The sequence below is a fragment of the Rousettus aegyptiacus genome, unplaced genomic scaffold (assembly GCF_014176215.1).
Source record: "Rousettus aegyptiacus isolate mRouAeg1 unplaced genomic scaffold, mRouAeg1.p scaffold_m13_p_21, whole genome shotgun sequence".
NCBI lineage: Eukaryota > Metazoa > Chordata > Mammalia > Chiroptera > Pteropodidae > Rousettus > Rousettus aegyptiacus.
In genome coordinates, this window is record NW_023416297.1 from 31,218 (window position 1) to 136,388 (window position 105,171).

Consider the following 105,171-nt stretch of genomic DNA (forward strand, 5'->3'; position numbering starts at 1 on the left):
CGTGGTTCGGCAGTGCTCCCTCCAGTCGACTCGCTCTGGCCTGACCTCTTCCCAGGAACCACCGGGGACACAAGGAGCCACACCCAGGCCTGGCCACAGCCTCCTGAGGCTGGGTACCTGGGTACCAGTTCTGGGGTGCAGGGCACTGGTGGGGCCAGGGCGAGGCTGGGGCTGCCAGCTGCATCTCTACAGAGTTCCCACCGTGCCCCACCCGCCTGGCTGGCTGCTCCAGGGACGCCCTGAGCATCAATGATTGATGGCTCCTTGCAGCAGGCAGCAGCATACGCAAAAATAGCTCTTGCTACTTACTGTCTCTGCCCTAACCCAGCCCAGCCAGAGGGGCACAACGGGCGGGCGGGGCATCTGGGCCTCCTCCGCAGCCCTCTGCCCAGAACTTTGCACATTGTTGGGGGCCTCCAGGGTGGTGGGCCCTGGCCTTTAGTAGCCTCACTCTCCTCCAAGCCAAGTAGCGACTCTGGCCAGGGCCGCGTGTCCTCCTTGACTCACCCTGAGGACTTGGGTCTGAGGACCCCAGAGGAGCAGGACACCTGGTGCTTGCTGGGATGAAGGGCCCCTCCCCACCGCTCATCAGGGATGCTGGAACGCCCAGAACACTTACTTAGGCTCCGGGGGAGGGGACGGCCCCCCAGAGGCTGGGACAGGCAGCACGAAGCTGCCCCCACCCTGTTCAGTGGGGCTGGGTGCAGGGGTGGCCGGGGTGTCCCTCCTGAGAAGTGCCTGAGAGGGCCACATGGGCTCTTTCCTGACTGCACTGTGCCCCACCTTAATGGGGACCAGCCCCCTCTGGCCAGCCTCCCCCAGATAGCAAAGGCTTCTAACCTTGAACAGCTGCCCACCCTGCACACTCGCCTGGAGGCTGGCCCTTGGCTGCTGCCCCGTGTCATGCCCCCCCTGCCCAGATGCTGGCCTGAGGAGCCCGGAGCCATCTGTCAGCCGCTTGGGCTGCCCCCACCCCCTCTTGTAGCCAGAGCTGGGCAGCTGATGTGGGAGTCACCTCTGCCACCTCCTCTGAGTCCTGGCTTCCGCACAGCGGCACCTCCTCAGTATGAGTGTCCTGCGGCCACTGTGACAAATAACCATGCACGCAGTGGCTTAACCCAACACACATTCTCTCGCAGCTCCGGGTGTGGGGCAGAGGCCGCCCTCCTCCTGGAGACGTCAGGGGGGCCGTAGTCCCTTGTCTCCCGCAGCCTCCAGCGGCCACCTGCACTCCCGGCCCCTGGCCCCGCGTCACTCCGACCTCTGCTGCTGCTTTTCCACCTTCTCTCCCTGACTGGACCCTCCTGCCTCCGTCGTGTGAGGGCCCTCGTGATTACACTGGGCTCAACGGCACAACCCAGGGCCATCTCCCCATCTTAAGAGCCTTAATCATGTCTGTAAAGTCCCTTTCACCTTGCAAGGTCCCATGTTCATAGGTTCCGGGGGTCAGGCCATGGGCTTCCCTGGGAGGCACGAATCAGCTGCCACACCAGGTAATGTTCTGCGCCTCCGTCATTTCCTCCTGTACCCTGAGGGTCACAGTGCCACCCTCAGTCTTCACTGAGGTCCAGGCAGGGCGTGGGGACCTGCAAAAGAGCTGGTTCTAGCTCCGGTGACACTTCTAACTCAGGACTTTGGGTCTGGGCCTCATTTTCCCCACCTGTGCATGAGGACAATCCTCCTCCTGTGCTTTTCCAGCTCCCTGGACTGTGAGGAAGGCAAGAACAGTGGGTGAGGGGTCCAAGCACTGGACAGACAGCAAGACCACGACCACCTGGGCCCATACTGTCCCGGGCGAGGTGGAGGTGAGAGTGCCCACAGGGCTGGGCGCTCCGAGTTGCTCACGCTCTGCAGTGCTGGCTCTCCTGCCCCTGGGGAAGTAGGGAGGGGGTAGGGGCAGGAGGCTGCAGTCAGGGTTCAGAGAATGATCTCATCGGGTCATTTTTAAAATTAATATTTTCAGTAGTTTGGCTGAAAAGGACCAGAGAAAGAGTGGGTGATTCATGCAAACAGGACAGGGCCCAAGGAGGTCACAGGGCGGGAGACTGTGGGCGGAGTGTGGGTGGACGCTTCGCCAGGGCCGGAGGGGCGCGTCTGGGAGGCTGGAGTCAAGCTCACTCCTCAAGATTGATCTCATGAGACTGGGGTGGGGGCTGATGGGGCAAAGTCTGAGATTCCCGGGAAGGGAGCTGGCAGGTGAGCAAGGCTGGCCCATTGGTGGCCCTTGCCCTAGGCTAGTGGCAGCAGAGGGACATGGGGCCCAAGCGGGAGGGGGCGGGACCCCTTCTCCGCCCAGAGACAGCAGACCCTCAGCGGCCACACGTTAGGAAGGACCAGGTTTCGGGGATTCAGTGTGCAAGACCTACGGCCGCCGGGCTCCCGGGGCCGGCGGAGGACATCGCGGAGCTGCGCAGACGGCCCAGTGCAGCGGCGACGGCGGGGCCTCCTGGCGTGGAGCCGCACGGGGCTGCGGCCCGAAGCCTCGCAGAATTAAGCAGGAGCCTCGCTTCCCGCAGCGGCCGGGAGGCGCGGGTCAGCCGGTGGCGCGGGACTCCGCAGGCTCAGGGGGCGGGGCCGCAGGCGCAGGGGGCGGGGCCGGGAGCTGCCACGCCCCACGCGGCGCCGGAGCGTGACGCCACGGTGGCGACGCCGGAAGCGGGGCTGCTGCGCGTCGTTGCCGGGCAACGGGCCGGAGCCCGGCAAAGGGACTGGGGCGGCCCGTGGCGCCGGCGCAACCCAGCCAAGGTAGGTGCCGGCCGGAGCCAGACGCCGGTGCCCGAACGCACTCGAGCCCGCCCCTCGGGAGCCGCAGCCGGGCCCCAGCGGGCTGCCTCAGCCGTGACCCCGACCTCCGCTGCCTTCCGGCCCGCCCCGCCACAGGAGCACCCGAGCCCCTGACCCCACACTCGGGATCTCTACGCGCCGTCTTCCCCAGGCTCCCGGACTCTCGCCTGCTCTGGCCGGACTGGGTCTCCCTGACGCCTGCCCACCCAGCCCAGGCCGGACCCCGCAGCTCGTCCACCTCCCAGGCCGGGCCGGCCCCACCCCCGCAGCACTTAGTTGGTCTTTAGGACACGCCTCTGTGCTGGACTGGTCTTCCGGGCGCGTGTAGGAAGCCCGACAGTGGCTCCAGTCACTTTCCCTGGGTGACCAAGCGGTGTACGCGGGTCGTGCCCGTTGCACAGCAACACAGGACCCACACCAGGCCACTCCTGAGGAAGCCACCAGCCGCGACGGGACAGTGGGCGAGCCAGCGGCCCCCTAGGCCCTGTCCCCCCGGGCCGTTCCAGTACAGTGTGGATGCCTCCTGAGCGTCTTCCCATCTATGCGGCCCGGCGACACCAACATGCAAGGCCTGCGGGAGCTGGGGGGAGAGCTCGGCGGGATGCCCCTCCTAAGCGGGTCTCTCAGTGACCTCCTGGGGGAAGCAGGCGAGGTTGCTCTCTGCCAGGCTTCTGAAGACGGCCGTGCAAACGAGGCAGCTGGGAGCCGGAGCCTGGCCGATGTGGAGGGGCTGAGGAAGGGCTCCCAGCTTTCTCCTGCCCCAGAAGCCAGGATCTCTGGGCTCAGCGGGGGCTTTTCCACCTGTACCACGCTGGGTCCGGACCCAGTGGAGCACAGTAATGCCTGGGGGGAGTTTGAAGGCTTTCGGGAATCTTCAGCCAAGTCTGAACAATTCTCCCAGTCTTTTGAACTTCCGGAGAGGGCCACAGCAGCTCAGTCATCAAGACCAACTTCCCACAAGCAGCATGGTTCTCAGCCACCGCCCCAGGGTGGACCTTGGGTGACAGGAACCGCAGCCATCTCGCCTTCTGAGGTATTAATTTCTAAAGTACTCAGGAAGTGTTTTATGGGCCGAAAGGCCTGCAGACCTCAGGCCGTGGTGGGCCAGCCAAGGAGGGGTCTGCTCCTGTTGTGGCCTTCAGCCCAGGCCACAAGGCTGGCTGTTCATCCTCCCGAGTGAGGGGAGGCATGCAGCTGCAGAAACGACCGCCCTTGGGGGGGACTCAGAAGCTGGGCGCCCCCCGTGCCCATCCCTCCTCCATCTGGCCACATCAGCCTCCTGCTTCCTCTGCCATCTTCCCCTCCACCCTGCAGCCCCCCCACTTCCTGTCCCCCAGCTGTGCTTTCCTGGCCCTAGCTGAGGGCACGTGGGGGACCGGCAGTCTGTTTCTGTAGAAAGCCTCACAGAGTCACGTGAGCCTGTGCGTAATGGCCGAGCGCTGGAGCTGGCCCCTAGAGCCCGTGCGTCGGCCCCCTCTGCCCTGCCCAGCCCGACTGGTGTTTGCCTGGGTCGCGACAGCCTCAGGTCCGCTTTCTCTTCCTTTCTTCCATCACCCCTTTCGCTGCCATCTCTTCTTAAATGGTTAACTCCCAACACCATAAAAGCAAAGGAATAAAAGGAAGAAGGGAGGAGGAGAGGCTGGGCTGGCTCTGAGACGGACTGTTTGTCTTACAAGCCAGTGTTTCCCTGGCCCTCTGACCAGGCCTGCCCTTCACGTGGTCAGGGGTGCTGGCACGCTCGTGTCGGAAACAGGACTTGCCTTCCAGCATGGCTGATGTAGCAGGGAACAGTTTGAGCGCAGTGTGAACTCTGCAAGAACCAGCAGGTGCATGCAGAAAGCTGCACCCCTCCGCACGCAGCTCATGTGCCCCAGTCCCCTCCCAGCCGTCTCGGGTTTCCCACACCTGCCCTCCCCTGGGGCAAGCATCTTGTCCGCCTCACACACCCCGCTCCAGCATCTCACATGCACTCGCGACCTGCAGCCTCGGGTCTTTCTCCAGGCGGCGCCCGGTCAAGCGTACGGACGGACCTCTCCGCCAGTTAACACGTGGAAATGGCACTAACATTTTGACTGGTGCCTCTTCCCACGTATCCCCAGCCAGGCTGCTATGTGTTGGGCCTAGTCCTGCTTTTCCCATCCACCTGTGGCTTTCGTCACCTGATTTTGGACAGCACGGTGACTTTTAGGGATGAACGTGATATGTAACAGTGCAATCATTTACAGACTTCATTTGTACCGAAATTATGTATTAGAATAAGGTGACACAGTATGTATGTCCCTGACTTTGCTATGTTTGTCTTTTCTTTTTCAGCCCGCAGTCAGCTACGAGAAAATTTTTAGGTTTGCTTTTCAAGAAGTACCAGTCGAGCAGACAGCTGAAGGTGTTCCCACCTTAGATCGTTTGCTAGAGGCCGGCAGCGAGGGGGCGCCGGGCCTGGGGTCTGTACATAAACGGTGGTAAGGGGCTTAGGTCGGGACTGGCACCTTACGGCAACTCCGCATTTATACTTTCGGTTGACAAAATGGACGTCTTTGTTTTTTCCCCTCAAGAGAGTGTTGTCTCTCCTGAAGTCCTCGCCTGCCACCTTCGGGTGGTAGGGTCCCCCGGAAGGCCAGGTGGCACGGGTTGATGCTCTGGCCATGGCCCCTCCTCTTGGAACGAATTTTAGCCGCCACCCTCCCCCTCCTGCTCCCGGTCCCCCGGTCCCCTATGAGCTCTCCTGGAGCAAAGTGGACCCGGTGGGGGGGGGGGGTCCCAGCTCCGGGTCTCAGTGTGAGCGCTGGGGGTACGGGAGACCAGTGGGCCTGGGCAGTGGGCACAGGGCCTCCTGGGGACTTGGCTGAGTGACCCTGAGACAGGGAAAACACCGCTGTACCCTGGAGGGGTGTTCAGGGCCAGGCTGCCTGTGCGCTACTGGGACCAGCTGCCAGAGGGAAATCATAAAGGAGTTGTTTGTGGGTGGTCATCCTCCAGGACACTGTCACTGAGCCCCAAGAGGAAAACGCCCCGTGCCAGTGGGTTGCATGGCGGCACTTAAGAGGCTAGAGTCGAGGCCAGCGGGGGAGGTGAAGGTCGGGCGAGCGGGCTCAGGGGGCTCTGCGCTCGGCTGGGCAGGCTGACTGCTCAGGCGCTTGGCAGACGGGCCTCCCCGGGCTCTGGCCCTGGCCGCAGTCGGGGCTGCTGCTGGGGACCAGCGCACCCCAGCAGGGGCCTGGGGACAGGGGCCCGGGGACAGGGGCCCGGAGTCTTGGAGGCCACGACCAGCATCGCCCAGATGGCTGGTGTGCCCTCTGGAGGGGGCGCTTCCCCAAGGCGTGGCCTAGGCCAGCAGGTCAGTGTGACCTGGGACACCCAGAGGCGTAGGTGGTCTTGGGAGTCTGGACTGGGCAGGGCTGGGTAGGGCTGGGCAGCGCTGTGCGACAGGACGGCGTTACTTCGGGGTGACTGGGAAACGAGTTGGGCACTCGGCACTCGTCCCCTCCTGCCCTTTCCTTCTGGGGGTGCGCCTGGCGACAGTGGGGGGCGCGGAGCAGATGCTCGCCGGTTCCTTGAGCTGAGCGTCCGTTCTGCCAGCGAACAAGACAGCGAGACGCCTGGCTGGGCAGGGCTCCTGCCCTTCGCAGGGGACACTCGTTATGAAAATAAGTCACTTGGTGCCAGGGCCGTGCCGTGGAGAGGGCCAGGGCAGGGAAGAGGAGCTGGGAGTTTGCAGGGTGGCTGTCCGTAGACAGAGAAGCGAGGCTCCTGAGGGCAACACAGAGTCAGAGCCCTGACAGGTGGGCCCGCTGCGCCCCGCCCCACCCCGCTGGCGCCCCAGGCTGCCTTTAACCCGCGCGTCCTTCCAGTCCCGAATCCAGAGGGCTCCGGGCAGCTCTGCACCACGCGGACGGCGCGTCCTCGTCCCGCTACCTGTGGGACGCCTCCCGCTGCCGGCAAAACTTCTTGCTCGTTCTCGGAGTCGACTCTGCTCAGGTGAGTGACTCAGGTGGAGACGGGCGGACTGCTCAGGACTGTGCCAGCCCCCTTGGCCATAGACACAGCAGGCCGTCCTGGTGGTGAAGTGCCGGCCGTCAGGGTTGGGACGAGGCGGGCGCGTGGGGCCCGGGCGCCGGTGCCCGCCTTGGGAGGTGTCTCAGTGGGCGGCCCCGGGCGCCAGGTCGGGAGGGGGCGAGGGCGAGCAGCCGGGAGGGCGATGTCGGCGGGGGCAGCCGCGTCTCACGGGGACACAGTCTGATGCTCGCGTCGCCAGAGACCGTGCAGGCTGCTGAGAGCCGGCACTCCGCGACCAGGTCGGCAAGGACCTCCTTCCACGTCCAGTATCATGGAGATTTCCAAACACCGAAGACACGGGCAGGCAGGCCCAGTGAGGATGGGCGCGGCGTGGTTGCGGGCCACACTGGGCTGGCTGGGACGGAGGCAATGGGCCACCTGGCTGTGTCCTGGTGCCAGGCCAACAGCTGGGGGCACGGGGTGGGGGGCAGCCTGAACAGGACACGCAGCAGGGGCAGCTCCAGGCCTGCAGGTCGTGAGAAGGTGCAGGGGCCCCCTAGCCCCGTGGTGGGTGACAGGAGGGCCCGAGGGACGGGGACATGCCACGGTCTGCGGGAGAGGTCCTGGAGCTGTGACGAAAGAAGGGGGGCAGGGCAGCCCTCTCCTCGGCTCCCGCCGGCTGACAGTGCTTTGTGTCCTCAGGAGGTTTCCGGGAGTGAGGGTCACGCTGTGGAAGGCGCCGAGCCCCGCGAGCCCGGAGGGGCCGGGGCCTGCGGCGTGCACCCGCCCGGCTGCGGAGTGGCGTCGTCACGTGGCGAGGTGAGCGGGGGGCTGGCCACGGCGGGGCTGTGCTGGTGGCCCGGGTCTGCTCGAGCCACGTGCTCGCTCTCTCTGCCTGAGCGATGCCGCCCACGCTCCAGGGCAGGCGGCCTCTGCGGCTCAGGCAGCTCGCCAGCAAAGCCCTGTGGGCCAGGGCCGGGCGGTGAGCGGCTGGGGCCCGGAGGCGGCGGGCGGCCGCGTGGCCGGTCCGTGGCTCTGCTCTGTCGCCTGCAGTTCCTACCGCAGCTGCGCTGTCACCTGCCAGGGGCTCGGGCAGGAGCACTGGGCATGGACACGCCTCTGCCGCAGGTCCCGGAGCTCGGCTGGGGGTCGCTCCACACACACCCCGCACGCTGCGGGGGGCGCGAGTGGCACACGGTGGGGGGTCCACCAGGGGCTCCGCTTCGATGGTCAGTGTGGCGACTGCCCTGCGTGGCCCGCTGGGAGGGGACAAGGACCTGACCCGGAGCTGGGCGGGCGGTAGCGCATGGGGACTGGGGCTCAGCAGGGGCAGTTTGGTGCCCAGCACACTGCGTCCGCCCGCTCTGGGGAACCAGCACAGGGCGGGAAGTAGACACTTCTAGAGTGGCACAGCAGAGGCCATTTTAGAGCAGCACGACACATGTCCACAGCGGCCGCCACGCGCTCCTCTGTGGTCGGTCACAGGCGAGTGCAGGGAGGCCGGTGGTGGCCTGAACCACAGCCCGAGGCTCACGTGCCCACGCCTGGGACGCAGGGCCCACCGCTGGCCTGGGGCCGGCAGGCGCCATCACGCGGGGACACAGCGCGGCGCGCCCTGCCGTGTGTCCCGGGTTGTGCGGGGTGGCGGCTGTCAGACCACACGGGACGAGAAACACCCCGGAGCCTGGGGGCCGAGGCCTACGGCCGGCGGGCGCCTTTCCCGCCGCGAGTGCTGGAGCCTGTGTCCCATCTCGCCAGCTCTCAGGGACGCCGGGCGGCAGGCCCGGGGGCCTCGTCACACGCAGCCATGGGGACGGGCGGTGCGGCTCGGCGCCCGGCAAGGCCTTCGGTCCGCGGAGCCTGCACAGGGCGCTGTTCCACAGCGACGTCTGCTGAGACGGACAGCTGGCATCTGAAGGCCTTCGTGTCTGCTGACCGGCTGGCTCGCTGGTGGGGACCCCCGCTGTTTCGTGAGGGGTCTCCCACATTCCATGTTGTTCCCGGGACTCTCTGCGGGCCCCCATGCTGTGCCCGCTGCACCAGCTCAGAAGGAGGGCCTTCGGCAGAGTCAGTTCTCACGGAGGGGCGCCCCGGCCTGGCTGCCACACCGCCCTGCCCAGGAGGCAACTCTGGGTCCCCACCAGCGGCCTCTAGCACCCGCAGGGTGAGCTTTCCCTGGTCGTCGCTGAGGCAGCCCCCTTGTGATGGCAGAGTCCGCAGTTGGCACTGACTTTTGTAAAATTTTGTTAAGTAAATGGCCTGGATAAGCCCACGCTCTTGCTGGTCCGTCCGCTCTGTGGAGCCTGGTGCCAGGGGGCTGTCACTGCAGCCGGCCCTTGCTGCCCATCCCCCGGGCGAGGCCTGCGGCTGGCGGGGCACCCGGCACGCACGGTCAGTCCCAGCCATCGCCGTCCCGCCAAGGCCACACTTGAGGCCGGATCACAGCCCGGGCAGCCTCTGAAGCCAGCTCTGCTGACCCTGGTGTCAGACCCAAATGGCGGCACAGTGGGACATGCAGCGACTGGCAGAGGTCACCTACAGGGAGGAGGACGCTGTCACTCGGCGCCCCCGGGGCTGCCAGCCCAGGCTGCACGCCTAAGGGGTGACACAGCTGTTCCGAGCCGCACGTTTCGGAACGCGTGTTGACTTCGTCTTCAGCTGGGAGGAGGTGGGGTCGGGGACTGCACTTCTGCCATGCTGCTTCCGTCACCACACTGGGGACGCCGGGGGCCCCGGCACCAGAGGCCCGACGGGATGCGCCATTTCCCAGCCTTTGGTCAAAGTTAGACTGGACAGCCCGAAATCCACATTCTGCGTCCTGCCTCCCCCCCACCCAGGTCCAAACTCAGATGGCGGCACTGACCGGTCCCCACAGCACCTCCCTGATCCCCTTGTCTAGACCTGAGCCACTCTCTGCTGCTTTTCAACGGAGGGACCCGCTCCCCAGCCCCCAGCCCCCAGCAGAAGGCACAGCGCCTCCCCCTCCCTGGCCCAGACTTCGGGTCTGGCTCTGACTGTCCTGAGGGCTTTGAACCCGGACACAACCTGTTCTCGTGTGAGTGCAGACCGGGCACGTCTGATTCAGACGGTCAAGCTGTGAGAGGCGGTCAATCTCACCCCGACCAGAACAAGCCCAACTGGCTACAAAACCATGCTTTTTAGTCATCGGAGAGCTGTGGGGACAAAGAAACCTGAGAAATTAAATATTAAGTTAGGCAATGGAAAGGCTGTGGCCCTCTCGTCCCTGCAGTGAGCGATGAGGGAGAGGGCCAGGCGTGGTCACTTTCAGCCGACACAGAGGGCTCAAGGACCATCCCCCAGGTCTCGTGCCCACCGAGTGCTCGGGGCAGAAGGCCGAGAGCTGCGGCGCAGGGGGCGGCTCGACGCCACCCAGGCACACGGCCGGGCAGGCAGCACGGGCGCCCGCTCACCCACGTCCTGGAAACGCTGAACAGAAAGAAGTCCGTCTGCTTTGGGGCCGAGACACCCGCCCAGGCGCCCCAGGGCGGCCGCGGTCCCCGGACTGGCCCCCCATCTCCTGCCACCACCGCTGCAGTTTCCCAGCTGCGAGCGACTGGTCTGTGCCACCCCCCCCCCCCCGTGTCCTCAGCCCCGCCCTGGGGGCACCCAGGGGAGCCGGCTGCGGGGGACACACGAGGCTGTTTCCAAGAAGGATACGTGGCCACGGCACATCAGACACAAAGAGAAAGCTGACATAGAATGAGAAAACAAAGAATAAAAAGGCAATAATACCAGTAAATTTCACAAACTCCAGAAAAATAATACTTTGATTAATTCCTGACACACCTCAACACTTTCTCCTGCATCTCTTGAGATAACGTAATCTTACTATCCAGAAAGATAATTCAACGTATGTTTATTGATAATGGTTCAGAAATTTCTTCCAACTTAGCGACTCGCCACTGGCCAAGCTGTGTGAACGCTGTCACCGCTGGGAACACCCTGCACTGTCCTCTCCTGAACCGGCCGTCGGCTCCATGCACCTCCCCTCCCTCCACACGCTCCAGTGAGGCAGCGAGGGGCCCGGCCTGGCCTCTGTGCCAGGAGCCGGGATGGTGGGCGGCAGGCGTACCCCAGAGTCCTTCCTGGCCCAGGAGAACCGGCCGCAGCTCGGCCACGCCCGGAAGCAAGCGGAAATGCGCGGTGGTGACTGCGGCTCTCACACCCGGTTGCCCTTCCCCAGAACGCGGCCCGGCCGGGGCCAGGGGACAGGAGGGTGGTGGCCGGGCAGTGGCCTTGGCCAGCCATGGCCGACACACCTTTTGCCGTCGACAAAACCCCACGGCCGCATGCACACAGGGGCCTGGGGAGCCTGGGGAGCCTGGGTCCTACAGTGACAGTCAAACCCATCATCAGCCATTGGCCACTGGCCTGTCCTTCCCTGGGGGGTCATCAGCCAGCCAGGGAACCCGTTGACGCAGCTGAGGCCCGGGGCCTGCCCACCTCCCTGCCACTGAGGAGGACGTTTCTACGTCGAAGGCAGGAGAGCAGACACTCTGAAACCAAACACGCCTTTAAAAAGATAGAGTGCGTTTATAAAAAACACAAGATGCCGCTTCAGGTTTACTGCTTCTCAGACACAAACTTTATTTCCACAAGAAGGAAGTTTCAAAGCTGAAGAAGCATCCCATGGGTACTGGGGGACGCACCCCACCCCGACCTCACCGGCGTGTCTGAGCACCCGCGGCCTGCGGGAGGGGAGCGTGCTTTGGGGCGTGTGCCCCACTCCCCACTTGGCACACCGAGTGACACCATTCCACCTGCAGGAGGCGCCTGAACCGACTGGGCGAGCTGCCTCCGGGATGGGACGCGCAGGCAGCGAGCACGGTTCCATCCCGTTGAGTAACTTTTAATAAAGTGAGGTGTGCGTCTCGGGATCAGAGGATGGCCACATGCGCAAAAGACAACGGCCTTTCCGGCTGAGGGCCAGGGAAGGCAGAAACAGCATGGGAATCAGCAAACGTACAGTCCCACTCGTAAACCAGGGAGGGATCTAGAAGGTGTGGGCGATCTCGGCCCCTACGAGTTGCAGGGCGCGGGCGGCTCCTGCCAGCCCATCGCCATCGCCCTCACAATTGAGGGGCCATAATGATGTCTCCCGATTAGTTCTCGATTTACATTTAACCTTAAAACTGGGTCCCAGTACCAGTTTCCGGGGAGAGGCATGGCACATTCCCACACCGTGGCATGCGGACGAGCCACCTGGCGGCCGGCAGCCAGGCACACTGAGGGCCCCTCTGCGACGAGCGCCACGCCAGCCGGGGGCAGGGCAACGCCGCCGCTGATGTTTACACATACATAGGCATAAATTAAACCCTCCCAAATCTACCGTGATTCTCGGACTCGGCTCCCACAGTGGATCTGGTCAGGACAAGGAACAGGCGGTGACCTCTCACGGTGCTCGGAGCGACGGCCGCGTCCCTGCACGGCACGGTACACAGGTGACTCAGGTGCCGCGAGGCTCGTGAAAAACAATTCCTTAACTTAAACCTTAAAAATTGAACACACCAACTGCAAGTGTTCAGGTTATAAAAATTTCTAATTAGCAGCAGAGATGTTTATAGAAAAAATATACTTTTCAGAAAATAGCTGACAAAATCTAAGATAAAAGTATAAAAAAGTTTAAAAAATATATCTTAAGCCAAAATATTGCCCAAGACATATAAACCTTAATTCTAAAAAATTCACCTATGTAAAGTTAAACGAGGCTGGATGCAGCTGGTGTCTGGCCCAGAATGACCAGGAACCGCACAGGCCCTGGGGTGGGGGGCGGGGTAAGGGGATGGCAGCGGGCAGGCCGGACACCGCCCGAGACATTCCTGCAGTCACAAATGAAGCAGAGGCCGCTGTGGCCAGATGTGCTCTGGGGCATCTGGGGCTGACAAACAATCTGAGGCTTGTCCCACAGGTATTGCCGGCTCAAGTCTCCACCAGAATCTCCACCACGTGGTCCAGCTCGCCCAGGTCCGACTTGCAGCTGGGGCTGGGGGATGGGGCGGCTGCAGAGGCCAGGGCCTCGAGCCCGTCGCCGTGGCTCGACGTGCCGGCCACCATGCCGGTCAGCACCGCGTCCAGGTCGTAGTAGGAGTTGTCCACGTCTGCAAACAGCCCTTCCACAGAGCTGGGGGTTTTACTCTCCAGTGTCTCAAAGATGTGCCCCAGCGACTTAGGAAAGCCCCCTCTGCTGTCCCGAGGGCCGTCCACTTCCCAGACGCAGCTCTGCACACCCCCCGGGGCCGGCGCCGCACCTAGCGCGGAGGCCAGGCCTGGCGCATGGCCATCGGCCGCGCTGGGGGCAGAGTGTGCCCCCTCCTGCTCCCAGGCTGCCCGACACAGGATCTCCGTGGAGACGAGGCGGTCCTGCGGCCCCTGCCCAGCGCTTGGGGGCGCGGACCCCCGCCAGGTCCCATCCTGGGTCATCTCCTCCTGGATCTGCCGCACTGTGTTGGCTATGAGCACTGAGCGGCAAAGGTTGGGCTCGACCAGCATGTGGCACAGCTGCAGCTTGACCAGAGACATGTCCAGGAGCGACTGCCGCTGCAGGCTGTAGGCCGGCGCGGCGCGCAGCCCGGCCAGCACGCCCTCCACGTCCTCCTCCCGCTCGGCGCTCTTCCTCTTCAGCCCCCGGGCGAACATCGTGTCCTGCGGAGACCCAACAAGGAGACGCCGATTAGCACAGGCCAGAGCCCCTGGCAGCCACTGCCCCATTTCCAGCATCCCCCGTCATCCGGGGGGGGAGCATACACAGGGCCCTGGGAGAGGTGGGCAGGTGGGGGTGACCCTGGTGTCTGATTCGGCGCAGTCTCAGGGAAGCATGGAGGGGGTGCAGACCACACACCTCAGACTGCAGCTCCAGTCCCACCAGGAAGGAAAATGGACTGCAAGTGGGGGAGGGGTGCACCTCTGAAGAGCGGGGCTGGAGAGCCGGCCCACCGCGGGGAGGGGAGCTGCGGCAGGCTGCCCGCCCCTCCCCGCCGCAGGCCTCGGCGTGGCAGCCGGTCCTCCCGCCCCGGCGCCATCACTGACAGAGGCCGTCGCTCTGCGCACAGCCCTGTGAGGCGGCCAAGCCGGCGGGGAAGACGCGCTGGGCACGGGCGCACCTCCAGGTCCTGTGTTCCAGGTGCCCAGTGCCCTGAATGATAACGTTCACCTCCACCATGCTGGGCGGGGCACAAGTGCCCACAGCCACATCCAACCAGTGTCCCTGATGGACCAGGCACTAGGTCGTGGACGCAGGTGCCCAGACGGGAGAGGGAGGGGCGCCTCACCTACAAGCCGTCAGGGCCTCCACATGGCACCTCAGCGGACAACCTAAGCCCTGCACTAAGCTTCCCTCTTGAATCTGTAAAGCAGCTAAACATTTTCATTCCAAATAAAGCGAGCTATTCAGAGAGGGTTAGGACCTTCCTAATGAGCAAACTGGATTTCCTATTTTAAAATACCAGTCCCGCGGCCCCGGGCACCAGCTGCCAGCACGATGCGGCTCCCTGAGGGCGGCGTGGGGGTGGGGGCAGCTGCTGAGGCCAGGAGGGTCCTGCCCCGACGGCAGAACAGGCTGCCCACCCAGCCCCGTCCTGAGTTGCCTTTCAACGCAGCAAACCTCACTTTCTGTATATTTATATTTAACTGCGGTAAAAAATGAAGTTGAATCTCGGGCACTGATCCCAAAAAATGAAAACCAACGTTCAGGCAGAAACAGCGGCACTCACAGCCCCAAACAGGAACAGGCCCCTTGCTCGTGTCGCTGAGGCCTGGGGCGTTCCCCAGCAGCCGCAGCAGTGCCGCCGGACGCCGCGGCACCATCGTGGACCCCGAGGGCACTGTGCTGCAAGGGAGAGCGGTCTCAGAGGCTACACAGACCGCCACTGCTGTGACCTTCCACCCTGCGGCGCAGACAGGTGGGCGTGGCCAGAGTGGCTCTGCGCCGGGCTGTGGCGGTGGGTCCAGGCCACCAGGCCTGTGCGGAGGGCACAGACCAGCTCGTACACATGCGCCATCTGAACCAGCTGTGGCCGCCCAGGCAAAGGTGACCTCCAGACGTTTCTTTTCAATTTCCTGTGAATCTATAATTTCAAGACACAGAAGTTTAAAGAAGGGAGGGACCACACTTATTCTCTACTGGGCTAATGTCCCCAGAATGGCAAGCAGGCCTCAGCCAACACCGCCAGGACGCGGCCGCCACTTGTGTGCGGACCGCGCACACACCCTCGTAGAGTTTTATATGAAGGAATGAAAAACTCCAGCACGAGAACACAGAAACCTTACAATTACTTCTAGTAATAAAGGGTTCAGCTTTTTGTCTTGGCTGCAAATTCGACTTTTACAGCAGCCCCTCATCACTTGTTTAAAACTCGCTAGCTTAGCATTGCTAAGTAAATCGAGAATTAAAATAAGACGTCAAAATGTTAAAAGGCACCCTGTGTTAAGGAAAAGATTAAGTTTCGAGGGTTCCTCTGTGGCGAGTCACTTCACCTCTTTGGTTTATACTAATATTTTCAACCAAATCTAAAATTCTAAATCTCCCTGACGAAGGATTCAATTCAGAGTCCAAACAAAACTTCTCAGAACAGCATAATGAGGCCTTCGTCCTGGACAGCAGCGAGGGTCTGCGGACCGGCAGGTGCCACGGGAGGTGGGCTGGCCAGGAACCCCACTCACACTTCGGCAGCACGAGAGCTTCCCTGAGCACGGAGCACCCACCTGGGGGTCCTTAGGCAACCTGTAGGCCTCAGACCCCCACCATGAGGGGCAGCCCTGGCAGCCAACAACCTCCCTGCAACAGCCATCCCAAACACGGGCCTGGTCAATAGCTGATGGTATCCCTAACTTTGTCCCCACTTCCAGCTCAGGCCCACCAGAGAAAGTCCAATGTGCTCCCCAAGCAGTCACGTGGACACCCCCCTTCTGTCTGGCCACCCAAATTCCCCCATCCTCCTTTAAGGGCCCAGACCTCCCAGCCCCCTTTCCTCTGTAAAGAACTGCCTACACATAGAAAAGATTCTGACTACTGACATTTGTATTACACACGTACATTGTGTAACGTGTGTGGTGTGGTGTGCTGTGTGTAACACCTAAGGACACCTCAAGCTCGCCCACCCTCCGGCGCCCCGTCTCCCCGGCGGCGGGCTCCCAGCCGCTCCAATGAGCAGCCGTGGTGGGCTGTGGCGCCTCCCCGCGGCCCTAACCTGGGGGGTCGTCAGCGGGCTCTCTGGGCGCTTCTCTGGGCATCCCTCCCCCTGCCCCCGCCTGCGGGGCGGAGAGCCCATCGCAGGCTCTGCCTCCTCGCCTGGCCCGTGGTCGGTGTCGTGTCGTAAGTTCGCCTCACTTCCGACGGCTGCGCGTTCACTCGCCCGCCACGCCGGTGGGCGCTGGGGCCGGGAGCCCCCGCGGCTGCGCCGATGGGCCTGGCGCTGGGGTCCCGGGGCGCCCGCCAGGCAAAGGCAGGGGCGGCTCCGGCGCGCGGGGAACCCAGGCCGCTACGCGCCCCTGCCCGCTCCCCACTTTCCCTTCCCACACGCCCACCGGGGCCACCTGCTTCCCCACCCGGAAGTGTTTCTGACGGGACACGGCTCAGCCACCCCTGCCGCCACCGCCTAGGCACGGCAATGTGGCGACCCATGCGCCTCGCGGAACAGAGAAGAGCGCGGAGGCGCCGCGGGGTCTGCCCCGGGAACTGCTCGAGCAGCGGGAGCTGGGCGAGGGGCCGGCGGCAGCATGGCCTGGAGGGAACGGGCCAGGGCGACAGCACGTGCGGCCAGAGCCCAGGGACCTGCCACGGACGGGCCCTGCTCAATTAAACCTCAATGACAAACAAAACGGGCAACCGGAGGAAGGGGGCGGCGACCACCCACTTACACCTCAACTGCCGGCCAGGACACAGGCGTGTTCAGCGCTCTAAACCCTCAGCGACTGTTACTTTGTCACACTCCACAAGAGGGAGCAGTCCCAGGGCGGCTCCCGTGCCGCTGCCGCTGTCGGGATCTGTGCTGGGGTGGACAGCTCTCTGAGCCTAGGGCCACCCTCCTGATACCTGTGCTTGGGGCCATGGCCCTGCAGGGACCCGTGCCGTGCTGAGGCAGAGGCGAGGATGCGGATGCCCAGGTGAGCCCTCACCAGGAAGCCCAGGTCACTGGGACCTGGGCCCTTGACCTCTTTAACACAGGCTCACAGCCCCGGCTCCGAGGTGCACAGCCCGACAAAAAAGCATTAGGTACTACCACCCACCTCCACGGTCTCCACGCCCGGCCGGAAGGTCTGGCCGCAGGGCCAAGTTAAAGGCCCAGATGCCACCACCAGGGTCGACGGTGTTGCCCTCCAAACTCTCTGATGTCAACCACAGCACTGCCCTAGGCCGCCTCCAGACCAAGCGCTGACCAGATGGAGAAATGGAGGAGGGACAGAGGGACAGAGGGACGGAGTTCTCCATGGTGGGTGGAGCCATGAGGGCGCTGTGCCCGCCCACTTAGAGCACACCCAAGGCAGAGGGGACCCGGAGGCCACCTGGCTGGCCGCACCTACCCTCACACATGACCAACCATGACCAACCGTCCTGGGAGGCCAGTGAGAAATGTAGAGGCCCCAGATTCTGAGCAGCAGGCCTGCCACAGACTTAGCTCTGACCTGACCCATGACCTTCAGCCACTGCCAGGCACTTCTGTGAGCCCAAGTTTTTAAGGCAGATTGGCACAAAGACTCAGTTTGTCACGCCACCAGACCTGCTGAGAAATACTCCATTGGAGGGAGATGGAGCTTCCACCAAGCCAAGAATGGCCGGACGGCATCGTGGTGTGGCCCCCCGCCCCGCTGCTGCCCTCGGACAATTTGGCACAGCAAGGGAGGGGGACTTGCCCATCCTCTTTCCAAGATGAAACCTGCAAAGGTCATAAGGGACTTTTAATCCGAATTTCGACTCAGAATTATAAAACACGGCAAAACTTGAAAACAGCAGTTGTACATAGGATGTTTATAAGACATTAAACTTAATTTTTTTTTTTTTTTTTGGCTCGTTCTAAAAGCAGTGAACTTGGTCCTGCGTCCTGGGCACGCAGCAGTGGCCGCCAGTGGAAGAAGCGCAGCGGGTACCCTGTACCTGGATGGACGCGTCACCTCTACCCCCACGCTGTTGTTACTGGGGGACTCTCTTCCTGGTGATCCTATTTTGGGGGCAATAAGCTTTTGGAAATGGAGTGCCAATCTTGCCTCTGACTCGTGGGGGCGAGTTTCTGCTACTGCTCCTAGTCACAGCACTGCGCCTCACTGCTGACAGTCCACTGGCTGGGGTTGGGGGTCATCCTCACCCCGCTGCCCGCCCCCTTGGCAGGGCTGGCTAGCACTGGGAGGGGCAGCGTAAGCCAGACTACACAGGAAGTAGGCAGAGCCAGCTTCAGGCCAGAGACCCGCATCACTCATCCCCAGATGCACCCTGACCGGCAGAGAAAAAGGGTCTCCGCGGTATGTGGAGGGAAACCATCGCAAAACCGCCTGAACATTCCTTTGCAAAGCAGTTTAAACCCAAGAAACAAAGGAAAAGAACTCAGCAGCGGCTACTGGGGGGCCTCCTGCCTTACAGGGCTCCAGAGAAGGGTGCCTGGGCCGGGCCATTCTAGAAGACGTCACATTACCACAGAGCTTTGCTAAAAGGGCGTAAGATGAAGCTCGAGGCTTTCGTTGCTACTTCGTGCCCCCATCGTGCAGATGGCACGTTAGAAGGACACCCAGAAGCACAGTGGGAGGGCTGACGGGAGGGAGGCTGGATGAGGCACGGGTGCTCGGAAGGGAGGGTGGGTGGGTGATGGAGGAGGGGCGAGCACTGGTACTGCGGTCAGAGCTGTAAATTCAAGTCGGCGGAGAAGAGGCCCTGCCAGGGTCTCCACCCCACAGGTCAAGGAGGGTCATCGAGGCGCCCAAGGAGGAGCCTGCACTGACCTTTCCAAGTCGCAAGGAAGGCGAGAGGGTGGGGGCTTCCTTACGGAGACCCTCACCTCACGAGCAGCCCAATAAACCCATTTTAAGTGTTTTTCCGACTTAAGTGTTTCTCCCTCGGTGTGGTTAAAGCCACGAAGAAGTTGTTGCTTTTTAGTTCCACTGACGCAGGACAGCGAAAGTTTGGGTCGCGGCCGCACGAGAGGGGATCCCAGGTGGTTGACGACCCGGTCGGCAGGCGGGGGGCAGGCGGAGGCGCCGGCCGACGGGGTCGCGCCCCCTCCTCCGGGCGCCCGCCGCGCCCCTCCCAGGCCCGGCTCCACGGTCCCCCGGGCCGCAGCCCCGACCCGTGGCCGGGCCCCTTCCCGGCCGGCGCCCGGGGCCTCCCCTCCCTCAGCCCCCCGGGCCAACCCCGCGCCGGGACCCCAGTCCCCGGGCTCCCCCACGACCGCCCCTCGCCAGGGTCCCCCGTGCGCGCCACCGCGCCCCCGGGGCCCGCCGTGGCGGAGGGCCGGGCGCCGGGGACGGACGCTTACCTGGCCGCCGGCCGTCCGCGCCTCAGCCCGCCGCGCAAGAGGGGCGGGCCCGGGGCGGGGCCTCTCCGAACCCACAAAGGGTCGCCCGGCGGCGGCCACCCCGCCCGCTGATTGGCTGAGTGCGGGGGCGGGGCCTCTGGTTCAAACCGGAGGCGGGGCCTAGCGCTCGCGTTCCCGCGCGGCCGCGTTGGCCGTTGGGCTCGCGCCGTCCGCCGCCCCCCCGCGCCCGCCAGCTCCCAGGTTTCCGCGCGCGCCCCTACTGCGCCTGCGCCGGGCCACCGTGGGCGGGGCGCCGGACGTGCGCGGAGAGGGCGGGGCGAAGCGGGGCGGGGCAGGGAGGAGCCAGGGGCGGGGCCGGGAGGCCCCAGGGGCGGGGCGTCGTGGGGGCGGGCGTTCGGCAGCGGCGGGGGCGCGGCCTCGGCACCCGGTTCTGCCCGGGTCGCTACCGGGGCTTCCCGGGTTTACAGGTTAGAAATGCTGCCGTTGGAGTGGAAAGCAGAGGAGGGCCCTTTTCATTCCTTAGTGGAAAAGGTGTTAAATAGGATGCAAAATCCGTTAATTAAAGCAGTATTTCTTAAGTGCCGGCGAGGGCAGCCGTGCTAACTCAGTAAAGCGCTACATGCCCCGGTGTCCCGTGCGGGGGGCCGAGGGCATAAACATACTTATGCCCGTTTGTACACGTGTACGGTGGGAAGCGCTTTCGCAAGGCCAGGTGCGGGCCCCTTCCTGTAGACCTGGAGGGGGGCAGGCGGAGGAGAGAATTCCAGGCCGCGGGGCCGGCAGGACCAGCCCCCAGGCGAGGCAGGAGAGGCCTGGGTGCTGTGACCCGGGAGAAAGTTTAGGTGAGGGTAGGGACAGGGTCTCTCCTAGCAGTGACACCGACCCCTGCAGGGTTGGTCAGGAGAGAGGTGGGTCCTGAACTGGCCTTGAGAAGAATCACTGTTAGGGGGGAGGGGTGGTCGTGTAAGTAGAAGGTCCAATTAGGTCACTGTGGCCCTGGGGTGAATGACAATGGCTGTGGAAAATGCGACGACATAAAAATGCATGTCAAACAAAGAGGAAAGACTAGGAGAAATTTGTGTTCTCCACCACATGCCGCAGGAAAGATTGAATTCCTTAACACAGTTATGTTCTGCAAATGAAAACAAGACCAAGAAACCAGCAGGAACTGGGGCAAAGGGTACAAACATGGTGCAGGCTGAAGGAAGTGAGCGCTTTCAGCTGGTGGGAGGGCCGCAGGTGAACCCCACGCCACGCGCGGGCCAAAAACGCGGTCCTGGGCGAGGTGCCGTCTGCCGAGTTTCCGTGCTTTCTCATCAAGAATGTCCAGCATAAGCCTGAAACATTAACAGGCCTACCAGAACGCGAGAACAAAAATGGCAAAAAAAAAAAAAAAGAAGGAAAGAAAGAAAGATATCCCATATAATAGAAATAGACTTATGAGTGGCCCTGATATTGGAGTAATCAATCAACTTTTAAAAATAGTAACTGCTGTATTCAAGAAAATTATCGACAAGGAGACTTGGAATCTATGAAAAAGACTCAAATGAGAGAAAGCATCAACCTTACGTGGAGCCTTCCAGCTAGTGAGGAGAGAACTCTCCCCGGCTTGTTCTCAAGGGCCAGCATATCCTCGATAAAGATGACAAGGAAAAATTACTGGCTAGTCTCTCTCATGACCGTACTTTAAAATTCCAAGCATGATCGCAGCCAATCAAACCCAGCACTACACAGAAAAGAGAACGTGTCACTACTGAGTTAGGTTTATTCCGGAGAAGGCTGGTTTAACATTTCAACCAAGCCATGTAATTCGTGTTAATAACATGAAGGAGAATTTAAAAAATGACAATCTCAGTAGGTGGAGAAGCATCATCAATAAAATCCAACATACACTTGTGATAAAATACTTAGGAAACTGAATATACAAGTGCCAACCCGGAAATAGTCCACAGGACGACCCTCGCTTCCGACACTCTTTACACGCTTGGAGGTCACCAAGGCCATCCTCAGCTTCAATAATTCACTAAAAAGACTCAAAACTTGCTGAAAACACTCACACTCATGGTGATGGTTTATTACCCAGAAAGTATAGAGATTAAAATCAGCAGGGGGAGGGGAGCATGGGGGAGGGTCCAGGTGGGTTCCACACCAAAGGCCTAAGGCCCCCCCCCCAAATCACATCCTAGACTCTGTGCTATGGCCCTGATCCCCTGACTAACTGACACCACTAGCAAGCAGAACATCCCAAGGGTCTTGAGATCACCTCCCAGTTCCCCCGGGCAAAGACCGGACCTGTCCTTGGCCATGGACCCCTTTTTCCCTGCACAAGGAGGGGACTCCCTTCAGCTGAATAATGTGTATTTACAAAACAACTGTAGGAAATAATGTAATATATGAACTAAAAAGGGGCCACGCAGTAAACCTGACAAGCTCGGGGGAGGTTTGCGTGGCGGCCTTGCAAACTCAGAGACAGGAAGTAACCACGCAGGGTGGGCTGAACGGAAAAATTCCTAACTAGAGTGAGCGGTCACTGGCTGGCAGTCACGCCCTACGCCTGCGGCCTCCTTGGCAAAGGTCAGCGTTACTGTGAGTGAGCCTGGCTATCGTCCTTGTGCATCTAAGATCACATACCTTAGAAATGTCAGGCGAGCGCCTTGTCCAGTCCCCTCGGGGCACAACCACGCCAGACCGCAGCCCCCCGCTGTTTCCTTGTCCCCCGCACACCGCTGTCATCCGTCCCGCACCCGCCAACGTAAGCGAAGCGTGTGTCCCTCGTCTCACGTGTTGTCCAGTCCCAGGGACGTCCCCGCTTTGCCTTCTGCCGCCCCCCGATCTGCCACCGGTGCATGCGACGCAACTTCCTACGTCTCTTCCTTAGATTCTACCATGTGACATAAGCCGTGGAACTGCCATTGTCCGGAGCATTTTCTCAATCCCTTGCGATTTCGCTGCCCAGCGACTGTTGTCAGTTCGGTTCAAATCAACTCATAAAACTTCTCTGCAGGTTTGGACGTTTCTTTCGTCGACAAAAGCATAGTGAAACAGTGCAAATGTGAGCGCTTCACCGCTCGGGAAGGGGGGCCGGTGTCTGCGCCCACCGAGTCCACCCGGCCCTGTGCCAGAGGGCCAGGCAAGGCCCAAGAAAGCAAGGAAAAGAAGTAAAAGGCACAGGGTTTGAAAAGAACTAAAATCATTGTTCCCCAAAGAGAGGGTTTTGAATGTAGAAACCCAAAGAATCTTGTCTCAGCGGGCTGAGGCGCCGTGACAACACACCGCGAGGGCGGCGTCACAGAAGGTCACCTCTTCGGGCTCTGGAGGCCGCGGAGTCCACAGCCCAGCTCCGGCCCGGCGGGGCTTCTGGGGTGCGCCCCACCCCCCAGCCCGCAGGCAGCAGTTTAGAGAGGTAGGCTGCTCTCCCCCTCCTTACGGGGCCACCAGTCCTGTTGGATCAGGGCCCACCCTTAGGACCTTGTTTAGTCCCAGTTACCCTCTAAAAGCCCTGCCCTCGCAGACAGTCACACTGCGGGCTGGGGTTTCAGCATCTGAATTTGAGGGGGACACAGTTCCGTCCACAGCAAATCTCCAGATAAACGGATCAAAGTAAAAAAGAATTAAGCATGACCATCTGATAGTCAGTGCAGGAAATCGATTACATTTCTGTACACAAGTAATAAACCATTTTTTATATTTAAAAAAATTTTAATGATGCCACGTGCAAAGCATTGACACATCAGCACCCAGGAATAAATCCAACGGCAAACGGGCCAGGCCCGAACGTGGAAGGCTGCCGGCCGCGGCTAGAGAAGTGAACGCCTCCGAGCGAAGGAACACGCCAGGTCGGCCTCCGCACAGCAGAGTCACTGCCGAGACGTCCTCGGTTCCCTCCAAACTCGTCTTCACGTGCAACGCCATCCCAGTTGGAACCCCAGCTCGCTCTTAGGAAAACTGGCATTCTAAGATTTAGACAGAAATACAAAGGCCCAGGAGCTCCGAGACAGCCTTGAGTGAAGGAGGTCAGCCACGCTGCGCGTCGGGGTGAGCTTTGGCGCCCCGTGTGGCGGGCACACCGCCTGTGACAGCAAGTCTCCTGCATGAACCCGACGGACGTGCAGACACACAGTCACGAAGAGCCCCGTGCAGGGAGGCTTGCGGGAGGGCCATCCGCTACAGCCACACTGAAAACAACCCGGGTGCCCCACAGGACAGTGGGCTGTCCCTACAGGGGCTTGGGGGTGCCATCTGGATGAAGGGGTTCCAGAGTGCCATTCCCAAAAACTGAGGCGTGAGGGCTGGGAGAGCCGGTCCACGGGAAGCTGTCCTCGGAAGTCCTGGGGCTTCGGGCCGAGTCTGGTAACGGTAACGCGGGCAGCGGGGGTGCGCCCCACCAGGCCTAAGCTCTGTGGTCAGTGTTAGCACCCTCTGGACACCCACAAGCGTGCGGGCCACTTCACGGGTCAGGCATAGGCGGCGCCCCAGAGGCTCCAGCCAGGCGGTTCGGAGCTACCTTCCCCGGCGACACGGCCTCCCCCAGGGCCTGGCCGTGCCAGGCGGAGGCGGGTGGGCCACCTGCAGCTTCTGGGCAGCATGCCGGTCAGAGTGGGAAGCTGGAGCGCGCGGGGCTGAAGGCCCACCGTGTCGGCTGCCAACTGTGAGTGCAGGAGACATCAGGGGAGCCCGGGTGGGACCCCGGCTGGCGCAGGGCTCACCCGTGCACGGCCACCTGTCTCTACATGGTGACTTGGGGAACAACGAGGCGCCTACTCAGGTGTGGGTCCTGCCTGGCGACCTGGGAGTACAGCAGTGAGCAAACAGCAGGGTGTCCGGTCCCTCGGGAGCCCCAGGTGGGGACACACCTGTGGAGGAGCCCAGGGTGTAGGTGGAGGGGCGCCCAGGGGGCCCTACCGGCTCACCGCCTCAGTGCCCGCCTCCCTGCATGGACCTCAGAGCTTCGAGGGTGGACCTCACGGTGCCTCCCTGCCTCAGGTCACCAGGGGTAGCAGGAGGCGGGGACAGATGAGGGAGGGAGGGAGTGAACCAGTGAATGAATGAATGAATGAATGAATGAAAGGGCAAGTGAGGGAGTGAAGGCCACACACTGGTGGACCTCTCGGCTCTCAGCACTGGGAGACCCTCCCACGAAGTTTCCAGGAGCAGCGTGAGTCAGGTGGAGAGGAGAAAGGTTCGCGGTCGCAGCTACAGACAGGGTCACAGGGAAACCCCCGGCGACCGCCGGGGAGGGGGCGTGGGGTGTGCACAGCGCAATGCCCAGACGGCGCGCGACACGGTGTCAGCCCACTGAGCACGATTTAAATGAGCAAATAAAAGAGGAGACACAGGGAGGCGCAGAGGAAGAGGCCGCGTGAGGACGGAGGCTCCAGCCCAGGACCGCGTCGGCCGGCCGGGAGCTGGGGGAGGGGCCTGACACGGGCAGGCGCTCAGAGCCACCCACGGGACCCAGCCTGCGGCACCTTGATCTCGGAGTCAGTTGCGGTAGCCCTGGGAGACTCGGCCCAGTCCTGAATATTCCGGACCGTTCCAGCACCCCCAGCCACTCGGAGCACCCCGAGCACATGCCCCTCCCCTGAGCCTGGCTTCCAAGAGAGCCCCGGAGGACGCGTCTGCCCGAAAAGGCAGCGACGTGATCTCACTTGCAGGGGACGTTGGGGCGGACATTCACATCGCGTTTTTATTCCGAAGCTATTTTCTAAATGTACCTGCACAATGTCTGTCACGGACATCGACGGCGGCTGGCCACCTCGCAGGAACAAAGACCTCATTCAGCACAGAGGCCAGTTCAGCTTCCGGGACGACGAGCCCCTAGAATGAGCCTGGAGCCCTCCGTCCCTGGCCCCCGGTGTCTCTCTGGGCGCTGCGAGTGGGTGTGAAGAGCCTCAGGCAGAGCTGGGGGGTCAGCCCCTGCGCTGACCCGGAAGCAGGTGTCATTGCCCTGTCGCAGATGGGGAAACTGAGGCAGCGAGGCGGCCTGGCCTGGAAGAGGCCCGTGGGGGGCAGACCAGGACCTGACTGCGCCCCGTGTGGTTGCTGGGAGTCCGCCTCCTCTGGGCCACGCGCCTCGGCGAAGGCCGGAGGCTGGAGGCCGTCGCCTGCGCGCCTCGGGTTCGGCCTGCCCCGAGCCCACAGCCACTTCCCCTGACCACGAATCCAGGAAGCCTTGCGGCGGGGCGGATCCCCACCATCCTCTGGCCCTCTTCGTCCGCGCCGCCCGTCCTGGCGTCCGCCGGCCGATGGCGCTTATGGCGGCGCCTGCAGACGCCGCGCGGGCCCTGCCGGGAACCAGAGCCGCTGGCACCTGCTCCAAGCTACCCGGGGTCGCCCTTCGGCGCCAGACCCCCAGGCGCAGAGCCAGCCCTGCCGAGGGCCTTGGGGCGGGGCTCCTCCCCAGAGGCCCGTGCACCCCGTGCACCCCGCGCTGGCCAGGCGCCGCTCGTAGGCGCCGAGTGTGCACGGTCGTCTGGGGCAGAGCATCGAGGCCCACGTGGCACTGTCACAGCCAGCGAAGCCACACCCCCAGAAAAGCCCAGAAACTAAAGTCGTCTCTGGATGCTGACGTCATGACCGGCCCCTCCCCATGTCCCCGGGCGCCAGCCGCCGGCAGCACCGGGCAGGCACGTGGCCTCCACCCCCGGCCCTGCTGCTTGCTGACGGCCCAGCCAGAACGAGCCACACTGCCTGCACTCGCGGCTCGGAGACAGCGGTCCTGAGCCCAGGCTTGCTGTGACCTGCCGTGTGGGGCCCAGGGGCAAGCCCAGGGGTCTGGGACCCAAGGTGCAGAGGCTCACGAGAAATCGGTGGCATGTGTGCCCGAGGGGGCTCTGTGGCCGGTACCGCGGACGGAGAAGTCACGCGGCTGACCCTGGACTCCCGTGCTGGCCGCGAGCCCTGACGTCCGGCGGGCTCAGCAGGCCTCCTCGCTCAGCCTCTCCGGGGCGCAGAGCGAGGCCCACGCGCCCGGCTGGGGCCCTGGGGGCTGGACGGGCGGGGGCAACAGGCAGCCGTTGGCGAGGGACGTGGGTGACCGTGGCCCGTCGGAGCCCTTCGACCACGCGAGCTCGGCGGCGTCGGTGTGCGAGCGCCGCTTCTTCCACTCCCTGTGCAGCCTGGACACTTCCTGCCGCGAGTGGTCCGTGGCCAGCACGTAGATGATGGGGTCGGCCACGCTGTTCACCGTGGACAGGCACAGGAACACCACGGAGAGGGTGCACAGCCGGGCCTCGACGGCGCACAGGGGGCCCGCGTCGCCGCCGTAGTAGGAGAAGGCGGCGGCCTTGGCGAGCAGCACCAGGTGGTAGGGCGCGAAGCACACGGAGAAGATGGCCACGACCGCGACGGCCGTGCGCTTCACCCGGGCCTTCTGGGCGGCGCTCAGGCCCTCGCTCCGCCGGACGCTCCTGAAGATGCGGTGGTTGGTGAAGGCGATGACCGCCAGCGGGAGGGTGAAGCCCACCGCGAACCGGAGGTAGTTGTAGCGGGCGATGCGGCCGTCCAGGGGCGCCGTCTCGAAGCAGGTGTCCCGGTCGTCCATCTGGAACACCGGGTAGTGGACCAGCCCCACGAGGAGGAAGACGGATGCGCAGACGAGCAAGGCGGTCCGCTGCTGGCGGCGGCCCCGGCTCTCCAGCGCGTACACCACGGCCACAAAGCGGTCGCAGGACACGCAGCACAGGAAGAGGATGCTCACGTACAGGTTGCAGAAGAAGATGTAGCCGGTGAGCTTGCAGGCGCCCGAGCCCAGGCTCCAGCGGTGCTGGTTCTGGATGTAGAGGACCCAGAGCGGCAGGGTGCCGGCGTAGAGCAGCTCGCAGAGCGCCAGGCAGAACAGGTACACGGCCAGCACGTTGCCCTGCAGCGCCTGCAGCAGCGTGAGCCAGGCCGTCAGGCAGTTGGCCGGCAGGCCCAGCGCGAACACGGAGCAGTACACGGCCACCGCGAACACTCTGCTCTCCTCGAAGGACAGGTTGCACCTCGCGCCCAGGGGCGGGGTCCCGGGGACGGGGCCGGGCGCCAGCGTGGCGTTTCCTGCGGGACAGACGGGCGTGAGGAGCCGCCCGGGAGGGCCGCCACAAGTCACGGGGCTCCGGAGCAGACACGTCAGGCGCCCGCGATCTCCAAACGGGCTTCGCGGAGCTGCCCGCGGCCTCGGGTCACAGGCTGTGCCCTGGCGAGCCCTCGCCACTCACTCGGGTCCCTTTCCAAAAGGGCTGTTTGTGTGCTCGAAAAGAAAGTTTATTCTCTGACTGCTGAGTGAGGGCTCTCTTGTGTGTTCCCCACGGAGTCTGGGGCTAGGTGGCAGGTGACACAGGTCTGTACTCGGGCTGTCCCCACCAGGAAGCTCTTCCCCTAGCCCCCCACTGCTGTGCGAGGAGCCGGCCCCACTCCCTGGCCCCCCGGCACAGCCCTGTCTCACCAGCCCCGTGGATAGTCACGGCCTAGAGAATGGGAGACAGAAAACCCAGAATCCAGGAGGGGGGCCTCTCTAGAGTGACTCGGGGCCCCTCCCTGCTTCCCGTCACCCTGCGAACACCGCCCCCGCAAGAATCCTAGTAGAGTCCAGTCTCACGCCACCCGCTTGGGGTCACACGTGGCCAGGCACTCGGCCCCCAGTCTTCGCCATCCTACACCAAGTCCCTTCTCTGTGCCCAGCCTGGTGACCAGACCTGGGTGTGCCGGTGAGGGCCTGCTCACTCCCCCCACAGGTGACCTCCTGGGAAAAGAGCCTTCCCGGGGCGGGCCACAGGAGCCCCCAGAAGGGGAGGGCGGCAAGGGCGACGCCCATGACAGCCCTGTGTTCGGTGAGGGGTCTCCCGCAAGAAGCGGTGTGACGTGAGGCCCAGGCGCGCGGTGGACCCTCACTCACCCCCCGTCCCGGTCCTGGTTTTCAAACTCCTCAAAGGGACAAGAAACAAGTCCTCCCCGAAGCCGTGACGGACAGCCTCTGGCCTTATCACTGCTGAGTGAGTTTGAATCTGTTTTCATAGGCTGACTTTTGCCATAATTATCACCGTTCCGAGACAAAGTACGAAAATTCTGCCGGTCTCCCTCCTCCGAGTGTGAAGTCAGAGGTGGCGCGGGGCCCTCACCTGGCATATTTGCAGGCCGCAGAGTCGCGGCGCCTCTACAGCGGGATTTCAGGGCTCGGCAAGGTGCATGGCACGTCTTATCGGTCCTGTCGAGAAGGTCACTCAGAGAGTTTAGAAGGACCTGGAAAAAGTAGGTTGAAATTGCCTTAGGGAAATCCCAAGTCATCGACAAATGGTCAATGTGCATGCGCATTCAGGATGAGCGAGCCTTGTTTCCCGCCCGCGGGTGCTACGCCAGAGGACAGAGGACGAGGGTCGACCTTCCTCTGCGCAGCCTGTTCCTTAATATGTAAAGAGCTCTCACAGATCAATAGAAATCAGAGCTGTGGAAGACGACGAGCAGATAATTCACAGAAGAAGCAGAAATAGCTCCTCGAATCAAAAAGGTGCTCAACCCCACTTATAAATCGAGGCACACGCACACGAACGTTCAAACAGCCGTCTTTTCTCTGCCCGTCAGGAGGGGCCGAGGGGGCCCAGGGGAGCGGAGCTGGCGCGCGGTTGCGGCGTGTTTTTGGGGACCCCCGCTCGGAACCCATGCTCAGACGGCGTGCCCTGAGGGGCCCCTGGACCCCGGGTGCTCCGCGGGGCAGTCCCACACGTCCCTCAGCCCTGCGGACAGCGTCGCGGAGGCCCAGAGGGGTGACCGTGCCGGCTGCCATGGTGCCGCCCGGGGCCAGGCCCCGGCCCCGCGCCCCTGCCCCGTGGGTGCCACGGGCGGGGTGGGGGATGGGGCGGGGCCGCAGGAGGCCTCCCGGGCGCTGGCGAGCTGCCTCCACCGGCCTCCCGGCCTCCTTTCCCAGCGTGCCTCTGCCGCCTGGAGTCACAGACGTCTCCGGAAACGGCAGCGCTCAGCCAGGCAGACGCCCCAGGGGCACTGGAAACGTGTGCCGAGGGGCCACGTGCAGCGACAGGCAGCCGGGACGCGCCGCCGCGAGCGGCCTCCGCCGAGGCGGCCTCCTGCGACAGCCCCGGAGGGTCGGGCCCTGCCCGTCCCCTGCGAGCCACGGCCTGGCCACTGGGCGCTGCAGCCCAAGGCTCGGCCCTCCGGTGACGGTCCACGGGCCCGGCCGACGCGCGTGGGGCCTGCAGCCCAGCGAGAGACGCACACGCTGCAAGACGGAGGCCCAGCCCGGGGGGCCAGCGGGGCGCATGGCCTGGGCCCCTCGGGAGGAGCTGTGGGGAGCCGGCCCCCCCGGGAGCAGGGCCACCAGAACCCGCCCGCCCCCCAGCCCACTTCCTTCATCGGAAGGCGCCGAGCACTGGGAGGGCTCCAGGGGGCAAGCTCCAGCAGCCTCGTGGGAGCACGAGCCCTCCCCCCTCTCGGGCCTGCTGCCGGCCAGCCCCCTGAAATATGCGGGCGCACAGGGGATAGCGTCTCTCGAAGGAAGCCACTTCTGCAAAACAGAGGAAGTGGTGGCCCAACTGAAGACACGTCCCCTCCGAGCCTTTTCAAAGCCTGTCCCTCTGAGGGCACGGCTGGTCAGGGCGGGGTGGGGGTCCCAGGGCAGCCCACGCGGCACTGCCAGCCCGGTGATGTCCAGAGACTGGGCCACGTCCCTGGCCATCAGCTGCCAACGCGCTGGCTAGACAGGTGGGGAGGGGGGAGCAGGGGACCATGCTGAAAGTCAGCAGCCCCAGAACCAGGGCAGCCTGAGAGGCGGGTCACAGTCCCCAGGACGCCTGACGCCCACCGCCCTGAGAGGCGGGTCACAGTCCCCAGGACGCCTGATGCCCACCGCCAAGGTCCTGGTCCTTCCTTCCGTCACCCCGTGTCCCAGGCCACCTTTAGGGACACGAACGGTCTCAGCAGAGTGATGACCGTGGTGGCTCTGACTCAGCGGGAGGCTGCTCGCCACCTGGCCGCGATGGCCCCTGACCTCAGCACCCGCCGTGGCCCACGAACCCCGCGCCCTCGGCCCCGCGGCTGCTCCACGCGGGCCAGCTGGCCTGCCCCGGCCACTGCCGCCGCCCCCAGGGCGCACCTGCGGCTACCTCGCCACGCCTGTCCACTGCAGGTCACCTGGGCACAGCCGCCACGCGGAGGAGAGAAGCTGGCCAGCTGGACACCACGGCGCTGGCGTGAGCCAGCCCCGCGCGGTCCTCTCCAGCGTCGACCGGGGAACTGTCCAGAGAGACGCAGCCGCACCCACGGCGAGCCCCACGGTCCCGCAGGCCCACGGTCCCGCAGGCGGAGCGGCGGCCTCGGGGCGCGGGCAGGCAGCCCCGCCGGCGACCGCCGCTGGCCCGGTCCCTCGCTCGGGCGCCCGTGCTGCCCGGATTCTCCGCCCTGTCAGGCATCCCCGCTCCCGGCGTAGTCTCCCATGGGCCCACTGCCGGCCGGGCCGCGGGACCAGCGTCAGGGCGGGCTCAGGGGCCACCAGCCCACGACGCAGCGCCCACGCGGGCGGGCACTGCCCTCGCCGCCCTGTCCAGCAGGGGGACCTGTTTTCTGTCTCTCCCATTCTCACGGGGCTTTTTACTGGCTTCGGAGCACATTTGCATTTCCCTGATGCCGGCGAGGTGGAGCCCCCACCCCCGGGTCTATCTGCAGCCACCTCGCGCCACCTTCGCCCTGGGTCCCTCCCTCCACCGCCACCCAGGGGTGTCCGTCCTCATGCTCCACAGGCTCCTTGGCCTAGGAGGGCCCTGGAGGCCAGGGAGCCAGGTGCTTTGTACCCCCCACACCTGCCCCACCAAACACCCCGAGAATCAGCAACCAAGGAAGTTCCCAGGGCTGTGGGGGTCCGGGGGAGGCTCCAGGGTGGCCCTGAGCTCCTGGACCTAGCAGCCAGGGGGGACCTTGCAGGAGGGTCCTGGGGTAGAGGCTCTCACAGGGCGGACGGTCCCTGCTCCCCGAGCCTTTGGGGGACCGTGCACTGCTCCTCTCTTGGTGAAGGCCCCCCGGCCGGGACCCTCGATCAAGCCCACCTTCACGCCAGCAGTTGGCCTCTGTGCCGGCCCCCCGTGCAGACCCTCTCGGCCCGGCCCGCCGGCGTCCGCCCCGCAGGGAGCGTTCAGGAAGCAGCCGGGTCCCAGTGTGTTGTCTCTAAAAGTCCCCAACCGCAGAGCAAGCCTGGGGGTGGCCAGCCGTGCGAGGTGGTGACGTGGTGGCCTCGTTGCTTTGCTGGTAGCAGATGACAGGAAACAGGACCAGACTCACTTCTCGTCACAGTTCTAAGGGCTCTCAGAGACAGGTGGTCCCAGAGGGACCGGCGGGACCCACGGAGCGGCACCCCGGACAGGTGGCCAGCAGCTCCGGGGCCAGTGCCTGACGTGGAGCCTGGAGGGCGGGTGGGCGCAGAGCGAAGCCGGCCTCCTGGACAGTGCCCCCTTGCCCCCCGCCCCCCGCCCCCCGGGGCACCCCGGCCAGCTCCGGATGCCCAGCGCCCAGCACGGGCCCCAGCGTCTCACACGCTGCCGTCCCCGCTTCCTTCCTGGGGTCCAGCTGGAGGAAACGGGCCCCCAGATGCCTTCCTGGGCTCTGCCTCCAGCCTCCAGGGCCAATGTGGCCGGGCCCAGTGACCCCCGTTGCTGGGTTTCCCCGTGAGGGGCCACGTGGAGTCCCCCAGACGCACCGTCCTTCACCGAGGCACCACCTGCCCTGGCGGGCACGGTCACCTGTCTCTCTCTGGCTTACAGGATGCCAGGCTAAACCACCTCTCATCCAAACACATGACTGCATTTCCTCGACAGCACTGGTGGCCGACTGTCAGCCTGACCAAACCGCCCTCACCTGACGGGCCAGTTCCGGGTTTCGGGGTGCCACAAAGGGCACCGTGTCAGCCCCTTCGCTTTGCCACCATGGAGGCCTGAGCCAGGCCCGGCTGCTTCAGCCGCTGGGGGCAGGGACGGGCCCCCGACCCTCGGGGCGCCCGTGCCAGCAGCAGTGACCGAGCGTGGCAGCGGCCCCCACCCCACGTGTCCCGGCCGGGGCACCCCAGACCACAGACCTCCGGCAGGCGAGGCAAGGCCCCCGCTCAGCGCCCCCGACAGCTGCTCCTTCGAGGTGGGGGTGGCTGCCAAGTGCCCGGCAAGCTGGGCCTGGCGCACGGGCAGGTCTGAGCGCAGGGCTCACCTCGGCCTTCCGGAAACGCCTGCCTGGAGGCTGCGGCATCCACGGACTAACACCCAGGGGTGTCACCCGCCTCCCAGGAGCTCAGGCCCAGGACAGCCCTCTGCGAGCATGCAGCAGCAGCTGGAGCTGAGGGTCCCGGTGCCCGAGGCCCCAGGACCCACAGACATCGGGCTTCGGCAGGGGCAGAGCCCACGGCCGGCCAGCCGGCCGGGCGTCCCTGGCAGTGGCTGGGACAGCCCACATTTCCCGCTGGCAGCCAGGCCCACCCTCGGGACTGTTCCCCACTGCTCCCTCACACAGGACTCCCCTGCACCCCAGGGAGCAGGTCCAGGCGGAGAGCAGATGCGGCCCTTGGCCCCGTGGCTGGTCAGGCAGGGGTGGTGGCTGGTTTTCGCTGGTCAGTTGAACCCTCCCACTGGGCTTTCCACGGGGTCTGGGAAGAGAAGGCTGGGCCTGAGGACAGGGCCGAGGGATGCGAGCCTGGGTGGCAGCTGCGTCCACCCCACCTCAGGCCCCTCCTGTGCCCCAGCCCCCGACAGGACAGGAGGGCCGCGGGAGGGAGGTTTCGGGCAGGTGAGGGTCATGGTGGGGAAGAGCAGGGCTGAGCTCGCCTGGCCAGATGTCTGGGCGCCCCCCCCCAGGGCTGGGCCTGCAGGCAGGGGAGGGCCCCTTGCTGCTACAGTCCCCGACTTCCACCGGGCAGGTGGCCGCGGACCCCGAAGGGATCCTCCTCCATCCTGTCTGCAGCGTCATGCTCCTCCTCTCACGACAGGGAAATTGCTCCCCGTGTTAAATCGGTCTCGGGTGCAGACTCGAACCCCAGGAGACACCCAGAGGCGGGGTGCGTCCTGCTCAGCGTGATCTGCACGTCCGGCCCGTGGGAACTGCCCCCTCTGGAATTCTGAAGGCTTTAGCCGACACTGAGGGGTCGTGAGGGCCCCCCGAGGACCGGGGCCACGCTCCCGCGGAGGGGCGACCCGCCCCCCCCCCTCCCGCCCTGCACCCCGCGCTTCCCTCTGAGCGCGCTCAGGACTCAGAGGGTTTTGTTATGGTCCCCGTCGCCCAACAGAAAACCTACGGTTTTAAGCAATCTAAGCGCACAGCTCAGCGGCCTTAAGCAGGCCCACATCAGGCCACATCGTCGCGCACCTGTCGCCCCCTTCGTCTCCAGGACTTTCCGTCGTCCCAGCCGAGACTGTCCCCAGACACGCCGAGGCCCCGGCGCCCCCGCCTGCCTCCCGCCTCTGTGGGCCTGACTCCCGCGGGCCTCGTGTGTGTTACGCCGCGTGGGTCCCTTTGTGACCGCTCATTTCGCGCGACGTGATGTCCTCGGGGCCGTCCGTGTCGTAGCGGCGTCAGAATGTCCGTCCTTCCTGCCGCTGCGTGGGCGGGCCGCGGGAGCGCGTCCCTCACCCGGCGCGCATGCGTGGGCGGCGGCTGCGCCTGGCTGCGGTGCGCAGCGTGGCTGCGGGCGTGGGGCACAGCCCTGCGGATCTCTATGTCTTCCGTGTGTCTTAGCCAACCGTAGTCGTGACTCTTGAGGGCACACAAATTATCCCAAATCTGACAAATGACCCGCCCTGCCTCTGTGTGTGTGTGTGGGGGGTGACCCGATGGCTTGTCTGTTCAGAATTGTCACTGAGATGCTGGGTGCCTACGGCGAGCCTGTGTCGTGTGTCAGTCCACTCCCGTGATGCCCGGTCCTGTCCTCTGAGGTGACCGCTGCTGCTCCTGCAGGCCTTCCCCTCGTCTTCCCTGGCTCTCGGCATGTCTCCGTCCTGCTGCGGAGCAGGGCGTGGGCCTCGGGGCCTCCATGCTCCCCGACGGGGGCCCTGGGAGTTCCCGGGGGACTCAAGTGCCTTCACAGTGGGCGGGGATTCCCCAGGCACGAACCACGAACTGGGAAGGGTTCTCAGGGCAGCTTGTGAGGGAGCATGGCTGGGGGAGGAATGGGACTTTTGAGAAGTGTCGCACAGAGGGCTTGGTGATTCTGAAACTGCCCTCGCCTCCCATGTTCCCCTGACCGGGACTTGCCCCTGCGTGTGAATCAGGAGTCGTGGTCTCCGCGTGGTCTCGGCAAAGTCGCGGCACGTCCTGGTCAGCCCCGGAGCAGGGTGCCGCTCCCCGGGGAGCCCACGCCACCTGGCCCCAGCACAGGGCCTGTTCTTGGGGCGGGGAGCAGTGCCCCCGCCCCCCTCTTTGGGAAACCCGGGTCTTCCCATGGCCGAAGGCAGCCGCCGCAGCTCCGGCCTCCACACCTGCGCTCCAGTGTCGGGAAGGAAGTTGAGGACAGTGGGCCCTCCCGTAGGAGGCGTCCCCGAGCTGTTGCCGGAGCAACCCTGCCCCGGGGGCCGCAGTGCGGCCTCCCACCTGGTTGCGCTCAGGCCACTGGGTCTGCGCCTGAGCTGGACGTGGAACGTGCGCGTGGGGCCCGGCGCCGCCTTGAGCGCGCGTGGGCTCCTGGGCTCCGGCTCCTCCGCCATCTGGGGGACGGGTCTGCACAGGCGGGGCGTGGGGGCGGCGCACTCTGGCCCCTGGATGAAATTGCTCTGAATGAGAAAAGGGTGCAGAGGGGCTAGGTCCGGGAGGAGGGAGGATCCCAAGGCCAGGGAAGCTGGGGAGGAGCCTGGGGGAGGGACAAGGAGGCGCCACGAGGGCTGCACCCCGCGTGAGGGCGCGTACCCCCTCCCCCGCCTCCCTGCGGGTCTGTACTGAGGACAGAAACCGCACATCTCAGGCCACCGCACTGCCCCGCCCCCGGGAGATGCAATGGCCTTTCGGCGGGCAGCATCGGCGGACACTTTGGGGATTTTTTGGGGACCCACGGTCGCCAGTGTCTGTTGGGGACATCGGAGGGTTCCAGATAGCCTGGACGGGATCGCAGTCTCCCGGGTCCTGCTGGCGTGACAGACCTTCGCCTCTGTGTCTGTCCCCATAGTTGGGGAGTCGTAGGTGGGGGTTCACAGCCAGTTCACGGGAATCCCGCAGCCGGGTGCAGTCCCGCAGCACCCCGAAACAGCCACACGTGTGTCCAGCCTGCAGGACGTCAAAGGTTACCCCCTGGCTGAGCGAGGACGGGGCTGTGGACTACGAGGGTGGCATTGGGAATAACGGGGCTCTCCTTGCGCCACACCCCCAAACCAGCTCAGAGGCTCGAAGGGCCCCCGCGGAGTGAACTGCGGCAGCTGCGGTCCTGGCTCCCCATCCCTGGGCAGCCCCGCGGGACGGGGCGTCACCCACCTGGCGTCTCCGGCCCCTCACTGGGCCCCCACTGCGGGATGGCCGGGGCTCCACGGCAGGACAGCGGGGCGCCGAACCCCTGCGCCAGCCGAGTGTGAGCCGCAAAGCCGCGGTCAGTGAGCACGCAGGTGGGCGCCGGGCGCGGGGCGCAGAAGGCGGCACGTGAAGGACGCCCGGGCACGGTGGACACGTGAAGGGGGAACACGAGGAGGAGCGGACGACGGGGGGAGGGGGGCGAGGGGAGAGCGGAGAGGGGGAGTGGGGGAGTGGGGGGAGTGGGGGGGCGGGGAGCGGGGGGCGGGGGGCGGGGGCGTGCTGGTGTTGAGGCGGAGAGGCGGCGAGGTGCGGAGCGGAGCGGGGCCTTGGGAGGGCGCTGCGCCCGGGGCCTCTCCTGGGACAGGACCTGGCCACACAGCCGCAGGACGGGGTCAGCAGCTGTTTCGTTAAGCCCCTACTGCATGCCACAGCCTAAGCCCTACTGTGTGCCCCACGAAAGCAGGGGTAAACACTCTCCCCACCCCGGGGGCCAGCTCCATCCAGGAGCGTGGCCCGAGGCCCTGCTTTACAAACTGGTTTGCCCTACAGGTAACACAGGAGGGTTCCCAGGGCCCGGAGCCACCCCAGACTGCCCCCAGAGGTAAGAGGGAAACAGCGTGGACCCCCAGGAGGTGGCGGGGATCCGTCCGAGCTCCCAGTTCTCATAGTGTCACCCACAGACGGGAAATGAAACAGAATCCGACCCAGCGGACCTCTCCGGCCTCATGCCTCCCCACCCCTCCCCCACCCCACAGGCGGCCCAGACCAGGGCTCCTCAGTGGCCACCAGGGGACATTTTGTCTTTCTGGAGACATCTTTGGGGTTCCTCGGGTAGGGGAAACCAGAGATGTTGCAAAACATCCCATAACGCACAGGACAGCTCCACGCCCACAACAAAGTCCTTGGGCTCCCAGTGTGCACAGTGCCAGGTGCCCGTGGGCAGAAGGGTCTGGACCAGGCCCCCTTCAGGAGCTGCTCTGGGGTCCCCCCAAGAGAGGAGAGTGGGCGGTCAGCTCTACTTGAGCCGGGAGGCCAGAGTGGCAGGAGCACCGCCCTCGAGAGGGGCTGCCCCTGACCAGCCCCCAGGCTGTGACCCCAAGGCCAGGGCAGCTTGTACAGGGGCCTGCATGGCCAGGACCCCGCCCTGGGGCTCCCAGCAGCATCTGTGACCCTGCCACAGGGGATAAGCAGAAGTGAGCCGGGAAGGGGGACTGCCAGGGGTGGGGCTGTCGTGGGTGTTGCCAGGAGGCTCCCCTCCCCCACGACACCTTCTCCGGGCAGACTGCACCCCACAAGGAAACGCCGCCTTCTAAGCCCTGCCAACAACGGAAGCAGTCGGTCTCCTCTGCAGGGAGGTGACTGCAGCCACCTCAGCTGCCAGCAGTGTGGGTCACACCAGGGCGGGGCCAGGCTGGGCTGCTGGGCTGGGGGGACCGGGCAAGCATCGACCGGGCGCCAGCCGTGTGCACCTCGGATTGTCCTCAGCGGGTTCTGGAGGGAGGGCGGCGTTCCGGCCCCAGCGGGGGCTTTCTGGGTGCTGGGCGGAGGGGGCCATCCCCTGGAGGAGCCATGGGGAGGGGAGGGGCTGAGGCTTCACTGTCTGTCCCCAGGGCTGCTTTGCCTGGTGTCAGGGTAAGGGCAGAGACCAGAGGCCGTTGGGGCGGGGGTGGAGAGGCTGGGAGGCCCAGGGTGAGGAGGGGGCAGGGGGCTGGGCTTCACCAACGTGGGAGGCTGTGGGGGGAGAGGTGGGAGGAGCAGGGAGGGGTGTGCGAAGGACAGCATGGAGGGTCCCAGGGCCTCAGAGGCCGAACAGAGCGGGCACTGCCCAGCCACCTGTCCAGGTGAGATGAGGCAGACCAGAGGATGCTGGCCGCAGTGCACGAGAGCCCAGGGCACGGCCACGGCGGAGGAGCTGCGCCTGCGCCCTGCGCCCCGCGCCTATGCCCTGCGCCTGCGCCCCGCGCCTGCGCTCCGTGCCCGCCATCTGCCCAGGAGGCTTCCGCCCGGGGCGGAGGGCAAACCCGGCCCCACCCGGATGGGCCCCGGTGACCCGCCTCCCACCGACTCCTGCCCACACCCGACGGCGTCCTCGCCTGCACACGTGCGGACTCGCACACACAGCACGAACACGGGAGTACACATTTGCGCACGCTTACACACAGGCGTGCACAGACATGTGCGCACACTCTTGCACAGGGACGGGCTCCAGCTCCAGGCGGACCAGGAGGCGGTGGGCGGCGCTCAGGACCCAGGCCACCTGCCTGCTGTGTGATGGGGGCAGGTGTGCCTGGGGGTGGGGTGCAGTAGGGCAGGGCCCCGGGCCGGGGACCACACCAGAGAGGTGCTCGGCAGTGCAGGCGGGGCCTGGGCTGGGGTCGGGGTACGGCCGTGCTGGGCGGGGACGTCCGTGTCCAGCCTCACCCCAGCCTGCCCTCCCCCCCCCCCCCCCGCACAGTCCGTCTCTCGGGGGCCCTGTGCCTGTCCCTCTGCCCCCTGCCCCTGGGTCTCTGTGGCCGGGGCAGAGCGGGGATGGCAGGCGTCCAGCTCCACACCAAAGGCGCCGATTCGCTCGGCTGTTCGGGGTCCCTGAAGACTCCACGTGAATGGCGGGGCGGATCTTCTGTCTGCAGAAGCGTGATGGGGACTTCGACGGGGATGGCGGGGTCCGGGGCCGCTGTGGGGAGACCTGAGGACGTGGCGGGAAGTGTCCCCGTCCACGCGTGGGACCCGCTGCCTCCGACCTGCATCGTCCCATGTCTTCCGTCAACGCTGCAGTTCCCACCGTGCGGGTCTGTCGCCTGCCGTGGCGAGCTACCTCCCGAGTCGTGCGTCATCCCCGATGCCGGCGACGCCCTTCCCCCTTGGCTGCTGGCGAGCAGCAGTGCGCTGACCCCGCGGGTCCGCGGTCCGGCCTGCCGCCTCACCAGCTCCGTCTCTGCGTTCTAACGGGTGTTTCGCGGACCCTCCAGCATTTTCTCCACATTAGATCGGGTCATCTGCAAATAGGTGGTTTTACCCATTCCTGACCCAGTGGGCTCTGCCCAGAGGGCCGGCGGTCCCCGCTCACAGAAGCGTGGCGGGTCAAAGAAGTTGATCCTGATCTTATGCCACAAAACGTCGCCGGCCACACTGCGTTGCGATCTTTCTTTCCTCTGTTGCTGGCAGCCATGCCGCCCCTGGCTCGCTGGCTCCCGGCGCCCGGCCGTCCAGTCCTGTGGATCGAAGGTCAAGTGCCACTGCCACCTTTAGCCTCCACGGGGTCCTACCTCCCCTCCGGGCGTCACGGCAGGCTGGGATGAAACAGTCCGTGGTCTCAGGCTGAGCCTCGGGAGCACAGGTCAGCGTCTGTGTGTTGGGGGCTTGGGGGGCGGGCGGTGGTGGTGAGCGGGCTTCTGTCCCCGCCACAGCTGTAGGTTCTGGCTCCTCTGTGCCCGTCAGCCGTGACCAGGAGGGCTGGCCCTGTGCTGGCTCCGGGCCGAGTGTCCCCGTGTGGAGACCTAAACCTCCGCGATCGATCTGCTAGTCATAGGACTCGTCGTGCTTTTTATTTCATCCGGACAGTTCTATTTCCCTGATAATCAGTCCATTCCATCTGTTTTTGGAAATGTTGACGGTGTTCTCATTTCTTTTTTGGACTTGTTTTTTTTGCATAAAAAAAATTTAATTTACATACAGTAAAATTCACTGCGTGACATTCCGTTCTACCGGTTTTGACAAACGCCCCCAAACCCCCTCTGCTGCCCTTGCCGGTCATTCCTGCCCCCACCCCGACCCCTGGCAACCACAGACTGGTTTTCCAGAGCACGTGGCCAGAATTCCACAGAAATGCGTCTTTCCCACAGAAATGCGCCTGAGACCCGGCCCCGCGGCGCGTGGACCGCGCCTCGCGGCTGAACGGCGCTGCGGCGTGTGGACGGGCTGCGTTTGGCGACCCGAAGCAAACCCGCCCGACTTTCGTGTTTCTGCATGCGCTTGGGTTATCATTTCTCTCGAGTAAACATCTGGGTGTGCAATCCCTGGGTCGCCGTGTGGTGACACGCGACCGCCTCCCCGCCCCCGCGGCGGCCCGCGGCGGCGAGAATTCTGCCCTCGTCAGCGGACCGCGGTGTTGCCGCTTCAGCCCCCACCCCATGGGTGTGCTGCGCCCGCGGTGGTTTTATCGATTTGCATTTGACAGATGATGGGGAGCGTCTTTTCATGTTCGGCATCTGCAGAGCTTCCTCACGCCGTGTTCAGACCTCTGTCCTATTTTTAAATTGGGTTATTTGCTTCTCACCGCGAGTTCTTCGAGCTCCTTACATACTGCGAATGCAGGTCCTTTATCTGATGTGTGGCTTGCGAGCGTGTACTGCCGGGCCGTGGCATCTCCTCATCTTTTGAATCGTCATCGTATCCTCTTTTCTTCCCAGTTCGCCTTTTATTATCTCCAGACCTGCTTATCAATTGATTCGTTTTTTCGAAAAACTAACTTTTGTCTTCGTTGGTCTCTATTGCAGCTTGGTTCGTTTTTCGTTGATTTCTGACCTTATTTTTCATCTCTTTCAACATTCTTTGGGCTTTTCCGGTTTTCTCCCTAACGTTTTTACTTGATTTGCGCTACGGGCACTGCAAGCTACCTCTTTCAGGTGTGCAGTCCCGGCTTTTGACGAGTGCACCCCGTTCTGTGACGACACATGCACCTGGCGTGTGAAATATTTTCGTCACCTCCCCAAATTCCCTCACACTCTCTGCAGCCGGCCCCGCCCCCGCACAGGCCCCCCGACTTCCCAAGCTGGACTCGGCTCGCAAACCCCGAGGCTCCCTGCCTTTCTGCGGGGTTCTCTGTGCCGGCAGCTACTTCCGTAGAAGCACCGCTTCGCGCCCCCACAAGTCTGGGAGCCCCGTGTCTTCTCATTCAGTTCCAAGCACTTCGAATCTTCTATTACGACCACGTCTCCGGCTCATCAGTGATTTTGCGATGTGAGTGTGTCACAGAGCTCATCAACGAAAGTTTCCCCAACACCGCGGCACAGCGTCGACCTCACAGCATCGCTAGGAATGGTGCAGGGAAACCCAGGCCCGCACCACTCACAGTCCGCAGGCCGCTCGCCGCGCCTTCCCCTTCACACACCTCTCCGTCCACCCGTCCGCCCGCCTCTCCTGCCCCACCTTTTCCCTCGGGGCTGACTCCAAAGGGGCCTCTGATTCTAGACCCTTCGCCCTGGGGAATGGGACACCAGAGGAGAACGGCCTGCTGGCCAGATCCACCCGAGGGCCCACATGGGCTCAGGGCAGGGGTCTCGGACATTCCAAGAGTCAGTGGCGGCCTCGCAGGAGCCAGGCGAGGGGCACCCCTTTCTGTGGACCATGTAGGGTGCGGGTGACCCAGGCCCACTGAGTTGGCCCTTAGCTGCACAGGCCTGGAACGGGGTTCTCTGAGCCGACAGCAAAGCCAAGGCCTTCGGGGGGGAGTCGGGGAAAGAGCTTAGGGAAGGCCGGTCCTCGGTGCTGGGACGCAGGGCGGACGTGGGCGGCAGGCGGGCAGGCGGGCAGGCCTTGGGCCTCCGAGGGGCTGCGGGCTCCATGCGCGTGTCGCTCTGGGTTTGGACACACCTGAGTTAGTGTGTGGTGAACATCATGTCCGCCCGTCCAGGAGCCCCTGGCACACTCCTGTCGTGGAGCAGCCGTGCCTCCTGCAGGGGGGGGAGGGGCCCCAGCGTCCTCCTTGCCCCCCCCCCATGCAAGCCCAGGGCCCGTCCCCCAGGACGTGCTTGTTTGCAGATCACACCTAAGCCAGCTTGGGGCAGCCTCGCCTTGTGGCTTCCAGGACCCCAGCATCCACCCTGCGTCTCACTCTGCCCCTGCAGGGAGCAGGCTGGGGGCTGCCCGGGGACACACGCCCGCCCCTCCCCCACTCCCACGGGGCCTTCTTCCCCCACCTGGTCGCGGACAATCCCGGGGGCACCAACCAGCAGGGGAGGACAGGAGGGGCCGGCATTGCCCTGAACGATGACTGGGACCTCTGGCCTTCTGGTCGCCACGCCCCCCTCCTCCCCCAGACGGACAGGTGCAGCTCGCCCCACTATCCGCCTAGCGCTCCTTTCCAGTGATGTGACGCGAGGCTGGAAGAGGGGAGTCCGGTGGGACGCCCCTCGCCCGTGGAGCTCGGCCGAGGGAAGGGTCCTCGGGCGGGAGGCGGGAGGCTGGAGGCGCCCAGCGGACAGGGAAGCCTGCTCTGCATGAAGTGTCTTCCTCGGACACGAGGTGGGGACTCCCCCTCCCGGCTGCTCCCCAGACCGCCAGTGACGCACCACCCAGGCTCTGCCCTGCTGGAAATTTTCGCGGTTCGGCGGAAAGTCTGCCTGTCCTTCCCGACAGCGATCAAAGTTCCCCGACGCCCCGTCAGGCAGGAATGCGGGGTCACGGAGTCGCCAGGTCTCCGACCTCGGCTTCCCGGAGGGCAGGAGGGCGAGCGGCGGCCTGTCCCTCGCCGGGCTCCTCTCCTGGACTTTGCGAGCCTGGCCCGAGGGCGCAGCTCGCAGCCCCGGCCGCCCCAGTCCCGGCACCGCGCGCCGCCTGGTGGCCGCTGCGCGCACTGCACGCGCCGGCCCGCGCGGGAATCGCGGCCCTGGTGCCCTGTGCCGGGGTCTCCGCCGCCCGAAGCCCCAGCTGCATTGCAGACCCTGAGAGTTTCTGCGAAAAAAAAAAATCTGAGACGTTCTAAATTAAATGACAGCGGGCGCAGAGAGAGAAGTAGAACAGCCAGCCTGTTAGCTGCGGGCCAACTCCCGCTCGTCTGCTGGAACTTCGTGCGGACGATCCTGGGGGCTCCCTCCCAGGAGGGCAGGGCCAGGGCGGGGCGCCCAGGCACCTGCGCGTGAGTTACCCGCCACAGCCTCTCTGGGAGCAGACGCCCCTTCCCGGGGCTCGGGGCCCACCCCAGGACTGGCCCCTCACCTTCCCACCCCTGGTCACGGCTAAAAACACTGAAACAATGACCCCCAGACAGTGGATGCCCGTCCTTCCCACGCGCCGCTGTGCTGGTTCGGACCTGTTCCCCGGAACCCCGTCTTTCTTGCCAGCAATGGCCCAGTAAACCCTCCCCTTGAAACAGACGGTCAGCCGGGGGAGCCAAACCAGCTGCACGGGTCCCAGCCCACCAGCCCACCCTCCCCGGCGCCTGACCCCCGCCCTGTGGACAGGCCCTGGCAACGTGGTGCCAGGGCGGCCGGGGCTGCGGCCTGCGTGCCCAGAGGGGGCTTCGGGGCGGCGGGTCAGGGGGAGAGCCCCCACCCGCACGTCTGCCTGTGCCACCTGGCCCCGAGGCTTGGCCTGCACCAGGTGTCCCGGGGGCCCTGTGCATCCCTGTCTCCTGGTGCCTGGTGGCCAGCCTGCACGCAGCTTGTCCACCTGCACCGTCCCCACCCCCGCCGTGCCCTGGCTCTGAGCTCCTCACTGGACTGTCCTTTTTCCGAACCCCTCCTTGCTCCTTCCCCTGGAAGAACCAGCCTCTGAGGGCCCAAGTGCCAAACCCTGGTTTCTCACATCCCCTGGACTAAGGCGGAGCTTAGTCCAGTCGGGGGGTTCCCCAGAGTGACTGAGGGTCCCTGCGGCTTGCCCTGTCCCACCTGGCTCTCCTGACTAGCCGGTGCAGGGCCCTCATCCAGGAAAGCTGCCCTCGGGACAGCGGGCAAGCCTCTACAGCTACAGCCCGGGAGCAAAAAAGCTCCCACAGACTTGTGCCAGGCCAGGCTCAGCAGTGTCAGGGGACCCCATCTGGCCATTCCCAGGGTTTCACCGAGGCCAGTCCACAGGATGGGAGTCAGGCTGGGGCCCACCGGCCGCTGCACCCGGGCGACGCCACAGCCAGCTTCCGACCGGCTCCTCTCTGAACGCCGAGACTGCTCGGGCGGCCGGAACGACGTGCACTGCTGGGCTCAGCCGGGTGCTCCTGCTCCAGCAAAAGGGACCAGGGTGGGGCGGGGACCTGCCTCCCAGACGGAATAACACAGCACCGCAGGTCGCTTCACGAAAGGACGATGACCGAAGTCTTTGATCTCCAGCTCCAGCAAACGGAGGCCCCTAACCAAGACGAGCCCCAGGTCTGTCCCCGCTGCACAAAAGCCCGGATGCCGGAAGACATGGTGACAGAGGGCAGCCAAGGAGCCGCAGCCCCCGCCAGCGCCGTGCCCGGCCCAGCGGCCAGGCTCCGAGGGGCCACGCGGGGCTGTCCCAAATCTCCCCTCATCAACTGGGAGAAGCCGCTCTGTGCATTGGGATGAGCCCGTCATCCTCACTGACATGGAGCTGCCCTCTGGGCACGGGACCGGCTCCGCCGCAGCCCCGGGGGGAGCCTAGCAGCCGGGTCTCTCACGAGCCTGCACAGACCCGCCCGAACCTGCCTCCTTGTCTGGGCCTTCCAAGGGACCCCCTTTTCTCCTTCATTCCGCCATCCTCGTCGCTTAGCATGCTGGAATTTCTCCCTCTCAGAAAGGGGAAATAAGCCTAGAAGTTGACAGTGGCAGCCAAAATGCCCAGCTGGGCAGATCGGAGGACCCGTCGACACCTTTTTGTTGGCCGTCGCTGATGGCACTGGAGCTGACCCTAAGGACGTTGGTCGTTTGTCCCTACCGGGTCAGCTACCACCCTCCCCACAGGACATCCTCCACTGACGGTGGCAGAACCCTACACGCAGCTCCCACAGGGGTCAGTGGGCCCTTCACAGCCTCTCCACAGAATAGGGACTAATCACCTGCTGGGCCGAAGTGCTCTGCAGGGCGTGCGGCGGACGGCGGGGGCCAGCGGCCAGCAGGGACAAAGGTCCTACCTCTCTGCCCTGCACTGCCCCCCAACACCTGTTTTGCCTGTGAGGACACGGACTAGGGGTGTCAGAGATAGGCCCAGGCCTTGGAGCCACGGACGACGCTGGCAGCCCTGGCTGCGCCGGGCTCCCCGCCCCCCCCCCCCCCGCCCCACACCCGCCTCCCCGCCCCGCTGGGATCAGCCTCCGTCCCTCCCGCCAGGAGGTTTTTGCCGTGAGCGCCCCTGTAGCACCTCCCGCGCCCCCAGACCCAGCAGCCAGCACCTCTTCACCTTCACGTGGGAAGGAGGGCAGAGCCCCAGGATCTCCTGGGCCCTGAAAGCTGGTTTGGATGGTGCGTGATTTCCAGGAGGCCCCGCCCCCGGGTCCCGCACCGGCTCACAGGGAGACGGCACCCACCGTCAGAGATTTAGCCCCCAAGGGCCTCACGAGTCTAAGGAAAAACCAGTTTGTTCAAACTCAAGCTCGTTGCTTAGGGCATCTCGTGGTGGCTGAAAAACTGACTCTTACTGGAAATTACTGTTTGACTGTCGCTATGGGCACGTAGGCCTTTGATTATAGGAACATAACATTCTAAACAAGCTTTCTGCTTCTGTAACCCCTGCTTACACACCTGACCTGTGGGTTGACAGGTAGTAAATAGAAGAAAGATAGCCCTTTGCGTTTAGACAGAACGAAGAATGGGATTTTGGGCTTAAAAACCCTGTACCTCTACATTTCGGGGCTACTTAATTTGGGGTCTGCATACCCCTGGCAGACCCAGCTGGCTGAATAAAGAGTGTTTCCTATAACTCACTGAGTCCCGGTGGTCCGTGTGTCTTTCGGGGGCTAGTGGCTACAATAATCTGATCTCAGCGCGTAGATCCAGACAGGCTTAGGGGCAGCCTGAACGTCCCCAAACTTAACCAAACCAAAACCTAACCAAACACAAGCCAAAACTAAGTGACGACTGTGAGGCTTTCCCACACAAGCTGGCTACTGTCGAAATTGGATTCCAAACTTCTCCTTCGTGGTCCGACCTCCACCTGGTTTACTGACACACACCGGCAAGCTCGGCCCTACTATCTGGGAAGATCGGGGTGACCCAGCTTAGACACCAACTGGATGACCCTGGGTCCTGCGCACCCAGCCCTGTCCCTCCTGCCCCAAGGGGGACTGAAAAGGGTGGTCATCGAAACTCCCTGCGACCTCCGCATCCCCCACACCCCCACCCCACACCCGAACACCTGTGTCCTGCAGGGCCACCTGCCAGGGCCCATCCCCTCTCACACGGGGACCCCTGCAGCCATCCTCCAGTCCCAAGGCCCCAGGGGCCTTCAGCTGCCATAGGACCTGCTCCGAGCTCCTGACTCTGTGTTCTGAGCCACCCCAGAGACCAAGACCCCCGCTCCCCGGGCCCTCTGAGCGTAGGTCGGCCCTCAGGGGCTCTGCTCCGTGGCCCCACAGCCCCCTCCCCCAGGCCTGCCCTCCCGAGGTCCTTTCTCACCCACTCACAAAGGCTGTGCCATCATCCAAGGACAGACAGGTGGCTTCACGCCACTGGCAGCCACCAGGGGGCGCCACGCGGTGGCTGCGGAGCTGGAGCTGGGCGTGGGGCCTGGGCACAGAAGGGACTGTTGGCTGGCGGGTCCCGGGCTCCTTGACGGCTCCGGCGGCAGCTGGCTCCTGTGAGCCCACCTTGCGGGTGCGGATGCGGAGGCGGGACAAGCGGACGGCACCCCCGCCCGCCCTGGCTCCCCCCATGCGAGGCCCAAGTCCCCGAGGCTTCTCCAAGTCCTCCTTAAATTTGTCCTTGCTGCCACTTTGGTATGTGACTTTAGGAAAGTTGCCTGACCCATCCAGGCCTTAGGCTCCCCACCCGTAAAAAGGGGGCGTGAAGGGCCAGACCGCCTACTGGACAGCGCGCCGGCCCCCGCCTCCAGCCCAGCTGGTCCGCCTGTGGGGAGCAGGCCCCCACTCCGAGCCTCTGAAGGCTGCAGGCGGGCGGCTGGCCACCTGGCTCAGGGGCGGAGGTCTGCAGGCTGGTTCAGCCCAGACCCAGCCAGCAGGGGACGGACCCCCAGGGAGCTTCTGGGGCTGCAGCCAGGACAGGGGAGGCCGCCTTCCTGCCGGCGTGTGCCCGTGCACGGGCATCCGTGTCAGGATCCTGTTGCTCTATGTGACCCCACCGGAGACGGCCCACCCAGCGCCCTCTCCCTCCATGGCCCCTGTCTGCCCAGAGTGCGCTGTGGGGCCAGCAGGGTGGCGCCTCCCCAGGCCGTGAGGGGGGCAGGCCCCTGCTGTGCGTGGGAAGAGCCAGGCCCCACCCTCCTCAGGGACCGGCTCCCTGGCCCCGCTGAGGCCCTCACAGAAGGCAGAAGATATAAAGGCCCCAACCCAGCCGGGCAGAGGGCACCGTCCTCCGGTGCCAGCAGCTGAGTTCTCACACTCCCCGGTGCCAGGCCCGGCACCCAAGCCCGGCCCCACCCCTGCCTTGTGGCTGCGGACTCCGTCCCCCGGGGCCACGGATTCCTGTCCCAGTGGGCGAGGGCAGGAGATGGTTTTCCGCCCTTTGATCCCTGCCAACTCCAGGGAGCCAGGCACGTTCAGGCCTTGCCAGCTGGGGCCACAGGGGAGCAGGGAGGGAGGCCCAGGTGGGGGCGGGCCTCACTGTCCTTCCCTAGGCTATGAACCCCAGCTCCCTGGGCGCCCCAGGAGCTCCTCACTCCTCTCCTGCCAACTGGGTGGGGGTTAGGCTCCCCACCCAGGGGCCTGGGTCTTCCCCCACCTTCACTGGGCCTGGGACTCTGCAAAACCAACCCCGCCCCTCCCCGACACTGCCCTGGGGTCCAGAGGCCAACCGCCCCGGCCTAGCCCTGCTCCTGTGCCTCACCACCCCTGACCCACCCAGAGACCCCTGGCGAGCCTGGTGCTGGACCGCCGGGTACCAGGAGGGACCCCAGGCGTCCTGGGCCTCACCCCTGATCTCAGAGGCCCCAGCTCGGGCTGCGGCCTTCACGAGACCCAAACCTGCCACCTCCCTATGATGGTCTCCCACTCGCAGCATGAGGGGATCGGCCTCCCCGTTTTTAAGCACCACTAGGCACCCTGGGGCAGGCCCCCCTTGGAGCCTGGGGGACAGAGTCTCAAACTCCCAGGTGGCAGAGGGTCTCCCCTGAGCTCCTGTGGGGAGGGCCCAAGGGGCTGCCGGGCTCAGCTCTGCCACCCCTGACAGCAAGGACAGGGGCCCCAAGGCCCTGCCTGAGGACGGGGCCTCGGGCCTTGTGGGGGCTTCTCAGGGAGGCAGGGCTCCACCTCTGCTGGTCTGCCCACAGGATGGGCGGGCACCGCCGCCTGCCGCAGGCTTTACCCCGCACCTGTGCCTGACCTCGGGTCTGCCAGCGAGCAGGGGTGTCCCTTCCCGGTGGGGCATCTCTCTCTGGGGACATGGGAGAGGGGCGGGGCCGGGTCCTCAAGACCCACTCTCCGGGTGGTGAGGAGCGGGACGCTTCCTGGAGGAGGTGGCTGGGCAAGTCCCTTAGATGCTGGCACGCATTCCTGAGCAAAGCGAGTGAGAAAGTCGGCGTGGCGAGGGGGCCACGGAGACGCCGGGGCCTTCCCCGCGGCCGCGCCCCCGCCCCCCAGGGCCAGCCGGCGCGGGGGCGGCGGATTCCTGCGCCGCCATCCGGCAAGCCAAAGCCTGCGCCGCCGGCGGGCACTTGGCCCACGAGGAGGTGGGGGCAGGGAGGCCCGCTGTCCCCGCATCGCCTGCCCTGGCGGGGGCGTTGCACCCCAGCCTGACCGGGTGGCCAGGGCGGAACGGCAGAAGGCACCTTCGTGCGGGGCACCCCAAGCGGGCACGTCGCATTGGCCCCGGTCGCGCGCCCAGCCGTGCCCGCGCATTCCTGGTGAGGCTGGTGCTCGGGGCCAGGTCTGCGGGCAGGCGCAGGATAGGCCACCCCCACCCCCACCCCCACCCCCGGGAAGGGGCCTTCTGATGACGGCGACCCGAGGCCGTGCCCCCCTCCTGACCAACGCCGGTGTGGCACGCTGGGAGTGGACCGGCTGGCCCCAGCAGAGCGACTTGGAGGTCCTCAGGCCTGGTCTGCACTGGTGCGGGGGCGGGGGTGGGGGTGGGGGCGGGGGTCGGTGCTGCTGAGAACCAGGAGAGCAGAGAGGCGCCCCAGCGCAGCGGCCGGCAGGGTTGGGGTGGGGGGCGGGGCGGGCAGGAGGCGGAGAGGGCCCGGAGGCCGAGCTGTGTCAGGGCTGTGGCCTCCGTCCCTGCAGCCAGCCTCCAGGCCTCATTCATTCATTTAAGGCGCCTGCTGGTGCCCGGCTGTGAGCCGAGCCAAAACAGGGTCTGGACAGGACCCTGCAGGCACATAGCGGGAACCCACCCGCCCTCCCGGCCTGCGGGGGGCCTGCGACCTCGCCCAGGTCAGCAAGGGCCAGCAGGGCTGGGGGGCTGCAGGGGAGTGGCGACCCCCAGACTCCGCGAAGGTCTGAGGTGCTGGGCTGTAGAACTGCCCACCCTTCAGGCTGGACCAGCACCCACTTAACAAATCCCCCACTGTTGGACCCGAAGGGGGTGCCCAGATTTCCGCGGGGAGATAAGTCCACAGCCGCCGACGTCACTGCCTGTGTGTCGCGCCGTCGAGAGGGGTTCCGGGAGCTGAGCAGAGACTCCCGGCCGACGGCCGCTGGGAGCAGAGCCACGCCAGCTTCGCGCCCCTCCGGGGGACAGTCACAGGCACATGGACCCCCCCCCCCCGCCTCTTCTCTGTCCCTGGGACCTGATGCCCCCTCCTGGGTGGCTTCCTAGAGCCCCCAGCTCTGGTCTCCGCTTCGTGCCGGGGTCCCCACAGCCTCTGCCTGGCCTGGCTCCTCGGGACTGTCCCCTGGTCTCACCCACAGGCCCCATCATTCAACACCGCACACCCCACTTCTTCCAGATACCCCCCAGCCTCTAGGGTGGGACCGGCAGGAGTGACCCCTCTTCCCCCTCTCCCATCAGCCCACCCCGAGTGCCAGTGCCGGCTCCTCCTTGCTGGCCCTCCCCCCACCGTCCTGCTCCGGCCCCCCACCATGAGATATCTCCAGCATGCATCTGACCCGCCCCTCTCTGCCTTAAAGCCCACTGTAGCTCCTTGGCACCCACGGGATAAACCCAAGCTCCCCATGGAGCCCCTGCCTCATCCACCTCACCCCTGCTCATCTCTTCACAGTCACCCCCGTCCGCTGCCACCCCTTCCCCGCTGTCCCCCTGCTGCTCCTCCCTGCGTCCCTGCGGGCTCACACTGCTGGCCCTCCCCTCCCCCCGGCCCCGGACAGTCCGCGGTGCCGCGGCCCAGGCTGAGTCGCGGAGGAGCCCTTGTCCCCCCACCTCCCCAGAGGCTCCGTCCTCACATGCCATCCCCGAGCCCCAGTCGGACCGTGTCCCCCAGCCAGGGCAGGGGGAGCCCTCACCACGGGTGTGCTGGACAGGACCCTTGCCGAGTCCAGGGCGCATGACGGGCACAGCGTCCAGGGAGATACAGTGACTGGCTTGGTGTCATACAGCGGATCCAGGGGACAGATGGCTGGGCATAAGGGAGCAAGGTCCCCCAGAAGTTCACGTCTCTTAGCCCTCTCCGGACCCAGGAAGATCTGACTCCAGTTCTGCAAGGTCCAGCCCAGCCCGCCCCCGCCACCATCTCACACACACACACACATGCACACACATGCACACACACATGCGCGCGCACACACATGCACACGCATGCATGCACACGTGCACATGCGCGCACACATGCATGCGCGCACACGCATGCACGCGCGCACACACACACACACACACACACACACACAGGAAGTGGCTCGGCTGAGCCAGGCCGCAGGCAGGCAAGCTGCAGCATGCCTTGGCATTGCAGGCCCCGCGGGCTGGGAAGAACCCAGGCAGGCCTGGTCGCCACCCCGGTGTCTCCCAGGAATGCAGGCCATGGAGAGCTGAGCAGAGAACGCCAACGTGGCCCACTGACCCGTGACCGGCTGTGTAGGGGAGAGGGGCCAGGGCGTCCTGGCCCCAGAGCCACGAAGCCTGCATGGGAGGAAAGGCCTTGCAGAAGGCCCGGTCTCAGCACCACGGATCGGGGGGGGGGGGGGGCCGGGGCCTAGCCCACAGACGCTGGTGCTGGGGGCCAGGGCAGCTCAGGGCCGCTCGGGGCCATCTGGAGCCAGGGCAGACCCAGAGGGGCCACAGCACCAGCAGAGCCCCGCCGCACTGCTCAGAGGCCCCTGTAGGCCTCCAGATCCCAGGGAGTTTGGGCTCCAGACAGGCACATGTGGTCTGGCAGTGCGGGCCTGAGCCGCCCGCATCGCCGGCCAGGCCGGCCCCGCCCTCGAGCAGGGCCGAGGATGTCATGCGCTCCAGTCTCTGTCAAGGCCTGGAGAGAGATTTCAGGGATCCCCCATAAATGACTTGTGGTTTTCGAGATGCATTCCTGAATATTTTATAAATTCTGTTTTATGAAAATGACACCTTTCCCGTTATTCATTTTCTTTTTAGTGACTCTAAGGAGTGCTGTTGACTCTTGTTTCGGGCCACCATGTTGAACTCTGACTGATAGTTAATCTGTTGCTTACTTTGGGATTTCAGTGTAAGGCAGGGGTCCCCGGCCCATGGTCCGTTGGGAGCCGGACCGCAGAGCAGGAGCGCGGCAGGCGGGCGAGCGAAGCTTCATCCGTATTCGCAGCCGCTCCCCGGCGCTGGCCTCGGGCATCAGGTTCTCACGGGCGCGCCGGTCCCTGGCACCAAAACGGTGGGGACCGCTGACATCGCCTGTCACGTTCTACGAAGATGCACGAGAACGAGAACGTCTTTTTTTTTTTTTTCACGCCTACAGCACCCGGTCTTCCTAGGTGGTCTCCCACCCAAGTGCTAACCAGGCCCGACCCTGCTTCGCTCCCGAGATGGGACGGGATCGGGCTCGATCAGGGCGGCGCGGCCGCAGACGAGCCTGCCACTGTGTGTCCCTACGTCCGGCCCCCAAGCTGCTGCTTCCTGTTTCCCGTCTTACCCCAGAGCAATGCCGAGTGGTGCTGGTGAGAACCGACACTCTGTCTCCCTGCTGCTGCCCCAACCTGAAGCGTCTCTGTCACGCTTGGCTCGGGGTCGAGGGATGGGGTCCTTGTCAGTGAGGAAACTTTCTTCCAGTTCTTACCATGTCTTTTTTTTTTTTTTTTTTTAATCGTGGCTACGCGTTAAACTTTACGAAATGCTTTGATCTGTGTCAGCGAAATGCTTTTCTTTAAGCTGGCGGACTGCTAGGCCGGAGTCCTAAAGTGAACCGTCCTTATGTTCCGGAGATGAGGTTTCAGTGGACTTAGCATACCGCTGGATTTCAGTTAGCTACGACTTTAAAACTCTAAAAATTCATGGTCATAAACAAAACTGGTTTGGAATTTACTTCCCTGGTGCCTTTTCTGCCTCTCTGGCGGCCTTAGGAGTTGGGCCACTTGCCCTCTCTCTTTCTGGAATGGCTCACTCATCATACGGACAATCAGTTCTCGGGGGCTCGGTAGGTCCACCCTGTGACCCTGCTGGGCTTGGGGTTTGGGGACTGCGTGTGTGTGTGTGCACGTGCGCACGTGTGTGTGTGTGTGCGCGCGCGTGCATGGTGGGAGAGAGGTCTGGCTACTCCTTTAATTTTTAAAGTTTTTAAACTCCTGCGGTTTTCTATTTCTCCTTGTCCCGATTTCAGTATGTTAATTTTCTAGGAATTCGTGCATTTTGCATAGGTTTTCAAATTTATTGGTGATACGTTTTTAAAAAATGTCTCCCGCGTTTAAAATAACGCCCATATAGCTATGGCTATTCTCCCCTTTGTCCGGTATTTTGATATTTCTTTCTTTTTTCTCAATGGGTCTTGAAATAAGCTTTCGAGAGAGCCAGCTCCGATTTCATGCACCATGTCCACTGGACTGCGTTCTGTCTTGATTTAAGGCTTTATTATTTTCTTCCTCCTTTTTGATCTCTTTGGATTTTATTCTGTGCTATTTTTGTAGATCTCGGTCACTTGGTTCCAGACAAACATATTCAAAGCTGTACAGCTGTCTCAGATACTGTTTTTGACATGCCCCCCAGATTTTTACTTGTAGAGATGTCGTCGTTAAATTCTAAGTATCGTGTAATTTACCCTATGAATTTGTCTTTAATCCAAAGTTTATTTAGTACTTTTCAAAAAAAAAAGGGTTTCTGAAAATGGTGTATTAAAAGCCATACTTTTGTTACTGGCTTCTTTTTTCGAAAGTTCCATTTCGTGTGTTTCTTGTGTAGGGAATGATTGCAGATGGCATCAAACCGTGGTGCCACATTTTTGGAATTTTGATATCGATCTCATTCAAGAGCATTTTAAAGCCGAGAATTTTCCTCAGTCTTCCGTGACCCGGATCGCGGCGCGCAGCCTCGGCTCCCCGCGGCGCGGACGCCTTGACGGACGGGTGGCTCTGACGAGCGGGCGGTGTGACTCGTGCCCTTTGGGGCCCATCACACCATCATAACTGCACTATTTTCTCAGAAGATCGTCTGTTCCAGGCAGACGTTAGTCCTTTGCTCAGTGTTCATCAAGCTTACGATTATCCTCTTACGATTAATGTTTCTTCTCCGTGAGAGTTTTCCCCTTATTTCTTCTATTTCGCACTTAGGCTGTCTAATAGTGACCCTACTTTACTGCCACTGGGAACCCTGAGAATTAGCTTAGAGTCCTTTCCCGGTTCTGACCTCCTTCCGTTTTCCCGGCCTCTCGTTTCTGTGTCCGTATTGGCTGCGCCCTTCGGCCTGGCCGTGGGGGCAATTCCCGTGCTGGGGTCCCTGCCTCCACCCCCCCAACTTAGGATGCCCGGGAGCTGTCCCAGGACCCCGGCGTGAGGGCCATCCCCGGTCCTCCTCGGGCGGAGTCGGGGCAAGCGGGCCTCCCTCCCGGCCGTCCGGCCCCCTTCGTCACACCACGGCCCTGTCCAGCATCTCGGCCTGGCGGGCGGCGTGGGCGATCACTGGGCTCAGGTTTCAGTCACCCAGCCAAGGAAGAGCCGCGGGCGCTCCCAGCTTCTTGAGCGAAGACGCTGAATTCCAGTGGTGCCCTGGTCTGGGACCCATGGGACCGCCCCGCCCCAGCCTCCCAACAGCACAAATGACTGCTGCCGACCTCTGGATGCGTGAGCCTTCTTTTCCCAAATTAGGTTTGCACTTACTCCCAGGGACGTGCTGGGATCTGAGTGTAATTGTAGGTCTGGAGGCGCACGGGGCAGCGGAGGTGGAGCTAGCCTGCGCCTGCACCTGCTTGCAGAGCTGCGGGTCAGCGAGGTCACCGCAGGAGCCTCACACGAGGCAGGACCAGGCCCGCGAGGGGGATGGCCGTCTCTGCCTGTTCGGCTGCCATGGCATGCTGGCGGCCGGTATCTCCCCGGGGTCTCCCTCCCAAGGCCCCGCCCCATCCCAGGCAGGGCCCAGGCTTTCACGAGGGGACCAGGGTGAGGAGGCCAGCGCAGTCCCGTGGAGTCTAGCTGCCCTCTGGGCGACGCTGTGTCTCAACTGGGAAGATGCCAGCTCAGCTGCCTAGGAGGTCACTGGTCCTTTCGCGATGATGGGGGCAGCCTTCCCGGCCATGCCTTGGGCCCCAGTGATGCCACGTCATTGCCTTAGGCCCCAGTGCGGCTCAGAGCAGCCGGCCTGCCCCTCGGTCCTGAGTGGTGTCTCCCAAACTGTACCTTCCACAGGCACCGCCTTCCAGGTGAGCACAGGCCCCAGGCAAGTAACCGGTTCACCACCAAGTACCATGGGCTCTGAACGTCCCTCGCCTGGATCCTCACGGTCTCCGTTCTCAATGGGGTTGCGCAGAGCGTTGAGAAGCCCGCCTTGCGGGTCTGCTGTCTGCCGTCACTTCCAGGACTGGGATGACAGGAAGTCCCCTGGCTGCCTTGGGCTGGAAGGGCCTGAGCTGGGCGGGAATTAGCACAGGGCCTGCAGGGCGAAGGGTCGCCCCTGCCTGCACTGGAGCCCACACGACCGCAGACCCCTGCAGCCAGGATCCTGGGCGATGCCGGGCGCCGCGGCTGGAGACCAGCCTGGTGACCGGCTCTGGGCACGGGGACACTCCGAGGGGAAGACTGCCCTCGGAGACAGGCGCGGTGGGGGTGAGGGGAGCCTCGGGGTCGCTGCCTCCGCCCTCACGGAGAAGGCGGGGCAGCAGAAGGCCCCACATTTGGCTCAGAACCGCACTTAGGGAAGACGGTGGCCCCGGGAGGGGCGCCCCGTGAGCGAAGTGTGGGGCGCGGCTCCGGCCCGGTCAGCGCACTGAGGCAGAAGCCCCAGGACGCGGCCCTGACGGTGGGCGGGCCGCTGACCCCGCCCCCACGCCACCCAGCCCCGGCCAGGACGACACGGGCGCCGTCGCCCACCAGCTTGTCGCCCGGGTCTCATTTGGCCCCTACTTGGGGGGAAAGAAAGGGCACTATTTGAAGCACTCCCCAAGCCCCCAACCCCAGAAGCCCCAGAAGCCCCCCGAGAGAACGGACGACTGGACCGACCGTGCCTGCATTTAGGACTTCTGACCGGCAAAGGAGCCCCGGCCGCGCAGGCGCGGCGCCCGCGTTAAAGCTTCGCGTCAGCAAGGGCCGCGCCCGGCCCTGGACGCGGGAGGAAGAACCGACAGATGTAACCGCGCGCGAGCATCGAACACGACGCTGAGAGACCCCCGCGGCTGGCGCAACCGGCTCCGCCCGCTCGGGGCCCAGGCGAGGCCACACGTGTTTGCGCCCTGGTCCCCGCTGCGCACGCGTCGTCCCACCCTCGGCGCAGCCTCCGAGCCCGCGGACGCGCGGCGCAGCGCACCTGGCCGCCGCAGAAGCACCCCGGCCAGGCGTCACTGGTCCCGCCCCCGCCACCCCAAGCCGGCCCCACGTCCTTGCTAGCACCTGTCTCTGTTTTCTGACAATAGCCACCCTAATGGGTGTCATGTGCAACTTGCATTTCTCTGAGTAACGATGCTGAGATGCCCTGAGTTCTTCCAAAAGCCATCATGGCCTCTGCATCACACACGCACACACACCTGTGTGCATCGTGCGCAGACAGCGTGACCTCCCACGCAACGGAGAAGGGCACCGAGGTCCAGGAGGACGACCCACCAGGAGCTGGGTCAGGGCGGGGCAGGGAGGACCAGGCTGGGGGGGTGCTGACCGCGGGAGAGAGGGAAGGACCTGCGGGGACCCATGCTCTCCTGCCCGGGGCCCCTCAGCTGCACCCCTGGGTGTCCTCACCCTGCCTCTGGCCCAGCTTCCCGCATGACGTCCCCGGGGCCCGCCCTGCCCTCACCCGGCCGGGACCCACAGCGCAGGCCGGTCTGGTCGGCCTCCCCTCCCCAGCTGCCCAGCTGCTCCCACCGGCACCCCCACTCCACAGGCGGCACCCCCCTCCGGGACGCCCTCTCCCACCTGCAGAGAGGCCAGCGTCCAGCACGGCCACGGGGTGCTGGCCGGCCCCATGCTGTCTGGTGAGCGGAAGCCAGTCGCCTGCGCTCAGCCCGGGCCTCTGCCGGTGGGGGTCCCACGGCACGCTTTCTCCACGCCCCGACGAGGGAGGCTGGCGAGCGACGCTCCAGCGTCACAGGCCCCACACACCGGCCCGCGCCGGAACACGTGGGGGCCCAGGCGTCCACTGCAGCCTCAGGGTGACAGGGCGACCGTGCACACACCACCCACGGGGCAGGCCCTTCCCTGCTGCCTGCTGGGGAAGAGACAGGACGGGCCGTTGGGGAGCCTGGCGTGCCCACCCCTCGGTCCACTCGCTGCCCCCTGCATCCGTCCGACATGTCCGCAGACCTTCACGAAGCTGCCCCTTTCCCCGGCGCCCACGTCTGTGGCGGGACGCTCTGCCACACAGGGCCTGGGGGCCGGGCCCCCTGGGCTCAGAAACGGGCTCTTCCATTTCAACGGCCGCCGCTCCTGTCTGCTCCTCCCTGTCCTCTGAGGCCCCTGCCGTCCCCGCGTCACGACCCGCCCCGGCGCTTCGCCTTCCCCTCGTGGCCCTCGGGGCGCTGACCGCCTGTGCCTCCGTCCACCACCCTGCTGCGTGCCGGCGCCCTCTGATCGCCAACACCGTCTCCTTGGCGACCAGCTCTGTCCCCTGGGGAGGTGCTGGGGGTCCTGCCCAGCCTCTCTGCCTACCAAGACCCTGAGGGCTGTTGTCCGCTCTGTCTGGGTATGGGGACCCTGGCGTCCACAGCCTCCGCAGCCGGCACTGGTGAAGGCGAGGCAGGCCCCGCCGTGGGCGCACTGGAGGGCCGCGGACAGGGCTGAGGACGTGTGTGGTGCCCCTGCCCCCGGGCCGTGTGTTACTCTTCCAAGTGCAGGAGATGAAGGATGCGGGGGGTGGGAGTCCCTCCGGGTGACGTGCCCAGCCCCTCATCGGAGCTTCAGGAGCCCGCCCCCCCACGCCCGCCGTCCCGGCTCCCGCTGTCCGGCCTGCCACCCTCCCCCGTCACCCGGGACCCGGGTCCTTGCTGCCTCCGGTGCAGGCTGCAACCTGCGGAGGCCGGGGAGGCCACACCCCCCACCTGTCTTCCTGGACAGTGGTCTCCGAGTCCCTGGCACCCCAATGTGTCCCATCTGAGACCTCACGGGTCCCTGCGACTCGTCCCCTTGGAGGCCCTGGCTCTGGGGTCTGATGGGGACGGGGCGAGCAGCTGGGTCTTGGGGCCGCTGGGCAGGGCCACCGCGAGGCCACCGGCTCTCAGGGGTTAATGGGCCTGGCTGCCCTGGGGACTGCCTTGGAATCTCCTCCCGGTCCCCAGGGCCCCCGTTTCTTCGGAGACTCGGCACTCGGTGCTGTCGCCAAGCAGAGCCCGCGGGCCCGGCCCCCAGGGCCAAGCCCTGCGGAAGCCGCGGGCCCGGGCGGCGGCATCGGAGGCTCTGCTCCCTGCTGCGGCGTCTCGGTGCCCGCTGCTTGGCCGCTGCAGGTGAGGCCGGCAGGCAGACTCACCCCTCGTCTGGGCTGGGCAGGGCAGGGCCACCACTGGTCACCCAGGGAAGAGAGGGGGAGGGTGCGGTCTGACTATGCCCAGGTGGCAGGCACCCCCAGGGGCTGTGCCGCGGAACCTGCAGCAATGGCCACCGTGGACAGGACAGAGCACCCACTGCCCACCACCCGCCTCCACGCGGCTCCCTGCCCGGCCCAGCCAGCTCCCCCGCAGGGCCGCAGCCTCCGCCCTGTTCCATGCCCCATGTCCACGGCGCACCCCAGCCCCTCCCCCCTCCCAGTGGCCGCCCTGATGTGCCGCCATCTCCTCGCTGCATGGCATTTGGGTCCTGGGGCGGCCATAGGGTGCTGGGCAGAGCTAGTCACAGCCCTGGGAGTGAGAATGACCCGGCCGTCCAGGAGTGATGCAGGCACGAGGCAGCTGGGCGCGGACCGTGCCGGGCCCAGCCCTGAGCCGTGGCCAAGCCTGGGAAGGCGTGTGGACAGCCCTGTCCCCGCCCCGCTGGGCACCGGGTCACCCAGGATCGAGTGGCGACAGGGAGGCGAGACCCGGTCCTGGGCTCAGGCCGCTGGCTGCAGGCTGAGGGCGGGGCATGCTGGACGCACACGTGGGCCTGTGGGTGCCGCGCCCCCCGCCTGTGACCGCCAGCCCCCCCCCGACTAGGCAGTGTCCTGTGACCCCTCACACCCCCTTGTTACGGGGGCTTCCTGAGACTGCGGGGACCCAGTGGCCTCGCCCACCGCACACTTCCTGCTAAAGGGACCGAGCTCACCGGCCCCGCAGTCTCTGCTCTCCGCACACCTGGCGGGGCCCACGCACCTGCTGACACCTCTCCCACCTGTGTCCGGGCTGCATCCTCGTCACCGGCTCTCCCCGCGGCACTGACCCTGAGCCTGCGGAGGCGATGGCGTGTCATCTTTTCGAACCTGCCGCGTCATCTTCCATGCTTCTGCCCGACCTGACATTTCCAACCCGTCTTCTCCCAACGGTTGTGCTTCGCACTCTGGGTCCAAGCGTCCACGTGCAGGTGACACCTGGCCCGCCGTCCCCGACTTGCTATTGCACTGCGTCCCAAGGGCTTGAGTGTGTGCAGCAGTCTGATCACTTTAGGAAGCCCATAGAGGCCAAGGTCAAAGGACCCTGCACCAAGGAACCCAGATCAGGTGAACACGGTTTAAAAGGAAACAAAACTCGGGGCTTCCAGGCCAGCTGGCGGTGGGCACGTGCACCGTGTCCACGCAAACCTGGCAAATACGGCTTCTCGGGGGCAGACTTCCCACCTTCTTTGCCTGGGACAGTCCCTGGGGTCAGGGCCTCCTGCAGACCTGGCCGTGCCCCTGTGGAGCTGTGAGAGGACACAGGGCCACGGGGGGCCGTACCCCACGTGCACCCGTGGGTCTCATGCTTCCAGAGACCCTGTCACGGCTCACGTGCCACAGGGACAGGCATCCAGCACGACCCCAGCACTGACCGGCAAGCGGCAAGCCAGCTGCACGCATGCCCGGGCCGCCTGCGGAGCTCCCGTCCCTTACGGCTCTGTGCAGGCTTTGTCCCTCTCTGCTCCGCTCCAGACTGTGAATGACCTGTGCAGAAACAGCGAGCCCAGACAGCCAGCCCGAGGCCACCACGCGAGTCCAGTCTGCCAGTCACAGCCCCAGGGTTTCGTTCTCTCAAGTCTGACCTGATAATCCCTTACGACCTCACCAGCTTTGCGGCCAAGGGACTGAACTGCTTTATGAAGCGTCTTTAGCTGTTGCTAGCAGGGTTTGGGCACCTTTCCTCCCCTACCCCTGGGACCACTTCCAAGAAGGCCAAGGCCACCGCGATCGAGGCTGCCCATGGAGGCCCTGGGGTCAGCAGGACCATGTCACCTCATGGCCACTGTGCAGCCCACAGCCCAGCCTCTCTACGGTGGAGAACCCGTCCCTGCTCCGCCTGCAAATAACAAAAGAACGGGATCCAAAAAACAAGGGAGTCCAAAATGTTTAAGTTATTAAATCAAATATACAGAGTGATTCATTTAATATGTACACATTTACAAAAATGCACTTTCACGAGGGGGGGGGGGGCCGGGGCCAGCGGGTGGGCAGTGGCCTGGTGCCCACGGCACACGTTGACAGTTGCGAGGGGAGAATCTGTGTGAAGGCACTTGTCACCAGCGTCAGCACTGCCACCGCCCCGGGGGAGAGCAGAGCAGTCAGGAAGGGCACTTCTGAAACCACAGTTGAGAGGCCGCTGGAGCGCGTGTCCCCAGCGGGAGTGACGGGAGGGGCTCCTCCCCCCCCCCACCCCTGGGCCCCGCGGGCCCAGGGCCTCGGGCGCCACCGGCAGCCACGTTCCCATCAGCGCCGCGGGCCACGGGGCCTACCAGCTCCTTGGCCTGGAGCCACTGTGGACCCCGCGTGAGGAATAGAAAGGAAGGTTCTGTAAACAGCGCACCACCGCGGACCCGACGGCGGGAACGCGCGCCGCCTGCTCGCCCGGCCGCCCGGCCGCCCGGCGCGCGCACACGCTGCGGGCACGGCGACTCCGCGAGGACGCGCACGGCATTCCGCCGGGCGGCTGGCGAATAATTTACACAAGGTCCAAGAAACGTAGAAAATAAACATTTGTTTTTGGTTTTTGGTGGGTTTTTTTACACAAAATAAAGAAACTATGCACACGGCCTGCGCCTCCTACGGCCGGGCGGGGTGCCGGCTACTCCTGGCCGGCGTGGCGCGCCTCGCCGGCGCTCCTGACCGCACGGTTGTCCACTTTGGGGCCCGCGGCCCAGCGGGCCGGCCTCGCGGGCGAGCCGCCGGGCTCTTTGGTGAGTTTGTGCGCGAGGAACTTCTCCACCTCCAGGGAGTCCTCGTCCCCGCTGCTGGGGGCCGCGGCGTCGTCGTCCGCGCCGCCCCCGGGGGCTGCGGGCCCCGGCAGCGCCTCGCCCGCCCTGCGCGGCGGCGGCGTGAAGTTCTTGCAGGGGCACAGCGTGTCCTTGCGGCCGCCGGGCCGCCCGATGGGGTTGCGGATGGGGTTGAGCGGGGCCCACTGGTTGTTGGCGGCCTCCTCGCGCGGCGGCCGGCTCCGCTCCCGCTCTTTCCTGCGCTTGCGGGTCCACCAGACGCACACGGCCATGCAGGCCACGCACAGCACGCTGAACACGCCACACAGCACGGGCACCAGCAGGCCTGGGCGGGCGGGGGGGGGGGGGGGGCGGGGGGTTGCGGTGTTTGTGGCCCGGCTCCACCCCGCCCCTGCCCCGCCCCGCGCCCACCCCCGCTTACCTGCGGATGAGCCTCCCACGACCGCTGTCTCCACCTTGACCTCGGTGACGGCCAACAGCAGCGAGCTGTTACCCCGCTGGGTGATGGCGGCCACGATGGCGTGGGCAGCGCTCTGGATCAGGCTGCTGTCCGGCGGGTCCCACGCGGGGCTGAAGGACTGTGGCAGAGGACAGGGCTCAGGCGTGTGCCCGCCCCCTGCCGGGCAGCAGGGGACAGCGAGGCCCCATCCAGCTGCGCACAAAGACGCGGCCTGCTTGAGGTGCGGCCCCCACTGGCCAGTTCAGACAGATGAGGGGAGCTTGACTTGCCCTCCCCACTGACGGCTGGCATCTGGGGCAGGAACGTCAAGCCCGGCCTCTACCCGCACAGCCCGCGCCCTGAGGACCTGGCTCCACCTCTCCCACCCCCCACACCCTAGCCACAGCCTTGCCCTGTGGTTACCAGCTCACAGCTGACGCCTACCCCGGCCCCGAGAGCACTGCCCAGCCGAGGGCCCAGGCAGGTGCCCATAATGGAACCGGACACCCCAGAGACGACCTGAGCCCCTAGGCTCCCCTCCTGCTGCAGACACAGGGGAACATAGAACCTGCAGGGCAGGGGGCCGGGCGAGGACGAGGCTGCACTTGGGGCTTCGCCACCTACATCCCTGCCCGCCCTGTCCGGTCAAGCAGGCCCCTGGCCTAGGCGCCTGGCACCCCAGCCCAGCCCAGCCCTTAGAGTCGGCCCCGGCATCCCCAGTCCAGGTCCCGGGAGCGCCCGATGGAAGGACCCCCGGTCGTCGCAGCCCCAGCCCGCAGCCCCCAGTCCTGGGGTGTTCTCATGCCCTGACGTCTGCCTGCCCAGGACCCTCCAGCTACACCTCCTCGCTGTCCACCCCAGACCCTGGTCACTGTCCTTCCCTCTCGGGGTGCTGCGTCCGTGCCCCATCTCCTGCTGTCGTCTGGGGGCCTCCCGTCACTCCAGGGAGCCCCGCCCAGAGTCCCAACCTCCACGGCTCCAGGCGCCAGATGCGAGAAGGGGCACGTTCCAAGTCCAGGGTCCCTGTCGACATTGTGCCCACGTGGCCGCAGAGACCCTCCAACCAGAGCCTGCGCCGGTCCTGTGGGTGGCTGGCCTGGTGCCCCCCCCCCACTCCATGCCACGTGGAGCCCATCCCCGCCCCCCATGCCACGTGGAGCCCAGCCCCCCCACGCCACATGGAGCCCAGCCCCCGCCTTACCTGCAGACAGGTCTTGGCCCCCGCCAGCCTGCCCCCTTTGCTTCATCTCAGCAGACGGGACGGGTGACCCCACACTAGACCCCCTGGGCCCACGTTCCTTGAGAAGCCAGCCGCGTGGAGCGCTGTGGACCCTCTCCCTCGTGCCCAAGCCCCTCCTGTCCACAGCTCCCTCCTGGTCCCTCCAGCCCCTGCTGCCCCAGCTGCTGCCCAGTGCAGGGCCCAGCCTTCCACTGGCACGCACCCACCCATTGAACTGCTGTCCCTGGATTCCTGGCCGTGGCTGACCCCCACCCCACCCAGGCCCCCGTCCAGGCTCTGCCAGCCTCCATGAGGACGTGGGAGGTGCTCCAGCCGGCCCCACGCGATCGCAGCGGGGGTGGACCCTGCGTCCATGGGCCACCCAGGGACCGGCCTGGCTGGGCCAACGTGCCCAGCACCCTGCAGCGCCACACACGGAGCAGAACCCAGAGCGGCAGCCGAGCGAAGGCAGCCGCGCTGCCCCCAGCACTCACCATGGCCACCTCCACAGCGCTGGCCCCCGAGGACGGCCGGTCACAGAGCAGCACGAGCAGGCGGTCTCGGGCCACCATCCTCGTGGCTGGCAGGGCACGAATCCCCGAGCAGATGGCCCCCACCGTGGTGCCCTGGACAGAGAGAGGCAGCATGTGAGCAGGGCCCGCTCACCCCCACTGGCCCCGAAGAACGTGGCAGGACACCTTACAGCCCATCTGGGGACACAGAGCAGGGATGCGGGGGTCCTGTCAGGAGCCAGTTCCTACCCAGGACGCACACTGCCACCCCAGTGCCCCCCACCCAGGAAGCAGCTCCACCGCAGGCCCAGGGAGTGGGGTGGGCAAGGTGGGGCACCCCCGACCCCATCCTCCAGGACTCCCACCACAGCCCTGCCCACAGAGCCTCACGACCCCCCCCCCCCCAAGGAAGACACCCAGGCCCCTGGGACGACTGGACAGACACCTTGGCCAAAGCCCCCTCCCAGCCTCGGCTGCTGCCCCACAGGGCACACAGGGCTCAGTGGCCCTCGCGTCCGACCCCTGGCCAGGTGACCAGCCACAGCTTCCCCAACTGCACGGGGCTGAGCTGCAGTCGGCGTGGTGGGTGGCAGACAGCGGGTGCCTCGGCCCCGTGCGGGCACGTGGGTGCCGGCCGCCAGGCGGCTTACCTGGGGCACCTGGGCGCGGTCGAAGTGCAGAGTTAGGCGGGCACAGTTGCGGTCCAGGTGGCCGGAGCTCGGCAGGCAGGATGTGCTGGGCAGCGGGGGGCCCGCGGAGCCGCACTCGCCCCAGGCTGCACATGGCGGCTGCAGGCACTGGCCCGGGGCCTTCTCCTGGCACCACTGCCCTGCTGGGCACTGGGCGCTCGGGCTGTCCGGCCGGCCAGTCAGCAGGCAGGGCTTCCACCCACACCACACCTGGGTCAGGCACACACGCAGGGAGGGACACGGGCCACGCGCAGGAGGACCCCGGACACGTGCGGGCACCGGGCAGAAGACAGACGGTCAGGTCGGCACGTCTAGGGCCACGGCCAGCCCACCGCCCTGGGCCCCGGGCTGACCCTAGCTCCCTCTGGAAAGGGCCAGGCCATAGCAAGGCGGTCCCGAGGGAGGGCAGGGCCAGTGGCTCACAGGCCCAGGGCTCCTGGAGCCTGAGCAGGGTCAAGCCTCAGTTTCCCCAACTGCACAACAAGGCAGGGAGCCTAGCTGTGCCAGAGCCCCCTTCCCTGGCCTAGTCCCTGCCAGCACCAGCTCCCAGGTCCCACAGCATAAGCCTTGGGGTCACGGACAGGGGCACCAGGGCTTCAGACCCAGGCAGGGCAGGCTGCTTGTGGGGGCCTCTTGGGTGGGGACCCCTGGCACCTTGCTGCAGTCCCGGTGGCCATCCAGGCAGCGGCAGCTGTTACAGTCCTCCACCCAGGAGCTCCCGTGCGGGAAGGGCAGGCCCTGTGACCAGCAGGGCCTCCCGAACACGATCACTGTGGGGACGGGGGGCGGGCTCAGCGGTGGGCGCCACGGCCTGGAGGCCCAGCCTGGCCCTCGTCCCGCCTGCACAGCCCCCTGGCACGGTGCTCCCCACCTACCGTCCTGGCACCGGGGGCCAGCCCGGCCCGGTGGGCAGCTGCAGCGGTAGCCGTTGATCTCATCCACGCACGTGGCCCCGTAGGCACAGGGTGCCGACTGGCACTCGTCGATGTCTGCAGAGACAGGGGCCGTGTCAGCTGGAGCAGCCGTCCCCAGGCCAGCTCGGGGCTCGGCTTGCCCTGTGGGGTCTCTGAGCTGGGCCTGGCACTGGCGCTGTCACCGGCCTCAGGCTCAGCACCCTCTTCTGACCCTTCCTATGACACGATGAGCAGAGGCCTCTGGGGAACAAACACTTCGGCCTGCGGCCTTAGGGGCAGCGCCGTCCGCCGGGCAGGGGCGAACATGGGTGGTCAGCAGGGCACAGACAGGGGGAGAAACTGAGGCTTGGACAAGGCCAGAAGTGGTCACGTCCACACCGTCCTTCAGGGTGCATGAGCCCTCGTGACCCCTGGCCCGACAGCAGGGCTGGGAGGAGCCCCCAGAGCTGGGGACCTAGCGCCCTGCCCGCCCGGCCGCCCCGGGCCTCACTGATGCGGCAGTCGGGGCCGGCGAAGCCGGGTGCACACGCGCAGCGGAACCAGTTGACGCCATCGATGCAGACGCCGCCGTTGTAGCTGCAGGGGACAGGGCGCGTGTCAGGGGGCCCGGGGCTCCAGCTCCCGGCCCGCCGGCCCCCGCCGCCGCCACTCACCAAGGCAGAGGGCTGCAGTCGTTGGTATCTGCGTTTGAGGTGAGAGACAAGAGGTCAGCACGACCTCTGCCAGCAGGCGCCCCCATGCTCGCTGTGGGCGCCCGGACACGTGGGGCAGGCAGACCTGCCCTGGCCACACCAGCCCACCACGACCACGCTGCGGGGCCAAGGCGGGCAGGGGTGGCTGCAGGAGGAGGAGCCCCGGAGGGGCCGGTCCTGGGGATGCCTTCGGTTGGGGCAGGGGGCGGGCACCTGCTGGCAGGGAGGACCAGGGTGCCTGGGGAGGGGATGAGGCTGCAGAGCCAGGGGAGGGGGTCGGAGGCAGCAGGGCAGGCCCTGGGGTGTGACTGTGCTTTGCTGGACAGATGTGAAGGGTGCAGGTCAGGCCTCCCCGCCGCTCACATCCCCTCCCGCATCCGCGCCCCGCCGAGCTCACTGTGCGTGCAGGTGCGGCCCTCCCAGCCATCGCGGCAGAGGCAGGAGAAGGAGTCCCCGCTGCCCACGCACGTGCCGCCGTTCACACAGGGATTGGGCAGGCAGCTGCTGTTCTGGGCTGTGAGGGGCACGGAGGAGGAAGGGGCCTGCTCATGGGGCACTAGGCAGGCGGTGGACCCGCACCGCGTCCCAACCCTCCAGAGGCATGGGCCAGCAGCGGGGCCCGCACGTCTGGGGGAGCAGACTGCCCTGGGCCGCGGCCGCCAGTCCCCCTCACCAATGCTGCAGGTGCTGCCCTTCCAGCCGGGGAGGCAGGCGCAGAGGAAGGTGTCGCCTTGGTCGTAGCAGGTGCCGCCATTGCTGCAGGTGTTGGCGTCACACTGGGACTCGCCTGCGGGACACAGGTGGCTGAGCGGCCAGGCCGCCTCGGGCAGGGCACGGGCGGGGCGCGGGCGGGGTGTGGGTGGGCAGCCCACTCGGGCGGGGTGCGGGCGGGGTGCGGGCGGGGCGGGCGGGGCGCAGGTGGGGTGCAGCGGCAGTCAGCAGTGGGGCGAGCGGGGCGCAGGCGGGGTGCAGGCGGGGCGGGCGGGGCGCAGGCGGGGTGCAGGCGGGGTGCAGGCGGGGCGGGCGGGGTGCAGGTGGGGTGCAGGCGGGGCGGGCGGGGCGCAGGCGGGGTGCAGGCGGGGTGCAGGCGGGGTGCAGGCGGGGTGCAGGCGGGGCGGGCGGGGCGCAGGCGGGGTGCAGCGGCAGCCAGCGGCGGGGCCGGCCGCACTCCACTCACGCGAGTGGCAGGTCTTGCCCTTCCAGCCGTCGTCGCACACGCAGTAGAAGTCGTTGACCAGGTCGTGGCAGCGGCCGCGGCTGTGGCAGGGGTCAGGGAGGCAGTCGTTGGGATCTGGGGGCGAGGACGCCGGTCAGCAGCGGGTCAGCGGCACTCGGGGCGGGTCCGGGAGAGGAGGCCGGGCAGCCGGCCGGGACCAGGCCTGAGGACGCGGGCGATGCCCACACCCAGCTCACAGAGGCGCGGCCACGGGGACGGCGGGCGGCCGGCGGGGCCACTCACTGGTGTCACAGAGCTCGCCCTCCCAGCCGCTGGGGCAGAAGCAGCGGAAGGCGTCCACCTCGTCGATGCAGGTGCCGCCGTTGTGGCAGGGCTGGCCCAGGCAGTCGTCCACGTCTGTGGGGGGCAGGCGTGAGCAGGTCCCGCCGCGGGCCCCGCCCTGCCCCGCCCCGCCCACGGCCACTCACTCTCGTGGCAGTAGGTGCCAGTGAAGCCGCTGTCACAGACACACGAGAAGTTGCCCCCGGGCTGGCTGACACAGTGTCCGTGGGGGCCGCAGGGCATCCTGCCGTCCGGCCAGAGTCCCGCCTGCAACCCGCAGCCGTCGATCACTGCAGAATCGGGGAGGGGTCAGCCCGGCCCCCGCCTCCGCAGGCCCGGCCCACACGCCCACCGCCGCAGGCCCGCGGCGCCCACCCACCTCCGCAGGCCCCGCCGGGGCACGGCTCCCGGGGCACCGAGCAGTTCTTGCCGCCCACGTCGTCTGGGCAGGCGCAGTAGTAGTCGCCGTCCAGGCTGTAGCAGCGGGCCCCGTGCTGGCAGGGGTTCGGCTCGCAGAAGTCAGTGTCCACCTGTGGTGGGGGCGTCCGTGAGGCCCAGCCCACCCGGAGGGCCTGGGAGAAGAGCCAGTCAAGAAAACCCTGGGGACCGGGCGCTGTCAGCCTGGACACCGGGGCCTCTGGGCCGGAGCCTGAAGGACATCCCGCCCGAGACGGTCTGGGCTGGTCAGCCGGGCGGAAACACCTGGGGGCCACCGCCCCTCCCGCCGCCGCGCCGCGCCACAGCCGGCTTCCTCTGCCTCCGCAGGCGGCATCCGGCCCTCGCCCCTCCTGCTGGCAGGAAGGCGGCTCCTGACCCTTTTCCCCAACATCACGGCCGCCCTGAGCCCGGGCCGTGGGTCCTCCCAGGATGCACCACCGCCCAGCAGGGACCGCTACCACGGGCCCAGGACGCCTGCTGGCCAGGAGCCCGCCCCGCCAGCCGCTGCGGCCCCACTGCCCTGCCGGCAAAGGCCGGGGCCGTCAGAGGGAGGCGAGTGTGAACCCCTCGAGGCACCCCAACTCCCTGAGACCCACGCATGGCATGTGCAGCCTGACCCCCATCCAGGGCCCCCCATCAGGCCGCCCCATGCTCCTCCCTGCCAAGGCCACGTGCTCTGCAGTCGGGGTTGGGTAGACAGAGCCCCTGTGCGGCCGGCTGACCTGATAGGCTGCTCATCGCACACAGGGCCCCTTCCCCCTCCCCCCACCCTCTGTGCAGCCAGCACCTGGGCTTCGGGCTGAGCCTGAGACACTCTTGGGGTTGCCCCCCCACTGCAGTCCCCCCGGTGACTCGGGTTGCCCGGGCGCGGCGCACACCGACCTCGCAGAGCGGCCCGGAGAAGCCGCGCGGGCAGTGGCAGCGGAAGCCGTCCACCAGGTCCTCGCAGAGGCCGCCGCGGCAGGGGCTGCTGGCGCACTCGTCCAGCTGCAGCTCGCAGTGCCGGCCCCCAAAGCCCCTCGGGCAGACGCACTGGTAGCCATGAACCAGGTCCTAAGGGGTGGGCGGGCGGCAGGTGGGCCTCTCGAAATGACCCCCAGTGGGCAGCCCTAGCCCCGTGCCCTTCCCACGGTGGGAAGGGACAGAGGGCAGGCCACACCTTACCTTGCACGTGCCACCGTGCTGACACTGCCCGGGACAGTCGTTGACGTCTGGGGGACAGGGGCCGAGTCACGGGCAGGTCCGCAGCCTCCCCGCCCCCCCGCCTGCCGCCTCCGCCTGCCGCCCCCGCCTGCCGCCTCCGCCTGCCACCCATACTGACTGATGTGGCAGTTGACGCCCTTCCAGCCCGGGACGCAATCACAGTAATAGCCACCAATCAGGTTTTTGCAAGAAAAAGCATTAAGGCACGGCTCCCCTTCACACTCATTGGCGTCTGTGAACGAGACAAGGGGGAGCGGTGGGGCCCAGGCCCCACCTGCCCCGTGCCTGGCGCCCGCAGCCCAGAGCAGCAGCAGCAGCAGCAGCGGCGGCGGCGGCATGCACAGCGCGCAGACCATGCTCACCCGGGCTCCGCGGGGCCCTTACCCAGCTGGCAGGTGGCCCCCACCCACTGCTCAGGGCAGATGCACTCGAAGCCGTCCACCCGGTCCACGCAGGTGCCCCCCGCCGCACAGGGGTTGGAGGCGCACTCGTCGATGTCTGCAGAGCAGAAGGAGAGGCACGGAGTGGGTGGGCGGGGACGTGCGGGGCCTGCCTGGGGACGGGGGGCCGCATGCCCGGGTCCTCCTGTCAGCCCTCTCCTGGACACTGGCTCCACAGCCGCAAGTGGGGACTTGACCGCTGCACCCCACCCCCAGGGCGGTCCCGCCACCCACCCACCAGACCCTGCACTGGCCCCCCCCCAACATGCTGAAGTGGGCGCTCACCCAGGGCACAGGTGAGCCCACTCCAACCAGACGGGCAGTGGCACTCGAAGCCAGAGGCCACCTCGTGGCAGGAGCCGCCGTTGGCGCAGGGGTTGGAGGCGCAGGCATGCTCTGCTGCGGTGGCAAGCAGAGGCGGTGGTGGGGGCGCGTGGAGGCCGGCCCCCACCCGCACCGGCCCTGCCCCCCACGCCCCCAAGGCCACAGGCGGGGTGAGGAGCGCCCAGGGCAGAGGCGAGGGAGGGGGCCGGGCCGCGGCCGCTGGCCGCCCGACGTACCGCGCTCGCAGTTCTTGCCCGCGTAGCCGGCCGGGCACGCGCAGTGGTACTGGTCGGGCTCGGCGTTGATGCACGTGCCCCCGTTGGTGCAGGGGTGGTGGCTGCCACAGTAGTTCAGGTCTGGGGGCAAGGGCGCGTGCTCAGGGCACGGCCCCGCCCCGCCGCCTGCCCCGCCGCCCGCCCCGCCGCCCACCTCCCCCAGGACGTGTGGGCCTCGGCCGCCCCGCCGCCCGCCTCCCCCAGAACGTGTGGGCCTCGGCCGCCCCGCCGCCCGCCTCCCCAGGACAGCTGAGTCTCGGCCGCCCCGCCGCCCACCCTGCCGCCCGCCCCGCCGCCCACCTCCCGCCTCCCCCAGGACGTATGGGCCTCGGCCGCCCCGCTGCCCGCCCCGCCGCCCGCCTCCCACCTCCCCCAGGACGTGTGGGCCTCGGCCGCCCCGCCGCCCGCCCCGCTGCCCGCCTCCCCCAGGACGTGTGGGCCTCGGCCGCCCCGCCGCCCGCCCCGCCGCCCACCCCGCCGCCCGCCTCCCCCAGGACGGCTGGGCCTCGGCAGCCCCACCGCCCGCCCCGCCGCCCGCCCCACCGCCCCCGCTACCTTTGTTGCACAGCAGGCCGCCCCAGTTGACCTCGCAGTTGCACTGCCAGGGCTCCACGCAGCTGCCGTGCACGCAGCCCGGGTACGGGACGCACTCGTCGCAGAACCTGCCCTGCCAGCCGTAGCTGCACCTGGGGAAGGCCAACGGCTGTGGGGCCCGGGGTGTGAGGGGGCACCCCGGGAGCAGTGGCCGCTGCCAGGGCGGCATGGGGACGCAGGCGCAGGGTCACGCGGGCCACCCCCAGGGCTGGCAGCCTAGGCCTTTCAACAGGAGCAGGCCTCGGGCCAGGTGGGGTTGCAGCTGGCGCGCCCGCCGGCCCGCACGGCCGCAGGCGCTTCCCGGCCGGCCGCTGAGGACAGTGGGCCGCAGCTGTCCAGTCACTTCTCCCTGAGCTATTTTGGGATGTAGCTCCAAGCAGGGCCCCAAGAGCAGGCGCCGGGAAAGGGAGGCCCTGCGGGACCCCGGGAAGGAGTGCCAGCTGAACGTGCCCGGTGCCGCCGGGGGCCGGTGGCATCCGGTTGGAGCAGGCCGGCAGCACGTCGCCGAGGGCTCCTGGCCCAGCCCTGGCCGTGTGACCTTGGGCACGGCTCGAGACGTCACTGAAACCACGAGTGGTAACCTCTGTCCCAACAAAGCCCCACCAAGGGCCCATCTCACAGGGCACCGAGGGCCACGGGCTGCACCCAGGCAGCCCTGTGAGAGGCCAGACTCAGGATGCTACCTGACCCAGGAAGTCACTTGCTCCCTGGCAAGTGGCCTTAAGAGACCTCTTGGCTCCAAGGCCACGCCCCCATGCTGTGGGCCAGCATCCCCTGGGGAAGCCATTCAGGAGGAGGGGCCCGCGGCCAGGGCGGAAAAGGCTCCCGAGGCCATCGCTCAGGCCCCATCCTGGGCTGTGGCTGCCCCAGGCACCTCACAGTGGACAGAGGCCGGGCGCCCTCCCAGGGCTGATTGGGAGACACCGCCATCGGGGGGACACCCGCCATCCTTGGGCAGACACCCTGAGGCCCGGGGGCTGCCCTTCGGGTGCTGAGCAGGACCCCAGGAGCCCCCTTCCTAGGGGGAGGAATGACACGCACCCGCCACGTGAACTCATTTCGGTAGAGGAGGGAGCCGCAGCCCTTCCTGGGCCGCCCAGGCCCCACGCCATCGCCGAGGACGCTGGCGGCTCAGCTGGGACAGGCTGGGGAGACTGAGGCTGAGAAGGGGCTCCGCCGTCCAGCCCCCATGCGGGGGGGGGTCTGTGCCAGTGTGGGCTGTGCCTCACCGCTGGACCCTCCCCCCGGTGCTGTGGGAGACCAGGCTCGGGCAGGGCCCTGGCGCCTCGGGTGGCCAGAGTGGTCCCAAGTGCGTGCTCCCGGCCTTGGGTGGGGCAGCCCCCGCCAGCCCCCGCCTCCCAGCTGCCCCAGCCCCAGAAGCCCAGAAGCCGGGAGGAGGCGGCCGGAAGGCAGGGCCATCTCGGCAGCATCCTGTGGGGCTGTCCTGCCCTGAAACCCGAGCCCTGAGCCACGGGAGCAGCTGGGCCTCACCCACAGGCCCCTGAGAGGGTGGCGGGGGCGCACCTACCCCTGGGCGGCCCGCAGGCCTCTGTCCCCAAGAGTCCCGCCTCCCAGTTTCCTGCAAACCCACGCCCACGGGGAGAGGGGCAGAGACCCGCCCCCCAGGGCCACGGGCAGCCACGGAGGTGGGCACGGCACGCGCCGCCCAGCCTGGTGTGCGGGGCGGAGACCCGGCCTGCTGACCGCTCCCTGTGCTCACCTCGCAAGCAGAGCGCGGGCCCCCTGCCCTGGCGCGACCAGCCCCACACTCACCCTCCCTCCAGAATACAGCTCCTGGGGGTGCCGGCCCCCAAGGCACGCGCCCGCCCCGGACCAGGCCTCACCAGGCACCCTGTCACCCTGCTGTGTCGCCAGCCCTTGGGGCCCACTGGACTTGGCTGAAACCCGCCAGGGTGAGCGGCTGGTGGGCGAAGCCCCTGCCGCCTCCCCGAGCAGCCTGCCCGCGCCTCACCCCAACGGGCCAAAGCCACTGCACAAGCACAGGGGTCGCTGCCCCCTTCCTGGTCCGACTCATCCCCGTGACCCTGGGGAAGGCCTCTCACGTCTCCGCACCAGCGTCCTCGTCTGAAACGTGCGTGTGGAAGGAAACCCACCCTTCGGGGGTCCCGAGGTCAGTGAGACCCCAAGCCAGGGCAGAGGGCACCTCTCACCCCCAGCCGCTCACTCCTCTGCTGACTCGCAGCCCCACCCCCAGGGCCAAGAGCACCCACGGGGCCCTGGCCCCACGTCCCCAGCCGACCTCACGGACCCCGCTGTGTGTGCCTGCTGCGCCCAGCAAGGAAGCCCTGCCCCCCGTCCAGCTGCACGTCCCTGCTCCATCCCGGCCCGACCCGCCCGATCCGGGACCTCGGATGGCGCCTGCTCTCCTCCGCAGCCTCCACCACGGGGCCCTGGAGGCCGGTCCTTTGGCCTCTTCTCTCCATCTGCCTCCGACCTGGGGCTCTGAACCCCGCCTGAATGCCACAGGAGCCCCAGTGTCTCGGGCCGGCCGTGCCCACACACCCCTGGCAGGGGGCAGGGAACACGTCCCCCTCCAACCCTGACCTGCCCTCCTCCACCCTGCCCGCCCCCCACAGCCCGGCCCGCCTGCCTCTTCCCCATGGCAGCTGTCCTGGCCCGTCCGGCCCGCCTCGCCAGCTCTGAACTCTCCGGCGGCCCCTCTCCCCTGCTGGGTCCCGCACCCCACTCACCAGCCTCTCCATCCCCTGCCCGGGAGCACAAGCCCTGATGCCCCGTGCACCCGCTCCTCCCGTGCTGTGGCTCTCAGCCTCTGGGCTCTGCCCCTGGCCCCGTTACGTGAAGTGGCCCTGGACACCTTCCTGGCTCCTTGCCCCAATGTCCTTGTGGGGCTATGGCCACTGGGAGCGGCCCAGGCTCTGAGGCCACAGGTGTCGCCGCATGCATCATGAGCTGCACGGAGCAGGGCCTGTGTCCCCGGCGTCCAGCACGGCGCCCCAGCATGGCGGGTACTTGGCCGGCCTCTGCTGAGGGAGGCGTCGGCACGGGACGCCAGGGCACGGAGGGTCGGCACTCACCTGCACTCGCCGGGCACGGCGCAGCCCCCGTGGAGCAGGTTGCAGCCTTGTTTGCACACAGCTGCAACAGAGTGGAGCAGAGGTCGCTGCGGCCGGCCGCGCGGGGCCACTCGCCCCCGCCCGGCCCCGCGCGGCCACACACCTTCCTTGCACTCCCTGCCCATCCAGCCGTCCATGCAGGCCTTGTTGCCGTACTGGTCGCAGCTGTAGTGGCCGAAGAAGTCGTTGCGGGGCCGGCAGAACTTGTTGCAGGCGGGGCTGTAGTAGTTCTCGGCGCAGCGCACGCGGAACTGCAGCTCCAGCTGCGCCACGTGGCCGCTGAAGTGCAGGCTCTTCCAGCGGTCCTCGGGGTTCACCATGCCCGCGTGCGACACCCGCTCGATCAGCAGCTCCTCTTGGGGAGGCGGCAGAGTCAGCCCGCGGGGAGGCCAGCCCGGGCGGCGGGGCGGGCCCAGCGGGGAGCTGGGGGCACCCCGCTCCGGCCCGGCTCCCACACCAGGGCCCCCGCGGGCACGTGTCCACCCCCCGCCCGCAGGACGCCGCTCAGCTGTCCTCCCCGCCTCCTAGTCCGGACCCGCCCTCCCTGGGTCACGCATGTAGCGGGCACCCCGCCCCTGGCCGCTCTTGAAGCCCGCCTGCTCTCCACCCCCGAGGCACACGCCGGCCCAGTGACCCGGCAGCTGGGCCTCCCCTCCGGTCAAGCCACGGGGCGAGCAGGGCTGAGCAGCCAGTGGGGGCCGCGAGGCCATCCCCTGCGCTTCGCTCGGCTGGGATCGTCCCCAGTAAACAGCCAGAGCTCCGTGCGCCCCACCTCCGCTGCCCCGAGCAGAGCTCCCGGCCCTCTGGCCATCCCCCACAAGGCCCTGCGCCCGCCCACTGAGCCCAGCCCTGCCCGGGGGCCTCGCACTGTCACCCTCTCTGGGTTTTTCCAAGCCAGACGCGGGGGGCCCGTCCCCTTGCCCTCCCAGTCCCCTACTGCCACTCCCAGCCCGGCCACTGTCCCCAGCATCATCTCCTGCGGGACCCGGGGCTCAAAGCCTCCCTGGCCTGACCTTGGCCTCGCTGACCTCACCACTGCCCCGGCCATGCAGCCCCACACGGCTCCCCGAACACGCCAGGGTCATGCCGGCCTCGGGGCCTCTGCACGTGCTGCCCAGAAAACCTGTCTGCTCTACCAGCACGTGCCCCGCGGAGCCCCAGGCACGGATCGGCCCGCCAGCCGGCAAAGTGGAGAGGGCCACTGAGCCCCACGTCCCAGGACAGGCAGGCAGAGAGGGGGTCAAGAACCGGGGAGAACTCAGGGGCGCCCTCCTCCACTACGCCACCCAGGTGGCCCCAAACGAGCACGCCCACCAGAATGCAGGCGAGGCCGAGGGCGGGGCGGTCAGCACGGCTGCGCTCATCGCGAACGCAGCCGAGCTTCCCAGCAGCCCGGGCGGGAACGGCCCAGCACGCGAGACCCTCGGGACGGAGGCGCTGTCCTGGCACGGGGCGGGCAGAGGCAAGGCCCCTCGCGGCGGCGCGTCTCTGGGCCGGGCCGGGCGGCCTCCCCGCGCCCCGAGGGGGCCCCGCCGCGGCTCCCCGCGCCCCGAGGGGGCCCCGCGGGCCGGGCGCACTCACCGTCCGGGGTGGTGCCGTTGTCCCAGTCCCAGGCCTCCACGATGAGGGTGAAGGAGCGCTGCGGACACAGGAGGGGCCGTCAGGCGCCCGCGGCCCCGCCCGCCGCCACCGCGCAGGTGCAGCCCACCTGCCGCCAGTGCCCCGCCCCCAAGCCCTCGGCTCTGCAGACAGCGGCTGGCCACCTCTCAGCAGACCCCAAGACGACCCGCCCCCAGAGCGGGGCTGCCCCTGGTCGCCAAGCCTCAGAGGGCTGAGGGTGCTGGCTCCCGTGGCCAGCGGCCCACGCCTGGACAGCCCGACCGGCTCAAGTCAGCAAGGCCCGCAAGGAGAGTGCCCGGGGCTCCCCCAGGCCCTGGCGGGCACACAGAAAACCGCAACGACCAGCGCACCCCTTACCCGGCAGCAAGGAGGGCGGCGAGGGCCCCGGTGCACGCGCGGGGACAGGCCCAGGGGCGCCCGGTGCGGCCTCGGCCACTCCCTCCCCTGCTCCAGGGCCACCGGGCCCTTGACCCCTGGCCGTGACGGTCGTGCCACTGAGTGACCCCAAGACCTTCCGCCGTGGGGGTGTATGGAGCTGGCACGCAGCCCGTCACTCACAGGCACACACGCGCCTGGGATGGGCGAGCCTGCCTCCCTGCCCCCTCCCTGCCCGGGGCCCTGTCCATGCAACTCGACCCCTGTGCCCCAGCTTCCAGCTGCTCGCCCCCTCCCCGGACCCCGGCTGCCCCAGGGCTGCGGGCCCCAGGGCAGGGCCACCTCCAGGCCACAGCCTGCCAGCTTCCTGCCCGAGGGTCCTGCCCGAGGGACCTGCCCGAGGGTCCTGCCCGAGGGTCCTGCCCGAGGGTCCTGCCCGCGGGTCCTGCCCGAGGGACCACGCACTGCACGGCCAGACTCCTCCCAGCACTCAGGCGTCCCAACTTCAGCCCCTGCTGTCTGGCCGCGCCAAGGAACCCCAGTGCTTCTTTGCGGGGGGCCTCGCCCCGACCTCCCCATCACCCGAGTTGGTGCCCCGCGCCCCCTCCCTGGGCTTGCCCCAGCGCCCTGCCCCTCCCAGCGCTCTGACCCACCTATGGGCTGCCAGCCACACCCGGCCACACCCACGGCCTCTGACACGGCAGCCTGGCCCGTGGGGACCCTTCTCTTCCTGCCTTCCCGACGGGACACTTGTTCTCCCTCCCACACAGCCACCCTGAGCCCAGTCTCCACCAGCACCTGCCTCCAAAACACCCAGATGACACGGAGAACCTTGCACCCACCAGCCACCACCCTGAGGCCCACAGCCACCCAGGAGCACAGGCTGGAGCTGGGGAGCCCTCCCCGCCTGCCGCGGGGCTGTCACCAGGCTCTCAGTCCCACCTCCTGCGTCTGCCTGAGACTATGCCCTGCACCGGCCACCGCCCTCCGCCCGGCTGGTGGGCGCTCGGCCAGGCTGCCCATCCTCCAAGGTCCACCTGCAGCCGCTGGGGCCTCTGCACCCTTGTCCATGGGAGCCCAAGTGCCCCCGGGGCTCCGTCCACATCTCCCCCACGCACAGCCCTCTTGGGGGTCCCCACAGCTCCTGCATGCCTCACAGCCACCCCACACGCCCACCGCAACCCCCCGCCAGGAATGCCGCCCCCGGGGTCCCCGCACGCGGGGACAGCTGGACCCCCAGGTCCCCTCCCGGCTCCGCTCGTTGTGTCCATGTGTTGGTTCATTCATTCACTCGCTCGTCGAGCCTGCACCAGGCATGGCCGTCGCCGGGCCCGCGACTCTGCCGTGGCAGACGGATGAGCCGGGGGCTCTGGCTGCTGGGCCACGCGGGGTCGGGGCGCCTCCCAGGGGCGTGGCTGGGGCTGTGGAGAGCCAGGGCGGCACCCAGCAGGACTGCACGTGGGGACCCGGGGTGGGGCAGCACGGAGGCTTCGCTCGGGCTGTGGGGCCAGTTCTGGCGCCCGGCAAAGGGAGCGGCTGCCGGGGGTCTGAGTGAGGCCGGTAAGGTGGGCAGAGACAGGAGCCGGGAGTTGGCGACCAGCTGAGCGCCGGACACGCGCCAGGGTGGGCCTGCGGCCACCACCGCGGGTCAAGTCCCCCAGCAGGGCGGGAGCCCAGGCCCGGGCCGCCTCCCCACACCTGGGCTCCGGGCTCCCAGGAAACCCCACGCCGGCAGCTCAGGTAGGATTACCGCCACCTTCGCCGAGCCCAGGGCTCCGGTTACCTACTCCCGCAGGGGCGTGCACCCGCCCGCCCGCCAGCTGGGCTCCCCACACCTGGACGGCAGGAAGTCACCCAGGGAGAACCTGAGCCTCCCTCGGTGCTGGGCCCCGGCTGCCTCGCCGCCCCCGGGCGGGCCTCCAGGACTCGGCTTCCCCTGAGCAACCGGCAGCCTGTCATCCCTGAGCTTCCTGCCTCCCGGGCCACAGGCCGGCAGAGCAGGAGGGCCAGGGCCGGCGGGCCTGGGCGGGGCCCAGGAGGGACCGAGGTCCCAGGGATAGGCTGGAGTGGGTGCCTGGCAGGGGGGTGGGTGCTGGGGGGGTTACCTAGCAAGCTGGCAGAGGAAGCCGGGTCCCTCCCGCAGGCCTTGGGCGGCCCACCCAGGCCCTGAAGGCTGAGCCGCACCCCTCCCTGCCCTCGCCCTCACCCACCGGCACTGCGCTGGCAGACGCCGGCCCTGCCGGGGACTGCCTCCGCCCTGGCCCCGGCCCCCCCCCCAGGTCCAAACCCTTCAACCGACCCTCGGACGGGGGTGACAGGGCGGCAGCCCAAAGACACGGAAGTGGCACAGGGCACCCCATGGCCCGGGCGCCCCAGGCCTGTGCTCCAGCCTGGCTTCCTCCCCACGGCGCCCACAGCAGCCTCCCGGCCCCCCACGGAGCGGGGCTTGGTGTCTGTCAGTGCCAGGAGCTCTGAGCACAGATACATTTCCTGAAACCCGAGCTTTGGAGAGGCCCAGGCCTCTGCCACCATTGTCACCGGAAGGAGAGGGGAAGGGGCGGCCTCCCCCCAAGGCACTGGGCCCCGGGGCCACAGCAGGATGAATGGACCACAGGCGTACCCCACACAGGAACCCAGATGCCCACGCTCCACAACAGAGACAGACGGGGGCGGCCTGCCGGGGCGTGCACCCCCTCCCCCGCAGGCTCAAGCCCCTGGCTGTGACACTGGCCAGCAGCCCAGGGGCTCTGAGCACCTCCTCACATGGACCTGGTGATATTGCCGCAAAGCCCAGGTCGCGCTGACCACAGTCACACCTGGCACACCTGGGACCTTAGGGATGGACACCTGGCTCATTGGGCATTGGGGGGTGGGCTCCCCGCTCACCGGGGGTCTGAGAGATGGGGACCCCTATTTACCTGAGATTTGAGAGGTGGAGCCCCTGTTCACCTCAAGTCTGAAGAGGGGACCCAGCTGCCGGGGGCCTGGGGATGGGAACTGCGGCTCAGACCTGGGAATCGGAGATGCTTATCTCCCCGCCACCACCTCTAGCTGAGACCCCGACCTGGCTGCCCCGAAAAGCCCCTCGTTGGCCTAGCCTGGGCTCCCACCCAGACACCACAGAGCACCCTGGGCCAGTCCCCGAGAGCCACATCCCTTCCCGTGAAGCCCCTGCCTCCAACCCTCAGGGCCTTCATCCCTGTGAGTGGCAGCCCAGCCCCCACTCCTCCTCCAGCTCCAAGGACAAAGCCCCAGCCCACTCCCCACCACTCCCCAACCCTCCCAGGTCCCCGCTTTGGCCAGGCTGACCCTCACTCAAGCAGGACATCAGGCCCCACTGGCAAGCTGTAGGGGAACGGAGGGGGCTAGCACGCAGAGGAAGCCCTGAGCGGGGGCAGGGCTCTGCCAGTTCCCGGCTCCTGAGGTGGGGGGCCGGGGGCACAGGGAGGGGGGTGCTTCCCACCACTGGGGTGGCACAGGCGCCCACGGACTTCGGCCTGGCACCCTCGCAGGGGGCTTACGCAGTCGCCAAGGCCCCGTGGTTGTCGGGTGCGCTGGGGCCCAGGCCCTCTACCCAATTCCCACCCGACCCCCCAACTGGGGTAGGAATGGCCCTGACTGACCAAAATGCCCCCCACATCCCTGAGCATCTAGAGCTCCCAGGGACTCTGGCCCTCTGCTGGGCAGACAGTGGGGATGGGAGGGGCCTGGCAGGCCGGCACGGGGCTGGGGCTGGGGGCTGGGGGCTGCCTGCAGGAGACCACGGCTTCGTGCCGTCTCGCAGGTGGGAGAGCCGGCCACGGGACCTCAGGCTGGCTGCACGGGCGGCACCGGGGTCAGCCCAGGGCAGCCTGCGTGTGCGGGAGCGCTTCCGGCCTCAGCTAACGCCCACCGCCCACCACGAGGGGCCTGCACAGCGGCTTGCAGGCAGGAAGGCGTCGCCTCCAGCTGGCCGGGGCCCTGGCTGCCACACGTGCGTCCACCAGCCAGCTCCTCCGAGCCCACCCCCCACCAGGCCCCTCCAAACCCTCTAGCAGCCACCTACCACCCCCAGAGAGCTCGTGCACACACACGCACACACGACCGGACGCGGCCTCAGCCCCGCCAACTCAGGGCCAGGCTCCGGGTCGAGGCAGCCGCTGACCCACTGGGAGGGCCGTAAGAGGCAGGGGCATCTGTGAGGTGGGGCCAGGAGAGAAGCAGCTTTCCCACCCCCACCCCCCACCCCCCGCCAGGAACCGGGTCCACAGTTGTAGACGGCACAGACGCAGGCCCAGGTGACCATGGCAGGGTGCAAGGGCCACCCAACCTGCCGGGGGCACGGGCAGGGGCTGGGGTGGGGGGTTGAGGGCTGACCCAGGGTCACCCGAGGCGTGGGGTGTGCAGCGCCCAGACCAGCTACCAGTTCGCTTGCCTCCAGGGGCCCGGCAAGGAGAGGCAGCTCCCCGTACCCCGCCGTGGGGGCCCTCCTTCCGCTCCCAGGCCCCCCTTGTGCCCCCGGCCCCATGGAGCCCGAGTCCCAGCTGGCCCTGGGCAGGAGCCCAGCACCCTCCAGGCCGAAGGCCTGAGGCGGGGCCCAGCCACTCCTCAGTCCCCAGGGAGTCTGGGCACAGTCCTTGCTTTCTCCAGGCAGGACAAATTAAAACCACCGGGTGCCCCAAGTTCCAAATGCACCCTAACTCTTGGTATGGAGCTGGACTTGCCTCAGGCGAGGCCCCGTGGCCCCCCAGCGTACGCTGCCCCACGGCCCCGGGCCCCACCCGCTGCACCCGCCGGGGCACCAGAGGGAACGAGGTGCCGCAGGAGGCCCAGGGCCCGGAGCCCAGGCTCCCAGGGAGGAGAGCCCCGGCCCGTCCTGGCCCACCTCGGGCCGGCCCGTGGGGCCACGAGCCACAAGGGACACGCGTTGGCCCGCCACATTCCTCCAAGGCCTCCCTGCCCCCATGCCAGTGCTGCCAACTCGAGCAGAAAACACATCCTCAGGTAGCGATGTGGAGCGGGCCTGGCGCGCGCCCAAGCGCAGACGGGCTGCGGCCCTGCTCAGACCTGCCTGCTCCCGGCTGAGGGGGCGAAGGCGGCTGATCGGAACTGCCCCAGGCCCTCTGGCCTTTCCATCTCAGAAACACGCCCCCTGTGAAGCCTTGGGGCCAGGGGAGACCCCAGGGGCCAATCAGGCTTGCAAGGGCCGCACGACGGCCAGAGGGCCTGCGGCCGGCCTCCCAAACCAGGGCAGGAGGTCAGAAGGGGTGAGGGCGGGGCACCAGGCGAGGTTGCCTGGCCCACGCTTGGGAGTAGGCGCCAGCACAGGACCGAGAGGCGGGGTGGAGGTCGAGACCCCCACAGGGCAGGTCCCGCTGGCCCCACCATACCCCGCCTGGCCTTCGCCCCAGAGCCAGGCGCTGGCTGGCTCGGCCAGATGTTTTCAGTTGGGTCAGGCACCCCCGGCACACCTGGCACCCCCCTCCAGCTACCCCCATTTACAGGCCCTCCCCCAGGGCCTCCCAGCTGCTCTGACTCTGCACATGGGAACCCCCCTCGCCCAGCCTCCGGCCCGCAGCGCATACACTGCCGGGTGCCAGGCTGTTTCAGAAAACAGCTGCATCAGGCGCCGGGCACCCGGGCCTGCGGCCTACGCTCTCGCCAACCCCAGCCCTCGCCCACCACGGCCGGGGCAGCCCACATCCCTCCCGGCAGCCCCAGGTCCAGGGCTCCTGCCTGACTGACCACCCCACAAACCTCTCCCAAAGGAAAACACACCCAAAAACCCAAATGCAGACAGTGCCACCAGTCACAGCACCAGGGCCCATCTCCTTCCCTGGGGGGCCCTGGGCCAGCAGCGCCGGCTGCAGCCAACACACACGCATTAAGCCCTCCTGAGCCCGGCCCCCCCATCCCGCCCGCCCGAGTCGCCCCCACCCCCGCCTCACCCCCGGGCATCCAGGAAACGGCAGGGCGGGCGCAGGCTGGCTTGCGGCCCGAGGAGGCTCCGCTGAGGCCTGCCCCATACCAGCCCTAGCACGCGCGCCGCACATGCCTCCGCGGCCTGCCTGGGCTCGGGGCGCCGCGCCGCGCCTCCCCACCCGGGCAGACACGCGCAGGGCGACGCAGGCACACGCCGCGAGCCGCCGCGCACGCGGGCCGCTGCCATCCCGCCCCCGCCCCCGCCGCGATCCCCGCGCGCCCACGTGGCGGGGTGCGGACCCGGTCCCACGGAGCACGCGCCGGGGGTCTGCCCGGCGCGGCGCCCCCTGCCGTTCCGGCCCCGTGTAGGTGCGCGCGGCCGCACGCAGGGCGCGGGCCGCAGGTGCCGAGGGGCTGCAGGCAGGGCGGGGGCCGGGGCGCCGAGGGAGGGGAGGGCTGGGGCGCGGGGTGGGGGCGCACGTACCGGCCAGGCGAACTGGAAGGGGATGACGACGAGGCCCGGGTCCTGATCGCCGCCAGCCCGGGCCCGTGCCCGCGCCCGGTCCCCCGCGGCGCCCGCCGGCGGCAGGTAGAAGGAGTTGCCCCCCAGCACGGGCGTGGCGCCGTGGCCGTAGCTGCAGGGCCCCGTGGGCGTCACCTTGGCCTGGTACTCCTTGAGGCACACGCGCACGTACGTGTCGCACTCGTCGTGGCCGCAGCCCCCAGCGCGCGTCGTCCGGCCGTCGCCGTCACAGCAGGCGCCGTTCAGCAGCTCCCCGTTCACGTTCCGCAGCGCGCTCAGCCGCAGCTCGAAATAGCCCATGGGCCGCGCCGCCTAAAAATAAGGCAGAGAGAGAGCGCAGGGAGGCGCGGGCCGGGGTCGGCGGGCCGAGCGCCCCGCCCCCACAGCCCCCGCCGCGGCGCGCACAGGCGGTGCCGCCCGGCCCCGAGGGACGGCCCGGTGCGCCCCGTCCGCGCCCCTCGCTCACCTGCACGCACAGCGCCAACAGCAGCAGCAGCCGCCGGGGCAGGCGCCCCCGGCCCCGCGCCCGCATCGCCGCCTCGACCCCGCTGCCGCCGCCCCTGCGCGCCCGGCCCGGCCTCCCAGCGCCCGCGCGCCCTCCGAGCGCCGGCAGCGGCAGCGGCGGTGGCGGCAGTGGCAGCGGCGGCGGGCGGGGTCGAGGCGGCGCCGCGCGGGCTTGGGCGGCGGCGGGCGCGCAGGGGCGGCGGGCTCGGGCTCGCAGGCGGCTGCGCTCCGGCCCGGCTCCCTCCCGGCGGTGGCGGCGGTGGCGGCGGGTCCCGGCCTCGGCTCTGCGCGCCCGCGCTCCCGGCCCCCACAGCCAACAAGTTCGGGCCGAGACTGACAGCTCGCTCGCCCATTCGTCACCCGCGCACCTGCATATGCATGAGGGGGCGGGGCCGCGCCGCGGGGTGGGGCTGGGGGGGGCCGGGGGCGCCCGGGCTTTAAAGGCGGCGGAGGGCGCCTCCTGCCAGCGCCCGGCCGGGCGCGCGCTTCCCGGAGCGCCGGGGCCGCGGGGGCTCCGTGACGCCTCTGCCGATCCCAGCGAGCGGGAGCTGGCGCCGCAAAGCGGCCTTTCCTCACCCGAGCCCCGCCGGGTGTCAGAAGCCAGGGGGTGGGGCGCCCCCTGAGGTCACCGCCGTGGTCCCCTCCCATCAGTGCGCCGCCGCCGCGCTCCTCGCGGTCCCCAAGGAGAGATGCCGCCTTCTGCACAAATCAGCGCTCGGCCCCCATGCGGGGCGGGCGCGGCCTAGGACCGGAGCCCGGCCCAACCTACTGCGCGCCCCTTTCCCAGCGGAGGGTCCCTCTCCACGCCGTTCCCACCGCCTGCGCGCCGGCCGCAGGGGGCGCTGCTCCCTGCCGACGCCCGTGCCCTGCCCGCCATCCGCTCTCGGGTCGGGCAGCCAGGCAACAAATGTTCCTGGGCGCAGGCTGTGTGCCCAGCTCCGCCCTGGCGCAGGGGTCACCAGGCCATCCCCTCAAAGATTGCTGAAGCTTGGCCTGGGCGTGGGCGAGGGCACTAAAGGCGGTTGCCACACTCCAAAAAGGACGAAGTGAGGGTCGCCCAGAGAGGCTTTCCTGCCGTCCCAGTGGCGAGTGGGGCCCCTCAGTCCCACCTTGTTGCCCCACCTCTAAGGAGCCAATGCCACAGGTCCCCTGTCTCCAGCCTCACCTCCCCTGTGGCAAGCAGCCCTCCCAGAGCTGATCTGGTGACTGCTTTGACCGGTAGAGTCCCCGAGCAGCCCGCACAACTGGGCCATGTTGTCTCCTCCAGCAAATCTGCCCGCATCCTGGGCTGGGTGCTGGGAGTTGGGAGCGCAGGCCCCTGCCTGGAGCTGGTCACTGCTGTGACAGGCGGGCTTCGCATGGAAGGCTTCCTGGAGGAAGAGCACTGAAGGTGGCCTGGTTCAGGGGCTGGGGGCGTGGCAGAAGGAACTCCAGCACAGGCACTGTCCTGTCACTCAGATATGCTGCCCAAGGGCCCAAAGCCTGGGGAATAAGAGCCACCCACAGTGTCACCGCCCCACTCTGCTGAGCAGCCTCTCTGGGGTCCGGGCCTCAGGAGCAGCTGGGGGCCCCTGACGGGCTGGGCCTGGCTCTGCTCGTTTCAAAGGTTCACCTGTCCCTTAGACCCCCCCGGTAGGCCAGGCCAGGACAGGACAGGGCCGGGCACCACACAGAGACCCTGCTGAGCAAGGGCCTGTGTGCCGAGCCCAGAGCCCGCCTTTCCCCCTGGGTGGTGTGAGGGGGCACTGCAGAGGTCTTCCTCTCGGCTCCGGCCTGGGGCAGGTCCACGAGGCCCCAGGAGGGAAGAGGACCCCTCCACAGCTCCAAAGGGCCCGGGATCCCTCCCTGCCCATCCTGCCCATGCCACTGCCCCACTACCCAGGAGACCCTGGGCGCCTCTGCCCCATGCTCAGCCACACAGGGAACAAGGCAGACAGCCGCTGCCTGTCCTGGTCAAGACTGGACGCAGAATTCAGACAAAGAACACAGAGCGGCAAACCGCGAGGACGCGGTGGTGGGGAGGGGTCTGGTGAGGCAGGGGGCGGGCGTTGGCTGGCCAGGTGAGCAGCTGGCGTCAGCCCTTGCTAGAGGTCTGAGCCTGGGGTGCCTGGGGACACGGTGGCCGAGGCAGGGGGCTGGGGGCACAGGTGAGGTGGGGGGTGGTGAGCACCAGGCTGAGCTGTGTCTCCCCGGTGCGTCTTCCTGCTGAGGCCACTGGAAGTCACAGAAAGGAGCTGGGCTGGGCTGGCCTCCACACCCATGACACTCACGAAGATCCATGGCTCCCGGGCAGGGCTGGGGGAGGCCACAGCGGCGGTAGGGCGTGATGGGGGCTGGACGTGGAGGGGCTCCGGCTCGGGGATTCCAGCGCCAGAGAACAGCCCCCCGGGGCCCCCTCCCTCATCCACCTCCGAAGCTTCCTGCTCGCTGGCCAGCGGTGGCAGGACAGGGCCTCGGCTGACCACAGGGCTTGCTGTGCCCCCGCGGCCAGAGGCTGCTGCGCTCGGAGCTCTCTGTCTGCGGGAGGCACCAGTGGGGGACCTCACCCCAGCTCCCCAGCCTGTGAGGGGACGCAGCCTCCCTGGGGCCTGCCCTGCCCTGGCCCATCTGCCTCCCCAGCCCTGGCAGCGGGACCCGGGTGCAGCACTAGGGGTCGGCAGAGCCAGCACACTCGCCTGCAGGGCAGGCTTCCTGCCTCCCTGCCTAGGGTGCCACTCTGCAGGGGACAGGTCTCCCCCCCTCACTGTCCCCTGGCCCCTCCTGCCTCCTCGGAGCCACACTCAGCCCTGTGCCCAGGAGAGATACAAGTCAGGAAGGTGGACACTTCAGACGAGGGCTGGGCGCTGGAGGCTGCTGGGGCGCCCCCTGCAGGAACTGCTGCAGCCTGGGGGGGGGCGGCCAAGACCCAGCGGGGGCCAGGCTGCCCTGCCTCTGCCAGGAAAGCCCCCATCACTGCTCTAGGGCCACAACGCTCCTAAGTCCCCGGGTTCCACCCGCCAAGCCTGGGCACTCTCACGCTGAGCCCCCTGCGCATGCTCTGAGGCGGGTGCTCAGCTTGTGCTGGACACGGTGCTGCTGGGTCGGGGGCCCCTCAGCCTGGCCAGAGGCTTCAGGACCGGGCTGGGGCGCAGGCTGCCCGGCGTTCGGAGGGAGCCGGCTGGGCTCAGGCGCGAGCTGCGCTTCCGCTCGCCCGTGTTCTGGATGCTAAATATAGCGGCCAGGGAGGGGAGTTTCCGGTTACAGCCCCCCCACCCCCCACCCAGCGCCGGGAAATCGATGCCAGCTCCATTAGGCTGAGCAGCACGCCTGCTGACCTGCCCCGTGGGCCACAGAGCAGAGTGAGGGGCTGGCGTGCTCCCAGGTCCAGGGGCCCTGCCCCCCCCACCAGTCAGGAGCCCCCAGCCCCGCCAGGCCAGCCAGAGGGCCAGCGGGGCTCTGGGCGGGGCATTAGGCAGGCTGCAAGGGCGGCAGGCAGGCGGGGCAGCTGGCTGGACAGAGCTGCCCCGGGCCTGGTCCTGGCTGAGCACACCCAGGCTGCCCCGGAGCCCACCGCAGCCCAGCCCGCCGGCTCCCACCCCCACACACCACATGGCCAAGGGCCCCTAGTAGTGTGGCACTCACCTGGCTGCGCTCTCAAGAGGCCCCACCTGGGTCACAGCCGGCATTTGCATATAGGTGGTGCTGCTTAGGCACAGCTTCCTGGGGCGGCGTTGAGTGCCAGCCCCGGAGGCTGTCTGCACCCGGCCGCTCTGGCTGGACTCAGCCATCAGCAGCCCCGGCGGGCAGGCAGGAGAGAGGGACTGGGTGTCCCCCCATTGTGCTCACGGAAAGCACCTGCCCACCCGCCTGGGTCAGCAAGAAGGCGGACCTCGGCGCTCACAGGGCGCCCCAGCCGACAGTGGGGTCCCGCCAGGAGCCTTCACTGCAGCCCAGGGCCCAGTCCTGGGGGGCACTGGGGCACCGAGCACGAAGCCGAGTTCACAGAAAAGCCCCTGGCCACCCTGCGTCCCTGGTCCTCGCGGGGTCAGGGGCCATGACCCAGGCTGCCCCCAACCCATGCCCTAAGGGACTGACCGGAGGGTTTGGGGGGCTCTGGGGAAGGGCCAGAGAGGGTCAGGTTGAGGCCCCACCTGACAGACGCCCGTGGCATGGTGACCAACGCACAGTCCCCGCGGGGGGCTCCAGCCTGCCCATCCCTCGCGGGCGCCCGGCTGGGCGGGCGGCTGTAGCAGCCTCCACCCCCCGATGGGGGACCTGCTTCGCAGGGAGCAGGGAGCATGTGCCCTCCCGAAGGTGCAGCCTGCAGCCCTGTCTTCCTGACAGGGGCTGGCTCCGCACCACCCCGTGGCCCTAGCTCTCTGTGGCCTGCAGCCCCGTGGCCCCATCCCCAGGCCACCGCGCTGCCCTCCGCGAGTGCTGCTTGGTCAAGCCTGTCCCCACGGCTCCTGCCCCAGAGGTAGAGCTGAGGAACCTCGTGGAGAACCTGCCATCCCCTGGCTGCCCCTCCCCCCCCACCGCCCCAGTCACAGCTCGGAGCCAGCGGACACAGGCTGGTGCCACGTAAGCCTTTATTGAGTCTGCAGGGTGAGTGGCCAGGACTGGCCTCTGGCCAGACCCCATGCAGTCTCACTGGGGACCCACGCCAGGGGCCACGCAGCTGAGGAACCATGAGATACCAAAGATGACGCCGAGGGTCTTGGGGACATCCGGGTTGTCCGCGAAGGCCTGGGCGCCATCCAAGGGCAGGTGCACGACCTCGATGAGCTCGCCCTCCTCGGCCAGGCCGCCACCGGGGCCGGCCCGATGGCCGTCTGTCACCTCTGCGTAGAACATGGTCTGGCTAGAGCCAGTCAGTCCCACACCAGACCTGTGGGGTGAGACAGCGTCTGCTGAGGCACCGTGCCGGCCCCCTCGGCGCCCGCCCCGGACATGCCGGCCTTGAAGTCAGAGTGAGCGTCATGCTGTGAGGGGCCCCCCCGGCCAGGCCCGTGGGCCACCACACTTCAGGAGCTGGCCATGGTCCCAGCCAACGGCCCCCCAGGAAACAGGGTCCTCAGTCACACGGCCCCGAGAAGCTAGGTTCCGCCCCAAACCGCCTGAGGCGGGAAGAGGACCCTGAGCCCCAGATGACACTGCAGCCTGGCCAGGCCCTGAGCGGGGCAGCGGGCTGCTGACCACCGCGGTGAGGCTGACGTGGCCGGAGCTGGTCAGTCTCCCTCCCACAGGCTGTCTGCAGCGCGGACGCTGATGCAGGCCCCTCCCTGCGCCCCTGCTCACACTGGGCCCCTACCAGGGCCTCCTTCCCCGGGTGCCCTAACCGGCAGTCTCCCTGAGCTGCAGAGGTCTGTGCGGAACCCCGGCCTGCACCCAGGGCTCCAGCAGGGGACCGCAGGTGCCAAGGCAGCCTGGGTGAAGGGCTGGGGCTCGGGACAGTGGTGAGGTGGGGTGGCGGCGCGGCCCCCAAGACAAAGCCCCGTGGTGCCAGCTAGAGGGAGCGTGAGAGAGCCCCCTTCTCAGAGGTGCTGGCCGCCAGGAGGGGGACAGGCACCCAGACGGAGGGCAACGGCTCACACTGGCGCCCGCGGGGGACAGGCCCCGTGGCTGCTGGCTACGGGTACAGGAGCGGCGGATCCCAGACCCGGGGAGGAAGGGCTGAGCGTTGTTTGCAGGGGGACACAGGAACCAGGCGCTGTCTGGGGGGGTGTGGAGGGGGCAAGGAGGAGGCCGGTCAGCCCGGGAGGCCGGCACAGTGGACGCCGCGCTTTGTGGTGCAGCCAGCGCAGGGCGGGGGGCAGGACTGCGGCCCCTCCCCGCCCCAAGGGCCACCCAGGCCCGCCTCGCCCTCCCGCCCCGGTCTCCCTCAGACCCTTCCTGATGGCCCGTGCCCGCGGCAGCAAGGCCTGTGCTTCGAATGGAAGCGCGTCTGGCGGGGTCTGGGGGCTTCTAGTCTGTCTCTGCTGGCTTGCGAAGGACACAGGTGTGGCCCTCGGCCCGGCCTAAGGAGAATACGCCCAGCCACGCCAGACACTCTGCCTCTCCTCGCTCAGTCACGTCCTTAGCTGGCGGCTCTGACAAGTACCTGGGTCTTGTCACCTGTGACTGGCAGGTGAGTAGCCTGCTTGCCTCTGGGGCCATGGAGAGGAAGCCACCGGCCCTGCTACTGTCTGCCAGCCCTGGTCAGGCCCACGGGAACGGCCACCCTGACCTCCGTGACAGCCCCGCTCCAGCTCTGCCTCCCTCCAGGCCATCCCCTGACTCCAAATGCAAGTCTGAGCAGGCTGCTTGCTGTCTACAGCCCTCCAAGGCTTCCCAGCACCCCCAGGCCCACACCTCCACCCAGGCCCCCATCCTCGGGGCCACCTGCCTCCCTGGTTGCTGGCCCCCTAGCCCAGCTGCTGGCCACGCCCACCTGAGGGCAGGCCTTGGAGTCTCCACATCCTGTCCCTGACCGGCTCAGGGGCCAGCCACACAGCAGGTACCTGCAAAACACCGCAGCCCTCACCCCAAGACACACCCTTCCATGTGGAACCCACACTTCGCACAGAGGGTCTCCCAGCCCATCTTCTTCCTGGGACTGGAACCCAGGGTCCAGGCCGTACCCTTTACCCCAAGGGGTGCTGCCCCCCCGCGTCCCCCTCCCCGGCTCAGGACCCAGGCCTCCCTCATTCCTGAGCTGCTGTCAGAGCAGGCCTGTGACTCACCCACCCCCAGCACCCGGTACCTAATCCCACAGGAAGTAGAGGCATCTGTTAGCAGCAGCTGCCACGGGAGCCCGCCCCGCTCGGCCAGGGGCCACGGGGTGGGGGCAAGGGCCCGGCACACTCCAGAGCCAGCTCCGAGAGCCCCGGGTCCCGCCTGGGCCACAATCTGAGAACAAGGGGGAACCACCCGGCCTGCAGCCCGGGGGACAGGGTGCTCACCACCTCCAGGCGGCCCGTTCCGCGCCCTGGGTGGCACGCCTCCCCCGCCCTGCAGGCCGTGGGCCAGCCCCACTCACTTGTAGGTGGCCACCCGCCGCAAGTCGGCCGGCGCCAGGTCGTAGCCACACTCCTCCCGCACCTCCTTGCAGGCCACTTCCTCCAGCGAGAGGCCGGGCTGGTCCACGAGGCCGGCACACAGCTCGTACGTCACGCCCGCCGAGCCGGGCAGTGCCCCCGGCAGCGGCCGGGGCTGGTCCTGGTCCACGGCGGCCAGTGACCCAGGGAAGGTGCGCTCCACCTCGCTCATGTACACAGCTGGCCGGGGGAGGGCGGGCCACGGTCACCGCCTCGTGGACGCCCCCTCTATGGGACCCGCGGGGGCCCGATGCCCTCCCACCTGTGCTCCCCGGAGCCTCGAGAGCGGCTCTGCAGGGCGCCCTCCCGCCCCTCAGCCCTCCGGCCACCGCACCTGGCCGGAACTGCTTCACCAGCACCAGGCTCCTCTGGGAAGAGTTGAACAGGAGCACGGTGACACTGAAGAGACGGGGGACAGAGCTCGGCGTCACCTCACTCCCGTGGGCCCTGCTCCCAGCAGGCCCGGCCCACCTCCTCTCCCCAGCGGCCCAGAACTGGGTCCCCTGCTCAGGTGGGGAGACTGAGGCCCCGGCCGACCGTGTATGCCAGGGAAGGACACACTGGGCTGGTTGGGGGCCAGGTGACTGACGTGACATGTGGCCCCTGCCAGCCACACTGGAGCCATGTTGCTGACCTGCCCATCACCTGGTGCTTGGGGAGGGTACCCAGACGGCCTGTCCCAGGCCCTGCCCCCCGCCACGGTGCGGGGGGCCTGAGCGGGCACGCAGCCTGGCCTCCAGGCCTCGGTGAGGACAAGGCGAGACGGGACGTTCACGGGGCAGGCTGGGGCTCCACGCCCCCTGTCCCCAGTGTCCCCGTCCTGGGCCCTCACCTGTCATGTGTCTTCATGAAGTCCCATGACTTCTGGGTGCCATTCTGAAAGAGGCGGCCGGTGGTCAGGGCTGCCTGACCAGCACGGGTGGCGGTGCCGTGGGGAGCTGAGGCCAGAGAGACAGCCACACGGCTCCGCCCGGGCAGGTGCGCTCACAGCCGGGGCCCACCGGAGTGGGGACTCCCGCGGGGGTGGGGGGGGGGGGAGGCCGGGCTGGGCGGGGACGCTCCGGGGGCCGAGGCAGAAGACCAGGGCACAGGGAGGAAAGGGGTCTCGGGCGCAGCACGGGAACTGCCCAGCACAGGCCACGCTCAAGGAGCTGGAAAGAGATGGACGCCGTCCCCAGGCGTGGGAAGGACCACGGGGCTTGGGGGAGGGGCAGGCGTGCTGCACCCTCCCCGTCAGGGCGGAGACCATGTTATCGCTGCAAAATTCCCTTGGGCCACTGGACAAGGGGAGATGGGAAGGCAGGGGGCAGGTGGCCTCCTGAGGGTAGCAGCCCCCGGAGTGGCAGCAGGGCACAAACTCAGACATGGGGCATCGACGGGAGTGGACAGGGGAGCAGCACCCCCTCCCCCCCGCGGGCCCAGGGTCTGTCTTGGGCCGTCTCTCGTGTACCCTGTGGTCCTGGTGTCCACCGTCCTGCTCCCCGCCGGGCACCCTGCCCCCACGGGCCCCAGGCTCTGGGCAGCGCTGAGTGTAGGAAGGAGGCAGGCTGGGGCGGGGGCGGGGGCCTGGGCCGGGCCGGCCGCAGCAGGTGGAGCGGACGCTGACGGCGTTCCAGCAGGCGCCAGGGTCCTGCCAGCCGGGCGGCACCAGGCGAAGTGGGCTCCCGCCCTCGAGGCTGGAGCGGGCAGCGGCCATCCGCCCAGCGCACCCCTCCCCAAAGGGATTCCGCAGGTGGGGCTGGACCCGGAGCCCTGAGCTGTGGCCGCCCATCGCCACCCCCTCTCTCACTGGGTCAGCCCGCAAGGCCTGGCCAACTGCTGGCCCCACTTCTAGGGTCTGCCCAGGCCACAAAATGGACGTGCGCCAGAGCGCCACACAGACAGCACAGCCAGGGCTGCAGGAGAGAGGGTGCTGGGACAGCCTTTGTGAGGACTTCCTGGAGGAGGTGGCACCACACCGGGCCCCACGGAAGTGAGGGAAGCGTAGTCCAGGCAGGGGAACCTCACAGGCAGAGGCCCACATGCTGGGCTCAGCCTGGCCGGGAGGGGTGGTAGCGACCTTGGTCTCTAAGGGGAAAGCTGGGCTGCCTGGGAGGCCGTCCTCCAGCACTGCCCGCAGAGGCAAGCCCGGGCCTGCCTGCAATCTGCCACCCAGGGCCAGCCAGCCACCCAGGGCCGGCTCCAAGGAAGGCCTGCCCCGGTCTGCCTCATGCCTGCTCTGCTCCCCACCTCCCGCAGGGCAAGTGCGACCTGCAGGTCTCACGGACTCTCTCGGCTCAAGATCAAAACTGTCGGACCCTTAGGTCCAGCCAAGGTGGGGTGCAGGGGAAAGTCAGAGAGGCCGGCTGAGGCCGTCAGCACCCCAGCCAGGGCCCCGGGCTTGGCTCATCTCCCAGGGACCTGGGAGGGACGGGCAGGCCTCTCCCACTCAGAGCCCCTGCCTCTGGTCTGTCTGTCTGCCCCCCAGACCTCCCCTGGCCAGGTCTGCAGAGGCCTCGCCGCGGCATGCACTGCCCTGCCCAGTGTCCCGTGGGCCCCCGGCGGTGCTCACCACAGCCTGCCGCCTGCATGGCTCGGTTCTGGCCGCCGGAGCCAGGGGTGGGAAGGTGCCTGCAGGACCCCGCCAAGGCCTCAGCGCTGCACAGCCACAGGCCCGGCAGGAATGTGCCGGGGCCATCCTGTGCCACCATCGGGTACCCTGCCCCAGGCAGCGACCCCATGTCCCTCCTCCTTCTCTCAGCCCACCCCTGCTTCTGCCCCAGGCCGGCGCTGCCCACCTGGGTGCACCCCGGGGCCGGTGGGAGTGCGCCGGCCTCTCTCAGGCTGGGGGCCTGGAAGGCTTCCCAGGGGTGGTGAGAAGAAGGGGCCCGGGAGGATGGGAGCGTCAGGGTGCAAGTCGGGGGGGCAGGGGGCGGCTGGGTGGAGGGGCGCCAGACACCAGCCTGCCTGTGCTGTGAGAAGGTCAGCAGGGCAGGGGTCACCGGAGAGGCCTGCGGCCGCTCCAGCAGGAGGCCTCGCTGGGCCAGGGCCGAGCGGGAGGAAGGCCTGCCAGGGCTGCGTGGACGCCGGGTAAGGGGAGGGAGGCCGCGGCCACTTATCCGCGGCACAAACACCCGCTGATGCCCCGTGCCCCGGGAGGACACGTGCCCCTGGGGTACGTGGAGACTAAGGTGGCTGCCTGGGGAGGAGGCCCACGCGGCTCCCTCTGCTGCCCCCTCTCCCCACAGCGGAGACCACCACCTCCAGGAAGCTCTCCCTGATCCCCGGGGAGCCCGATAAGCCCCATCGCAAAAAGGGCTGGGGCCCAGCAAAGCCCCCCAGGTGGGGTGAGTGGTCCCCTCGAGGTGTCCCAGCCGGGGCGCCTGCCCGAGCCCGCGCTGGCGCGGTCCCAGAGGCCCGAGCCACTCGCAGAGCCCGGGGGCGGGGTTCCGGGGGCTGGGCGGGGCGCCGGGCCTGTGGGAGCGCCGGCGGGGCGGGCTCACCTGGCGGTAGTGCAGCGTGAACGGCCGCAGGTAGGGCGAGGCTGCGCAGCGGCCCACCGCCGCCCCCTCGATGCGCTCCATGCGGCGCGCGGGGAGGCCGGGCGGGCGCGGCCGGGTGCGCGCGGGCCCCGAGCGTGCGGGCGCGTGACCCGGCACTGGGCATGCCCAGTGCGCGCGGGGCGGGGCGGGCGCCGGGGGCGGGGCGGGGCGCGCGCGCAGGTGGCGCTTGCGGGCGGCTGCAGGTGGCGCGCTCGACCGCCGGGGGCTCGCCGGGCGTGCGGGCCCAGCGGGGCTGGAGGGCAGGGGTCCGAGGGCTGGTCGCCAGTGCTCGGGGACTTGGGACGTCTTGGTTGGGGGAGAGGAGGCTTTGCGGTGCAGCTCTGCAGGCCATGAGCCGAGCGATGCCTCCCCGCCAGAGGTCGACCACCGCCCGGAGACGGGGTCGTTGGGCAGCGGGGCCAGGCCCCGGGGGACGAGAGGTTGGGCCCTGGAAAGAGACGTGGGCGGTCACGGCTGCCAAGCGGAGCCGGCAACGGGGGCAAAGGAGAGGTCATTGGACTACTGCGCGCGGGGTGAGGACCAGTGTGGACGCCTCCGGGGAGCCTTACGGCTGGCAAGAGAGAAGGCTCTGGCAGGAGCGCAGGCGACAGGAGCACGGGGAAGAGAGCGGGGCAGGGCGGAGGCCCGACGGGCCCTCCCGTCCCGGTACCCGGCGTCGGGAGGAGCTGGCCTCCGAGGACTGTCAACACCCGGAACGGGAGGAGCACCACGCCCTGGGCCGGCTGCGGGTCCTCACCCCCGAGCCAGCCACTGTTCCCGCCCCCAAGAAGCCCCTCCCAGCGGAAGCCCCTCCCTGGCGGCCGAAGGGCCCGGCCCTTTCTTGGGTGTGGATCCCGCCAGATCCAGCCAGATCTGGCCGCTGCCTCCCCAGGAGCAGGTATAAGTGCTGGGGTGCAGGAGCCGAGCCCTGTGCCCGCTCTCTGAACTATGGCCCAAGGGGGCGCAGTCCAGGTGAGGCTAGCGTGCGGCCTTCAGGTTGACTCCCGTGTTCTCCAGCGCTGTGTAAAATCCCCACCATTCCTCCCCTTGTCCATGGGAGACGCCCGGCTCAGCTGGGCTGCTGTCCCCCGGTTTCTGTGCGGCGGGGAGCAGGGCAGTGGGGCTGGCGCCTCCTGCGGGCTCGTGGGGGCACGCCCAGAGAGCGTCCGCCCCGGCTCTGGTGCCTCCGGTGCGCGGCTGGCACAGCAGGGGCGGCCGGCCGCGTTGCGGCGTGTGGCCTCGGGGGTGGCGCGTGGCCCCGCCCTGTGGCTGATGTCGGCTTCCCCACAGCACAGTGGTCTCACAGCGGATGCTTGCATGGCAGCCGGGGCCGCCAGCACGCGGGCACCAGACCAGACTCCCCACCACCCAGCCTCAGGCGTCAAACAGCAGTGTTTCCACTGTGTCCCGTGAGTCGCAGAGCAGGTCCTGGGCCACCTCAGGTTTTGCAGGGCTTCACAAGGGTGGAGGCCCTAGAAGGCACGTCCATGGGGGTCATCATCGGAGACCAGCCATCATCGGAGACCCTACTTTATGGGGGACTGTGCTTCCCGGCCTTGCCCTGGCCACCTGGTGCTCTGCGGGCTGGAGAGACCACCCACCAGAGAGCCTGTCGCAGAAGGTGGCCTCACCCCACCCAACAGCTAGGCAGGGCCCAGGGGTGCTCCCCCCCCCACCCCAGCGCACAGGCCACTTCCTGCCTGCGGCTGCGTGGAAAGTGAGGACTAATCACAGAGCGTGCACAGCAGCGGCCCGGCCTGGGGCGCACGGGGGCCCCCCTAGGCCGCGTCTTCCCAAGCATCGCTCCCTTGGTAATGCAAGCTGAGGGGCAGGCGGTGCGGAGGGCGGGATTTACGTGGGGAACAGCCAGCAGGTCCTCGGAGAGTCCGGCACAGAATCACACATGACCCCGCAAACCCGCTGCTCTGCGTACCCCCAAGGAATGGGGGACAGACTCGAGCGCGTTTGTTCCAGCAGCCTGAACCCCATGCCCGTCGACACGCGATGGGCACACAGACAGGGTGCAGCCGGACGACATGAGGGAACGGCGCTCCGACGCCTGCCACAGCCCAGAGGAACCCCGATGTCACGCGGTGGGAAAGCAGCAGATGCAGAAAGTCACAGGTCGTAAGACCGACTGACGCAGAATGTCCCGAAGAGCCACGTCTGTCCGTGGAGACGGGAAGGAGATGGGGTGCTGCCCAAGTCTGGGGACGGCCACTCAGCGGGTCGGGCTCCCTCTCAGGGCAACGGGAACATTCCGGACGGAGGCAGGGGAGCTGGTCCCGTGCCGCGGTGTACGCCGAACGGGGCTGTGTGCAGAGAGGTCAGCGTTAGGGGCTTCAGCTCAAAATACACACGTGTCAGCGACCGTCCAGGAGCATCCGATCCCGGCCCCTGCACCCAGCCCCGCCCCCACACCCTGGGGCCCTTCCTGTGGCCCAGGACCAGGCCACTGCAGCCTCGGGGACAGCGGTGGGGGCGAGCGGCGAGTTTCTCCACTGAGGCATGAGTCCGGCCATGTTTCTGGCGTGTCCAGCGTGTGCCAGGTGTGAGAGGGGCCGCGAGTCCCCTGAAGCCACCACCGGATTGGGGACCGTGGGGGTCTCAGAGACCCTGTGGAGCGGCGTGTGCCAGGCAGGCGGGCTCAGCAGCTGTGGCCACCTGGTGTCACTGCTGCAGAAAGCAGCCACTGCAAACTTGGCGGCTGAACACCGTGTGGATTCACTGTCCTCCGGCTCTGGGGCAGGAGTCCAGCGCAGTCCTGCTGGGCTGACCCAGACGGTGGCCGCTGGCGGCCCCCCTGCAGCCTCGGCATCCGCTCTGGCTTCCTCCAGCCGCCAGAGGCGCCCGCACCCCTTGGCCCGCGGCCTCCTCCTCGTCCTCGCATCCGGCGCTGACCTTCCCGCTCACACCTGCTCTCCCTGACTCCTTCCTGCCGTCCCGTCTCTGCTCCCTCTCTTCTCGTGAGGACCTGGTGATGACTCCGGGTGCACCCCGCGATCCTGCATCACCCCCATCTCAGGGTCCTTCACTTAGTCACATCTGCCGAAGGTTCTGGGGATCAGGGCGTGGACTCGGGGAGCACAGCGGCGGATCCCGTGTCAGGAAGGGGGTCCTCGCAGGGCAGGGCAGGTGCTGGAAGGACGCCGGGGGCTCCTGCTGGCTGCCGCCACCTTTGGCTGTGTCGGGGGCGAGGATGCAGGGGGCGGGGACGGTGGCTGCGCGGGGTCCTACAGGGCAGGTGGCTGGGAGCCCAGGGGGCAGGGTGAGCGGGCCGCAGTGGCCCTGGGCAGGTGCACAGGTGGATGCTGGCTTCCTCCCTGGCTCGGCCTTCTCCCAGAGGGAGCGGCCGGCGGTCACAGGCCCAGAGAGGTGGGCACCTGGCCGGGCAGTTTCTGACGGGACAGACCCGGGGATGGAAAGCAGCGACAGCCCTTGTGGCCTTCAGGCTTCCTTCTCTGTCCCGGTGCCCTTGGCCGACCCCTTCCCCAGAGGCTCCCGCCGGGCGGGGGCTGCTCCCAGCAAAGTCACTTCCTGCACCATCGTCGACCCTCTCCTGGGTCTTAGGAACCTTCCTGACATCTGGGGGACACCCCTGAGCTAGGCTGTCCTTCGTTTGGGCAAACTGCTAAGCCGAAGGCCCCAGGAGGAGGGTGTCTGGCTTCTACTCCCTGAGATCAGGAGCCGCTCTGGGGCCATCGGTGGACAAGGACACAGAAGATCTAGGGACACCCAAGCACCCTCGGCTGGGGGATCGGGTGGGGCTGGGGGTGGGTCGCTCTGCATTTGCCCCCCGAGGGCCCTCCCCGCGCCCTGCAGGACAGGTCACGAGCGGGTCAGAGCGGACACTCCTGGGGAGGCCGCATGGTCAGCTGCCCCGGCGCTGACCCAAGGGCCGCCACCCGGGCCCAGCTGTCCTGCAGACTTGTCCCTTCTCACGCCCAGGAGCCGCTTCCCCGGCTCCTTGCGCCAGGCCCCCTCTTCCTCGGTGACACTCCCTTAATGGGGCGCATCGTGCGGTAGTGTCTGGAGACCGCGCGTGGAAGATGCGTGTGGGGCCCTCGCCGGTCTGAGGCACCCTGATCACCCTCGGCCTTGCAGGGCGGCGGGCTGCGCCCTGCCCCTCGGCAGCGCCTGCCTCCACGGCCTGGTGGGCTTACCCGTGCCCGTGGGCTGCCCTCAGCACAGCCATGTGGCTGTCTCATGTCCCAGTCCCTTACGAGGGCCCCTTTGGGACCTAATTCACGTTGATCTGGAGAATGTCCCATTTACATCACTCCTCTGCTCACAGCCATGGAGCTGCCCCCGACTCGGGGGTGGGAGCGGGCTGTCCCCCCGCGGCCCCGGCCGGGCCCCCGATTCAGGGGGCGGGAGCGGGCTGTCCCCCCGCAGCCCCGCCTGCCGCGCGGCTGGCTCCAGGCGACGTGTTCCACCTGCCGCCGCTCTCAGGACGAGGCTCCTCTTTTCCTTTCGCGATGCTTTCACGTTAAATCTATTTTCTTGTTTATTAAAGCGACTGCCCAGCTTCCTTTTGGTTGAAGGTTCTCCATCTTTCACTTCGTGTCCGGGTGTTTTAAGTGGGTGCCTGACGGCATAGCACCGGTGCGGGCTGCCCGCCCGCCACTGCCCGCAGCGCCCGGCGCAGTGGGCTCCCCGCCTAGCCCAGCCTCGTCCACCCAGCATGGCAGGGGCTCCCAGGACGGAGGGGCCCATGCACGCGGAGCCAAGCTGAGCCGGGGGCAGCAGGCAGCACCAGGCCCGCCGGCGGGAATCCCCGGCCGGGTTGGGGAGGGCTGCGGGGTGGGGGGCATGCGGGGTGTGTTGGGGTGGTCCTCCCAGGGAGCAGAGGGGAGCGTGAAAGGGCGGGGGGCCGGGGAGCGCTGTGAGTGGCCTGCCGAGCCAGGCCGTGACCTCGCTGGAGCCCTAGCACCCCCGGCCGCCGGGGGCGCGCCCCCCGTGCGCCTCCCTGTGTGCCTGTGTGCGGCTGGGCTGGAGGACACCCCACGTTCCCGTCCCCTAGGCGCCCCTGGGTCTCGAAGGGGAGCAGCCCGGCTGGGAGCCCCCCGGCGCGCACAAGCCCGTCAGACGAGGCCCGCCGGAAGGCAGGAGCCTGGGGAACAATGACCTTCGTGTGGCAGACTTTCCCCTCGGTGGGAGAAAATAGCGTCTGCTAGAATGGCGGTTTCCTGCGTTTGTGCCTGTGGCTGAGCAGTGATTCACACAGACCTCCCACAAAGAGGCGCTTCTGGCCAAGTCGGCCAGGGCTAGGGCCCCGCAGCCCCACACCCCGGGCTGAGCGGCGGCCCACACCCCACCCCCGCCCTCCGAGCCCAGCCCTGCTCCCACGCTGCAGCTCACCCCCGGCAGCTTGAATCCTGCCGAGGGCCTGAGCTGGACGGGCAGCAGCAGGGCTGGGAGGTGGTGCGGGGGCCTCCGGGGGGGGGGGGTGCACAGCTGGAGAGCTGACAGCCACGCGGGGCCGGGGGGCGGGCGTAGGACGTAGGGCAGCTCCTCTAGGGGCACAGTGGTCAGCAGTCTCTACTGCCCCGCGGTCAGGATGGGTGCCGTGGCGGTGCTGAGGGCAGCCCACGGGCACAGGGACGCAGACGCGCAGCACCTGGGTGTCCCTCCACATTCCGGGGGGCCTGGGGGAGGCCGAGCAGCGACGCCCACCAGGGCCGCCCTGCAGGGGCCGAGTCGGAGGGGCCGGCTGGCCGCCGGTTCCCAGGTTGCACACAGTCCCGCGTGGCCAGGCGTCAGGCCCAGTGCCGGGAACACTACCTGCTCAGGGAGTGGGGACAGGCCCTGGTGGTGGCCTTGGGGGACTAGGGGAGACTTGGCCCCTGCCTGGCAGTATGGAAGCCAGCGGGGCTTGGGGTCCTCACCGGGGGTGGGGAGCAGATGCTGGCCAGGCCCACACTGGGTTCTCCGCGGGAAATACAGTAAGGCCGCTCTGCTCTTCACCCGCAGGGTGGGGTCACACAGTCCCTGACCTTCAGCTCCGATGCTCCAGGGCACGCGGTCCGTCCCTGGCAGACCACTGACCTCTGTATTTCAACCTTTCTGCACTCCCCGGGGCAGGGGACCCGCAAGCAGCTAGCCGCCACCCCCAGCCCACTGCCTCTCCCCATGGCCCCTGCCTCCCGGTCTCTCCCAGGTAAGGCCCTGGCCGACACCCTCCTGCCCACGCCTGAGGCTCTGGCCCCCCCCCCCCGCACCAAACCACGCCCTGGCCAGACCACCCCTGCCCCGCACTCCGGGGTCTCACCCCTGCCCCACTTTCCTTCCACGCCCTGTCCTTGGACCGACCTCCCTGTACTGGGGACACACACAGCCACCCTGACACCAGTGTGGGGCTGGCACGCGAAGCCACGTGACAAAGCCGCTGGACACCCCGCCGCCCGAGCCCGTGCACAGCGCCCGCCGCTGTCCTCTGCTGGACCCCATGGCGTCCGCACTGGGGCCTCGGTGCCCCAGCGACCCCTGGCCCAGGACAGAACCATGCAGCAGGGCGGGGGTGTGGGGCGGCCCCTCCCGCCAGCCTCCTGCCCCGCCCCCGCAGGTGCCACGTGGGGTCAGGGTGCCCGCTGTTCTTCACAGGCACATCCACCTGCATCTCTTCCGCGTCCCCTCCCACCCCCGCCGGCCCCGGCTGCCCAGATGGGCTCAAGTTCAGCGCTCCCTCTGCTGGACCTTCTGACCTCCAGCTCCTCAGGCCCAGGCACCGGGGCGGGATGGGTCCCCCTCCTGGGGGCTGCCCAGGCCCTCTGTGAACACTTGCCGCCCGCGGAAAGCACCTGCTGGGTTCTGGGGCCGTGCTGGGTGCTCCAGCGTGAGCAACACCGCGTCGTCTGCTGGGTCAGAGCCCAGGTGCTCGGAGGGGACCGCTGCCCGCTGCCCACAGCCAGCAGCCCGGCCTGCGGGGCGCAGCCCCTCTGGTGTCTGGGTGACGACGCCCCTCGCTCCCCTGGCCTCCTGCAGCATTTAATTTCCGGGGTGCCCGACTGTCCTCAGGGCTCCCCCACCCTCCCAACACCTTGGGTTAAACCCCGTCATCTGAAATGCCCCGCATGGTTCCGACTGGGTTGGGTCGGTCAGGGCAGGGCTCTGAGAGGGGGTGGGCTGCGTGGGGGCCTCTGAGGACCTGTCGGGGCTTCTCAGGCCCGGGAGCAGGCGGGCTTAGGGAAGGCCACCCCAGAACTGCAGAGAGAAGTCTGTGCCTCCACTGGCTGGAGGACAGGCTTGTGAGCCCTCTGCAGGCCGCCCCGCCCACCCCACCCCACTCCCAGCCTGGGTGAGCCGTGGGGAGGCCCCGCTGCTGAGCACTGACGAGAGCGGCCCATGGGGCCTGGTGAGGGCCACGTCTTGGAGCGGAGCGGAGGAGGGACAGGAGGCTTGGTGAAGGCCCCAAGGAGGTGGCCTGTTGTGGTCGGAGGGACAGGTGGCCTGGCCGGGTGGGGAAGCGCCTGGGGCCCTCCGCCCTTACGGCTCCCCCCCCCCCCCAGGCCACTGTGCTCTCCCAGCCCGCAGGCCCCAGGGGCTGCTCCTCACCCCGTGGGGCAGTCCTGGGGAGCTGGGTTCCCAGTCCTGGGAACTTGAGGCCGTCCTGACAGGCACACGGGGGATCGGGGCAGAGGGCAGGCCGGGAGGAGCTCTCCTCTGCCTGAGGACCTTCCTCCTCCTTCCTGTCCTCGCCCAGCTCTGGAGGACCCACCACGGTGTCCCCCTCCCCGGGTCGGATGCCTGTCCATCCGCCCACTCTGCGGACGGCACACTGAGACCCGGAGGAAGGCTGAGCTGGGCCCAGCTTGGCTCCCTGCTCGGCTCGGGGAGCCGGCCCCAAGCCCAGGGCGCTCCAGGGGGGCGGCCGTGGCCTCTGACCCCAGGCTGGGGCATCCGGCGTCCGGGCCTCGGCTCGGCTCGGGGCGTTTCCGCCCGCTCGCCCCAGCCAGGCCCCGCAGGAAGTGGCCGCCTCCTGAACAAAGGGGCCGGCGGACAATGGCCATTGAATTGGGCCGGGGCGCTCGCGCACGGACAGGCCGCCAGCTGCCCGCGCTGATAAGACCCAGCTCCGCCGCGGCCCGGGGCGGGGGCCGGCTCTGCCAGGCCCGGCCCGGCCCTGCTCGCGGCCCGGCCTCCGCCGGCTCCCTGAGCGCGGGGCCCGTGGCCGCGGCCGGAGCGCGCAGCCAGCGGCCAATGGGGTGTCGGCGCGCCCCGCGGCCGCTCCCCGAGAGGCCCCGCCCCTTGGCCTTGCCGAGCAGCCGGGCCCCACCCCGTAACCCGCTCCGCCTCGGGCCCCCGGGCGGCCCCGCGCGCTCGGGGCCGGGGACCTGTCGGACTTGGACCCCTGGTCGCCAGCTTGGCCCTGGCGCCACAAATGAAGCCACGCGTTGGGCAGCGCGAGATGTTTATTTTCCCCAAACAGCATCAGAAGTTCTGTTGCTGGCACATGGCGCCTCGCGCCTCCTTCACCTCGTTGAGTGGAAGACAGCCCGGAGGGCAGCCCTGTGGGCTCCCGCACCCCTCGGCGCTCTGCGAAGGTGGGGGCGCCGGGGTCCTCACGCCGGCGGAGGGGGGCCGCCTCCAGGCAGGGCCGCGGGGGCGGGCCGTGCGCAGGGAGAGGTGGCATCCGGCTCCCTCTGGAATCCCGGGCTTGTCTGTGCAGCCTCCCAGGGGTGCCTGGGAGGCCAGCCAGGGCCATATTTCTCTGGGGCTCTTCCCCTTGGGGACAGCAGTGAGCATGGGCAGCCCGGTGTGCGGAACTGAGTGGGGAGGCCGGCCGCGAGGGGGCAGTGGGGGTCCCCACCGGGAACCCCGCCCGTGCTGCCGCTGCCCAGGTGCTGCCCTCATCCCCCACCCCTGATCAGCGAGGCTTTGTGAGGCAGCCGCAGAGCTGTAACCGAGGCAAGTGAGTGCAGGGCGAGTGTTGGGGGTGGGGTCCAGCCCCTGACCACAGTCCCCCCACCCCTTGGAAAGCCACGGCCGGAGGAGGAGCTGAGCCGGGCAAGAAAGACCTAGAGGCTTGGGGAGACTGAGGCAGGCTCCCCTTCCAGGCAGGGAGTCCAGAGCTCAGGCCCACGGTGGCCTCCTGCTCCCGTGTGCCCAGCCCAGGGGTTAGCCAGCACTTCCTGGCACTGCCGCCGCTGGCCAGCGGGCCCTGCCCTGGACGAGGCCTCGACCTGGTGGGAGCGCCCCACCCAGGATGGAGATGACACAGGGCAAAGTCGGGGCGAAGGGACACTCAGGCCGCAGGGCCCGGGAGAGGGCTCTGCCCCCGCCGCGGGGAGCCGGGGGACAAGGACAGCTTCCTGGAGGCGACACTCGTGTTGGGTTTGTCAGGTGAGGAGGGGACAGGAGGGGGCAGCAGCCCAGACAGGCCGGAGTCAGGGAGAAGCCAGGCGTCTGGGGAGAGGCGGGCAGCCCGGGCGGCGGCCAGGGCCTCTGCCAGGATGGGGCGGCATCGCCCAGGCACTGGCCCTCTCGGGCCTGTTCTGGCCACTTCTCTGCTTGGTGGTCGCAGTGGCTGTGGAGGTGGCCGCTGGTGGCCAGGCCTGGCTAAAGGGCATACGTAGTGACTCTCGGCTGGGGTTGGGTGGGGTGGGGTGCCCGGCGGGGGTGGTGCTGTGCGGAGGGTGCTGGAGTGTGGCCTTGGTGACGCAGGACCAGCCTGGGTGGCGGTGGTGGCCACGACAGCGTGCTGGGGTGCGGGAGGGCGGCCGTTACTGGCGTGGGGCTCGGGAATGCCCGTGTGGGTGGGGCGCCTCAGCGAGGCTGCCCAGACTGCGGCTCAGTGGCCTGGGGTCATGGCCTCCGAGCCAGGGCACCCCATCTGCCAGGCTCCCGTCCACTGTCCTGGCCCTGGCCGCCCTCCCCACTGCCCCAGCACTGTGGCTGTCCTTCCCGCCGGAGGCCACCCGGGACTCCCCGGCCCACTGTGACATCGCCCATGGCGTCCTCGGGCACAGCCAGTCCTCACAGTTCTCATCTGCATTGTTTTGTGGCTGATCTAGGCGGGGCCTCGGACACGGGGTCTTGCGTCGGTAGCTGCCAGCCCGCCGGGCCCCTGCACCGTGCTGCGCTCGGCTGCTCCGGCCACAGGAAGTGGGGGACCGGCCGCTCTGACTGTGGCCTTACGAGCCCTCACTGCTTCCTGTGGCCATGTGGTCTGGGCCCGTGGCGCTGGGACTCTGGGTCAGAGGTGACTCTCGGAGAGCCTGGCCTGGGGCGGCCCTGCCCGCCCACCCTCGTCCCGACCCACATCTGGCTGGCGGCTCACAGTGCCCTTTCCAGGGCCCGCAGCCTGCACTCCTCCACCCAGTGGGCTCTTCCTCACGGGGCAGACCCCCCAGCCAGCAGGGCGCCTCATCCGTCTGTCTGTCCACCACTCCAGTCCTGGCTGCCCGCGGCCAGCAGGGTGGGCCAGGGCCCAGCAGCGCCGGGCACAACCCCCCACTTCTGCCACACGCTGCTCTCCACCCATGGGCTCCACTGTCCCCCTACCCTGCAATGGGCACGACACCCCGACCTCAGGGACCCGGCCCCCCACCCTGCACGTCCTGTCACCCAGCCCCAGGTCGGTGGCCCGCGCCCGCTGGGGCCTGTGCAGCTCCTCCTTTGGGCCCCAGTGTGGGCCGCTCTTCCTTGGGGAAACCTGGCCTTCCCCCTCACCCCAAGGGGCTCCCGAGGGTGTCGCCACTGCACAGACCCAGGACCCTCAGCAGGTACCCAGAGTCTGCCGCCGATGGGCAGAACCCACTGCCACCCCGAGTGTGCCTGGGGAAGCTGTGGAAGAACAGAACAGAGCCATGGGTGGGGGACAGAGAGGCCCTGAGGTTCACTCTGCCTGATCGGGGGATCCCCCCCCGGGGCAGATGTAAATGGCAGGGGAACCGCCGGTCTAGGGGGCTCCTGCCCTCCCTGGAGTGGAGCTGCTCCCCACACGCACGTGCACGAGCTTGCAGGAGGGTCCTCATCCCACACATGGCCAAGGCTCCTTGCCTGTCAGGTCCGCCTGGCCGTCCTGCAGCGCCGCCTGCTGGCCGGGGCCTGCAGGGCTGCTGGGGGGTGCTTGGCACGGCGGCACCCACGTGTGCATGTGTACGCATGGGCTCTCCTGTAGCCTGGGTCACGTGAACATCACGCCCCCCCCCCAAACACTCAGAGCCCCAGGCCAGGGCCAGAGACCGTGGTTTGGAGAATCTGAACAGCCTCCCTGTCCAGGGCCAGCGTGCGCCGAGGGGGCCCAGGAGGCCACCCCGTGTGGCCTCATCATTCCAGACTCTCCCACTGGCTGCCCTGAGCACCCGCTGCTCCCCATCGCCTCACACTGCGGCCACACGCCCGCCCGCTCAGACCCCTGCTTCCCGCCCCGCCTCTGCCGTCTGCTGCTGCAGGCACCCCGCCGGCTGGGCTCCCCTCGCCAGGCCCCCACGCGACCCCAGGCCAGCGTTTTGCTAGTGCTCGTAGGGCCACTCTGTGGGACAGCGAGTGGGAGACGTACTTCCAAGAGCCCTCTGTGGGGTCGGAGGGAATGTCCTCGTGAAGGGCTTCGGTTGGGAGGGGACCCTGAGGGGTGGGGTCCTCGGGCTGCAGGGGACACAGACACAAGCCGTGATGGCTTCTCCGTTTCGGTCACTGGCAGGGTGTGCACACGCGCCTCTGAGTGGAGGCCTCTGTGACTCCGAGTGTGTGCGCCCGCGTGAGGCCACATGCTCAGAGGCCGGCCCCGCCCCGACCTCCGGGCCCCGGCACCCAACTCCCTCGGCTGGGACCTGGGCCCCCTGCGGCCGGGGCACCGCAGGTCCTGCCCAGGTCTGGCTCCTGCGGACCCTAGGCCTCCCGCCGGAGGGCCGAGTCCGCAGCTGCTGGCTCCGCGCCGCCTCGCTGCTGAGACGGGGCGGGGGCTGCAGTGCCTGGCGGCTGCGACGGGTGCTCTCTCCCAGGCCCCACCACGGCGGGCCCCTGGCAGACAACGTCCGTATTCACCGAGGCCTCAACCAGGGGAAGCAATTACTCAGCCCGGCGAGCACAGGCCCCTCGTGGCCAAGGGAACGAGGCCCCTCGCCTGACAGAGCGGGGCACAGCTTCCTGCCCCGCCCCGGGTCCAACTGGGGCGCGAGGCCCCGGCAGTTCGCTCCGTCGCCCGTGGCGGCCCCTCCTGCCCAAGAGCCACCTGGGCTGCAGGGCACCCACTCCCATGACCCGCAGGGCTGTCCCCCCACAGCGGGGACCTTCCTGGTGTCCTGTCCCCAGCCCCAGCTTGGCCAGCCAGACAGCGGGGCAGCGAGGGCACCGCGCATGGAGCATCAGCGGGAGGCCAGGGTCAGGGTCGAGGTCACGGTCAGGGCTGGGCCCACCGTCTGGAGCCCCTGCCCTCCCAGGTCCCCACAGGCCCATTGTGTGGGGACAATGGCTTCCTGAGCCGGGTCCCTCTCCGGCAGGAAGCCATAAAGAGCCCCTGCTCTGCCCTTTGAAGGGCAGTCAGTGCCTGCGGGCCCCGCCCCTCAGCCCCCACCCTTCACCAGCCTGGCTGGGACCCAGGCCTCCCCAGGGACCGGCCAACCCTGCCAGGCACGTAGGTGCTGACCAGTCCAGCTGCCGCCCACACGCAGGCATGGCCCCACACATGGTGCCAGAGCTGGACACGGTGCCTGGGGGCCCTGGCTCAGGGCCTCTCCCACGGAGGCCAACTGGACCTTCCTGATCTGCTCCAAGGGGCCAGGGTGCCTGCGTGGTGGCCGGGTCCTGGTGGGTCTGAGCGGGCTGCAGGGAGGCGCGCCTGGGCGGGGCAGGGAGCAGGCAGGCGGCCCCCGCGGAGCCGAGTGCCCTGCCCAAGCCCAGCTGGTCCTGGGGTGCCCCCTGTGGCCCAGGGCCGCGGTTGCATAACTGGGGCAAACCCTGCCGTGGGCTGGGCTGGGTCTGAGGCGCCTGTCAGGGCGCTGGGGACTCCGGCCCCGGAGTGTCCCCTCAGTGGTACTGTCGCCAGGCAAGGGGTC

At 67.6% G+C, this 105,171-nt stretch overlaps 6 protein-coding genes and 1 pseudogene across 25 annotated transcripts; 1 reads left to right on the top strand and 6 right to left on the bottom strand.

The window, feature by feature from the left end:
- The first annotated feature begins 2,637 nt into the window (after positions 1 to 2,637).
- Positions 2,638 to 9,050, top strand: CLBA1 (clathrin binding box of aftiphilin containing 1). 5 transcript variants are annotated; one of them, XM_036238170.1, is made up of 5 exons: positions 2,651 to 3,817; positions 5,098 to 5,243; positions 6,633 to 6,759; positions 7,480 to 7,596; positions 8,536 to 9,050. In XM_036238170.1, exons 1-5 carry the CDS (start codon positions 3,326 to 3,328, stop codon positions 8,671 to 8,673), a joined length of 1,020 nt encoding a protein of 339 aa, XP_036094063.1. In that variant the 5' UTR covers positions 2,651 to 3,325; the 3' UTR covers positions 8,674 to 9,050. The 5 variants fall into 5 exon arrangements, with proteins under 5 accessions (XP_036094061.1, XP_036094062.1, XP_036094063.1 ...); XM_016121481.2 differs by having other exon boundaries at positions 2,652 to 3,817; positions 5,098 to 5,225; XM_036238168.1 differs by having other exon boundaries at positions 2,638 to 3,817; positions 7,480 to 8,672.
- Positions 9,051 to 11,354: 2,304 nt separating this feature from the next.
- On the bottom strand, positions 11,355 to 19,388 carry CDCA4 (cell division cycle associated 4). 3 transcript variants are annotated; one of them, XM_016121482.2, is made up of 2 exons: positions 19,257 to 19,388; positions 11,355 to 13,440 (listed from the first exon to the last, which is right to left on the bottom strand). In XM_016121482.2, exon 2 carries the CDS (start codon positions 13,432 to 13,434, stop codon positions 12,718 to 12,720), a length of 717 nt encoding a protein of 238 aa, XP_015976968.2. In that variant the 5' UTR covers positions 13,435 to 13,440; positions 19,257 to 19,388; the 3' UTR covers positions 11,355 to 12,717. The 3 variants fall into 3 exon arrangements, with proteins under 3 accessions (XP_015976968.2, XP_015976969.2, XP_036094066.1); XM_016121483.2 differs by lacking the exon at positions 19,257 to 19,388 and adding an exon at positions 18,724 to 19,001; XM_036238173.1 differs by lacking the exon at positions 19,257 to 19,388 and adding an exon at positions 14,508 to 17,001.
- Positions 19,389 to 20,711: 1,323 nt separating this feature from the next.
- Positions 20,712 to 31,619, bottom strand: GPR132 (G protein-coupled receptor 132). 7 transcript variants are annotated; one of them, XR_001594055.2, is made up of 3 exons: positions 28,355 to 29,013; positions 24,971 to 27,293; positions 20,712 to 23,209 (listed from the first exon to the last, which is right to left on the bottom strand). XR_001594055.2 is itself a non-coding variant. In XM_016121501.2 (3 exons), the coding sequence occupies exons 2-3, from the start codon at positions 28,359 to 28,361 to the stop codon at positions 26,173 to 26,175; spliced, it is 1,128 nt and encodes a 375-aa protein (XP_015976987.2). In that variant the 5' UTR covers positions 28,362 to 28,475; positions 31,286 to 31,619; the 3' UTR covers positions 20,712 to 26,172. The 7 variants fall into 7 exon arrangements, 5 of the variants coding, with proteins under 5 accessions (XP_015976987.2, XP_015976992.2, XP_015976989.2 ...); XR_001594054.2 differs by having other exon boundaries at positions 20,712 to 24,109; XM_016121501.2 differs by adding an exon at positions 31,286 to 31,619 and having other exon boundaries at positions 20,712 to 27,293; positions 28,355 to 28,475.
- A 19,740-nt stretch (positions 31,620 to 51,359) lies between these two features.
- LOC118614937 lies at positions 51,360 to 51,478 on the bottom strand (annotated as a pseudogene).
- Positions 51,479 to 59,464: 7,986 nt separating this feature from the next.
- Positions 59,465 to 86,041, bottom strand: JAG2 (jagged canonical Notch ligand 2). Of its 6 annotated transcripts, none has more exons than XM_036238182.1 (26): positions 82,763 to 86,041; positions 81,055 to 81,405; positions 74,256 to 74,313; positions 72,778 to 73,029; positions 72,636 to 72,696; positions 69,541 to 69,671; positions 68,947 to 69,066; positions 68,672 to 68,782; positions 68,331 to 68,444; positions 68,065 to 68,178; positions 67,908 to 67,954; positions 67,626 to 67,796; positions 66,685 to 66,877; positions 66,452 to 66,595; positions 66,267 to 66,380; positions 65,985 to 66,098; positions 65,481 to 65,594; positions 65,205 to 65,321; positions 64,769 to 64,796; positions 64,606 to 64,691; positions 64,077 to 64,190; positions 63,856 to 63,971; positions 63,163 to 63,411; positions 62,495 to 62,626; positions 60,764 to 60,920; positions 59,465 to 60,667 (listed from the first exon to the last, which is right to left on the bottom strand). In XM_036238182.1, the coding sequence occupies exons 1-26, from the start codon at positions 82,955 to 82,957 to the stop codon at positions 60,195 to 60,197; spliced, it is 3,876 nt and encodes a 1,291-aa protein (XP_036094075.1). In that variant the 5' UTR covers positions 82,958 to 86,041; the 3' UTR covers positions 59,465 to 60,194. The 6 variants fall into 6 exon arrangements, with proteins under 6 accessions (XP_036094075.1, XP_036094076.1, XP_036094074.1 ...); XM_036238183.1 differs by having other exon boundaries at positions 66,685 to 66,835; positions 68,672 to 68,785; XM_036238181.1 differs by having other exon boundaries at positions 68,672 to 68,785.
- Positions 86,042 to 86,148: 107 nt separating this feature from the next.
- NUDT14 (nudix hydrolase 14) lies at positions 86,149 to 92,809 on the bottom strand. 3 transcript variants are annotated; one of them, XM_016121518.2, is made up of 5 exons: positions 92,135 to 92,280; positions 89,485 to 89,528; positions 88,987 to 89,051; positions 88,595 to 88,832; positions 86,149 to 86,464 (listed from the first exon to the last, which is right to left on the bottom strand). In XM_016121518.2, the coding sequence occupies exons 1-5, from the start codon at positions 92,213 to 92,215 to the stop codon at positions 86,224 to 86,226; spliced, it is 669 nt and encodes a 222-aa protein (XP_015977004.1). In that variant the 5' UTR covers positions 92,216 to 92,280; the 3' UTR covers positions 86,149 to 86,223. The 3 variants fall into 3 exon arrangements, with proteins under 3 accessions (XP_015977004.1, XP_036094080.1, XP_036094081.1); XM_036238187.1 differs by lacking the exon at positions 89,485 to 89,528 and having other exon boundaries at positions 92,135 to 92,784; XM_036238188.1 differs by lacking the exons at positions 88,595 to 88,832; positions 88,987 to 89,051; positions 89,485 to 89,528 and having other exon boundaries at positions 92,135 to 92,809.
- Positions 92,810 to 95,212: 2,403 nt separating this feature from the next.
- Positions 95,213 to 103,271, bottom strand: LOC118614935 (translation initiation factor IF-2-like). Its single transcript, XM_036238192.1, has 6 exons — positions 103,175 to 103,271; positions 100,058 to 100,541; positions 99,728 to 99,936; positions 98,902 to 99,093; positions 97,403 to 97,957; positions 95,213 to 95,571 (listed from the first exon to the last, which is right to left on the bottom strand). Exons 1-6 carry the CDS (start codon positions 103,269 to 103,271, stop codon positions 95,213 to 95,215), a joined length of 1,896 nt encoding a protein of 631 aa, XP_036094085.1.
- Positions 103,272 to 105,171: the final 1,900 nt, after the last annotated feature.

Bases quoted from the DNA above. Each gene is read 5' to 3' on its own strand.
- CLBA1 (XM_036238168.1), top strand. From the start codon at position 3,326: ATGCGGCCCGGCGACACCAACATGCAAGGCCTGCGGGAGCTGGGGGGA. The intron at 3,818-5,097 runs GTATTAATTTCT...TTTCTTTTTCAG, and splicing joins CAGCCATCTCGCCTTCTGAG to CCCGCAGTCAGCTACGAGAA. The intron at 6,760-7,479 runs GTGAGTGACTCA...TTGTGTCCTCAG, and splicing joins TCGGAGTCGACTCTGCTCAG to GAGGTTTCCGGGAGTGAGGG.
- CDCA4 (XM_016121482.2), bottom strand. From the start codon at position 13,434: ATGTTCGCCCGGGGGCTGAAGAGGAAGAGCGCCGAGCGGGAGGAGGAC.
- GPR132 (XM_016121500.2), bottom strand. From the start codon at position 28,547: ATGCGCATGCACATTGACCATTTGTCGATGACTTGGGATTTCCCTAAG. The intron at 27,294-28,354 runs GTGAGGGCCCCG...TCTGTCCCGCAG, and splicing joins GCGGCCTGCAAATATGCCAG to GAAACGCCACGCTGGCGCCC.
- JAG2 (XM_036238181.1), bottom strand. From the start codon at position 82,957: ATGCGAAGCCCGCCTGTCACAGCAGTGACCAGCTCCAGGCAGGGGCCT. The intron at 68,786-68,946 runs GTACGTCGGGCG...TTGCCACCGCAG, and splicing joins GGGCAAGAACTGCGAGCGCG to CAGAGCATGCCTGCGCCTCC. The intron at 63,972-64,076 runs GTAGGTGGGGAG...CCGTCCCCACAG, and splicing joins TGGCCCCCGGTGCCAGGACG to TGATCGTGTTCGGGAGGCCC.
- NUDT14 (XM_036238187.1), bottom strand. From the start codon at position 92,688: ATGACCTCTCCTTTGCCCCCGTTGCCGGCTCCGCTTGGCAGCCGTGAC. The intron at 88,833-88,986 runs GTGCGGTGGCCG...TCCCCCGGCCAG, and splicing joins GGTGAAGCAGTTCCGGCCAG to CTGTGTACATGAGCGAGGTG. The intron at 86,465-88,594 runs GTGAGTGGGGCT...CTCACCCCACAG, and splicing joins CGGCGGGTGGCCACCTACAA to GTCTGGTGTGGGACTGACTG.
- LOC118614935 (XM_036238192.1), bottom strand. From the start codon at position 103,271: ATGCACACGTGGGTGCCGCCGTGCCAAGCACCCCCCAGCAGCCCTGCA. The intron at 99,937-100,057 runs GTCAGAGGCCAC...TGCCGTCCGCAG, and splicing joins GCCGGATGCCCCAGCCTGGG to AGTGGGCGGATGGACAGGCA. The intron at 95,572-97,402 runs GTCTGTGTGAAT...CTGTCCCGTCAG, and splicing joins GAAGCGCCTCTTTGTGGGAG to AAACTGCCCGGCCAGGTGCC.